This window comes from Ammodytes marinus, assembly GCF_949987685.1.
Source record: "Ammodytes marinus genome assembly, chromosome: 9".
Lineage (NCBI taxonomy): Eukaryota > Metazoa > Chordata > Actinopteri > Uranoscopiformes > Ammodytidae > Ammodytes > Ammodytes marinus.
Genome location: NC_137213.1, coordinates 3,294,367 through 3,438,545, shown reverse-complemented (window position 1 = coordinate 3,438,545; position 144,179 = coordinate 3,294,367). Strand labels below are relative to the sequence as shown.

The window sequence follows — 144,179 nt, the reverse complement described above, 5'->3', positions numbered from 1 at the left end:
ATCGGATGCCATGAAATGCAAGCAGGTGGCAGGGATTAAGGCTGAAACATACTCCGCGAGAAGAAAGAACAAAGTTCTCGCTGACAGAGCTGCGAGAACAAGAACAAAGTTCTTTCTGGTCTGGACAATGCATACTTCACGAGAACTCAAGTGCCGAACTCCTGGGAGTTTCTCACAGGCCCCGCCCACTCCGACACGCGTCACGCGATGTTACCATGGTAACTGACTCTGTAGCGCCAGCTGATTTTCCTGAAAAGGCAGCTGGCTTTTCCACAACAACTTCCGATCATGGAAATGTTTGCGTTGATGGAGGAGGAGGAGGAACAAGAAAACAACATGTTGGAAGCGGAGGAGGAAGAAGAGTTGTTGCTATTATTCGCGCTCGCAGAAGAGACAGCAAAAAATAGCCGTAGGTGGCATGTTCGTCCACTCAACAGGACAAGAATTGAGCAGGGCGAGTACAGTGTGTTGGTGCAACAGATGCGGGAGATGGACGACGAGAAGCACTTCAATTATTTTCGGATGTCGGCCAATCGTTTTGACGACCTTGTCCGTCGGATCACGCCGTTTATTCAGCACGCACCCACACACAGCATGCCAATCACTATCGCTGAACGATTAGCTGTCACACTGAGAGTATTAGCATCTGGGAGCTCACAGAACAGTGTGGCAGCTAGCTACAAAATGGGAGTGACTACCGTTGGCACAATTGTCTCCGAGGTGACCAAGGCGCTCTGGCTGGCTCTGAAGGACGATTTCGTGGCCGTTCCATCACCGGCACAGATGAGTGACATCGCCAAGGACTTTTGGAGGATGTGGAACTTTCCCAATTGTGTTGGCGCTATTGATGGAAAGCACGTGAAAATCAAAGCTCCACCAAGAGCAGGAAGTGACTTTTTTAATTATAAGGGTCAGCATTCCATCGTGTTGATGGCAGTGTGTGACGCACTGTATCGTTTCACCATGGTTGACGTCGGGGCCTATGGCAAAGAGAGCGATGGAGGAGTATTTGGGCAGTGCGCCTTTGGGTCTGCCCTCAAAAATGGGCAACTTCCTTTGCCACCACCAGCACATCTCCCTGGTACGACCATCAAGACCCCTTATGTGTTTGTGGGAGATGCTGCATTCCCCCTGCATGTCAACCTCATGCGTCCCTATCCAGGTATGTTGCTAATAATTTAATGAGTATAGAAAATTGAACATTTTATTGTCCAAAATGTATTAACTATTAACTATTTTCCTACGTAATTTCTCTTCATAGCAGCATTAAGCCAATAACACAAAATGAAAGTGTCTGTCCTGTATACAGCAATACTTATTACGACTGTAATTGTGTACATTTCACACATTATGTTATTTTATTATGTAACATTACTAAAGGGACAATAGCCTACTAACGGGTCACATATAGGCCTACCTATTGTCATGAATCCTTATAGTTTATCCTTTATCCTTTATCCTTTAGTTAATAGTTTCTGTCAACTGTCCAACTGTCTTCTGTCATCATGGATCATGTTGTGACCAAAAAACAGATGTGAAATAATACATCATTTTTTTGTTTATGTCTATTATAGACCGCAATCTCACAGAGAAGGAGATGACCTACAACTATCGCCACTGTCGAGCCCGGCGAGTCATTGAAAATGCGTTTGGTATCCTGGCAGCAAGATGGAGGATCCTTGGCCGGCCAATCGAATGTATGCCAGATAAGGCCGGGGATATGGTCAAAGCTTGTGTTGCCCTCCACAACTACCTTGCCTATGTAGATGCTGCAAATGCTCCAGGTGCAAGATACATCCCAGCACACTTTACCGACTCCATAAGCGCTTCTGGAGAGCTGCAGCATGGAGAGTGGAGGAGACAGGTGGAAGGAGACAGTAACCTCCTCCCAGGGAGACTGTCAGGAGCCAGAGCATCTCGGGCAGCCCATGCAGTCAGAAAAGACCTCAGTGAGTTCTTTCTGACAACCCAAGGACTTTTGTCATGGCAACAAGACATTATTCGAAGGGGATGTTTACATTAGGGGTTATCTAAGTTGTTTACGTTTTGCACCATGTTTTGCACCACAAGAAATTATTCGAATGGGATGTTTACATTAGGGTTGATTTACGTTTTGCACCATGTTCTGAAAAAGTAGTTTTGCCACTGAATTTTTTGTGAATGTAGGCTACTCTGTTTATTTCTGCCGTGCATAAGTTTGCCTGTTACGTGGCCTGTTAATTATTCCAACAACACAGTTATCCAGTTCTTTATCCAAACACCAGTTTTAATACTCTGACTTATCTTGCTTGGTTGCTTTCTTGCTTTGTTGTTGTTGTTGTTGTTGTTGTTGTTGCTGCTGCTGCTTTGTTGGGTGTACACAGTAAAACATTGTTTTCGAACCACACTTTCAGGTTTGTGTTTTCTCAATCTATACAAATTTCAATTATGCACGTTCTGAAAAGAGATTTATTCACCGAATTTACCGTTTGTGAACACAGACATAAATAAAATGGTAAAATAGAAAGCTGTCTTATAACAAAATAAATAGTCATTATATAAAAAAAATATATAATTTAATATAAACAAATATCTAATTAAAGGTGCAGTGTGTAATATGACAACAAGAAAGTTCTACAAAGTTCTAGAATGCAACACTCCCTGGGTAACCCCAACCCTAGGAAATAAAACCCAAAATTCTACACACTGCAGGTTTAAAATAATAATAAAATAAATAATTAAAGATGTAAACAATTATGTTTCTGGAGGGCTAGTATTGAGCAGGGCAGCTTTCTGTTCTGTCTCATGAATTAAGTTCTGCAACTTCCATTTGAAGTCGGACAGTAGTGCCGGTGGCAGTGTCCTCATAAAATCTGCCACAGGCACCACGTATCTGCTGCAGGGGTCATCCATACGTTGGAGAATCTCGTCTCTTCTCCTCCGACCAGCCTCCATCGCAGCTTCCCTGCTGGCCCTCCCTTTCTCCAGGGCAGCGATTGCAGCAGTCAAATCCTGGCTGCCTCTCTTCCTCTTCCTGGAATCTGGAGCTGAAGGTGGAGATGGAGATGGAGCAATTGGTGATTGGCTGGGACCTGGAGATGGTGGTTCTATTGAGACTGGAGACCTTGGAGGGACTAGCAATGTGCTACCAAGGTCTGCCAAACTGATTGTCTCAAACTCTGTGACTGAGGCGCCGTCATCGGGTTCGGAATCTATCTCCTAAAAAGCAAAAGGATAAAGTGTTATAGGCAAGCAAGAACTATAAATACAATACTAAGTAGCCTATATGCACTATTATTGTAACTGTCATTGTGAGAATAGTGTCTGTTAGATAAGTACACCCCCTATACATATTTTTAATTTCATTGTCTGAAGTCCTTATATTTGACATCATTAGTTTAACATTCATTCTTCTTGTTTTTGTTTCATTTTGAAGTAGACAGTGTGCTACACAAATGTGTACTATATCTGTGTATGTTTACAGAACCCAGTTAAAGTATTCTTCAAGTCACTCTTGAGTTTAATGATTCAAGTGTACATCATTAAACATGTGCTCTAATTGTATTTGTATTTTTATATTGAAATGCACAAAGGAATTCATTTTTGCAGTGAATCATTTCTGTTTATTGAATAATAAAACAGCATTGATTGTGGATGGCAAGGAAACCTCTCACTGACCTCACTACACGTCACTGACAGTTACATAGTTACCGTTGCTATGGAGAAAGTTTCATCCGTAGCGGACTACTATATTTTAATTGTTTTCTTCACCTTGATAATTAATCTAGCTAGCACTTATTCCCAATCATAATAGAATAACAATCATTGTTTAGGCCTACATAGTCTCTCTCTCTCTCTCACACACACACACACACACACACACACACACACACACACACACACGTTATTGCTTACCTCGACTTGTGAAAATGTGACGTTTCCTGTCGTTTGCCGGTGTTTCACATGGGCGTCCAGCCACTGTAGCGTTGTATACAGTACTGGCATTTGTTTGGTGCCACCCGGATCCCCACTCTTCTTGGCTGAAACCCGGCGTTTAGCCTTTGCGAATTTATCGCGTATGTATCTCCATTTGTTCCTACAAATGGCCTCCTCTACCCCTAGGACACGGGCTATTTCTCGCCAGGAGTTGTTAGCCATTTGGGTGTCCTTATAGCTTTTACATGAGGTGTTATATAAATGCTCATATTTTCTGACGGCCTCGGCCAGCTGATCTTCAAAACAATCCATGTTTTTTAAAGTTCAGCGCCGGTGGAGAACCGGATTTGAGTCATACGAAGCACCCGCCCACTTCAGATTGACCAATCACACAATAGTTCTCGGACAACCTGCGAGAAGAAAGTTCTGCCCAGGTGATGTGTCGAGAACAAGCTGCAAGAACAGCTGAACAAGAGCTGCGAGAACAAAATGACGTCATTTTCTTCTCGCAGCTCTGTCACCGAGAACTTTGTTCTTTCTTCTCGCGGAGTATGTAACAGCCTTTAGGGGTTTGAGTGAAATGGGCTCCATCAAGGCAGATCTATCAAGTGAACTATTTACCTGGCTCACTTCATACAGATGTTTAGCATGTAGCTCAATGCGCTGCTTTGCCCCGAGTATAGTCTCACAGAGACTCCAGCACGGCTGTGAACTGCTAAGGTGGATTTATAGTTTTGTGTTTGGCATGTTAAGTGTTTTAATGAATTAATTTGATACTCAAAACCGTCTCATAACAGGTATCTCTAGCCTCTCAGGCTATGTTTACACTACAACAGAAAGGAACGTCTTTCATTTATGTTTTTACGACATACACAACATTGTTTTTATTATGATCTGCATACACATGGATCCTCTAAAGAGGTATGGAAACTCTATGCATGCCCGGCCAATATTTGGAGGAGAAACTTTATAGTAGATAGCCCATAGGTAGACGTAATACGCATGAGCGAGGTTAAGCCATGATGTCACCGTTTCCACAGAGACCTAATTTGAATATCTTAGACGCTGGCGTTGTACAGTATATTAAAAATATTCATGCTGGAACCCGTTTAAAAAAAAACTTAAAAATACTTAAAAATATTAAGTTGAAAAAGTTGCCTCGTAAACAGCTCCACAAACCCAAAGCTTTAATTGGATCAATTCAAGAAATTCACAAGAGGTTAACTGGCTGGCTGGAATCAGGTGATGCTGAATCACTGGACTTCCCCCATATTAAACCAGCTCAGGGCGAGGGCATTAACCTTTTTAGACCTTTCACTGGCACATTTGAGAATGTGTCCAACAAGCTTCATAGCTTAGTCACAGTGAGCAGTAAGTGAAATCAAGTAAAGCGCACTTCAGAATGAACCCACTTACCTCTGTTCTTATTAGTATATCCTGTTTTGTAGATTACTTTTGATTTTTCACTATTTGTAAAAAACTAAATTAAATTCCCAGAAGCAATAGAACCAAGAGATAATCTCTAACCTTTTTTAATTTTTGTATTTCAGACATATCAAAAACAATACAAAACTAAATGAAAGGCATACAAATACAATAAACAAAATGTATGTTTAAATGACTTCACAAAAAAAAAAAAAATTATCTGTATTGATGTGATATGCCTGAAAAGGAGCAGGAAGAAGTATACACTTATATAGTGAATATAGACATCATTGATCTTCCTCTCGGCTAAACGTCACTGTAAAGTGTTTTTAAATAAAAGTACTATGCTTGGCATTCCTGATGCTATATTGCTTTCTCTGTCCTGTCTGCCTCAGTCAAACATTGGCCCAAAGAATGGTGAAGATGTGGGATGAAAGGTGGAGGGGAGTCAGTGGGAGGGCACGGCCACCGGGGAGAGGGGCCGACGGCAGGAGGGAGCAAGGTTGGGGGGTTAATAGTAGGATGTGAATAGGGGATTAACCCCCCTAGAAGACCCACGAAAACACACACACACACTGGATTAAGCCTGTACACCTGAATGGCTCCACATTAGACAAGCTCTTAACGACACATGCCAGCCCTTCATATCCTCATGCTTCCTCTACAGCTCTTGGGAGTTGCAGAGCTTTCTATTCACTTTATATTACATGTCATAAACACAGCCCCCCCCCCGTGTCACGCTTGTCTGACTGGGAGGATTTTTTTTTCCAAAGGCGGACAAGCAAGACAAAAGAGGCAAGGGGTTCTGTGAACATTCCTCATCAACTTGTGAACATTCTCACTTGGCAGTCACGTAAATTGTGGCAGACAGCCCCGTGTTTGGAGACAGGCATGATTGGATTTTCTTTCTTTTTCTTGTTTTTGTGTATGATAAAATGCCCCATGCGGCTTGTGCTGTGCCAGAATCACATCTTTGGCTTCTCAAATATGTGTCCAAGGAAATCTGTCCTTGGCAAAATCTGAATGCCCCAAACCACTGATGGCTAAATCCCAGATATTGAATGGCTAAAAAAATCAGCTGTGTAATATCCATAGCATCTAGTAAAATGTCCCTGATGGTGCAATGAAGGAACGGTGGAGAGGATTTCATTTCTGTTATATTGTTAGAACTAGTATTTTATCAAAGTGTACATTATAAAATGAGATCATAAAACAGGTAATAATTAAGGTTTATATTACAGAATAATTTTGCGGTTAGCTAATCAGACACAATATAAGAACAAGAAGAAGAAGAAGGAAGGAGACGAAGGCAGAGACGATGTCCAGGCAGCAGGAAAGACAAACTGTCAGTGTTTGGTTGAGGACACTAAATGTTTGGTTTGTGATTTAGGAACAAACGGACTTCCAGGAGAAGTTAGAGAGCAGCACAATAGAGCACTAGACCAGGACATAGACGGGGTTAAACTTTGGTTCAGTTTAAACTGATATGAACACAGGCTGGTCCACCAGAAGGCACCAAAGTGAGACTACAGAACCGAACCAGAGCCAGTGTGAAAGCCCTATCATACCCCTTTCCCACCAACGGGAACCAAGTGCCAACTGGTTACACCCTGCGAACCAATTTGTTTTCCAGTGGCCAGAGCCGGCAATAGAGCAACGTCATGACGTCACTGTATCTGTGTACATCGCTGCTCTCCTGGCTAACGCTAAAGCTAGCGCTAGCTTATCGCTCAACAACAGCAGCGGATACGTCTTATTTTTTATTTTGTTTTGAATGATAAGTAATCCAAACAAAATGTTATTAGTTGGCTGAAATATATAGAGTTAAGTTAGTTTAGTTTTGGTTAGCCTCAAAAGACAAAAATATAGTGAAGACAGTTGAAAGTTTGAGTTTCTGTAGCTTAGGGGAGAACGGGGTTATATGTCACACGGGTTTGTTGTCACAATCGTTATATCTCGGAACCAGAAGGCGCTGTCTGTGAAATTTTGGTATGTAATTATCCAGAATTGGGATCAGAGGTCACCTACATAGTCTTCCTTGGAGTTAGACTGCTGAATTTGAGGTGAGAGGACTGTTTGTGTTTTTCATGTCAAATGGAAAATATTTAGCTCCTCAGTCATTTTCTATTAGGCTTTTATACAATGGGTCTATAACAAAACACTTGTTACCCATAAAAACTGTGAAGGGAAAACTATAGTTTAGATTGTGGTAAGTAAGCTTATTAGTTGTCAGATGGTTTTTGGCCTTGATGCTAGCAAGAAATTCAAGTTGGGGTTGGTCGTCACATTTTTTGTGGGGTTGGTTGTCACATGTTATCCAAAGGCTGCAGCCAGAAAAGGAACCCAATAACGAAATCAATTTTTCAACTTGACAATGCAATTACATTTTCAAATTTAGTTCTGCATTCTTGCCTTCTTTTTAAGATTATTCCCATTAAGATAACATTGTGACAAACAACCCCATAGTGGGGTTGGTTGTCACAATTTGTAAGGGTGTCTTTGATGATTAATTTCTTCTTTATTACAATAAGATAGAAAAAGTGAGGGGTACACATTTCAAGCCAACACCTTAAGCTTCAATTTAATGTAGGAATTACTCTTGAAAGATGTTTAGGTGAAGAGCAATTCTCACTGGAGTAAAAAGTGTGCCTACTTCCCCCGTTCTCCCCTAATCGTTTGTACAGTGAAGTGGAAGTGCGGTAGAGGTTTAAGAGGTAAAATATCTGGATGGCATGGCCCACCCAAATGTGCGTCGTGCCCACGCAATCAAAATTGAAGATTTATTTTTTGGAAGTCCAGACCCACTATCGGATGGAAATGTTTGTTCGCTGTCCAAGAAAATGTCAAATAAAATTCAGCCAATTAATGAATACTATACCATCACCATGCATTGCTTAATTGGGTGGGCAGGAGACAGCCTGCCTCCACCCACCCGCTTATAGTGGTCAATGGTCAGTGGTCAGCGTTGCCAGGTCGGCTTGTTTCTCAAGAGCAGTCACTGACACGGGGCTTTAAACAGCAACGTTTAAGGGAGGGCTCTGGTGTCTGGGAAATATTCCAATGGCTTCCGAGCTCACCTTGCAACTCGGTGGCTAGTGCTACTGCTGCAGTTGGTGTAGGCTACTCACAATTTTATGAACCCGCCATTGTAAACGGACGGAATATGGCTCTGACCCGCTCTGACTACGGCTATAGGAGGTGATGACATTCATTCTCGAATGCTAAAAATTCTACTCACCCGCCGTAGCTGACCTCTCAAACCGTGGTGACTCGCAATGAAGCTGAAATTAGATATAATATCGCCAATGAAAACAGATGGTCAAAACAGTGTCCAAATGAGCTAAAATCCTATATACAATAAACGGTAACATAACACTTATTTTTAGGTAAGCTCTAATTGATTATTAATTCATTCTTTCCACACGTTTACATGTTTTGAGGCAGAGGATCCCTCCGACGCTCTCTGCCCGGGCCGGGTGAGCTCATGTGTGTGTGCGATCAGTTCTGTGTCCCCGCCATCAGACTCGCCATCACTCATTTAACATAGTAACTCTAATGTTGTACGGCATTTATTTTCATATCTTATCTATTGTAAGTGTTTATCATGGTGTTCATGAATGACTGCACGTAAATTTGTCAGATCGCGGACCCCAAACAATGCCGTTGCCTAGCAACTTGCTCGAAAATATGTCCCTTTCCGGTGTTTTTTTAATCCAGATTAATTGTGACTTTATTTAACAATAAGGAGGACATCACAACACCATTTTAAGAAAAGTCAAGAATGGAGGGGCTTCAATATTCAAAAAAAGGATAGTTAGGGGCAAATGAAAAACCGCCACAGGTAAATAAAGTCCCTAGCAAGGGCTGCGACTGCCGTCTCCTCCAGTCCCTCCGCCCAGACCACAAGTGCTGATGGCAGGCTTTGCCTTTTCCAGCACTACACAATGACGTGACCGCTCTGGGCACAAGCTGCCTGCAAATGAAAAGCGCACACGCAGTTCACAACCAATCACATACAATGATTTTGTCAAATTACAGACAAGTTATGTTTTGGTTTAAATGTTCACTGCTTCTGTGCTCTTTTTTAGTTCACACATCACACTTAGCACTTACACAGTTGTCATTCACAGAAGAATGCAGTCAGAAGCACATTTGCTGAAAGGACAGTTAGTATAGCCTACTCTGTGACTTTTCATGCGACTAAACCTAGTGTAGGCTAGACTATTTGTGAATCTTGTGCTGCTAGCAGCAAATGCAAGGCAAGGCAAAGGAGAACAAATAAATGTATTTGTTAACCCATACATTATGTTGTATATAATGTATATTATATGTTATTCATAAACATTTGGGGAAAAAAACCTGCAAGAATCAAATCTCCCACAAAGCAACACTCAAAGTTTATTTGCATATTGTGTTCTACACAATTCACAGCCAAAAAGCAGACGCAGGGATCTTACAAGGGCAAAAGAATTCTGCTTGCATGCCCAGCGCACACTCGCATCGTCGGCCTCTTTGCCCAGTGTGCCCACCTAAAATTTCTACCAGCCCATCCTAATCTAACTGTCTAGAACCGGGCCTGCTAGTAATACCCATGCCAATGATTACTAAAAGCTTAGATTGCTTACAAAACAATCTTTCTAAAATGTGGTTTATATTCATTAAATTCCAAGTTATTTATTTAACCATAACCATATATATATATATATATATATATATATATATATATATATATATATATATATATATATATATATATATATATATATAGGGGAGAACGGGGGAATGTGAGCCATCGGGTAATGTGAGACACCCCCTGTATCTAGGCAATGGAACATATTTTTGGTCATGTGAGATATATGTTTTCAAGCCCCTCTCATTTCCCCTTGGCCATGAAAGAGAGGACCCCATGGTGATGTTGTAAGCACGTTTTTTTCACAAAAGTAAATTTTCTTGCTGTCAACTTAATCGATTGTTGTGCCAAAGCAAATTGATTCAGGTAGAAAAACTTCTATCATACATGTTGATGAACTACCAACATATGAAACCATGTGATGATGATAACTGAAGATTAGCCTGATTTGCTGAGAGAGGTAGTTTTGTCTCAAATTGTGGCAGTGGGGTAAAGTGAGACAAATGCTGTGGGGTGAAGTGAGACAGTGTCTGTGCCCTCTTTTAACGAATCCATTATATTTGAGGTAGCAAGGAGACTAGTTTGAATAAGACAAAAGACAATGTGGGCTGGAGGTGGGGGTTGATGGTTGAAGAGGTGTCAGCAAGGGTATGGTTAGGCACGTATGTATGTGGGGGACAGGAGAGTGACCTTTAACACCAATAGACTAAGTCAGGGGTTCTCAACCTTCTGCAAGCTGGGCCCCCCCAAAGCTGGGTCATTGCAGTTGGGCCCCCCCCACCGACCCTGACAACCCCCCCCCACACACACACACACACCACCCTACACAGATAGATAGATAGATAGATAGATAGATAGATAGATAGATAGATAGATAGATAGATAGATAGATAGATAGATAGATAGATAGATAGATAGATAGATAGATAGATAGATAATCTATTATTGTTATTATCACAAGGGCTAGGCCAGTGGCGCACCTTTGAGTTGAACATTGGGTTTAGGGTTGGGGTCCGTAAATTTCTTATATTTTTACGTTTAATTCTGGTGCACTTTAAAAGCTAATTATGAGATTGTATCAATGAGACACTGAGGAAATGTTTTTTTTTTAAATCTCCTTAGAAGAGAAGAAAATAGTAGCCTAAATAGAACATACACAGAATAAATTCTACAATAGGTATACCTGTTATGAAAAAGATTCACAAAACAAAGTATATGATCAATGGAAAACACTGCTGTCTGACAACCCAGTTCAGAGAATGTTTCAACTATTGAGTCTTGGATTTGGAAAGTGGCCAGATTTAGCTCAAAATGCTACCTGCGATTAATGTGCTGTGCAGCCTGAATGCGGAGTTGTGTGTGTCTCAGTGGCGATTCCAGGAAATTTTGACTGGGGGTGGCCAAGGTGGGCCACAGAGCTAGAGTGGGGTGGCCATCGCACCCCTGAATGAATAGCATGTGATATGCTGTACAACCAATTCAAAGATGATTTATAATCCCAAATGCCCAAATCATGTTAGTATCCATTGTAATGTTTGTCAGAAAACTAAACCCCTGAAGGGGGGTCTGGGGGCATCCCCCCCAGAAGATTTTTTTGTGTTTTTAACATGTAATCTAAGCATTCTGGTGCATTCTGGCGAAGATAATAAAGGAAAAAGTCAATATTTATTTCAGTTCAGATGAATAGTAAAATTAGCAAGACAACATAACTTGCTAGCAGCCAGATGCTTAACAACTGGACAGAGGGACGGATGACAACTAGCTTTTGACCAAATATCTTGCTAAAAAAATAAACCTTTATTTATGAAATTCTGCCCTAAGAACATGTTACACTTGCTAACTACAAACTTAATTTTTTTTATTCAGATTTCAAAAATCTGCTGGGACACGTGCCCATACACATGCATGGGTGGCACGCATGTCACAAGCACACTTATGCTGTTTTCAAGACCTTTGCTGACCAGAGACCAGTTCTAGTGGCCACAGTCCTACCATTAATTCAGTACTTGAAAATTGCAAACTGATCTCATATCAGTGGATTGGAGTGTTTGTGTGATGAACTTGGCAACTACCTATCAAAAAAAGTTAAGAAAGAAAAAAAATACATATCATCTCTGAACTAGGCTACATATCAGGAAAAAAATTGAAATTAAAAAAAAAAAAAAAAAAATTAAGATTTTTTTTTTTTTTTTTTTCATCCCCCTCGCGCCCCCCCGGTAGAGTGTCCGCGCCCCCACCGGTTGAGAACCACTGGACTAAGTAATATGTCTTTATTCAATGAATGATCCCAGTCCTGTGTTCTGAGTCCCAGGCTGTTCTATGGTTCTGATTGTTCTTTGCTCTGACCCTCAGACACTAGCTGGGTCTAAGGGTCCTGTGTTCTGACCCCCAGACTGTGTTTTAATCTAACTGGTTCTATCTGTCATTTGAATGTTAATTATTAAATATGAATTATATGGTGTATTTGATCAGAGTTACTTTCAAGTGTTTAGAAAATGGTTTTCTTAATTGACCAAACCCCATGATTCTGTTACTCGTCCGACATTAGTTTTGGAATAGTTGGTTTTCAAGCCAGCTGTCAGGATTGTAACTGTTACAACATTTGTTGTTATGGTTTCAAAGTGGAAAAAGTAAGTGGATCAGTTTACCCCCTTGATTCCCCCTTGATTTCCGCTGGGGTAAACTGAGACAACTTTTTTTTAAACAATCATATTTTCACTGCCCTTTGTCATGAATAAATTCTGCTAATGCCCTTTCTAGGAAACATCCTGAATTAATGGGAAATGTGTAAATTTGACTGATAAATCATTTTAGCTTAGCTAAGCTTAGCTTAGAGGGAAGCAAATGTAAAAAAGTGTCTCACATTACCCCGTTCTCCTAGCCTGGTCCAACCAGACCATCGTACTTCATTTAATTTGTACAGAAGGTCTGGAAGTGCTGTAATTGGCAAACGTTCACTCACTTGGAGGCGGGTGTCTGTCGAAGTTTAAAACTATTGGATCTGCCTCTGGATTAGCCAACCAATCGCATCACGGTCGTCACGTGTGTCATGAGCCGGCTTTTGACGGTGCGTTCCAGTTGGACAGGGAACTCGGAAATTTCCGACTTCACTACATATTGTAGTCTATGAATCTACCGGTACCTGGCAACAGTAACTTGTTAGAGCCTAACGTTTAGTTATTTGGACGAGAAAGGTTTTAGGCGTCCATACTTTCGCGAGCAGATGCACTGGAACACAGACAGGTCAGAACTCGGAACTACCAAGTCGGAAATCTCCTTCTTCCGAGTATAAAAGAACGCAGCATTTAACTGAAACTGGAGCACGACTTCGACGTCATCGTTCTCAGCCACTCGCTCTGTTCGCTGATTGGACGACTGTAGATTCTCCGGAGAAAGCTGGGAAATGCACTGTACACCCAGACTGACTACTGAAGGGAAAATGAAATTTGGCCGGAAGTAGGCGGGCGGGCGGGCGGAGCCAGGCTACCGTTCTCCCCTATATACGGAGAAATAAACAAGTTAGAATACTGGGCCCACTACTACAGACCCTGCTCTACCGGATGCTTGCTCTACTTTATGGACAAGAAGAACAGTGTGTGAGCTGAGAGGAATTTAATGGTGGGGAAATGACAGCGTCCATCTGTGGAGTCAGAGGGTGGTCTCTAATCTCATGCTCTGAACCCCCCTCCCCCCCCCACAACACAGCAGAGATGGACAGAGGAAGTACTGTAAAATGGTAGTAAGAGAGAGGCAGCTATTATACTCTGGCAGAGAGGCTGTTTTGATGGCTCAGAGTTCTTTATGAGGGCAGCCTATGGGTTTTTTGGATGTCTGATTGGTGGGCAGAGAACAGTGTGGCACTGATGTAACGCTATGTAATTTGAACTGGAATATGGAGCTCGCCTTAAAAAATGTGCTCAAGATTGTGCTCCGTTTGCATTGTGTTTGTGTGTGTGTGTGTGTGTGTGTGTGTGTGTGTGTTTTGCATCATACCACCAATGTGAGTCTCCACAGATTTGGAGTGGCATAGCCTCATTCCCGTACCTCTGTGGTGTGCAATATGCATGACAGGTGTTGAGTTGCATTGTTTGTTTATTCTGAAGAATAAGGCCGTACGCATAATTTTCACCTCTCACCATCTCCGTAATGCCTGCAGAGAGGAATACTTGTCTAGACATTTATGAAGTCAGAATAAGTCTAATATAAAACACTTACAGTACGTACATTATCCACTATGCATGGTGTGATCATAAAGTGCGCTATGATTATCAATTTTAAAGGAAATAGACATGTTCTAAACATTGAGCAGACAGTCACTTAAGACTAAATACCAGTGGTGGTTCCATACCCATTATATTTACACTGTTAAGTATTCATCTCCATGGCTGATGCAATGTCTGCAGATTCAATTATGGAAAATGCCAAGAGTGAGGCTGTTGCTGTGGAATTTATTTGGATAAAAGAATGCAACCGCTCTCATTCATAAAATAACGTTAAAGGATCTTTGGAGAGAAGGGTTAGGGTTAGAATAGACTTTCGATGAACAATGATCACGGCTAAATGAAATTACAGTATTTCAATTTGACTAACTGTGAACTTAGTTCAAAATTCTGAATGATGAACTATGAACTGAACTAGTTCATTTTAAAGAGTGTGAACTGAACTGTGAACTAGTTCACGTAGAAAGTGAACTTTCCCAACACTGTCTGTTGCTTTAAAGACCTTCCCTTTTCCTCACAGCAGACAGTTTGACTTGTCATCGCAGCTGGAACAAATAACATTAACGTTATTTATAGGCAGGGGTGTAAAGTAGCGAATTACATTTACTTGCGTTCCTGTAATTGAGTAGTTTTTTTGTGTACTTGTAATTTTTTAAGTGATTTTTAAAACCTATACTTTTACTTTTACTTTGAGTATGTTTATTTTGAAGTATTGTACTTCGCTACATTTTATATCACCTGCGTTACTGAGTAAAAAAATAGATAGGGAAACGGCCCCTCCCTCTGGTTTAGCTTTCAGCTTAACAGTGCAGAGTAGGATGGAGACGGTACGTGTAGCTTTGAAAAACTTCCAGAAGACGGCAGAAAGTCAGGCTTTGGTCGAGAAGAAAGGTAAAACTAATAGACTAAAATAATGTGCAAGATATGTTACGCGCGGACACGCGAGTCAGATGACATGCGCGACCGTGAGAGAGAGAGAGAAAAAGGCATATGCGACCCAGCTGCACCTCAAAACATCACAACCTATTAGTTTACTCACTTAAGTCGAATCCAAGTGGTCTATGACCAAGCAATAAAGGAATAAAAAACACAGGAAGTTTAAAGCTCCTTGACTCTTGCCACCACAACAGTCATCAATTAAGAACACTGTAGCCTTCAATGCAACTTGCTTATCCAGCCAGCTCCATGAGATATAAATAAAATATGCCCTCACATTCCTGCTAGCAAAAGACGTGCCCTATCAACAACATTTGCAAAGGTTTATTTTGATTTTGACCCTTATTTTATTTAAATATTAAAAAATATGCTTTACTTATTTGCATTTTCCTTGTTTTCAGTTCAATTAGGATATGTTTAAAGTCAAAAGTCATGGTTTCAAATGTTAAATAAGTGCATGTTGCAGTTCTTAAATCAATTAATAATTGTCTATAATAATTGTGATTACACAATGTCAATCAAAATAATCATTATTATGATTTTTGTCAAAATCGAGCAGCCTAACCTTGCAATGTCCATGGTTTAGATCAATTATACAGAATTACATTATTAGAACTGCAGCTGCAGTCTGTTTAGGTCTGTAGACCGGTTACATTCCCATTCCCCATTAACAGACTATTTGCTCCATATTTGCTTATCTAAAGTATAATGACACAGTATACATCCATACATTTGTGTTGACATGATTTGTTTAATTTGTGCACTATAATTTGTAAGTGTTGCATTAATTAAACAAAACTAGTTTGAGATTTATATCCCCTTGTCTATATATATAATGCCCTACACAGAAGAGACCCCCGCACCCTCCCACTGTTAAAAAGTAACTAGTAACTTGTACTTTAAGTACATTTTAAATCAGCTACTTTTTCACTTTTACTTCAGTAGATTTTTAGACCAGTACTTTTACTTTTACTTAAGTAAAATTTCATCCAAGTAATCATACTTTTACTTGAGTAGAATATTTTTGTACTCTTTCCACCTCTATAGGTTTCTATGCCAACAGTGTGATGTTGAGTCAGCATTAACACGACTCTAAAACTGATTTGACTCATTTTAATATTACACATGTGCTTTTATATACAGCTGCGAAAAAAATTGAGACAATTCTGGAATTTTCTACATTACTTATTAATTACGGGCCCTCTTAAGTACGGGCCCTCAGTTTACTGAGGGCCCGTACTTATTACTCTCCACCATACTTTTTCTTACTTCTTCTTCTTCTTACTTCTTCCACAAATTTCTAGCTGCTACTCCTCCCACACCGTTACACGCAGACATGCAAAAATTTCACAGAATGTCCGTCCCCACCCCACGGGGTGTGCTATTATACAGTTTTTTGAATTTCCGCTAGGGGGCGCTGTTATGAAGTCCCGACTGAAAGAACTTTGAGAGGCCACGCCCCGCACACCGTAACTCCGATTGACTTGACATTTCTCACACAGGTGTATGTTAGGGTGCTCTACAAAAAAGCCTCTGGGACCATAAAAATCATTCAGGGAATATTTCCCGCTAATTAGCATAAACTGAAAAACATAAGCTTATGGAGCATGGCGTATGTTGACGCAGTAACTGACTCTCGGTTGTGCTGAACCTGCTTCCTGAAACGGAAAACAGAGAGTTTCCACTAACTCAGAGCGAACAAACTCTGGGTTGCCTCAAAACCAGCTACGCCTCTGGTCTGTTGGGTGGGTGGGCTGGCCTGTTCTGTCCCTATTGCTACTTGTTTTAGTTTTCTTCAATAAATACATTAACATTTTGTTTTAAACCATGTGTGTTGTTCCTCCTTTTTATAAAACCCTTGAGTCAGTTCAAGACATAGTCAGTTATAGGAGTTAGTCTAAAAGTGGGGAAAGCAACTCTTGACAATGTTTGTTGACAAAATCACTTTTTGTAAAAAATCAGTGAATATCTCCTCTCAATCTGCCTCTTTTCCGTACTGTGAGTGTGCTCTGGTACGGTGTTTATACACAGCCTAGGCTCTGTAAACGGGCATCATATACATGCTATGGTGGGCCCTCTTTGTTTTCATTCCCTTTGTTTACATACCAGTTTACAGAGCCTGGGCCAATAATATCAGATTTTTTGTGTAATTGTCTTCTTTCTAAAGTCACCTATATGCCCGTCAATATCTTCAATAGTGTTACCTGAAGTCTTCCATATTTGAATGAAGTTATTGGTAGTTATAAAGCATATGTTCACCACAGCAGTGTGGGCGCCTCATTAAACCCTGGTCATATGCAGGGTCACAAAGCCAGGTCCTTTAGAGCCATTCAGACCCACGTCAAACATGCAGGCTTTGCCAGGGGTCACTGCACTCCAGACAGACAGGCCTGTTAACTGGATGGAATGACGTGTGTGATGGTTGCCACGCTCAAACTAGAGACCTCTGTGTCTAACAGTTGCCATCCATAGCATTATAATTTCACTTCTCTCATACAGCTCCCGAAAAAATTAAGAGACCACTCCAAATGTTCAGTGTCTCTTGTTTTCTTCTTTAGAGGCATGTGTCTGAGTAGAATGAACACTTTGATTTTATAATATAAACTACTGACAACATTTCTACCAAATTCTCAATAAGAAAATATTGTCATTTAGAGCATTTTCAGTAAGGAATGTAGAGATAACGATTTAAGACAAATCCAGACTGGTCTCTTAATTTTTTCCGCGGCTGTTTGTATGGACTTGGTAGAAGTTGCAAATAAATAATTTTTCTTTCGGAAAAACTATTGTGCGTTTCCTTTGAGAAAGCGGTTGAAAGGGGGAAAAACATGAAATGAATCGTGTATCATTCAAACTGTGTGTGTAAAACACTTATCTAAACTGCTTCCTCTGAGGAGAAACAGAGGAGGGGGATCCAAGCACAACACAAAGACCTTCTTATTTCTTCCACTCCCATGGCTTCAGGCAGCACAGCTATACCCTGGAGTGTGTGTGTGTGTGTGTGTGTGTGTGTGTGTGTGTGTGTGTGTGTGTGTGTGTGTGTGTGTGTGTGTGTGTGTGTGTGTGTGTGTGTGTGTGTGTGTGTGTGTGTGTGTGTGTGTGTGTGTGTGTGTGTGTGTGTGTGTGTGTGTGTGTGTTAGGAATCTCACAGGATGTCAGAGGGCTCCAAGATGCTCCACTCAGTGATTAGCTGTGCTCAGCAAGATCCACAGAGAGCGCCTCAGACACACACACACACACACACACTCAGTTTGTCAGGCTCACAGTGACAGGCAGACTGGCAGGCCCACTTGTCACCGGCTAAGCTGAGGAACTGCTGTGTGTGTGTGTGTGTGTGTGTGTGTGTGTGTGTGTGTGTGTGTGTGTGTGTGTGTGTGTGTGTGTGTGTGTGTGTGTGTGTGTGTGTGTGTGTGTGTGTGTGTGTGTGTGTGTGTGTGTGTGTGTGTGTGTGTGTAGTGTGTGTGACAAAGGGGGGGGGGGGGGGGAATATTTCATTCATATGATTACTGCCCGTTTTTATCTGTGTCTACATATTTCATTTCTGCTTGTGCATGTGAGAGCGTGGAGAATGGTAAATATGCAGACGTTGTGTGTGAGCAGCAAGGGGTCTGGTGCTGCTTGTTCAGAGCATGGCATTGACTAAGCCAAAGCCTGTGTGTGGTGATTGATGCTGACAGACAGACATGATCAATGTCTGCGTATTACAGTCCCAACAGTTTGAACATAAATGCACTGTCACAGGGCCTGCTATGAGCCTTGTTGGTGCCCTAAGAAGGATTGCATGTGTGTATAGCCCACTTCTCCACAAATACACATCCACAAAATGCTTTTTTTTCCTTTCCTTGATGTAGCAGTCATCACAAACCTTGATGTTGTACTTCCTGTACTTTCAGCAGATGAGTAAACATCAAAGGCACTTAAACTGCCTGTAATATATTTTTTTGTATATAAAATCAGTCAGTGTTGACAAAGTCTCTCTTTGCAAAGCCCCTCACAAATCCCCCTGCAAGAGGATATTAAACCTACAAAGACACTTTCAGATATTCCATGAATTAGGCCAAACTACACAGAAGCTCATACTCTGCTTTGTCCAGAGGAAGCTGGAGGTATTTAAGGCGCACACTTACTAAAGGCTTGGTTGTCCCCACTCCTCTGCTCGCCGGCATCATTGCTTCTGCCAATATATCACCACATCTACAGCTTAACAAATTAAGAGACCAGTCTGGATTTTTCTTAAATCTTCATCTCTACATTACTTAATGGAAATGCTCTTGATGACAAAAAATCTATTGGAATTTGATAGAATTGATGTCAGTAGTTTATATTATAAAACCAAAATGTTCATTCTTCTCAAACATATGCCTATAAATAGTAAAACAAGAAACACTGAACATTTGGAGTGGTCTCTTAATTTTTAGCAGAGCTGTATATATGCACGCAGGTTTGGGATCTGGAGAGTATTTGTAGCGGAATTTTATTTTTTTAATATATTTTCATCCAACCAAACATTTCACCGCCACATCAGACCAACCCTAAATTGACGCCAGGACACCGCGCGTGAAAAAATGTTATACAGGTAAATCCCACTGAGACCGGAGACTCTTTTTCAAGGGAGACCAGTTCCCATTCCCACGTTACCATTCACACACACATTAATTCACAGATAGCAGGCATAGATAGTAAATAATATGGATGTAGCATCCGGGCTGACCTCAGTTATTCACACGGCATCCAATAATCCTGGTTTGTGCGCATCGCCATTTTGTGAGGGGGGAGGGAGATAGCTGACGTATACCTCCGAGGCAAAGTGAGGGACAACGGGCGGAGAGCTGTCACTCAAGAGATCGCGCCAATACATTTTAACCTCCAATAAAATAAAAAGTAGCGTGGTCCGAAAAAATTCACCCCCCTCAGTGTTGTCATGGAGATATGACCTAAACATACAGACTAAAATGGTTTTGTGGACCAGGCTGTAAATAGGTTTAATAAGACTTTGAAAACGGCCTGTCTGACAAGTGAGTCAAAGAAAAATGGCTCAGTCTTGGTACCACCCCCCTAGTGGCACTTCCGGTTACTACAGTTGTGGTCACTTCCTTATTGGATGCTGGTAAAAATCGCTGAGGTTGGTGCTTGATAGCAGGCTAACTATCGGGAGCAATTTAGCAAAAGGTGGTGGAGAGTAGCACATTAGCACACTGTATACCGCTTCAAAACAAATTTGAAATTAAAAAAAGTATTATACTGAAACACTGATGATCAACACGAGATACCTTTTTATTAGGAACATCCATCATCAAAGAACGTGCACAACAACAACAACTTCTATCTGGTCTGAAGTCCTTACTGGCCTTTCTGTTCATTTGTCTCTCCTTGTTTGCATACACTGACCTTGTCTAGGACTGTCTGTTGAATGCATGGAGAGGACTGTTTTCTGCTCTTCTTTTAAACGGTGTATTTGATGTCCATGACCGGAAGATTTTCCTGGAAAAAAAAACCCTGCATTCCAAATTGCATACTCTTTTTTTTTCTATTCTACATACTTCAGTTGACAATAAAAATAATCTAGTTAGGATGTAGTGGGCTACAATTGGTACATACTTGTACTTATTTATTTCATCATTACATTGCACCTCCATCTTGCCTCTTGCTTTTATATCCGTTGCATCCCCGTTTGTTTTTATTCAGAGGCTCCGTCGATGTGACATCACTTCCGGTGCGCACTGGATTGTGGGTCACTAAAAACACTAAAAATCTCAAACCGGATGTAGTGGGCCTAATACAACATCCGGGTATTTTTAAGAATGCTAAATCTGACCACAAGAATTGGGACATCCTAAATCTTTGTTCTACCAAATCGCAGAAAGTATTGGGATTGGAACGCAGGGAGTGTGTGTATGAATTGTGAACATACAAGCTGTATACAAGTTTGGTAACTCCTGAAGACCTTCTGATATTCTTTGTTACTTTGAAAGACTTTAGAGCAGTCCGTCAAAATCAAACGCTATATGACAAGGTGACTGTGTGTGTGTCCGCTGTCGAAAAACAAAGATGGATGACTGTGAAGTGACTCCATATACAAAAGGATGAAAAAGGGCTCACTATATGTGCACAACAATGTTTAGGTTCAGAGGACGGGGAGGAAAACATTGTACAGTTACACATTGATAAAATAATCTGCAATTAGATATGTCCATCATTTAAATAGAGCAGAATATCATCATCAAAATTATTTGCATTTGACATGTTGTGCACTGGACAAAAATAGCCTTGAAAAAGAAAATAGGAATCCTTTTGGTCATTTGCTCACTCATAGTGTTGAACTCTCTCTCAACCCCTGTGCACTTCCTCTCAGCCCAGCCAAGCATGTTAGCATCTCTCGGCCCATTGCTTTGGCCATATACAGTCCACAGCTTTACTGTATGGGTTCACTGCTCTCTTCAACCTCTTCTCCGGCAGCAGAAGCAGGCAGCTGTTCCCAGTCAAAAAGTTCAGATAAATCCCACTGTATACTGTAGCACCATGGCCAACATCAAACACTGGCAAACACGCTTTTTTGCTACAATATGGTGCAGCTATATAGAGGCAAATATATTTTCTCTCAAACCGAAGCTTAAAGTAAAGTGAACTATCTAGATTTAGATTCATGATGTTGCCACAGCAAAACTCCAAATAGATGCTAAAGTTGCTCTATCACTGCTGAATGTGTACAGGGGCACTGCTATTCACATGGTGACGCTGTTTGTGTCAAAATTGTTACAGTATAAACACGTCCTTAAAGATTGTTGATAACAAAAATCAATTAATGCAGGTATAAGAAAAGAAACTATAGCTATATAATTATCTGGATGGATGGATGAATGCATAGATAGATAGATAGATAGATAGATAGATAGATAGATAGATAGATAGATAGATAGATAGATAGATAGATAGATAGACTTTTTGTATTATGATGGCTGAATCCATCCAAAGCCTTGTATCGTGTAGGCCCACACTCAGTGAGCAGCCTTGCATCTTGAGACACAGTATCCAGTTTTCCTCAACACATCCAGGCTTGGTAAGTTTCTGTTCCTCATCATGTAAGATTATCAAGTGACACATGACTAGTAGGGGGTAGCACTGCTGCAAGCACTGGCTCCAATTTTGGTTTGGGCAGGTTTTGTTGACATATCAGTGATTCTTGAGAAGTGGGACAAAACAGGATGCAATGTTGAAAAAATACAAACCCTATGTTTAGGCAAATTACATTGCATGTATGTATCCAACATATACTAAGCTACTGAGCTAAGGTTTGACACAACCTCCCAGCTTTTGTCCTTTTTATAAAAATGGGCTTTTTACCTTGCCATTCCTTATTTTGTGTCAATGCCGTCAGACACCAAAAACACAAATTAATTTTCCCTCAATTTATGCTAGACCCAAGAGATGTATTGTGATCACAAGTATTCACCAAGACTGACAGAGGCCACAAAAAATATTTTAAAAATATGTATGAATATACATTTTTTATATATCGATTTTCCTCTATGTTCTTCGGTTGAACTGTGTAATAGAAGTTTTACTTAAAATTTAACAGCAGTTAATAATGGAAGACGGTCTTCTGTCCCGCTTCTCAAGAATTACTGATATGCTGAATATTTCCACTGAGATGCTTACTAAACACATAGGCTACTGAAATATTCTTCAGAGTCCACAGTACACAACCCTGTCTTTAGACGGTAAAGTGATCCCTCAACAGTAACCTGCTGTTCTTCCCCTCCACCTGAAATGCACTGATTAGTGTCTGCCATGCTCAGCCTCATTTGCATATTGAGATCCAATCACACAACCAGTCCAGATCTGAGATGACAAGAACGCTGTTTTGATACAAGGTGTGAATGACTCAGATGTCATTATACAGATAACATTTGTCAGATAGAGAGATAAGGTGGGGGCAGGGGGGTGTATTGGAAATGAAAAGAAGAGTAGATTACATCGGAGTCTGGGTTATACATCTCTTCGGCTTCTTCCTTTTACCGAAATGCAGCGATTTTTTCGGCTTGAATGTGTCAAACGCCTTTCTTTTTCATTTGTAAAGATCTTTAGATTTTTTTTCATCCATTCTCAATTTCATTGTCAAAGAGAACTGAAATTGTGGCATCATTCTGTATATAAACTGTGCCTCACAGTGTTAATATAGCCACAGAAAAGCACCTGATTGAGAAGCTCATATACTTGCTTCCATCCCAGCACCTTTATTCAGTGAGAGCTCCAGGCTGTATTCGGAAAGCCCTACTAACGTTCTACTCATACTCATTTTGACTTTAATTTGTATGTGACTGTTTGGGTATGCGAGAATTGCCCGGATGAGTAGGGGAGAACGGGGTAATGTGAGACACTTTTTACATTTGCGCCCCTCTAAGCGAGCTAAAATTATGTATCAGTCAAATTGACACATTTCCCATTAATTCAGGATGTTTCCTAGAAATGGGCATTAGCAGAATTTATTCAAGACAAAGGGCAGTGAAAATATGATTGTTTTAAAAAAAGTTGTCTTGTGTCTCACTTTACCCCAGCTGTGGGGTAAACTGATACAGACCAGAGAACTCAAGGGGGTAAACTGATCCACTTACTTTTTCCACTCTGAAACTACCATAACAACACATGTTGTAACAGTTACAATCCTGACAGCTAGCTTGAAAACCAAATATTCCAAAACTAATGTCGACTAGTAACAGAATCATGGGGTTTGGTCAATTAAGCAAAACATTTTTCTAAACACTTGAAAGTTACTCTGATCAAATTCAACATTACTTAAAGTCTATTGACGTTAAAGGTCACTCTCCTGTCCCCCACATACAAACCATGCCCTTGCTGACACCCCTTCAACCATCAACCCCCACCTCCAGCCCACATCGTATTTTGTCTTATTCAAACTAGTCTTCTTGCTACCTCAAATATAATGGATTCATTAAAAGAGGGCACAGACACTAGCCCCTTTTACACAGAGATTGCGGCATATTGACGGAACAACATCACTCCAATATGCCGGCTTTGCTTGCTTCTGTGTTATTTACACAGAACCAAGCAACGCCGGCCTGCTGGCGCATCAGTAGTCCCTTTTACACAGCGCTCCGGAATGAAAGAGGTGCTTGTAAACAGCGTCAGGTGTGACGTAAACATTTAGCGCCGCGCCGGTCAGCTGCTTTACAACAACAACAATGGCCGGTGAATTGAGAGCAGAAGTGCTGGAGCTTGCAGTAAGAGGGCCGTATTTTACTGTCCCCACGATGTGCCAGTTGATCTCGCTACGCGCTGAGTCCAACATCACTGGGACAGTTAACCAAACTGACTAAATCAATCCGACCGCTTCACCTCTGTGTGTGTGTGTGACAGGTTGGTTGTGAGCGAGTCTCTTTGTGAGGGCAGCGATCTGCCAATCAGACATACACATACACATACACATACACACAGTGTGTGAAGTCACGTTACTGTAGACAGAAATGAAGTGTGGATATACGCTCAGACTTAGGATAATAATAGCGGCGGCGGAATGTGTTAGCAAAACAGTAGCTCTGTGGCTAACAGCTGAGCCGGAGCCTTCAGTCAGCTGAAGCAGACAGTCTAGCGGGGCGAGCAGACTATTCCCCCGTTACTAGGTCGACCTTCAAGCTGAACAAGAGCCCTCCGCTGCGCGTCGGGCTCCTGCTTCAGCTTGTCGGTCTTTATTTCTAGCAAGTGACCCGTTCGCTATACTTTATCCCTTACTTAGCCTAGCCTAGCTCATTGTAGCCTACAACTTCTCCTGGGCAGAAATAGACTCATACACTCTGCAAAATGAAGCGCGGGGGTTTGGATTGAGCAACGGACCTTATGATCAGCTAGATTATACACCGTTCCTTTTATTTGGTGATTTTTACGGGACATCAGGCCGCCGTGGTTAATGTTAAACACAACTGCTAACATGGTTGCATGTTTAGAACGTAGACTATGGAACGTCAAACGCCCCCCTGTTCCGCAACAACAAGCTGGAGCATTTAAACAGAGAGGCGGAACTGATCGTGTCGGGAATCTTACTACCCCCCGAGGTAGTAAAATTCCCGGAACGATCACTCGCACCTTTCTTCCCTCGTTCCGCAACTGTCGCATTTACACAGCTGGGGGGAGGGCCGAAAGGCCGGCATATTCCCGGCTTTCACTGGCTGTGTAAAAGGGGCTACTGTCTCACTTTACCCCACAGGATTTGTCTCACTTTACCCCACTGCCACAATTTGAGAAAAAACTACCTCTCTCAGCAATTCAGGCTAATCTTCAGTTATCATCATCACATGGATTCATATGTTGGTAGGTCAACATGTATGATAGAAGTTTTTCTTCCTGAATCAATTTGCTTTGGCACAACAATCGATTAAGTTGACAGCAAGAAAATTTACTTTTACATGCAAAAAAGACATTTTTGTGGAGAAAACATGCTTACAACATCACCATGAGGTCCTCTCTTTCATGGCCAAGGGGAAATGAGAGGGGCTTGAAAACATACAGTATATCTCACATGGCCAAAAATGTGTTCCATTGCCTAGATAAAGGGGGTGTCTCGCATTACCCGATGTCTCACATTCCCCCGTTCTCCCCTACTAACTTTCGGGAAGATTTTGGGTATGGATCGATTGCATGCTTTTCCTACTCAACCGCCCCACAATGCATTGCGTCTTTTCAAAAAGTTTTTTTTTAAATCTTTATTTACAATTCTGCATTTGCTACACAACACAGGACTGTATGTAAAAATCTAGTGTTTAAGTAGACAATAGTATATAGATGTTGAGTATGTAGGAGGGAGGAGGTTAGTATGGCTTTCCGAACACAGCCCCAGTTTTTTACACTTTGTCTTGGCAGCGCACAGTAAACAGCACTGCCAGAGCCAGTCAGCCAATACGGTGTAACTGATTTAAGGCGGATTAGAGATTCCTGCACTAAGCCTCAGAGAATCCTCTCAAATATTCACAGACGGACCGAATTAGTGAAAGAAAACAATAGCCATTGTCAATGTATCTTACGTCAAATATTTTTTTGTGTCTTGTGATGTTTGCGGCCATCGTATGGGGGGCTGGCTTTAAGTCTATGGAATATGTGACATATATTTTAAAAGCCACTCTAAGCCTGACATTTCAATCTGATATTTCAACGAGAACATGACTTCGAAGTAGGCTACACACTTTATTTTTGCCTACAATGTGACTTGAACTATATGTCCTGGAGACGCTTTGAGCTCATGCATGTTTGTGTTGTATGCTGCTGTATATGTGCTTTTATTGTAGGTGTGTTTGTCCTGCTCTAATCTACTGTTTTGTGCACTTTCCTATAATGTTTAATGTACGCTGTGTTTTATTGTCTGCTTATTTCATTGTTTGTTTGCCATTGTCTGTCAATTCGTTCTTACTATGTGTTACTGTATTTTCTAAGTCGACAATGTTGTTTTTTAATCTTTGTCTATACATGCATTTTTGCATATTTCTGTAATTTTAGGTTTGCCTTTTAAATATCTGGCAGGGGACAACAGATGAAAACTAGCCTCTTAGGCTAACTCTGGCTCACTTACATTTTGAATGTTGATTAGTGTGCAATGTCCCTGAACTAAACCAATAGATAAAAGAAATAAAGAAAATCAAACGGACCCTTGTTTATGACTGTTGAGGTATGCTCATGATAGTGCCCTGTGAGAGCAACATACAGGATAGGCAGCCCATAATACAGAAGGACCACTAAAGAAAGATTCTAATGGTGTTATATCACTTCTACCCACACATAAGCCTTTCATATATGAACAATCAAGTCAATTCATTCAAACAAGAGCTGTGGGTGAAACTCTGAAGCCTAAAAACATTTGGAATAAAAGCCTTTTTATTATAAAAATCTCAAACACAATCACACTGAATGTACAAAGTGAAATAAAGCTGTAATAATACAGTTCACTTTTTAGACCTAGATCTGTCTGTATCACACTGGCCAACTTGACCTGCACGCCATCTGTATTTAATTATTTTATTTTGAAGAAGCTTAGCCCTCACAGACAGTGGAACCAACAGACAATAAGGCTATTTGTATACACATATTTTTTCCCTACAGCAACAACGCAAAGCTCAAAAGTATGGCTAGGAACAAGACATATCCCCGCTTGGTTGCCGTCAATGGAACAGCTTTGAGAATTGACTTAGGTTAAGGTTTACATTCCATGTGATGGATGGTAGCGTTGAGAGTCATATGTCGGAACGTCCAGAAAACAAGGTCTTGAGTGGAACATGTTATTGTAAGTGTTCTTTATTTGATGTAACATATTTGAACTTTTGTTCAATTCTGCAAAAATTGATACAGATGTTTTTCTTCGAATAAAAGTGATCCCAAATGACTCCAGAACGTCCAAGTACTGTAAGACAGGCAAACAGATCAGGGGCCGGTTTCCCAAAGCCTTCGTAGGGCCTTCTTAACGCTACGTCATTCGTAACCCCTACGTAGAGTTCCTACTTAACATTTCGCCTTTTTCCCGAAACGTTCTTTGCTACAAATCTCTTTCGTACGTCCTACGTTGGTAAGGTTGGTCTGGAGAGCCCGCAGAGCCTTCTTAGCTCTACCGTAGCGATGTTTCAGCTCTCATTTGTGTCATTTAACTAATAAATCTGACTGTATTTCATATCAAACGGACACAGCGATGACTGTATTAAATAACAAACTGTTAAAAACGATAACTGTATATAGCGTACATTTCACATTTAAAGTAAGCTATATATTTTAGCAGAATACCATTCACTCTGATTCACAAAGTGTTCAAACTATAAGTAGCCTACATAGTCATCTAACTGACTTGACAATCAGCATTAACTGATTGGATGCGATGTCCGTCAATATGAAAATAGGCTACTTTATACGTAATACACTACAGCCTACAGTCGGATCGTTTTTATCAGTTTGATATTTAATACAGTCATCGCTGTGTCCCTTTGATATGAAATACAGTCAGATTTATAAGTTTAATGACAAGTGAAGTCCCTGCGATCGCTGTGGCATCGCCAGAGATAGGCTTGGCTACTACAGACCCCCACATTTCCTTCCGTAAGCACCATGCGTAAAACGGACACGAGTGACATCCCTGTTGCGCATGGAACTGCCACAAGTCATTCATGAAGAAAATAATTGCTGGAAACAATCTTAATCTCCTCCGCTGTTTCTATATTTTTCTATAGCCTAGGCTACCTTTTTTAAATCAGTAGGCCTATAGGCTATGGTAATACGTTCGACCAAGGTTAACACTAGAACCATCGCATTGTGTTCCACACACTGCGGAGCTGTCAGCTGAGCCGGCTCAGCTGACAGCTCCGCAGTGTGCGTCGGATTCTCCGCCTCAAAACATGTAAACGTGTGAAAAAATTAATGAATAATCAATTAAAGCTTACCTTAAAATAAGTGTGCCATGTTACTGTTTATTGTATTTAGGATTTTAGCTCATTTGGACGCTGTTTGGGCCGTCTGTTTTTATTGATATAGGCCATTGGCGATATTCTACTTTCAGTTTCCTTACTGACCCACCACGAAACGTGATTATTGTTCTTAAAGATACTTAGATTATAAAGCAAGAGGTGTTAAATAAATGTTTCGGCTTAGAAGGATTTCTAGTAATCTTTTATTCGCAAAGACTTGTCATGCAGCTTCGCATGAAATAAGCAGGAAATGGAAAATCGAACTCTGAGCCATCGATTTCAGCACTGGACAGCGCCGTGTACGAGCCACGTAGGGACTGTTTCTTAAGAAGACTCCTAAGAGACCGTTCGGGAACCACGACTACAGAGGTAAACAACTTTGGTAAGTCATAACGTAGGAGTCTTCGTAGCGCGCTAAGAGATGACGTTATCGGGAAACCGGCCCCAGATGGTTATATCCCCTCAAAGCTGCTTTGATATCATTCTTTCCTTGACTTGTGCTTTCAAACCAAAACCCTTTAACTGAACATCTAAAAAAGATTCATTATAGGCTGCGTTCCATTACCCATACTATCTACTATTTAGTATGGTAGAAAAAAGATTTAGGATGTCCCGATTCTTGTGGCCAGATTTAGCGGCGTTAGAAATACCTGGATGTCTACTACATCCTGCCGAGATTTTTAGTGTTAAAAACAGTATGCTATTTGGCCGATTCTGACCCACTATCCAGTGTGTACCAGAAGTGACGTGACATCGACGGAGCCTCCATATGAAAACAAACAGTGATGCGACGGATATAAAAGCAAGAGGCAAGATCAAGGTGCAATGTTATGATGAAATAAATAAGTAAAAGTATGGCGCACGTGTATGCATACTGCATTCTAACTAGATTCTTTTTATGGTCAGATGTAATATGTAGAAAAGAAAAAAGAAAGAGTATGCGATTTGGAACGCAGGGATATTGTTTGAAAGAATCTGCCATAAAAACTTGAGCATTCTTAGCTGCCAGGGCCATGGTGGTAACAGCGCCGCTTTGACTGTGTTTAAGTGTTTGGAGTATATCTCTAAGCGGCTGAGCTGCACTTGAGGCAGAGGAGATGACACTTGTTGATTCTAAGCACTCCTACAGAGCTAAGTGATGCTAACAGGCTGGCAAGCTCGGATGGCAGAAATACGACTCATCAATCACAACAGAGATAACACATAGGCTTGCTATGAGCAGGTGTTGTTGTTTTTATTGTATTTTTTTAGTTCTTTGATTTGTTAGTTTGCTATTCAGTGCCAATAGCATTCACAGGAAATATTCCCTGGTCTATCAGACTATTCTTTCTGCCATTTAGTTGATATTTAGGTCATCTGAACTACGCCAGCCACTTTCGCCCTCAGCAGTCACTTTTAATATGTTTACAATTGCTAACTGTGTTCACTTTATTATTGTTTTTACACATATCTATTACTATCTATACTATCGGTTGGGGTTGACTGGCCTATAATATGCCTATAATTTACTTGTTCACTTTTGGACTTTCTTGCACTTTGACACAACGCTCATAGTTCTCTTCTCTGTCTCTCTGACTGTGGGTGTGTGCTCATCTGTTTTTGTGTGTGTGTGTGTGTGTGTGTGTGTGTGTGTGTGTGTGTGTGTGTGTGTGTGTGTGTGTGTGTGTGTGTGTGTGTGTGTGTGTGTGTGTGTGTGTGTGTGTGTGATTGAGCCCTGCCCATTACAAAACAGAGAAGAGGAGAGAGCAAAGCAACACATAGTAGACACTACCTGCACATAAATGAGATTAAAAAAAAAACCTAAGCCATAAGACACCGTAGATAGATGACCTTGGTTGTAATTTGGCGCTAGAAAAAAAATATATATAATATTTTTGAAATCATTTTGAAATAAAGACAATGATAGCAAGTTGAAGAAAGAACTTCCACGCACACATTCTACAAAACCTCTCTTCCATCTACCACAGAATGTGAAGTGGTTTCAATTTTCCACTGTGTCTTTGTTTGTCCTTGTTTTGTTTAGCCAATTTTCTGTGCTACTGCTCAGCAACCAATTGCGCTTTAGGATTTAATAAGAGTTCAGCTGAACAATTTGCCCGATTCAACAAAATGTTTTCTCTTTAGAAATGTGTTGAAAAAGACTAACAAGGGAATGTTTTGTTTTCTCTGTATTACTGGATACAGTAATCATTTGAAACTCGTTAGCATAGTCCTTTGTAAGAGCGGCGACCTCATAGCAGTGTGTGCAGGCTGAAAACCCCAACAAAGACACCAAGAAAAAGAATGGCTAAAAAATATAGAAATGCTCTCAGTGGTTCATATAATTGGGGGGCTGTAGCTCAATGGGTAGGGTCTCCCCGCCACATGTCCAAGTTAGTCTAGGTGCTGGAGTTTTGTATGCGCTTCATTTAGCGGAGAATATCTCAACTGTTATAGACTAATATGACCCCAGTGAACAACGTGGGATGTGTCACAAAATCTCTATCCGGGACGAAAGTCCTGAAAATGACCACACCAGGTTACACTAGTATCACACTACGTGGTGAATGGGACTTTTTTTTTCCTTTATAGATATCCTCATACTTTTTTACCAGATTAATCTTCATATTAAGAGAAATACTTTTTGTATTACACTTTGTCTAGAAAATAAAATAAAATATGCAAATGAGGCAATATCTCATTCAATATGCGTAGCCTAAACCCTAGAGGTCCTGGATACGATTTGTATGCACTTCATTTAGCGAAGATTATCTCAACTGTTATAGACTAATATGATCCCAGTGAACAACGTGGGATGTGTGACAAAATCTCTACCCGGGACGAAAGTCTCTACCCGATCTCTCAGTCACCTGCTCTGCATGTAATCGGCAAATAAACTTTTCGTCGTATTCCGAAATTAATATCCAATCACAAGAGAGAACTCTACAAACCGACACACGTCTCACTCATGGTCTCACTGCCAGTGCACGCAAGAGGACAGATGGGTGAATGTTTATGCGCCTACAATGGTGGAGCAGGTAAAAATCCTTCCCAATGTCTGTTAGTTCTGTCACTGACAGGAAGTTAGCTAAAAGAACCATTTCGCTTACAGCACCTTTAATATAAGTGTTAAATTGCTCTATTTTTATACAGTGATCACTTATATAGTGTGCACATTTCATAAAGCCGATCTCTCAATCACCAGCTCTGCATGTAATCCGCAAATAAACTTTTCTGGGGTCCCACTACTGATAACCAATCAGAAGAGAGATGGCTACAAACCGACACTCGTCTCACTGCCGGTGCTCGTGCAGAGCGACATATGGGTGAATGTGTATGCACCTACAATGGGGGAGCAGGTAAAAATCCTTCCCAATGTCTGTTTTGATGGTTTTTATCATGTTTTATCACACTTATGGATCTGAGATGATGCTAGATAACTCACTGCTTGAAGACCGCAGTGCATTAATGTGGTGACGTAGGGACGAGGGAGGGGACCGCTAACTGCAGTCACTGACAGGAAGTTAGCTAAACTGACTATTCCGCTTACTGAACCTAAAACACATCTTTGCACCAGGTAGTAGCTTAGCCTATATATCTGTACTTTAGTATGTAGTGTAGTAAAGAGAAAAAGTATGTGATTTGGAATGCACGGAGAGTTTTCCGTTAGGTAAGACACTGCAGGGGGAAAACATTGTTTATTTCAAGCACTGGTCAATTATGAGATTGTTCTTCCATAACATGTCTTTTTTTACTAGTAAATCAAAGGTCCAGAATGTAAATGTCTTATGTTAGCACCTGTTTATTTCATACACCATATTTAACGGACATTATCTCAACATTAGTTGTTTCACTAACTACAATACTCTAAGGCAAGAATCTCAACGTCTAAAGCACTTTCATCAACTAAACTTTCCAAAATCATTCTTAGCACTATTCTGAAGGTTACTACAGTAGGATTAGTTCATATGTATTTTGTTGATTGTCTGGGGCCGTATTCACAAAACATTTTATCTTAGCCCTAAGAGTACTCCTAAGGAGCACTAAAAGTTCTTAGTAAGGAGTCATTTCTTAAAACCTATTCACAAAGCTGATAAGACCAACTTTTACTAAGGAATGGGAGGGACTCATAAGCTAAGACTAGAGGGCGGTGTTGACCCTGTTGCTATGGATGATGTCATGTTCATACCTTCTATGCCCACAGTGATTGGCTGAGAGGGAATGAGAGCTAATAGTGAATTTATGATAGAAACACTGTGGGAGATATCCATATTGTGTCGCTGTATTAAAGTAAAGAGTTTTTATATACAATTAATGACAAGTGACACTGATTTAACATGAAACCCAGATACTGCAGGGTTTCCCACACATACATTCACTATTAACCTACAAAAGCGCCACATAGGTCTATTCATTTTGAATTGTACAATGATTTGTATCGGAAAAAATATCCCCATTGAACAGCTGCACGCCACGCACTCTCACTGTATTTCTCTCAACGGCGACTATGCAGCAATAGTCAGACAAACCAGGAAATTCACAATTTAGAAACAACAGCCGGCGAAATCGTAAAGTGCATGCGGAAGGAAAAAGGCGAGACGCACAACTATACAGTAGCAGACCTGTGGAACGGAGGAGATGCTGCATGCGCCACATATAGGCCTCTACATAGTAGGAAATTAAACCCAAATGTGACACCAACAGTAACTTTAAGTGCATCGTAAGCCCAAAGCAACTGCAGGAAAAGGAACTTAATAAATATTTTTTTATATTAATATAATAAATATAAATGTGTCTATACTTTCTAAATTTAACTTTACTAAGATCATTAAACCCTCACGGTTATTAAAGGTACCTTTTGTAAAGCTCACTAGCATTAAATCTCTCCAAAATGCCATCAAATGGTTGTCTGTGAATTACTCTTAGTGACTTAGGAGTCCTCTCGAGGACTCCTAGCTTTTCATAGATTTAGGAGCTAGTTTTAGCGCTAAAATGCTTTGTGAATTAAACTTATCTTATAAAGTTAGGAGTCCTAAAATTAGGAGTGAAACGCCCCTTATTTTTGAGAGTTACTCCTAAATCGGCACGTTAGGACCTACTCTTAGCCTTAAAATGTTTTGTGAATACGGCCCCAGATTTATTATAAAAACATCCTGAAAAACGCCTTTTTAAGACCTGTAGTATTTTTTTATTTATAAAATGGCAAAAGGCTGTATCCAAAATCTCTTCTGTTAAAGCTTATGCCTATATGTTGTAAAAGGAGTTTCCCGTGTCAAACGTCATCACATCAAGTCTGACAGAGCACTGACCGCTGATAGACGGACTTCAGGTTCTTCACTTTGTGGAAAGGAACAATATAATAGCTACATCATTATTATATTGTTTTAATGACTAATCAACAGTTTCATGATCATGATATGCTCTCTATAAGTTTAATTGTTTACCCTATGCAGTGTCTGTGCGAGTATGTGTGTGTGTGTGTGTGTGTGTGTGTGTGTCGTGATAATGAGGGCTGATTGAGTCACCTTGATCGTGTCACCTTCTAATCACTGTAACGACCAATCAGAGCCGGCCCGAGGCATAAGCGAACTAAGCGGTCGCTTAGGGCCCCCGACCGCCAGGGGGGCCCCCTAAAAAAAAAAAAAAAAAATGTAGTTTGTGTGTTTGATATTAACATCATATTATGCAAATGTGAGTTATCATACAAAAAAGGAATACAATATTTTGGTCTAGATAATTAATAGCCTAAAAATTTTATCAGTTCATCTGGGAGGTAATCCGAAATTATCTGATCATGTCACGTTCACATCCATGCATAGTGTGTATTGAGTTTATTTAAAAACAATTGGAAATGGGGCTGCCCTCAGTTGCCCATGCACTGTGTATACCAGGCCCCCAGGACGCTGCCTTCTCCGAGCAGCCTACATGGACAGGTGGCCACGCCTGGTATTACAGGCATTTGACTGTCTGGGACGGGTCCGTAAAACAAAATGGAGATCATAGTGGCCCTGGCCCATTCATTCCCAATACAATTTCGTCAAACAAGAATGTATCTCCGCTAATTTTTTTCTGGATATCAATCAAAGGCTCATACTTTTCTTTAGACCATGTACTAATAGAATGGAAGTTTTCGCTTTTCAAAACGCCACCGAAAGCGTTTTATAGCCGTTTTATTTTCAGTTTTAGCCGTTAGGCGTGTAGCCGCTAAAAGGAGCCGTAGTGCAACAACCGTTGCTTCGGCCGGCCCGGCCTCCGATGGCGGGAGGAATCTTCGTTTATCACTATATTACTTTACAACGACGGGGTGTAATTTAAAGATTACATACAGAGAATCATCGGGGATTAGTAACTTATACTTCCATGGTCGATAAACAATGCAACTGTGCCCGTCCCGCTTAGCTTAATGCACGGACATATTATAACGTTACACTGCTCGCGTCATGCTTTAGGGGCGTGCCAGGCTCTCATGAGAGCAGTATGGCCGCTTCCTTGTTGCTTCTCTGCGCCAATGAGCAGCTTTCATAGGAATGAATGGGCGCTATGTTTCAATACGGTGTCCATTTCGTTATATGTCCATGGTGTATACTCTATAGCCTATTTCAGCCTTGTCTGTGGAAAAAAAGATACAGTAGCTGGACAGCAGAGTTCTTCTGCTTCGTTCCTCTCACTGCATTTAAATTAATTCATTATATTACAGGGAAATACTGTATGTCCCGTAAAAGAAAAAGAGCTCCAAGCCCAACCCAGACGACCCTCCATAATATTTTATTTTATATTAATATTTTTATGGAAAATCCATGTGTCCTTCTTCAATAGCTTCTAATTGATCTGACCCAGTGTCTCCAAATGATTTGTTCACACAAAATTTCTCAGATTTTGCCTCTTAATGTTCCTCTCAAAGTGCACCAGATTCATGCATTTCACTTTAAAAAGGTTAAAAAAATCTCCCGGGGGGGCATACCCGCGGACCCCCCTACGAGGGTCTGAATCTCGGCTGTCTAATATTTTTGCACAGCTGCACAGTGGAGGCACTAGCGGAAGACACTGGGTGTGAATGATATTATATTTAAAAAAGATCTATAGTTTCAGCGGCGCTAACGTTGGAGAGGGGCCCCCTAATCATATTTCGCTTAGGGCCCCCTGAAGGCTTGGGCCGGCTCTGCGACCAATCAGCAGCCAGCTCCACTCCTCAATCTGTTGATTTGGTGAGCGGCTGCTTTGGGGGGCGGGAGGTTGGTCGAGAGAGCAAGGGACTGAACGAGAGAGAGAGCGGGGCAGAGTGAGTTGAGTAGAGGACGGGAGAGAGAGGGAGAGAGAGCTTGGCAGAGTGAGTAGAGAGAGCAGCAGCAGTCCGTCTCCGCTGGTTGTTCTTGATAAAGCTCCATCATCCTCGGCGCGGCACACAGCGGTAAGTGCTACCGGCTTTACGCTGTTTCTACTGGGGCTCTACGGGCGCTCCACACCTCCAAACTGCTGGGAACCATTTCTGTTTTAATCATGTTATTAGGCCACTACAGTGTTGGGAGTCTTGGCAATGTAAGAAGATCTTTTTGGTTTGGGGCTGTGATATTGACTTGAGTCAGTCTGTCAGTGGCACGGTGTCGGCGTATAGGGCAGGCGCGCACCGAGTTTGGCTAGTTCATGTTAAAAGTGAAGGGAGATATAGTGGCCCTCTCTTATAATAGTTATGAGCAACTTTAAGCTACTTCTTTAAAGCTTTTCTTCAGCCGCGGGCACGTTTTGGAAACAAGAACCAGTGCATGAATTTATTGAAAACATCAGTGTATTTGTTCTCATCCTTTGTACGCCTACTATATTAGTCCTGCGTTACTAATGTGGAAGAAGTGATTTAATTAAAAGAGTGGTCTTTTTATGAATCAGCCTACCTGGAAGCTTAGCCTGCTTTTCATCTCGAATCTTATGTGCTGTGGGGTAAAACAGGGAATAACTGTTATGTCAACGGAGCGTTACGATAAGAGCCGTTTTGGATGGTCACTGAATTGAAACGAAACGCCTAGTGTGACCGAAAAAAATCAACCGCTCCTATATATTTTTTTTTCCTGTCCAAATGTTCTTTCATGACAGTTTGGTTAATTACCTCTCGGCGGAAATATCAATTTTCCATGTTAAAATAATAAATACGTAAATAAATAAATAAATCACAATATCTGCTCAACTTGATTTGGTGCGAGTGAAGGAAATATTGTGTCTTAAGAGTAGAGCCTATTTTTGACGTCACCCTTGGGGAAAAATGCCTGAAACATAAAGGGAATGCCGTTAGTTTTTAATATTTGAGTCATTGTGGATGGAATACAGAGCGGAGGGACTGGAGCGGAGTGGGGTGATGCTGCTGATCCTCTTCGACTGATTTTCTTGTCTTTTTCAACTCTCTCTCTGTTTCTCTCTCTCTCTCTCTCTCTCTCTATCACTCTCTCTCTCCCGTCCTCTCAACTCACTCTGCCCCGCTCTCTCTCTCTCTCTCGCTTTCTCCCTCTCTCTGTCTATTTATTTCTCTTTCTTTCTTTCTCTCTCTCTCTCTCTCTCTCTCTCTCTCTCTCTCTCTCCCTCTCTCTCTGTCTCACTGTGACTACATCTTGGTCTTTTCCTATCGTGAAGTTATAGCATTTAATCAGCAGATGTGGGCTATTTCTAGAGCTTTTTGATTGGACTTCACACCATCATCTCCTCACCTCTTCCAGTAGCATAGAGATCAAAGCCGTTATTCTTGACCTAGGCCCGTGTCATTTACATGGGAAAAGCGTGTGTCTATGTGTGTGTGTGTGTGTGTGTGTGTGTGTGTGTGTAGCAGGTTTCAGCGTTGGCTTTCACCTGAGGGCTGAGGTGTGAAGCATCTGGATAGTTGACTAGCAACAGTGTTTTTATATCTGAACATTTCCCAAATCCTCTCCTTTAAGAGAAGAGGAGTTTGGGACGTAATGCAAATGTATTTTTTGGGAGGTTGACTTTTTATATTCTGTATGTTGTAGGCCTATAGCTAAAATATATCAATTGCAATGGAGCATTAAACTCTCCATTGCAAACCCACTAACAAACTATAGTGCTGTGTATGGCATATGTTCTGCCACTTGTTTGACTTGGTTTTTCAACACAATTCCAAACTTGGCTCAGCAGTCTTTTAGTTGTTAAGATTTCAGTTGTTCGATCTATTCGCTCCGATTTATTCTGTAAAATAATTAGGAGTTGCACTACAATGAAAGTTGAACTCTTACCCTCTAACACTGTGGAAACCTTTATTTTTACGGGGAGAAGTGGAATACAAAGGCCTGGCTGCTGGTTTGGGGGCCCCTTGTTGAGGGCCCCTTGATTTAAACTGAGTAAGGCTTCTGGAGTTTTCTCAGCATGTGTGGAAGTGCCTTAGAAAAGGACTTAGCACTGGCATCCATCAGCCCTGTTACATGGCTGGAGTGAATCCCTATAAACATTCCTCGCTGTCTGTGACATACGCTGCGTCACTTGTGTTTTCCAAAGAACAGGAGCTAAATGCTATAGCCCTGTTGGCTGTATAGGGCACATACATACTAGCTTTATTGTAAGGTTAAGTATGTGTTACTGGTAATCCTTTTTACCAGAAGCATTGACCCATGTGTGAAGGACAGTGGTTAATAGTTCATATCGTTAGCCTCATAGCATAATTGCCTAAATCATATTTACTCTACTCTACTTTTACTCCACATCTACTCTATTCTACGTCTACTCTACTCTACATCTACTTTTCGTTAGCCTAATAGCATAATTGCCTAAGTCATATTTAAGGGTTATAGAGTAGGGTAAAGTAGATGTAGAGTAGAGTAGATGTAGAATAGAGTAGATGTAGAGTAAAAGTAGAGTAGAGTAAATATGATTTAGGCAATTATGCTATGAGGCTAACGATATGATAAATGAACTTGAAGATAAGTTTGGCTCTTGAAAAGCAGGGATATAATATTTCCCTTGCTTAGTGTGTGGACATGCAGTCAGTGCTGTTGGACTGAGAAGTCTATTAAAATGGCCAGATTGACACTAACTATCCCTGAGTGCATGCATGTACCAGGATGTGTCAGGATGTTTTTTTCTGGCCTCTTTGGTCCACTCAACAAATTATAATGGAGGACATTGTTTCCCTATAAGCTCACACTCTTAAGGCGACCCTCTGCTTGTCAGGCTAGATTCTAATCCTATAGGGGGGTCCCTAACCTTAAATGTCTTTCATCTCTAACTAATCATTACGTGTCAATGGTTGGACTTCAGCCCACTGAGGTGTAGTGCACTTCACCCCCCAGGCTACTTACTTTCATTGGGGGACAATTCATTAGGAGCCACCAGCCATTCAAGCAAATGTTGGAGGTGGCCACTGGGTTGTGTGGCCTGTGATTAATAAATCATCTCACACCCATGCACCAGTTTACAGTTCAGGACATTAAAATAGTTTAGCAGATTGTAGAGGAATTTTATTCTATTTATTATTTTAATTTTTTTAATTTTTTTTTGTATTTTCAAGCTTTATTGGATAGTACAGAGTTGAAATGTGGAGACAGAGAGAGAGGGGGGGGGGATGACCTGCAGTAAAGGTCCACGGGTCGGATTTGAACCCGCGACCACTGCAACGAAGGCCGGAGCCAATATGGTAGATATTCTCTATCCACTACGCCACCGGAGCGCCCAGAATTTGTTCTTTTTTAGTGTTTTCCAAATAGGAAGGAAGGATCAATGGAGGAAGTGAAAGAGAGCAGTAATACAATCACTAAAGGATAGCAAATGGAAAAGTATGTGGCAGGAGTGCGGGCAGGTAATATAAAACAGAACACATGGTAAGGCAAGGAATGAATTTTTTTTTTAAAGTTAAAAATAAATCTAAATGATTTGACACAGTCCTAGTCAGGTATGTGAGCCTGTTCAGCAGTCAAAAGTTCATAGAGATAACCTGGAGCCAGGAGAAGGCTTTGCTCCTAATCACTTCATAAATCAGTGAAGCCATCATCAGTGAGGAGAGAGGCAGCTATCTGTGTTGCTTCAGCACAATGGAGGCAAACAATCAGGCTACTGTAGCTGTTAAGAGAGATACAAGCATTTCATCCTGTGTATATCAGTCAAAGTCAGGATGCATCTGAGTAACAAACAGATGTAACAGCCATGTATCTGGAGAGGACCAACAAGTATTTAAAGGAATACTCCACCCATACGGAACCAGCGTTCTATCTTATAAAATCACTATTATAATATAATGAATGAGGTTTTTCTTCACTCAGTCTTTCCTCAGTCTTCCCTTGGCCCAGCTGTCCTGTTAATCCTAACCCTACATTTTTACTAGTGTGATGTCACACTACAGTAGTAAAATGTAGGGTTAGACAGTGAGACCATAAAACACTCTTTCTGCCTTTGCTCAGGCTAGGATGAACCGATTTCTAAAATGTTTGCACATTTATATACTACATAGGATCTCAGAGTCCAATACACCTTCATATTTCCACCGGTGAAGTAGGTCTTTAACAAGTGTGTCATTCCAAAATGAAGAATCGGGCCTAATGTTTTATATTATTAGGCTGAGCGCGCTTCAATTTAGCTGCAAACATTGATCTTTGTTCTTCATTGTTCCAAGTGAATGCAGAGAGTAAACGTTAGTATCTCTGTCAAACCCAATGAAGGAGATGCTGCCACTCAAGTGCCCTGGTTATTGTCTTGTTTTTTTGTCCACAGTCACTGGAATTCCTTAATGTCTGTGAACGGGCCCAGTTCAAGAAATATGGGATCAAAGAGTATACAAAGTAGTTCTTCACAGCTCTGCTTGTGTATTGGCCTTGTGTAACTTTAACCACATTCCAAGTGGCTTTTTTCACACGTGCACACTTAAGGAAGAAAATATATAGGTCTGTTTCTACAAACAGCTGAACAATTTTTTCCATAATTATTGAAAAAAATAATGTATGATCAGTTCCTCTGTGTTATTACGTACTGTATTATGTTTGGCTTCTTCCGAAGAGATCAGAGGCATGTTCACATTTTCAGCATGTTTTTAAGAAGAACATGTCTCATAAATCAGACAATGAACAACATATGAACACATCCTTCTGTAAAAACCTTCAGAATAGTGCTACGTTAAGCTGATGTCCCAAGTTGAGATTTTTGGTTCAGAGTCTTGAAGAAGAAAAAACTAATGTTGAGATAAAGGCCATTACAGATGGTTATATAGGAGAAATATACAGACACAACAGACAAGGTTTAGTTAAATTAACACCTACATGTACACATTGGATCTTTTATTTAATGCCAGTATGAAAGAAGACATGTTATGGAAGCAAAATAGTCAAAGATTTAGAAATGGACCAGGGCTTGAAAGAAGGATGTTTTTCCCTGTTGTGTTTCACCTTAATACATTGCAGCGCATCATGAGTACAATAAAAAACTAAATGACAAACAGAAAACAATAGGCCATGTACCACTACTTGAAGTACTGTTGGTGTTTTGTGGCTCTCATACAATGAACAGAGGGCAGGACATAGAGGGGAGGCCAGTAGGTGGAGCCTTGAACAGCCTACTATTGAGCATATGAGAGAGGAGACATGTCTGACACCTAAAAGACACTGCTGAATGACCAATGGAGACTTGTTCAGAATATTCTATGGAAACGGACATCATGTTCAACTTTTGACTGTGAGAGCTTCTTCCCATGACGCTGTGATTGCGAAGTGTAAACATGTGATATAAAAAGTAGTTTTTCAGCGTGCACATACAATCTCTTGGGTCTCTCTGCTTTAACTGATAGAGAAATACTCTGTTGACAGTCATACCAGCAGCTTTCACTGTAGTTTCACCATTTCCTGATGTGTCTCTTTCAAATTAAAACTTCCAACAAGCGAAAACGTGGCAACAACAAAAAAGGCAATGAGGCGGACATATTACTGTCCAGACTCAATATTAGACTCAATATTAATCATATGCATCATAAAATTTCATAAAATAACTTTATATTAATGGGAATTATCTATGAAAACTCTGTAGAAAAGACAGGGCTGCAGCAGCTGAGACGTTCCATGGGTGTCCGAAACAATCAAGAGAGATGCAGCAGTAACGGAGGGCGACGCGCTCCAGAGGTAGACGCAGGATGTGTGTGGAGGCTGTTAGCATGCCTTTAAAGCAACCAGCATTACAAACCCTCAGTACATGATGTCATCTGACAGAGTGGCACTGGATGCTAATGAAGCCATCAAACTGCTCTGTGTGCTAATTAACCATGACGTCCCACAACTGCCCTGACAGTCATTGTGCTCTGTATGTGTGTGTGGGGGGGGGGGGGGGGGGGGGGGGGGCTGTCTTTGTTTGTGTGTGTGGCAGTAGAAAGTGATAACACTGATTGGGTCCAGGTGCAACGCGGCAGGTATATTAAGTGGATTAAGTAGTAAGCGAGGCTGCCATAGAGGTGTTGGTACGTGTGTGATCGAGTCATTTGGATCATTCTTTGTCCATATGCTATCACTATAGATAATGGCATGGAAAGCATAGACCGAAGGAATGTTTTAATACATGAAGGGTTTCCCCCAGTGTATTCCAGCCATGGCGGCTGCTCATGCCTAAAGTGACCCCCCCCCTGCATGCCAAGCATAGATGTTGTTTTTTAACGCAAATTATAAAATATTGGCATTTTAAATTGAGAAAAAAAAGCCTACATTTTAATTTTCTTTACCATTTATTTATTATATCGCGATCGCAAATAGCAATAGTATCCGCTATTTTCGCAATGGCATGGTTTTCATCAAATGGTGTGGCACTATTGCCTCCAGGCCTAATATAACAACCTTTCTGGGGGGGGGGGGGAAACCCTGACATATCTCCTCCTTGTTTAGAACTCTAGTCAACAGCCGCAAACCCAAATAGCCAAACATATGAATAGCAAAAAGCTTTTTAACAAAGTGCAGAAGGCATTGAGATGGAATGAAGGAGTTTGGCTGTGACAGGTGATGAGCTACTATCTTTGTGGAAGGGAGAGCAGCTTAATGGTTGTTTGATGCAGTTTCAGCCTTCAGTCCTCCTGGTTTGACAGCTCCTCCAATTACAGCTCTCTATGCCCAGTGTGCTGTGTGCTGTACACTACATCACTGAATATAGGGCGGCACTTTGGAATGATTCAGTCCGCTTTACTGTTTGGAGTGGAATCAGACGAGAGGGAGATTTTTTTCCATCCTACAGCAACTAAGCTAATAACAACACGCTACCTAATTGTATTCAAGAACTGATATCTAACCTAAGAGAACTACTGTATACATTCACATCTGGGTCAGGTCCTTGGGTTGAAAGAATGTATTCACTCGCTGCTGAAGTGGACATATTCCAGGTACATCTAAAAACTGAACTGTGCTTTTTTTTTTGTCGGATACAGCATACACATATCTGCTCTGTTAAATCACTTGTTTGATTTAGATTTTTTATTTATTTTTATCAGCAGCCATCAGCGTTCCTGCTAAGTGTCTTTCTTATCTAACTAGTCAACATGGACACTTCTTGTACCTCAACTTGTTGAACATTTCTCCAAACCTTACAGAGAGAAAGTGCACTGCTAGCATCACTTTGCAATTAGCTGCTAAGCTGCGTCGCATTAATACACAATGTAAACTACCTTCTAGGGTCTGGTCGGATGTGTGGTTCTTACTCTAAACACAAAGCTTGGAAGCTACTAGTGCAACTTTCTTTACTTTGAACTGTATAGATTGATCCACCCATCTATGTATTTATCTATCTATCCTTCCCTGTACTACTAGCGATCTGTAAACACTTGTACATTTCATACATTTTGACCAACCCAGCCTACATTTTGACCAATATTAACTTGACATGGGACCATTACACATGTGGAATTTGCAACGGTTCACATTTATGAAGCGAAATAGAAAGAGTGCATAATGAAGCAGGGCAGCCACTCCCTTCTCAGCAGAGCCAATAGCCCCTTTTACACAGCCAGTGAAAGCCGGGAATATGCCGGCCTTTCGGCCCTCCCCCCAGCTGTGTAAATGCGACAGTTGCGGAACGAGGGAAGAAAGGTGCGAGAGATTGTTCCGGGAATTTTACTACCTCGGGGGGTAGTAAGATTCCCGACACTATCAGTTCCGCCTCTCTGTTTAAATGCTCCAGCTTGTTGTTGCGGAACAGGGGGGCGTTTGACGTTCCATAGCCTATGTTCTAAACATGCGACCATGTTAGCAGTTGAAGGACGTGTGTTTAACATTAATCACGGCGGCCTGATGTCCCGTAAAAATCACCAAATAAAAGGAACGGCGTATAATCTATCTGATCATGAGGTCCGTTGCTCAATCCAAACCCCCACGCTTCATTTTGCAGAGTGTATGAGTCTATTTCTGCCCAGGAGAAGTTGTACAATGGGAAAGCTAGGCTAGGCTAAGTAAGGGATAAAGTATAGCGAACGGGTCACTTGCTAGAAATAAAGACCGACAAGCTGAAGCAGGAGCACGACGCGCAGCGGAGGGCTCTTGTTCAGCTTGACCTAGTAACGGGGAATAGTCTGCTCGCCCCGCTAGACTGTCATCCGCAGTGAAGGCTCCGGCTCAGCTGTTAGCCACAGAGCTACTGTTTTGCTAACACAACTCAAGACATGAAGAGGTGAAGCGGATTGATTTTGTCAGTTTGGTTAACAGTCCCAGTGATGTTGGACTCAGCGCGTAGCGAGATCAACCTGCACATCGTGGGGACAGTAAAATACGGCCCTCTTACTGCAAGCTCCAGCACTTCTGCTCTCAATTCACCAGCCAATGTTGTTGTTGTAAAGCAGCTGACCGGCGCGGCGCTAAATGTTTACGTCACACCTGACGCTGTTTACAAGCACCTCTTTCATTCCGGAGCGCTGTGTAAAAGGAGCTACTGATGCGCCAGCAGGCCGGCGTTGCTTGGTTCTGTGTAAATAACACAGAAGCAAGCAACGCCGGCATTTTGGAGTGATGTTGTTCCGTCAATATGCCGCAATCTCTGTGTAAAAGGGGCTAGTGATACTCTGCAGTATGTCTGGTCCTAACAGCAGTATACTAGAAGGTGATGGCACATGGACTCACAACTGTTAGCATACTATCAACACGTAAAGTCGTCACGTGGAACCTGTTTAGCAAACAGTCGATTATCCATACATCCACATGGAACCACACTACTTCCTTTGTTTATGTCCACTCTTTAGCTCTTAGCTTCAGTTTGCTCCTCCTGAGACAAAATATGGATGATCCACTTTGTCTAGCTGTGGTCTGTCTGCTGTTTGGAGTAGCTAGATTTGGAGTAGCTAGATGCTTAGGTGCTCATGTGAGTTATTTTCTGTAAGATATATGTTACCATATATATGTATTTAACAATTGTTATAACGACTGAACAAATGACTAGGACTTCAAACAAATACTTTACCAAAAAATTCAATCATTTGAGAAAGACAAACCTGCCACATGTTATATACAGCCGTGGAAAAAATGAAAAGACCACTCCAAATGTTCAGTGTCTCTTGTTTTACTATTTATAGGCATATGTTTGAGTAGAATGAACATTTTGGTTTTATTTTATAAACTACTGACAACATTTCTACCAAATTCACAATAAAAATATTGCCATTAAGAGCATTTCCATGAAGTAATGTAGAGATGAAGATTGAAGAAAAATCCAGACCGGTCTCTTAATTTTTTATATGCTTGAAGGGTGAACGCTTTGTAGATTGGATACAAAGTTTTTCAGGAGAGCAGCTATTGCCAAACTCCAAATGTCCATGGAAGCTATTCAGGCAGCCAGTCAAGCGCTTAATGTTCTCCTCTCAAGTCTGAGCACACAAGCACAGTGAGGTGAGTGTCTTTGGTTATGTTGTTGAGGAAACCTGGCTTGTGTTTGGAGAATGATGAGTGTATGGATCAATGGTTAAGATGTGGATGATGGATGATGTGTTTTATTTTTTATTATTCTTTTTTTATTATGATTTTCCAGGTCCATGCATTACAGTCAATAATAATACATGTCATGATACTTCTCACTACGCTGTCTGTAGATGTACATTTATAGCCCACAGAAAAGTATCACACAGGCTCAGTAAGCAGTACAAAAGTGAGCAAGGACCCATTAAGACTTACTACATACTGTATTATACACATACACATTTATTTTTAAATAGTAAAAGAACTAAATGAACCAACATGTTGGGTTAATCCTCAGTGACACAGGATGATGCGTTTTTAATTACCTTTCTAATTGAATTGTCATTGACTACAGTTCTCAATTTGAATCCATTGAAACTGTTGTGACACCCAGCTGTCTGCAAGGGCCTTCCTTCACAAAAGGTATGGAACTTTTACATCCAACCTACAGTCCCCTGCAGTTGGTGAGAAATGCTAACTGAAATGATAGCTTTTCTCTTTCAAGCCTTACTTTATTTAGGTGATAAGTCACTGTCAACACCCACACATTTTATATTCACACTGTAGGTGTCGAGACGATATAGCAAACGTCTCATCTTCATGGAGACATGCTGCATCAGCAGTCATAACTGAGTTACAGAGAAACAAAGACAACATTCAACATGAAGGGTGAGGACTTTTATACATCTATTATTTCTATATTGATTTTTTTATTGATTTTTTATTATTTTTTTGGGGTGGGGGCGTTTTATTAGAGAAATTTGGAGAGACAGAGTTGAAATGGGTCAGAGAGGGGAATTTTATAGTATTTGTCATAGGGATTTTTTTTTACTTGTTTAAAGTGAGTGAAGGACGGTGTAGATGTGAGAATTTGACAGCTCACCTGTCTGTGACACCATCCAGACCGCAGGAAGCTTCCAATAGACACAGGCTGGCATTAACAGTAACACCACATTGACTGAATGAATGTATTTAACATACAAGATGTGGACCTACATCTTGTTAGACGGCTTGTTAAAACACTGTGTGGACATGTGAGTGACTTGTTTGTTTGGTGTGAAGTGTTTCTCATCAGCAGGCTTGTGTCTACTTGAATGGGAGGTGAAAGGAGTCGGCAAGCAAAAGCATATATACACTGCTGCTGCTGCTGCTGACAAACTTAAATAGACTCCCTCGCAAACTAACCACGGCTGTTGTTCTCACATTCTGTCTCCAGGGAGGCTGGGGTTGAGAACAGCACAGAGACAAAGGTTAACTTGTTCAATTACATTTCCTTTTTTTTAAGTTGTTGATTATGCTTCACTTTCATTGGATTGGACAGGATATGCGTCTCTGATTAAAAGCAGACTTCAAAGACAGCTTCCCTGCGTTCCAATTCACTTACTTTTTCTTTTTACTACACTACATACTAAAGTACAGAAGAGCTTAAGGGGCACAGGAGAGAGAAAAAATCAGATAAGGAATATTTTCTTTTTTCATTATGTCGAGAAATGTCAAGAATAAAGACGAAAATGCAAGTGGAGTTAGTGTGGCATTTATGCCTTTTCAGCATACTACTACAATTGACGTGCATGTATTGGGACGTCCTAAATCTTTTTCTGGTGTACTAAATAGTAGGGAAGTATGGGTATTGGAACACAGGGAATGTTTTAATGTGCTCTAGTCGGGGACTCTTTTCTACATTCGACCACTTTTATTTTTTTTTATTGCCACTGTATTCTTCTGTGTGATTTATTCAACAAAATAGAAATACTACTTAAAACTACTTAGAAATACGTCATATAGTATGTCAATAATAATGAGTCATACTCACTCACTATTATTTTGGCTCATTTCTGCTGTCATTCCTTTTAATGTTAAATGTTTTGGAGAATTAGCTTGCAAGAGGTTGTTTGGTAGTTTAGTGAGGTCTTTAAAGGGATAGTTCCGTTTTTTTTAAAGTAGGGTTGGATGAGATGAGCTACTTATAGGCATAGTTACTAGTGTGTTACCTTATGGAGATGGAGATCATGAATATTATTTAGGTTTTAGTTCAGCATTTATATATGTGGAGAAAAAGAGTTTTTCTTCTGGGCCCCTGTGCAACAAGACAATGCTGATGGCCATCTCCAAAAGGTATCACACTAACTATTAGGTACCTAATCATACATATATACTCTAACTGTAGCTGTTTTAATTAGGCCGTATTGTACTTTTACCAATAACATTTTATTTCCAGCCACTCTACACCTCTGTCTGAAATGTTTCTCTTTTCCAGCTTGTTGTGTATTTGATGTTTTTGTCTTGTATATTGTGTATGTATTGTTGTTTTTGTTTCTCGACATCATTGCAAATGAGGGTCACTGCTCAATGATATCTCCAGTATCAATAAAGGTCAAATAAATACACACTTGAAACAAACTGAACTATCCCATGAAAGCTGAGCACAATAGATGAGAGTGTAAATCCAGGTGCCATGGCCTTGTACAGAATATAATATATACTGTATATCACTGTGTTAGATAACAAACTGGCTGTGAGCTGCTCCCTCACTTTTTTCCATCCATACATCCATCCATCTTCTATACAGTGTGACACAAGAAGCTAGAGGCTATCCCAGCATGCTAAGAGTGAGAGCTGGGCGCTACACCTTGTACCAGTAGCCAGGGCTCCATATACTCCTTAAAGCTAAATGTGTGCCATGGGTTGTTACAGATCCAGAGCAGACATGGCATTTTATGTCATTGCTCAGGGAGATACACAGTGACAGAGGTTAGTGCTTGTGGCTCCGGTGTGCGCTGTGATGTGGCTTCATTTATTCTGCTGCAGTCTTTCTGCTTGTTGATTGGCTCTTCAAACTACTGCTTATAAAAGGGGCGGTCTCTATGGTGCTGGTTCACAGGTGGGAACATGAATAAGCTGTTTGGTGTTCGACGTACATCAACACCATTACATTTACATTCATCAATACAATTTGTACTTAAAAATTTCCAGATACCCAACCGTTCTATTTAATGACATTCCACTCCCTAGATCCCCCCTTCATCAGTGTGTGTGTGTGTGTGTGTGTGTGTGTAGCACGGATATGTACACTCATAATCGGGTAAATAAACAAATAAGACTTCAACAGGACTTGTAAAATGCATGTAAACCCCTTTTTCCGATCTACTTCGCACACAAATCGGCACATTAACGGACAAGTCGGATAATAACACCTAGATAACTTGTTCATAGTCGGCATTCTACCTGCATGTATACAGGATCGCATATCGGAGTTTGCGTTCTGCGCTTGCTCGAGAGTTCAAGGAGACGACGTAATAAATAGTAGTGTAGTTGCCGGAAAGGAACCGGACGTGGCTCTATAACCACTTGTTGAAAGGCCTACAGCACCACCTAGCATAGCGGAGTCAGCCATGCTCTGGCCATTTATCGAATATTTGAAAGGCCATGTATTCTACGACAAGTGAGTGGCAAGTCCGAGTGGCAGGTTCGGTATATGTCTTAATCCAATCTAGTTGACCCATGTAACTGCACTGACTGAGAAGGAGGATGGAATGCATAGAGAAAAGCCTGGGAGGAGAGCGCTGCATGCTCCTCTAGAAGGACAATAGAGTGGGTTACTCTTCATCTCCACACACGGCCTTGTCCCGTGTGGATGTGTTTAATACACTCTCTACCCATGTCCTCACCCCTTAATCACCCATGTAAACAGCCCTCACCGTAGTAAACAAGAGTAGGATGTTTGGCTCATTTGCATAGAAATGGCTTGCGACATTCCAGAGGTGAGTGACAAAAGCACGGTGTCTGTGTGTGTGTGTGTGTGTGTGTGTGTCTGCTGTTTCTCGGCTCTGTGGCGCTCATAAAAAACCAGAGTTCTCATGATAAAATGTCCTCATGAGAGAAAGCAGTGCAAACAGAGCAGCCTCCGCAGACCTTCGTAAACACTGTCACACACAATGAGACAACACAGTCCTTTAAAGCCCGCACTAAAAGCCTTTTCAGCACCATATAGAACTGTATTGACCCAATGTTACTTCTCTTTACTTGAAAGAAAAGGTCTGTTCCCTGTGTACATCTTAGTATAATAAATGCATTGTGTCCAGTAGCGCCCCATATATCTACAGTTCATGGGTAAAACTTTACTTTGTGAAAATTGTAATTAAGGGTGCTACAAGTAACTTTAAAATGTTTCTGAAACAGTCTAATTTTTCCTCTGATGATCATAAATGAAATGTAACAGCAAACCAGACCAACAGTGCAAAGAATGCTATTTTTATATTAAAAGAAAATAACCGAAATTCCCATCACTAGTTCATATGTTGGCGTTACTCAAGTTAATACGTTTATTAATGATGACATTGTTGTTGCGTTGAAAAATATTCAAGCCACACAGTACTTATTGGGTTGCAGCAGGTTATACTATTGAGATGTGGGTATATGGCAGGAGGCAGTACTTTCTGACTGTCCACCTTGGAAGAAAAATCAGATCAATGATTTCCCCGCCTGTCTCCTGCTGTGGTGTGGCTCTGCTGCTGTGTGATAAAAGCTCTCTCATCTTCCCCAGTCCCACTGAGACCTGACACACACACACACACCCTAACACACACACACACACACACACACACCATAAACACTCGAAAACCACCCGCACCACACACACACACACACACACACACACACACACACACACACACACACACTACCACCACCAAGACCTCTCTGGTTACATAACATTGCAAATCCTAAAGTACCATCTGCTACAGACAACACTACCCATCACTAATTGTTGTTGATGCACATGCGCAACAAGCATCAGAGCAGCACACACACACACACACTCACGAAACCCACCCGAAACCCCGCACACCCATTTGCACCCCACACACACACACGCACACACACACACACACACTTTCACAAATGAACGTTTTTAGGCCAGGTCAAGCCTTTGAGCCTGGTTATGTTTATATTTTACAGTTAACCTATCTCTAAATTCATGAAAATCCACTATGAACAAAGACATCTTGTAGATATTTTTTTAAAGTAGTAAATCCACAATGTTTCCAAAATCAATATAACTAAGTCAGATAATCCTGATCTCAATATCAATCAAAATAAACTTCATAATCATAATTCTTGCCATAATCGAGCATCCCTAACACACACACACACACACACACACACACACACACACACACACACACACACATTTCAACCTCTATTATCTCCCCTTTGTTGAGATTAGAGTAGCTCAGGTTGCATGGGGGATTAGACTGGTTGGGATTTTGTAATTGCGGGGAATGGGTCACCCGATGTGTGTGTGTGTGTGTGTGTGTGTGTATGTGTGTGTGTGTGTGTGTGTTGGGGTCAGGCATGGAGGGCAGGGATTACATGGCCCACCATGTACGTGGCTTGTTGTGTGCTTTGTCAGTCCCAGTGAACTGTTTCACTCCACTAAAAGCCTGCTGCTCACTGCCCAGCATCAGTATAATGCAGAGGAGCTCACAGCTGTAGATCAGATGGGTGTGTACCTTTCAAATCAGAGGCTACATGTCATTGAGTTTGAATGCAGTAAATATTTTAATATCCATTTGCTCTTTTATTACTATGACTACTACTAAATACCATGTACTGTATATAGGTCATATTATGGACACACACACACACAGACACGCAAGGCAAGGCAAGGCACGTTTATTCATATAGCACAATTCAGACACAAGGCAACTCAAATTGCTTTACAGGGGCAAGATTAAAACACAGAATAGACATTAGAAAAGCTAATGAATAGAAATAGAACATTTAAATACAATACAATTACAAGTTAAAATGGAAACCGAAAAGTCTTCAGACTTGATTTAAAAGAGCTGAGAGTTGCAGCAGACCTCAAGTTTTCTGGGAGTTTGTTCCAGAGATTTGGTGCATAAAAACAGACACACAAACACACACAGACACACACACACACACACACACACGGTTGAGAGCTTTTCCATAGACAGCCCGTCCCCACACAGCCACCATAGGGTTGCATAGTGTTTAGGATGAAGCTAATCATGTCATGCTATGTGATTTGAGTAGGGACACTAAACACAAACATGGCTAAACACTGTCAGACCCAAAGCTCATCTAATTGGCCGGTCCAAGGCTAGCTGCCTTGAAAGGAGCTGTCAGTGCCAGTTGGCTGACTCCACTCACTGGTCCTGCTGTCACATTGTGAGCACACCCCCCATCAACATGTTCATTGATTTCCTAACACACTGACTGACCTCAAAACATGACCTGGACTCTTCAATGGAGTTCAATGGACACCGTCATCAAAGCCATTCAAATAATAATACTTGTAAAAAAAGAAAAAAAGTCCAGTGTACTTTTAGTATTAAAAAAAGATTAAATCTTGTTTATACCCCTAACTAATGAGTAATATATGTGCTCCTTGGAAGAAGACACATAGGGTAGTGCCCTTTCTATTCATAACATTAATTAGAAAAAGGCTACAAGGGAACAACCTTGTATATGATAGTTATTTGATCCATTATTGATTAAAAAGAAACATGAATGAGCACCCCCCTTAAGTTTAATACATAAATGCCACTCAGTAGCTTTGCTATTATTGTTGTGTTTCCCTTAAACAATGCACTGATGTAGATACTTCACTTGATGATCAAATGTGTTGCTCTTATTCAAATTGCTCCTTAGATGCAGTGGCTTGACCTTAGTCACCACCACAGAGCAATGAATGGATGCTTTCAAATGGGATAACATATCTCATCTCAAGGGTCCGGGTTACATTAAGCCATAGCTCACGACAGGCCCTGGTATGTGCTCATTATGTTACAGTTAAGGGGCCGGTGTTCTGGCCCTTTGTTTGAGACAACACACTGTCCACTCACTGACTGCCATTCATACACAAAGATCATTACAAGTGTGTGTGTGTGTGTGTGTGTGTGTGTGTGTGTGTGTGTGTGTGTGTGTGTGTGTGTGTGTGTGTGTGTGTGTGTGTGTGTGCGTGTGCGTGTGTGTGTGTGTGTGTGTGTGTGAGTGTTTTTGTGTGTGCAGGGGAACGGTTTTCAGTCACCCTGAGTTAAAGCTAGCATACTGGCTTTGTTTTTGTTTTTTAAGAGTTTTTAGCTTTCAGAGATCAGAGCGTCCGGGGATTAGCAACACATATAACACACACGTACAGTATAATGAGGACAGCTTCTGGACATGGGAGCTGGGTCTGAATGACTCGCTGTGGACTTCATGGGATGGGATAAGTCAAAGTGCTCAATAAAGTGCTGCTAATAGGAGATGTATTGTTGACTATTTTCAGAGGATTATATATATGACAGATGTGGGAGGTGCATAGATAAACACAGCTGCTTTGACCATATAAACCATTTTAAGAAATCATGTGTTCAGTAGAGATGCACTGGTTGAAAAAAACTAAATGTCTTGACATGATTCTGCAAATGCCATAATCACCCATCCTGATTTTCACCACAGATTTTTTTCCCCAAAAATGTCTACTTGTACAAAATAAAAACCAATTGTTAAAATAGATATTGCAGTGAATAAATGATCGATGAGCGCAGTCAAAGCAAGAATAAAGCCATATCATAAAGTCGCCGCATATAAATATTGCCTATTTGGTAGCCTGGTTCTACCAGACCATCTTACTTCATTTCATTTGTACAGAAGGTCTGGAATCGCTCAATTGACAAAACGTTCCCTCACTTGGAGGCGGGTGTCTGTTGAAGTTTGAACTCTATTGGATCTGCCCAGTGCCACTCTGGATCTGCCGACCAATCGCATAACGTTTGGTCGTGACTAGGGTTGCCGCGGTAGTAGGTGTTACCGGTGTTACTCGGTGTTGAGGCTCACACCGGTAACATCCCTTGCTCACCGGCAACACCGGGTAGCCTAGACCAGTGGTTCCCAAACTGTGTGCCGCGGCACACTGGTGTGCCGTGAGGCAAGTCCAAGTGTGCCGTGGGATTTTGTGACAACCATAGCCTACTGCAATATAGTATACAACTATACAAAAATAATTATTTTAATTTACTATATACTACTTTGAATGCACTCATTCCATAATACAGAGTCAAACTCTTTATCTAAAAACTATTTAAAAAATCCTCAAAGAGGATCCCACATTTCGCTGTTCGCGCAGTTGCGCAGGTGGGAATTTAATTTAGACTGTGACACATCAAAGGCAGTAGGCCAACACAACATTAAAACATAAACAAGAGGGAAAATGGAGCGCTTTCTCGTGCGGAGACTGCCGAGTCCGACAACCCACCGAAAGAAAAGAGGAAAAAAACTGTCAGCCGACAGTATCATGAAAGTTACCTGTCTTATGGCTTCAGTTGGACCGGGGATGTCAACATTCCTCAGCCGGAGTGCGTCCTCTGTCGGGAGAAGTTAGCTAATGCTAATATGGTTCCAAGCAAGCTGAAGAGGCACTTGGAAACCAAACATCCCTTCCACGCTGAGAGAAACCTGGCCTATTTCAAAAGAGCGCGGGATCTGAACCAGAGGCAGCAAGACCGTTTGTTGGATTGCGTGAAAGTGTCTGAAAAGGCAATGGAGGCTAGTTACATGCTAGCGGAGCTTATTGCAAAGCAAAAGAAGCCTCACACAATAGCGGAGACACTCATCCTCCCTGCTTGCAAAATAATTGCAGGTGTCATGCTGGGTCCAGATGCCGCAAATGAGCTATCCAAGGTGCCGGCATCTGATAACACAATCAAAAGAAGAATAGATGACATGTCAGAAGACATTGAACAACATTTAACAGAGAAACTGCAGGCGAGCGGCAGATTTTCTCTTCAAATAGATGAATCGACCGACATAAGTGGGGCTGCCCAGCTCCTGGCAAACGTCAGGTATGTTGACGGTGACTCTATTAAAGAGACTTTTTTCTTCTGTAAAGAAATGGCAAGCCATACAACGGGAGAAGAAATATTCAAGGTAACTGATAACTACTTAAAAGAAAACAATCTGTGCTGGAGTATGTGCGTCAGTCTGTGCACGGATGGTGCGGCATGCATGACGGGGAGAGTGAGAGGCTTTATTGCAAAGGTAAAAGCACAAAATCCACAGATAGTGACCAACCACTGCATTTTGCACCGAGAGGCATTAGTTGCCAAAACCATGCCCCCGGAGTTGACTGAGGTGCTGAATCAGGCTGTGCAGATGGTGAATTACATCAAATCAAGGCCCCTGAAATCTCGCCTTTTCTCCCAGCTGTGCGCTGAGATGGGAGCCGACCACCAAAGCCTGATCCTCCACACAGAGGTACGATGGTTGTCTCGGGGGAAAGTCTTATCCCGTTTTTACGAGCTTCGGGAAGAGCTTTTGGAATTTTCACGTGAACACGCTGTCCCACATAAGGACAGGCTCGCGGATGAGAGCTGGTGCGCCAGGCTGGCTTACCTTGCAGACATATTTGGGCATCTCAACGAGTTAAACGCCAAGCTTCAGGGCAGGAATGAAAACATTTTATCATCCACAGACAAGATTCGGGGCTTTATGGGCAAACTGACCCTGTGGCGCGAGGCTTTGGAACAGGGCTCCATGAACATGTTCCCGCTGGCATCAGCTGCGCCACAGGCAGCCAGTGAGCGCGCTATATATGCCGAACACCTTCAGACCTTAAAAGAGAGGTTTGAGCGCTATTTTCCACGTGTGGCGGACATCGAGGACAATGACTGGATCCGAGACCCATTCAACCAGGAGTCCGAGTCCTCAACCGAGAAGCTCACTATGAAGGAGAGAGAGGAGAGCGCAGAGCTCCGTGCGGACCGCACGCTGAAACTGAAATTTAGTGAGCTCACACTCGATCAGTTTTGGTTGGTTTGTGCATCAGAATATCCAACCATCTCCCACCACGCTATCGACCAACTTCTTCATTTCCCCACCACCTACCTGTGTGAGTTGGCGTTCTCCACTCTTGTTTACATGAAAAACAAGACCAGGTCACGGCTCTCTGTTGAGCAGGACTTGCGAGTGGCCCTCTCCTCCGTGCCACCAAGGATTAAAAAAATCTGTGCGCCCCGACAGGCACATGTGTCCCACTGATTTGTTAGTAGGCAGAATATTTACAAAAAAAGATTGATTCTAAATGTTACAGTTATAATTTGTGGGTCAGATTCAGGACCATGCAGCTTTCTCATGGACAGTTCTCTGCTGAATTTCTGTTTCCTTTGCCTCACCTGTCTGGTTGAAATGGGTGTGTTTGATTAAGCCCAATTTGATAAAGTTTAAATATTTTTGTGAAGTATTTTGTTAATAAATATTTCATGAGTAGAATAGTTGTCTTTGTCACATCTTGTTTGAAATAATTATAAACTTAACAGATAAACAGATGATATTAGTGATAACACGTGTTATAAGGCTATTTTGCACAATAGGTGTGCCTTGAAATTTTTATTTGTCCTTTGGTGTGCCTTGGGCACAAAAAGTTTGGGAACCACTGGCCTAGGCATATGCCTATTTAAAAAAAATATATCGACATAAAAGCCAATTGGTTCAATTTTGCGTGACAGCAGCAGTTCATTCGGCTAAATAAATAACTAGTATGTCTGAGGCTACTCTAAATTCTAAGTTATAATAAGGCTACTCAGAAAACAATGAAACTGAAAGTGTCTGCTCCGCTCCGTGCAGCGCATAGCCGCGTCACAGCAGCGGAGTCTCCCGTAGAGAGTTTATAAGACGATGGCGGAGGACTTGGCTTCAAAGCCCAAAGCAAACGCGCTTATTTGGCAATATTTTTGATGAAACCCCAATACTAGGGAACCTAAAAACGTAGGCTAAACTTGGTAGTCTGCAAACTGTTGAAGTTGAAACTGCATAATAAATGATCTACAAACAAAAATTGCGCGATTTAACGTTTAAGATAAAAACAACTCAAGCTACTATGGAGCCATGAGAGAAGCAGGGCATTTGCACTGGTCTCCTCTGTCCCTTATTCAGCCAGGTGCTCTTGTGTTGTGTGTGAAACATAAACTGGCTGATGATCATTCCAGTCTCCATCACAGCACCACTGTTGAGTCTGCCTGCGGACAACACACTGTCCACTCACTGACTGCCCTTCATACACAAAGATCATTACAAGTGTGTGTGTGTGTGTGTGTGTGTGTTTGCGTGCATGCGTGTGTGTTTGCGTGCATGCGTGTGTGTGTCTGCAATATGTGTAGTGTTGGTATTATTGATCTGTGCTTGGTAACAAAGGGCTGTAAAGCCTGCTTGTGTGGATGAGGAGCTGACTAGCTGGACACATTGAATGCTAATATGTGACTGTGCTGCTGCAGAACTCAGAACACAGTGTCTTGGGCACTCCGTAGCTCATTAGTTCCTGTTCCACAGGATCAGCATTTACAGAAGCTACGTCCTTGAGAAATGTGTTTCAGTACTCCAGTTGTGATAGACAGTGACTCTCTGAGCAGTGTGAAGGCTGCCCATAAACCACATGGGTAGAAAGTCTTTGTTTATCATCAATTCAAACTCTTGTGTATTTGTATTCAAACCAACCAGTCAAGTAGCACGTCATCTCTCTAAGCAGTCAACTGCTGTTCTGTTGCTTTTCCTCTCCACCTTTTCTTCTTTTAACTTGAGAGAGAAGTGTGTAGACCACTGGGCCTTCTACCCAAACTGTCTGTAGACCACTGGGCCTTCTACCCAAACTGTCCAACAGCAGTCATTTAACAGCTCTGCTGTGGGCTGAATGTCCACGGGACATAAACAATCAATAACAATATTTCCATTAATAAATCAGTAAATGCTAGTCTGGCTCACTTCTGGAAGGGCTATGTCCTTTTTGCTGGCTATATTGGAGGTCACTGGTTCATCTAAATGTCAACAGCTTTGCTGTCCAGACCGAACAAAATCTGATTTGCACAGTGAAATATGTTTAATTTCAGCATTAATAATAGCTATTTACATGGTCAATTAACAACACATGCTTAGGTAAATGAGACTGTTAGCTGGTAAATTAGCTTGCAGTTTTTTTATGTTTACTGATCTCACCCTTCTCAGGGCAAACTCACACTAGGCCATCTGTACCGTGCTCAAGTATGTTTGCCCCTTAAGGTCCAGTACGTTTGACCAGTGTGAGTGCTCCATTCAGTACTCAAGCACGGTACACTTATAGGCCCATATCTAACTACCATTTTTAAGCAAAATCATTGAAAAAGCTGTTTATCAACAGCTAAATAACTACTTAGCAATGAACAACTGCTTTGATGTTTTCCAGTCAGGATTTCGACAACACCACAGCACTGAGACTGCTCTGGTTAAGGTCTTCAATGACATCCACTTAAACACAGACAGTGGCAAAAGTTCTGTCTTAGTTTTACTGGATCTCAGTGCCGCTTTTGACACAGTTGACCACAGCATATTACTAGATCGACTAGCAAACTGGGTTGGACTTTCTGGAACTGTACTAAACTGGTTTGAATCCTACTTAAAGGACAGAGACTACTATGTGTCAATAGGCAATTTCACATCTGAGCGGACACATATTGAATGCGGGGTCCCCCAAGGTTCCATTCTTGGGCCTCTTCTGTTTAACATCTACATGCTCCCACTAGCTCAGATTATGAATAAGAACAAATTATGCTACCATAATTATGCAGACGACACACAAATTTACATAACCATATCACCAGGAGACTACAGTCCGATACAAGCACTGAGTAAGTGCATTGAACAAATCAATGATTGGATGTGCCAAAATTTCCTTCAATTAAACAACGACAAAACTGAAGTAATTGTCTTTGGTGCCAAAGATGAACAATTAAAAGTCAGCACACAGCTTACATCTGTTATGCTAGAAACCACACACCAAGCCAGAAATCTTGGTGTTGTCATAGACTCCGACTTGAATTTCAAGAAACACATTAAATCAATTAATAAGTCAGCATACTACCACCTTAAAAACATATCAAGAATTAAAGGACTTATGTCTCAGCAAGATTTAGAAAAACTTGTCCATGCATTTATCTTTAGTAGACTTGACTACTGTAACAGTGTCCTTGCAGGCCTTCCAAAAAAATCTATCAGACAGCTTCAGCTAATTCAGAACACTGCTGCTCGAGTCCTCACTAGGACCAAAAAAGTGGATCACATTACCCCAGTTCTGAGGTCTTTACACTGGCTTCTTGTCACTCAAAGAATTGATTTCAAAATACTGATGTTGGTTTATAAAGCACTAAATGGTTTAGCGCCAAAATACATTACTGATCTGCTGATACGTTATGAACCGTCCAGAGCCCTTAGGTCGTCTGGGACAGGTTTACTTACAGTCCCAAGAGTTAGGACTAAACGAGGAGAAGCAGCTTTTAGTTTTTATGCACCAAATATCTGGAACAAACTCCCAGAAAACTTGAGGTCTGCTGTAACCCTCAGTTCTTTTAAATCGAGTCGGAAGACTTTTCTGTTTCCATTTTAACCTGTACTTTTAATTTTATTTAAATGTTTTACTTCTTTTCATTCGCTTTTAAATGTCTTCTAATGTGTTTTATGTATTTTAATCTTGCCCCTTTAAAGCACTTTGAATGGCCTTGTGTTTGAATTGTGCTATATAAATAAACTTGCCTTGCCTTGCCTACACTTCCTTGGCCCTGGCACACTTGGGAGAGGTGTGCTTTGGGCAGGGTACAGATGCTAATGAGCCGACACGCGCACGCGCACAAGCATAGATGGCGATCATGACATCAGTTTACATGAGACTGTTCCCGCGATCCATGCATGGGCACAGTACGGGGTAACTGGGCCTAGTGTGAGTGTGCCCTTATTAAACTACAGCTCAGTTGTTAAAGTTGAGTCCAGAGTTTATAAGAAGAGAGTTGATCTACTTCATAATCACACCTTCACAGTGGCAATCTCTATCAAGTATGTAGTCTAGTGTATGTATAGCATAGCCCCACAAGTGGGAACAGTTCCGATATAATTGGCAATCATTTGAAGTAGAGCTGCAACGATTAAATGGGAACAGGTCTCCCTTGCAAAAGAGTCTTCGGACTCAATGGGATTTACCTGTATAAATAAAGGTTAAAAAAAAAAAAAAAAAAAAAAAACGACAAATCGATTATTAATCGATTATTAAAATAATTGACAACTATTTTGTTAATCGATTAATCGTTTTGAGTAATTTTTTAATACAAAATGTCCAAATTCTCTGGTTTCAGCTTCTCAAATGTGAATATTTTCTGGTTTCTTTAATCCTATTATGACAGTAAACTGAAATATCTGTGTGTTTTGGACATAACAATACATTTGAGGACATCAACATGGGCTTTGGAAAATTGATCAACGTTTTTCACCATTTTCTGACATTTTACGGACCAAAACAATCGATTAATAATCGATTAATCGAGAAAATAATCGACAGATTAATCGATTATTAAAATAATCGTTAGTTGCAGCCCTAATTTGAAGCTACTGCCTTAAGGATAATACAAGCTAGGTTTTGTACTGTTCCAAGGTGAGAACATGTGAAGGCTGCCTTCACATGAAATGAGGCCTTCAGCTGTGTGCTTACGTATGATACCTATGACAGATTTGACGGTGCCCTATCATTTAAACACCTTGAAAGGAAACAGAGGGACAGTTCAAGTCTTAGAAACCCACACACCTTATCACAAAGAAAGCAAATGTTCTATAGAACAGGTTGGATGGTTTTGTCATTTTTTAAGTTTGAAATTCTCTTCCAAGCAGATTCATTTCATTCTCGAGCCAATGACTTCCTTACTTTAAGAGTGCTTGGTACTAGTGTTAGCACCTAGACAGCTATCCATTTACAAATGTTCCTTAATAGTATCTAGTATATTATACTTAAAGAGGACCTATGATGCTTTTTGACTTTTATGACCTATGAACGTTGTTATGATGATTCATAGTCATGCTTGCAGCTTAACCATACTAAATTATCAAATAATGACTTACATGCATTTCGACGTATTCCCTGCTGACCGTCTGGGGTGTCTGTGCCGAGCACTAAACACTATTCTAGCCAGTCGAGAAGTCACGTGTTCAAAGCGGTCTACCCTTTGTAACTTTGTGACGTCGCATGTAACTTTGTGAAGTCACCACGCGGATGTTTCCATGTATGGTAATGCTGTCACTTCCCTGTTCGCGTCTGCCTCGCGTCTGCCTCGCGTCTGCCTCGCGCCCTTATAGGTCCATGCTCGCGCTTCCCGCCACTGAAAGTGTTCCGGAAGGAAGGTAACCAATCACAACGGAGTGGGGTTTGCAGGAGGGGGGGAGGGTAGCGGAGATGGCCGATGCACAGGCGGAGGGAGCGGAGATTGCCGAAGCACACACACTCAAGTGTTGACAGGACGTGCTGGATCGCCAAAATAAGAGAAAGAGCTTCCCGAAAATCTACATAGTTTTTGGTGATGTGATTCGTGTCAGGTTGCTCTATAGCAGTGTAAAACAAGAAATTAAGACCAGAAAAGTAGTATAATAGGTCCTCTTTAACCATTTCCAAATGAACAAACGTGAGAACTGGAACTGAAAGCAGTAACATTTTTCCATGGCAGTGTGGAGTTATTTTAATTGGGATTTTTCTGGGTCTCTCCTGATCCTAACCCAGTTATGATGTTTACATACACCAAGCCAAAAAGTGGGTTACTGGCTGGCTTCTCTCTGTACTTTCCCTCATACTGAAACATGGGCTGTCTAACCAGGAGAATGGATTAGGAAGACATACAAGTCAAAGTCTTTTATTGTCATTTCTGATATATGCAAGACATACATCAGAATCAAAATGGCTTTTATGTCTGGCCCACAGTGCAGTTGGAACGATAAAATAATAATAATAATAATAAAACAAAATATATATAGCCTATATAGAGTTAAATAAGATAAACATGAAAACAACACAACAATATTTACATAAGATCAATTCGAAATACTAACAGTATATGCGTACATGTATTGATTGTGATTGGCCTGTGTGGTAGCTGAACCACACGGTGCCTTCAGTGTCTGTATGAAAGAGAATGATTCATGGCCATGTCAATGTGGATCACCAAAAAAGTTGCTGAAAAAAGTTCACTCACAAGTTCTGAAAAAAAACTTGTAGTCAAGTGTCGAATGTCAAGGTGCACATTCTGCACCTCGTTTATGGTTTATTCATAATGAGACTTCACGCTCCCAAGGACCATGGACTGGACTATGATGGCTCTGTGTGTGTGTGTGTGTGTGTGTGTGTGTGTGTGTGTGTGTGTGTGTGTGTGTGTGTGTGTGTGTGTGTGTGTGTGTGTGTGTGTGTGTGTGTGTGTGTGTGTCTAAAGGGAGAGACTGCTGCAAGAGTGTGTGAGTTTTAAAAAACTGGACAGGCGGTGTGGATGCTGTTGGCTGCCTTCAGATGCCTGCTCTATTTTGATGGAAAGGGGTGGCTGGGTTTTGTTCTTGTCTCTTCCACACACACACACACACACACACACACACACACACACACACACACACACACACACACACACCCATACAAGCTGCTCGGTGGCTGACATTCTCTCTTTTTTCACCTCTAATTAGTCTTGTGGGAGTTGTCTTAGGTCTCGGCGGTGTCTGCGCGGTGGCATCTCATACATACACGTCCACACACACACACACACACACACACACACACACACACACACACACACACACACACACACACACACACACACACACACACAGCCATGCATCAGGAGCAGTTAGAGATGGAGCACAGAGAGAGGAGCTGTGATTGTCAATTGAAGGTCATGAACATTTATCAGTGTTTGTAGAGATAAAGGAGGCCCCGTGCTGCTGTTCTTAAACGGATGAGACTGAATCCTGACTCGCTACTGTTATACACTATATACAGCATATGAAATATATGTGATGCATGGAGCGCGCTTGCAGTTGATTGTGTATTCTAACTGAAGAGTTTGAGTCTCAACAACATACATGAATAGACACACCCTGCGTTCCAAATCACATACTCATTATTTTTACTACACTACATACTAAAGTACAGAAGGGTTTTAGGGCCACAGGAGAGAGAAATTATGTCGAGAAATGTCAAGAATAAAGACCAATACTCCAAAATGCTATTAGAGTTAGTGGGGCATTTATGTATTTTCAGCATACTACAATTGAATTGCATGTATTGGGACATCCTAAATCTTTTTCTGGCATACTAAATAATAGGGAAGTATGGGTATTGGAACACAGGGTAAGTATAGTTCAGAAATTCCTGTGCATACCTGAACTCACCGTTTCATCATAAAGAAACTGTAATTGGCTCCCCCAGGGCTCCGTCTTAGATGGATTTCATTCAAAGAAAGTTTTTGAATTTTGATTGATAGCTTTGTGTTACTCAGATATCTCCATGAAGGCTTCTTCCAGCAGATGCATCACTGGCTTGGTTTCCTTGACTGGACACATATGGCAGTTGTTCTGGAATCCCAAGATTTCTCCCCAAACTATTCACGCTTTTATGTTGTAACATCAGGTAGTCTGACCCCATAAAGTGCACAACAGACTCACCCTGCGTTCCAAATCCCATACTCTTTCTTTTTCTGTTTCTGTTCTACATACTACATCTGACCATAAAATAATCTAGTTAGGATGCAGTAGGCCATACACTTGCGACATACCTTTACTTATTTATTTCATCACAGCACAATATGTTGACACCAATGTTGATTTGTACTCATCATGTCTGTAGAGCTGCTTGTGATAGATAAGTGCAGGTGGAGGGAAGAGTGAGGGTGAAAGTGTCTAGGTTGATCTTTGAGTGACAGCCTGTCTCCTCATAGTGTGGATTGGTAGAGACAGCTCAGTGGGCTGTCATGGATCACATCAAAGTGGAATGGATCAAACATCACAGGAAGGCATAGCTTTATTCACCCAGCTGTTGTGATTGACACCGTGTCAGCGTGGAGACTTTTGCAGGTCAAGATCATTCGATATTAACACACTTTTTTCTCATTTTAGAAAATAAACTTTTGAACTAAACTGGATTAATATCTACCTTTGGGTGCAGTTCCATTTCGGTCCGGCTCGGCACGCTCTTATTTGCGTTTTCACTGACAAAAGTTGGATAGGGTATACCAAAAAAAGCATACCGTGCTGCACCTTTTTTTGTCACCCTTTCATTGGTGCCGTTTAACATCTCTGGCCACGACTATCACTGTCTGGCATAAACCCTGCCTACCAAGTAAGGGTGCTATGGACAGTTGAAACACAGGCCAGATCAAGAGTAACCGTTCCCTACCAAACCATGCTGTGCCCAACCGAACTGTGCTGCTCTGTGGAAACCAGGGAAAAGACATTCCTCCATCCGGCTTTCCTCCTGTAATCTTAGCGTGACCAATAAGTGCAGTGTCAGTCTACTTTCTTTACATTCACTTAATGCAATGACAGTTAAGCCCCTTGAGCAGATGGTGCTCAACAACAACTGCTGATAGATTGGAATATCTGTTTAGAGGTCCATTGATAGTACAGTGACACCCTGTCAACATGTTTCCAAGCAGAATGTTAGAAGTTCCCAAGGCTCCAGGCTTCCAGGCTTGTTCAATAGTTCTCCCTTGTGTGTCCCTCACCTGATGGGATGATCGACGCAAAATACTTTGGTACATATGTTGATTTGATACAGGGAATTCTAGCCCTGCGTTCCAATTCACATACTTTTTCTTTTTACTACACTAAAGTACAGAAGAGTTTTAGGGCCACAGGAGAGGGAAAAAATTATTTTGAGAAATGTGAAGAATAAAGGTGAATACTCCAAAATAGAGTTAGTGGGGCATTTATGTGTTATTCAGCATACTACAATTGACGTGCATGTATTGGGACATCCTAAATCTTTTTCTGGCATACTAAATAGTAGGGAAGTATGTGATTTGGAATGCAGGGAATGAATGCTAAAACAATCCCACACAGTCACGTATGTGATGGGTGACGGTTGAATCCACTGTTGCATATCAGGGCTGCACCCTAGTGCTGACAATGAGAAGTGAAGCTCTCTCATGGCTGCTGTACAATCAACACACTCCATTAGTCACACCATCATTTCAATCAATTGCTTCGTGATCATGTATGTTTTTCCCTTGATGAAAACCTCCCTTTATTTGATTGTACAAAATGTCTTCCCCCCCGAATCCTTCAAAATGTGCCATTGATTCTGGAGTGAGCAAAGTGCTGGCGTGCCTTGTCAACAGACATGAACTGGGTTACATTTGTATGGAAAGTAGCTGAGATAAAAAAAGAACATTCTTTTTTCCTAGTTGCAGTGAGACACACTGTGTGTGTGTGTGTGTGTGTGTGTGTGTGTGTGTGTGTGTGTGTGTGTGTGTGTGTGTGTGTGTGTGTGTGTGTGTGTGTGTGTGTGTGTCTGCGTGTGTGGGAAGATAAAAGCACATTTGCTTTCAGTGGCCGTAATTGCTGTGTAAGCGTTCCTTCCAGATCCTTCAATGTGAATGCGTATGGATTTATTGATCCACTGCAGTTTTTAAGTGCTCAAAGGCAGCTTTCTCTCAAGTTGTTTTTTTCTCAGAGGCTACAAAGCGCTAAGTCATTGGTCAATCTGATTTCTCTTTTTTTGGGAAAATCTTTATTTACAGCTACAGCAATTAGTGTGTCTGAATGATGTATGCAGGAGAGAGAGAGGGAGGGGGTCTGCCCACTGGGGCTTTACATATTAACTTCTACTCTAACCCTGCGTTCCGAATCACATACTTTTTTCTTTTTACTACACTACATACTAAAGTACAGAAAAGCTTTACGGCCACAGGAGAGAAAAAAAAATCAGATAAGGAAGTTTTGTTTTCCATTATGTCGAGAAATGTCAAGAATAAAGACGAATACTCCAAAATGCTATTGGAGTTAGTGGGGGATTTATTTATTTTCAGCATACTACAATTGACGTGCATGTATTTGAACATCCTAAATATTTTTCTGGCATACTAAATAGTAGGGAAGTATGGGGATTGGAATGCAGGGTCTCTATTCTCTACAATTCAGGGCTCCAGATTAACACTTGCCTGCTCGCCCAGGGGCAGGTGAACTCTAAGTTTGGGCAACAAAAAAGGGGACGTGTAGTTTCCCACTCGGGCAATTGAAAAAAAATCAAAATACACTTAATACAAAATAAACGGCCTTATATCGCGATCCTGCTTTAAGAATCTAGAAGAATGGTAGCGTTTATATTGTGCTTGGTTTTCTCACTGTTTCTATAACAGATTAGTCGACTAGTCTAAATGAAACCTCTGTTTAAGCGTGCATCCCTACGTATCACAATTGACTGGCAAACGAGGCCATCGGGGAAAATAATGCTATATTATATTAATGTTCTGCTCTGGTCTGAATCCCCTTTAACTCAGAAAAAAATGATTTACAGCAGGCAGACGGAAAAAAGCCTGTGTTTATGAACGCTACTAAATCAAAGTTGACTTTGCTTCACCATGGTCATATAACCATTATTAATCTGACATAGTCACATATCAAGACATTACCTCATGGCCATGCATCCTCCCGTCTTTCTTTCACTCGCTTCCTAAACACTCTTCCTAGTGAAGACCAGCAGAAGAATAATGAACAAGGTTTAGTTTGTGAGACAGAAGAGAGACATGGGCTGTGTTCCAAAAGCCCTACTAACGTCCTACTCATGTTAATTTTGACGTCAATTTGAGTATGTCGTGGTTGTGTATGTGAATAGGCGAGAAATTGCACAGATGAGTGCTTACTTCCGTGAAGATTTTGTGTATGGATCGATAGGTTACTTTTCCTACTCAACCGCCCCACAATGCATTGCATCTTTTCAAACAACACATAATACTTTATTGCTTCTGTATACTTCAGTGTAAACGGTCCGACGAACCTCGCATACACAATCAATCTTTAAGTAGACACTGACAGTATGTAGTATATTCATGTTGAATAGGGAGGACGTTAGTTGGCCGTTTCCAACACAGCCATTCAGAAAGAAGGCATCAATATCACCTTTATAGTTCCACCTTCCATGCCTCACTCTTTCTGTAATCACATCTCCATAAAGGCCTTTTCAAGCCCCAGCCTTCAGCTGTGGTAGCTAGTGAAGATTGCATGCCACTTATCTCCCATGGTTCTAGACCACGTCAGTATCCTGTCCGTGTCTTTTAACCACAGCCTCTCTGCACCATTTTCACTGGCCCTGCGTTCCAAATCACATACTCTTTCTTTTTACTACACTTCATATTAAAGTACAGAAGAGTTTCAGGGCCACAGGAAAGAAAACAAATCAGATAAGGAAGATTTTTTCTTTCATTATGTTGAGAAATGTCAAGAATAAAGACGAATACTCCAAAATGCTATTGGAGTTAGTGTGGCACTTGTGTATTTTCAGCATACTACAATTGACGTGCATGTGTTGGGACATCCTAAATCTTTTTTTGGCATTCTAAATAGTAGGGAAGTATGGGGATTGGAACGCAGGGTGGGTTTCTGCCTGTGTTGTGTTAATGTGAAGTGATGATGACTGACTGTCTGGCTTTTGTTAAACATCTTTCTCATTGTCTGGACTAATGGCTGTTCAGCATTAATGCATTGTCCTATTATTCCAGACAAAAATAAATATGGGAAAATTGGAATATTGAATCTTGTCCGGGTAAAAGATCCAGCTTGGCTATGTGGAAAATGGCTGGGTGGGCCAGTCGATGGGTTTATGAGAATTTTAAAACTCTTTGTGGAAGCGTCTGTGTGTGTTTGTGTGTGTGTGTGTGTGTGTGTGTGTGTGTGTGTGTGTGTGTGTGTGTGTTTGTGTGTGTGTGTGTGTGTGTGTGTGTGTGTGTGTGTGTTTGTGTGTGTGTGTGTTTGTGTGTGTGTGTGTGTGTGTGTGTGTGTGTGTGTGTGTGTGTGTGTGTGTGTGTGTGTGTGTGTGTGTGTGTGTGCGCGCGCGTGTCTGTGTATCAGAGCGTGTGTGTGTGTGTGTGTGTGCGCGCGTTTTTCATGTGTATTCATGTGTATGTGTGTCTGTGTGTGCGCTTATTTGTGTGTGTGTGTGTGTGTCAGTGCGTATATGTGCGCAAATTTGTGTGTTCGTGTGTATGTGTGTGTGTGTAGCTGTGGGGAACTGGGATAACCCAGCATATCCCATTTCCCAGAATTGTCTAATGTAATGAGCAGTGAAATAACCAAATAATAGTGCCTTGCTATTCATTATGCTGTTTAACCACATACAGTGCACTGGATGTAAAACCCTTCTGTTTCAATTAGCTGTCTAAGCTGTTTGATTCAAACTCAACACTCCCTCCACATTGAATCCAGTATAACACACATCCATCAACATTCATTTCTATTATACAATTAGTTATGTCACACGGCTTAGACCTTTTCCCTTGACAGAAATACTGTTTTCATTTCATAATAATTAAAGACCTACTTCACCGGTGGGCAGTGTTGGGAACGTTACTTTAAAAAAGTAATTAGTTATAGTTACTCACTACTTGTTCCAAAAAGTAACTGAGTTAGTAACTGAATTACTTTATAATAGAAGTAACTCGTTACCAGGGAAAGTAACTATTTGCGTTAGCCTACTGTAAAAAAAAAAGTTGCTAGGCCTATATGTCCAAAAAATTTGATTTTTCTGAGCAGTTTTCACAAGTCAGTTGAAATGAGTTTAACAGACAGGTAGAGCTACTTGTAGGCTACATAACCTTCAATATGTATTGCACATCAACAGACAGCAAGAGGTTTATCCTGCACTTCCAGTAGCCTAGTATTTTGTTCTCAACAAAAGTAGTAGAGGAAACTGCTGGATGTACTGTGCTGATCTGCTAATATCACTGGATTCACTTCAGGGGTGTCGGCTAAAACACCACTTTAGGCCAAAAACGTCAGACTATGAAGCATGAGACGATGAGAGGAGGAGTAAGGATTTATCCTATGTTTATTTCCTTCTTTAACATGCACAGCAGCACACAGATCCCAGGAGAAGAACAATAATATTCGGCTCGTGGTGACACGCTAAACAGCTGTTGCAACCGGCGAATCGCGGCCGGTTAGTAACGTGCATAAATTATAATTTATAGAGATAGGGCAACTCCATCACAAGGGCGATGCAAAAGAACTCAGGGAGAGGAGAGCACGTTTCAACCGTGGATTGATAGGTGGTTACTGCGACAACGTGCAGCTCACACACAACAGAGAGAGAAAGAAAAAGAAACTTCACTTAACAGGCGCTCCGGCTGACTGACGTGACGGCGCTAACTGACAGTTATAATGTCCACACTGAATAAAACACATCTTAAAACAGTAGCCTATAAGAAATAACAATCGCTTATCTTGTTGTTAACCCACCCGGTCTCCTCACTAGCAGTTTGTGTAGTATGGAGCCAGGGTTGCGTTCGGATTACACAGTTTATTCAATCAATTCATAGTAACGCACCGCATTTAACGTTCAGTAGCGATAACGGCGTTGTAACGACGGATAAAGTAATTAGTTAGATTACCCCGTTACTGAAAAAATAACGGCGTTACCTAACGCCGTTATTTTAAACGGCGTTATTCCCAACACTGCCGGTGGGAATATGAAGTTGTATTGAACTCTGCGATCCTATGTAGTATAAATGTGCAAACATTTTAGAAATCGGTTCACCCTAGCCTGAGAAAAGGCAGAAAGAGTATTTTCATGGTCTCACTGTCTAACCCTACATTTTTCCCATGTGTGACATCACACATGGGAAAATGTAGGGACAGCTCGGCCAAGGGAAGACTGAGAGAAGACTGAGGGAAGAAAAACCTAATTCATTATATTATAATAGCGATTTTATAATGATAGAACGCCCGTTCCGTATGGGTGAAGTATTCCTTTAACAGTGGCTCTGTATAGTTTTATCATTGCTGTGTCACGGCTGTGAATGAAAATGGACACTACTTGCTTGCATAGAGATTTGACTGCGGGTAGGAGGAAGTGTTTGACTGCTTTAAGCTACAGTCATGTTGGACGCACACAGTGAATAAAAGGAAGAATTTAAACGTGTTAGACGTCTGCAGGAGAGGTTGACATTCATTGATGGTAATCCATGTCTTTGCCTAAGGATGTGGGAAAAGAAAGTGAATTTCCAATGTGTTCTAAAGACGTGAGTTGCAGAAGGGGTTTGTCAAATCCAGTGACCTTCAGCTAAGAGGCACTGTGATGCAACCCACTGCTAATGGTGATGAAGACACTGTATATGTTTCTCCCTGTGTTAACCACAAGCTGATCTGCTTCAATTGACCAAATCCACCACATGAACATTCTGCACTCCTATGTCCTAAGTAGGGCTGTAGCAATACAAATTTTAATTCATGAATAAATCAATAACCAAAGATATAACATTTCTCTCTTCTCTGTAACAAAATAATAATTTTGAAAAATGTAAAATATTGAACTGTGCTGTAAACCAAAAGTCAAGTTAGAAAACAAATAACCACTTAAAGGCCTACTTCACCGGTTTGAATATGAAGGTGAATTGAATTGTGAGATCCTATGTAGTATAAATGTGCAAAAAAAATTAAAATCGGTTCATCCTAGCCTGAGAAAAGGCAGAAAGAGTGTTTTTTTTAACCCTATATTTCTCCTTCTCGTGACATCACAGAAAGAGAAATATAGGGTTAAAAAAACGTACTTGTAAATATTACTGTGATGTCACAGTAAAAGACATCACAGTAATATTTACAAAGTAAGTTTTTTTTTTTTAACCCTATATTTCTCTTTCTGTGATGTCACGAGAAGGTCTTTTCTCAGGCTAGGATGAACCGATTTCAATTTTTTTCGCACATTTATACTACATAGGATCTCAGAATTCAATACACCTTCATATTCAAACCGGTGAAGTAGGCCTTTAACTGCTACAGCTTCCTTCAACAAACCGCTTATCCAAAACTTAAAAATAAATGAATTAATAAAAATAAAAAAATAAATCGCTATTCTGCCTTCTCACATCGCGATGCGGGATCGTGGCTCTGTGTGTCGCGATTCTCGGTTCGATACACATATATCGTTACAGCCCTAATGTCAAGCAATCCATAGAGCAGGGGTCTCCAACCTTTTTTCAACTGAGAGCTACTTTGAAAAAATTAAAGTGACCAAGAGCTACTTGTATCAAATCGCTTATATTTATTTACATAGCACACATCAAATGAATCAAGCTTCTGTTTGTACACGTGTGAAATTGCAATACCCAATGCTTATCATAAATAATTTCCCATCAAAGGTCCAAGGTCCAACACATTACTTTACACTTTTTGTGGGCCACATATCACTGAAAATTGACATCAATGTCTATACTACACTTCTTATTGTGACGCAACAGTGTTTCCCCCAGGAAATGTCTTAGTCAACGTGGTCAAGGTGTGGAGGAGGTGTGGAGGAGGCGCGGCGCAATGCGGCGCGCCGAAAATTTTGGGGGTATTTTGCTCAAAGATGCCAATACGCACTACAGAAATAAACAACTGCTTATTTGAATAAAACAGACAACTGACCTTACAGTTGTACATTTTTAAAGTTCCTTTTTAGATAGGGGCTATTGTGAGATTATTGTGGACAATTAGGCCTACTGTGATGCGATAGCCTATAAGTCATTAATGGTTATTATTAGCCTACTTGCTTGATTTCTTTTTAAATACAGAGGTTATTGGTCGTTTTGGAACATGTATTTCCCAATTTAAAACATAAAAATAAAGCAGCATTGAACAATCAGAAAATAAATCTTGTATGGCTGCACTAGCAGGCTGTTTTACAAATAACTCAATAGTTGAAATAATAAATACATTGTCTTTTCCCCTTAACATGATTAAATACATTTATGCAAAGGCCAAAGACCGCATGCAGAGCCGCAGAGCAGCACACACACCAGCTGATAGAGAAACGCTTTGAGACCCATGAACATTTATTTACCGCAAATCGCAAGTTTTGACCATGGGAGGAGGTGCATTTACCTTCATCAGATTTTTAACTTGTAAAAATTATTATTTTTTTTTTTTTTCTTTTTTTTTTACAAGTCGGTCAACCTATCAGGCGAGCTACTGAAAGCCCGCCCGCGAGCTACCGGTAGCTCGCGATCGACCTGTTTGAGACCCCTGCCATAGAGTGTCCTCCCAATGCATGTGTCGTATTACATCTGGACCTCACTCTTTAGTACAAGCCATGTGTCAGTGATAATATTACGTGTGTCTGCCTATTACCATTAAATATCCATTTGACATAATTACTTTACACATGATTTTATATGCAGATTTGAATGTTTCACTTACTTTTACACTTGTCTTTGCTTTTTTGGCTGTATTGCTTCACCTGTTCCACCTCATTTGCTTGTGTATGGGATTTACCTGTATAAATAAAGGGTTAAAAAAAAGTGTACTCATTTTATTGTAAAGTGTCTTTGAGTATCTTGAAAAGCGCTGTATAAAACTACATGTATCATTATAACTAGGACTCATTTTGTCTTTCTCTCGGCTTTATTTTGCAGCTCCTTTCCCTTGAGCCATCCCAGCCCCTGAAGGACTATGAGCCATAGACCAACGTTCCATCTGAGGGTGATTGCACTGGGAAGATAAAAACACATTAGTGATCTGTCTATCCTTCCACCTGAGCCCCCCCCTCCCCTCCCAGTAAGATGGGGCCTGCCTTACTGCTGTGTGCTGTCTGTCTGCACCTGCTCCTGTCTGTGGACGCTCTGTCTGTGAGTGGACGGGGGACAGACAGGCTGGGTGGAGAGAAGCTGCTGAAGAGAGTGAGGAGGGGCTGGATGTGGAACCAGTTCTTCCTGCAGGAGGAGTACACAGGCAGTGACTACCAGTACATTGGCAAGGTAAGAGCACGCACACACACACACACACGCACACGCACGCACGCACACACACACACACACACACACACACACATAGTGGGGGGGCATCAAATAACTTTCCCTACTTTGAAACCCCCCACTGCTTATTTTAAATAAGAAAATGTAATTAAACGTATCATCACTTAAAAAACATCTCATATTAAGTGTAAACACAGTTCCCTAAGTTCAATTGACAAGTGCATAATGCACTGGGTACACACACTGAACACACAGTACAGCAGACTATGTAGAACATGTACTTTAAGGCAACCCTCCACACAGCTCCAATATCTTCTCCCATTCAGACAGATCATCAGTTTCAATCAGTATGTATTAATACATGGGGTGTATATCTATCTGTCCTACTCCTCTCATCACTACACACATATATCTTATACTGTAGCACATACATATCAAAACCCTCAAAGTCTCCTATTTTACTTCTTCACCTTTTCCATTATATCCACATTGTTTATGCCTCTGTGTAGGGATGGGAATCTCTTGGCACCTCACGATTCGATTCCGATTCAGAGGTCAACGATTAGATTCAAAATCGATTTTCAATGCATCTCAATGCAAAAAAATGTTTACATACATACCCATGTGTGATTTTCAAATATATATTTATATACACATCTGAGTTTGCTACTCAGAGTTTGCTAATCACTTCCTACTTTTGTGATGATCATTAAAGACAATCAACAGATGAATTGCCTTCTCTAATATTGTTTTAGAGAAAAGCTTTTCTTGTCACAAATATGACTTTCTATGACCAGTGCAATAATCAATGCAGCTTTCAACACAATATGGAAGTATGTAAAAACTAAACCTATTCAGTTTAATTTTCTTTCTACTCTTGTAAATCATGTTTCTATAGGATTTCTAATATCTATTATTTTCTATGTCATTTCAACACATTGTACAAAAAGTATGGCTTGGAATTCAGCTCTCATACAAAAACGTAAACAGAGATAAAGCCGGTGCAGGTCATGGGTTTGCTGCTCTCAGCCCTTTTGTAGCCACGTTTGTAAACAACTCACACATGTGTGGTGTGCATGCACAATGGTGCAGGAAGTATTAGTATTAAAAAAAAAAAAAAAAAAGATTATTAATTTATCTGAATCGATTCAGAATCGTTCGAGAGAGAATCGCGATTAATCGGAGAATCGATTATTTTCCCCACCCCTACCTCTGTGTGTTCCATTGCTATTTGTGCCACTGCTGCTTTCTGCAGAAACACATTTTACATTTATGTGTTTCATTTTTAAAAGGGTAAAAGTCACCCAAATATAGAGTGGATCATCATGTTCTCCCCTCAGCCTCATGTCAGTGTAAAAGCTGGGGACATGTTCAGTGTCGAAACAAACAGCCTTGAGTCACTGCACTCAATTCTACTAATAAGTTGCCCTCAAAAAGGCCAGAGCCATCATTTCATTTTCTATAAACAGTTTGATGGGCAAGGGAGGTATACCGTAAACCTCTGTGTGGACAGACAACAGTGTGACTGATTTTCTGTCAGATTCAAGTGAATATAAAATACCAGTTAATAAAGCAACATAACATCTAGGGCACTGCTGGTGGCCCAAGCATGTTATACCAGTTAGTGCTTTAGCTCCCCTGCACACAATGTGATCCTCCCTTCTCTCTCTCTCTCTCTCTCTCTCTCTCTCTCTCTCTCTCTCTCTCTCTCTCTCTCTCTCTCTCTCTCAAACCTTTAGAATTGTTGTTTCTGTAACTGCCAGCTCCAGCTATTAATAAAATAATACTGATGACCCAGACATATTTGACGAGCAAGCGTTCTCTATTGCTCTTCTTTTGAGCATACCCATCAGTTGTCCTGCTTGATACATGTGCATTAGTAGAATGGTGGCTAGTGTTGGCTGTGTTGTGGTTGCTCTTAAAAAGATAGTATTCAGTATTCTTGAAGTGGGGTTGTAAGAGGTACTAAGGTATAGTGTGTTCCTTATGGAGCTGGCCATGGAGTTTTGGGGAGACATGGCTGTAGCAGAAATCAGCATTGTGCTGTTGCAGAGGGGGCCAGCAGAAAAACCCTTTTTTCGATATACAGTATATAAATGCTAACTTAAAACCTAAATATCCCTTCAAATGTACACTAAACTGAGAATTTTTCTAAAACTTTAGTTTGCCGCCAGACAATCCTTTATTCTTGTGTCTCTTGAACAGTCCGAAGAATCAAGAAGCTGATTGGTGGAGTGTTGCAAAGATAAACGGGTGTTAATAATACATATGAAATATGAACAAACTGTAACATGTAGGCTTTGCACTGCCTTATATGCCACTCATAATCAACAGCTGATCAGAGCCCGAGCTTCAGCTGCAAACTGGCCTATATCTACACTAGTTTATTCAGTGGCATCTTTGCATGGCAGTTGATACATGTTTGGCTCTGCTGAATGTGAAGGTGCTGAGCCAGCGTCATCATGTTTGATTGCTTGATGTTACCAATGAGTGATTGGAATCTATCAACACACCCCAGTGAATACATTGGACACCATGCACCATCATATTGAAATCAAGACAATACAACAAAACATATTTATAAAAGGAACCTTATTGAAACCCCTCAAGGCCAAGGAAGTTTTCCCTCCATTCATTCATAAGTGAAGGCCCTTAGTGAAGCTGTGCATAAGATATCCTGTCTGCTTAATGTATGATTGCTCATGTAATGTTCACTCTGCCTTGTGCATAGAGATAGACAAGGTTATGTAGGGATTGTTGCGCTACTCTGTTTAACATGGGGACGGCAGTGGCGAAGTGGGTAGGGAGATTGCCTCTGGAGTGCAGGGTCGGTGGTTCGATCCCCCGCCTACCCGCCACATGTCGAAGTGTCACTGAACCCCAAATTGCTCCCAATGGTTCAGAGGGCGCCTTGCATGGCAGCTACTGCCATCGGTGTATGAATGGGTGAATGTGGTTAGAAATGTAAAGCGCATTAGGGCTGATAAAATTGGCGCTAAATAAAAAGCGCTATATAAGTCAAATCCATTTACCATTCCCACTCCCAGGCCTATTAGTCAAGCTAGCACGCCGCGATGCTAGCTGGATGTGTGCTGTTTGATCAGCACACAGATGCCGGGAGGTATTGTGCCTCTCTGTATGGAGCCTGGCCGTCTGTCGCAGTCACTGAAACAAAGTCAGCTTTCAAACAAACAGCAGATTGCCATGATTGAGGTAAACACAGAGAGAAACAGACTGCAGGGGTCTGCTGGGAGCTTCAGATATGATTTAGACAACAAGAATAATGATGTAGAGACAGCAATGTGTTTAGCAGCTCAACAATGTAGTTATGACTATATGTATACTCCTGATACCATTCAACAACAGTCACATACACAATGTTTATCCAGCCCTCATCCCATGTATTCATCTTCAGTTAGGCAGGTGCACGGCAAACGTTACTTTCAGATGCACTCTGCCTGACATCATCTAATAGGGTATGGCGGCGGTATCCATTCTATAATACCTTTAAACCTTCCCCAAATTATACCCCTGTATACGGTAATAAGTCCGGTATTAGGCTTCTTTTTGCTACAAAAAAGATAGGTTCAATCTTTTGCAAGATTGAACCTATCACTAGGACGTTACCACCGCCAAATACTCATTTTTACTGACAGCACTAGAACACATCACAATCTACGTTCCAAACGAGGGGGAAAAAACGCTTGTCATTTACTTGTAAGGTATTTTCAGCTGCATTCTTATAATAGAGATACTATACAGGCATACTATCTTCAAACACAGAGCTTCTAACACTACTTCTGTATTGAAACTGTTCAAAGCAGCTCAAATAAACGTCTATCAGTACATTCAAACCATTTAGGCATTTTTGTAAATTCAATTAGAATTGCTGTGTTGATTAAGCCTTTTTTTAAATTGCACATATTATCACCACCAACACATACATTTATAATATTATCGGTATTATCGGTAATATCCAAAATATCGAAAACGGAACCAAACTGAAAAATTGTGGATGGGCGCATCTCTTAGATCATTCATACATGTTAGACATAGCAAAGGAGCAGAACATGTTATTTCTGCGGTTCCACTGTCAGTAGTCAGGTACTAGTGAAGTAGTGTAAGAGACAGCAGCCTGGTGGAGGCCTCACTCCACTCTGCACAACCCCGCTGGTGAAATGTCTGCAGGCTTTCTTCAGCTCATGTTAGGTGGAAACATGGAGGTGTTACAGCACTGCACACTGACACATCAAATATCACTCAACAGGCAAGAGGATCAGAAGGAGAGAGGCAAAGGGAAGGCAAGGGGAAGGAGATGTAGCTTTAGTATGCTGATGGATATGTAGAGGAAAAGAGGGAAGAGGAAGACAGGTAATGCAAGGCAAGGCAAGTTTATTAATATAGCACAATTCAGACACAATGCCATTCAAAGTGCTTTACAGGGGCAAGATTGAAATACATAATACACATTAGAAAAGTGAATGAATCGAAATAAAACATTTAAAAGCTAATGAGTAGAAATAGAACATTTAAATACAATAAAATTGCAGGTTAAAAATGGAAACAGAAAAGTCTTCAGACTTGATTTAGAAGAGCTGAGAGTTGCAGCAGACCTCAAGTTAGGATAGAACAAAAGAACTAGAGGAAAGAGACAAGAACGAGTCACCATTCCATTCAAAATACTACAGCTCCGGAAAAAATGAAGAGACCACTCCAAATGTTCAGTGCCTCTTGTTTTACTCTTTAGAGGCATATGTTTGAGTAGAATGAACCAAATTCACAATACAAATATTGTAATTTAGAGCATTTTCAATAAGTAATGTAGAGATAAAGATTTAAGAAAAATGCAGACTGGTCTCCCCATTTTTTGGGGGGCTGTAAATCGCGATTTCACATGAATCTATATTTTTCACCACCCCTAACAAGAAGGCGAGCATGCAGCCGTAGAGAGAGAGAGACAGTAATGAAGAGGTGAAATACTGAAGCTAAAGCCAGAGGCTGAGATTCCATTCACAGCTGCTGATCAGAAAAAGCATCTTTTGGAGCGTTTAACCATTAACAATAATTGCAGTGGAGAAGTTGTTCTCAAACCAGGACAATACTGTCCATCTGAACATACACTTCTCTTTTAAAGTCCCTTTTAAAAGTCATTGGTTCAGTTTTGAGCAGGAAAAAGTTCTATTCCATTCAGCTCTTACCCAGCGGGACACACATCCTGCGTCTACTTCTAGAGCGCGGCTGTGTCTGGTACTGCTGTGTCTCTCTGGCTGTTTTCGGCAACACATGGAAGGTCTCAGCTGCTGCTGCTGCTGCAGCTGCAGCGCTGCTTCTTAAAGCCCTGTTTGTTCTACACAGAGTATTCATAGATAATTCCCATTAATATAAAGTTGTTTAATGTCATTGTATGATGCATATGATTAATATTGAGTTACGATAGAAATCTGTCTGCCCCATTGCCTTTTTTCTTCTCTACATTTTTGCTTGTTGGAAGTTTTATTTTGAAAAAGACAAACCAGGAAATGGTAAACAGTACAGTGAAAGCTGCTGGTATGAAGTCAATATGACTGTCAACAGAGTATTTCTCTATCAGTTAAAGTAGAGAGACCTGAGGGAGACGCGCGTCTTGCAGGAAAAGATAGGCTCCGCCTCCAGAGGAGAAGTGGAGTGTCGTGCAGACGTGTCGTCAGAGCGTCGGAGGTTAGATGTGTGGAGCCGTAGTGTGCTAACACGGCCCCCCCCCCCCAAAAAAAAATAAAAGTCAAACGCAGACGCAGGATGTGTGTCCCAGGCCTTATTGTATTGGGGCTGCAGCAGACATTTTAGAGGTATAGACTGTATAGATTGAAAAAATAAAACTGTGAGCAACAATTCCATTTTTTTTTAATTGACCCTTCAACTGTATGGTACGGTGGCGCTGAGCATTCACCAAATAAAAAAAAGTTTCACAGCAGGATCTCGTAATTACGAGATAAGTATCTCGTAATTACGAGATAAGGATCTCGTAATTACGAGATAAGGATCGCCCTCTCATTCATCAATAACGATGTCTGTGTGTGTGTATTTGTGTGCAGACGAGGTGAACCTAGCCATAGGAAAACGTAGGCAATAGCCTTGGTTTCCGGACTACAATGGGCCCCATAATCAATAAACTTATTTTAAATATTTGTTTAGGCTACTGTTCATTCATTAATCAGCGATCGCATCGGGTAGGCTACTGAGGGACACACTTTCGGCTTTACGCCCGTGATCAGCTGCTGAGGTCCGACTGGGCTTTTCTCCTGAATAGTCCCAGTGACTGCATATCTGCACAAAGTTGACATGGCTATACTCATTGTCATGCCCTCCTTGTAGAAAGTTCTTATGTGTTTGTATGAGTCATGGATTACACCGAGTTTAACGACTGCATTTAATCAAAGCATTCAATAAAACTGCGTTCCGATACAGTAACAAACAGGAGGTAAAAGTGAACTAGCCCACCGGGCATTCTGATTGGATGAGGCAACACAGTACGGTGGCTCCGGTGGCTCATAATGAACAAACTGCATATACAAAGTGAAAGTGTGTCCCTCATTTCCCAATGCGATCGCTGATTAAAGGCCTACTTCACCGGTTTGAATATGAAGGTGTATTGAATTCTGAGATCCTATGTAGTATAAATGTGCAAAATTTTTTTAAATTGGTTCATCCTAGCCTGAGAAAAGGCAGAAAGAGTTTTTTTTTTAACCCTATATTAATCTTACTGTGACATCACAGTAAGATAAATATAGGGTTAAAAAAAAAATTACTTTGTAAATATTACTGTGATGTCACAGTAGGAGAAATCACAGTAATATTTACAAGGTAAGGTTTTTTTTTAACCCTATATTTATCTTACTGTGATGTCACAGTAAGATTAATATAGGGTTAAAAAAAACACTCTTTCTGCCTTTTCTCAGGCTAGGATGAACCAATTTCAATTTTTTTTGCACATTTATACTACATAGGATCTCAGAATTCAATACACCTTCATATTCAAACCGGTGAAGTAGGCCTTTAATGAATGAACAGTAAACAAATATTTAAAATAATTGTATTGATTATGGGGCCCATTGTAGTCCGGAAACCAAGGCTATTGCCTACGTTTTGGCTAGGTTCACCTCGTCTGCACACAAACACACACACACACACACACACACACACACACACACACACACACATCGTTATTGATGAATGAGAGGGTGATCCTTATCTCGTAATTACGAGATCCTTATCTCGTAATTACGAGATCTTTATCTCGTAATTACGAGATACTTATCTCGTAATTACGAGATCCTGCTCTGAAACTTTTTTTTATTTGGTGAATGCTCAGCGCCACCGTAGTATGGCATTACTATAGCACCAGAGCAATAACGAAAGGTAGCTTGTGTACTTGACTTTGAGTGGTTTCAGTGTGTCCTCTTGACTGCTCTCCCAAATGAAAATGCTGAAATTCTCATGCCGTTTTTAATGCACGCTGCATGTGTGCCACATTATCACTGCATCTGTTCAACAACCTTTTCAAGAATTCATTTGGCTCACAGGCTCAGGTAAAAGATAACATCTGAATGTTTCCCAAAAAATCTCTCAAAGGGGGAGGTGATAAAAAAGAGCCTAAAAATGTCTCCATGGCACACTTCTGAAGACACAACAGATTAACTTGATGTTTGAGTCAGTGACACAGTGAGCATGTGGCAACAGAATGGGTTTTTTGTTTGTGTATTTTGGCCTTCATCACAACGTTCATACCCCAGAACCAGGCACATGAAGTGTGACCTATCCCTTCACTCTGCTGATTTGCACATTGTCGTATTTGTGTGTGTGTGTGTGTGTGTGTGTGTGTGTGTGTGTTTCTGGGGGGGGGGGGGGTATCAGTGGCAAAGCAGGATGACCCTGAGGAAGAAGAGATAGCTTTTTGCTGTCTTTGAAAAGTGGTGCGAGTGTGTGAGAGTCCTAATTATCCCCTCAGTCTCATCAGAGGGCTGCAGTGTATTGTTTGGAGTGGTCTTGTTGTTCCCAGAACCATGCATCATCCACTACAACATGTCCACCAGAGGAATCAATTCAATTCACTTTGGTTTTGTATCATTCCAATCATGTATAATAGCAGCCCATCCACATTAGGGCTGGGCTATGTCCACCAATGTCAATGTCTGACTTCCTATCTATATGAATTTAAATAGGCCCACTAATGTACAGTATCTCACATAAGTGAGTACACCCCTCACATTTCTTCAAATATTTCATTATATCTTTTCATGGGACAACACTGAAGAAATTAGACTTTGATACAATGTAAAGTAGTCAGTGTACAGCGTGTATAACAGTGTACATTCACTGTCCCCTCAAAATAACTGAACACACAGCCATTAATGTCTAAACTGCTGGCAACAAAAGTGAGTACACCCCTAAGTGAAAATGTCCAAATTGGGCCCAAAGTGTCAATATTACTGTCAATATACTGTAACTATACTGTCTACAAGAACAATACCTGTGTGAATAATGCTAATAATGAAATAATTAGCCGACCTTTGGGGAAAAGAAAAAGAGGCTGTGATATATTTGCATAAAGATACAGATGTCCATCACTATCATTGACTTACTTAGACAGCAGGAACACATGGCTATGAGGTAATCTATTTATATGTGTCAGATTAATAATGGTTATATGACCATGGTTAAGCAAAGTAAACTTGATTTGGTATAGCGTTCATAAACACAGCCTATTCCCGTCTGCCTGCCGTAAATCATTTGGTCTGAGTTCAAGGGGCCAGAGCAAAGGCATTGATGATAACTCTATTCAAATAGCATTCTTTGCATTGATGGTCTCGTTTGCTGTCGCAGGTCATTTATGATCATCAGAGAAAAAAGAATTAAATTCTTAAAGTTCCTTGTAGGATGTTGACTTTCTCAGATAGACATTAAGTCGAAAAGGAAAATCCTCTCATTGACAACCCAGCAAAACTCCAACTGAGGCCAAGTCTACAGATGGATCTTTATTTATTTATTTTGGAAGAAAGAGAAGAAAGCTGGGAGTCAGCCATCTTGCTTCCCATCAGGCCCATGGTTATTGGCAGGGAAGTGAGTTTTAAAGGCCAGCGAACTCAAGAAGCTGACCGAGCCATTGAGTTATTGGCTAATGGTTATAATAGTCCATGCTGTCTGTAGTGGCACTTTAATCTGTGATGTCTCACTGACATTGTTGGGCAAGTTTTAGTACACACATCATCCGATGATAATATACCAGCCAAAACCCCCTTTATAAATATGGTTGGGATTGTTTCATCAACTAAAAATATTTGACCATCACTTCAATCTCTCCAGGGCCAATGCTTGTAAGAAGCTCCTAGCTCACTACAGGTAGTGGGGGGGTGGGGGTGGGGGGAGAGAAGCTGATGAGCTGGCTGTAGTCACCTGGCCTGGAGGAGGGAAGCATGGAGGGATGAAAGGTGAACAGCAAAGCACTTGAGGTGAAGAGACACCGACAGAGACAGGAGGCCAGAGAGAGAGAGCTGGGTTATGGCTTGCAAGTATCAGATTAAAGGAGCAGATCTCAGCACAGATCCAATAGATGTTTTCCTCCTTCAGGCACAACACCATCTCTGGCTCTCTGCTGCTGCTCTCTCTTCTTCACAACATCCCTGTGCTGCTTCTTGTCTCAGTGTTGAGCTGACTGTCTCTCTCTGTGTCTTTAGTCATTCTGCCTGTTATGGCCCTGTCCCCCACTGTCCACCGGCTTGTCTGTCCTGTTATTCCATCAATAAGCTCGCTCCATGAATAGATACTATCCCTGCGTTCCAATCCCCATACTTGCCTACTATTTAGTATGCCAGAAAAAGATTTAGGATGTCCCAATACATGCATGTCAATATTAGTATGCTGAAAATACATAAATGCCCCACTGACTCCAATAGCATTTCTCGACATAAAGAAAAAAAAAACTCTTCTGTACTATAGTATGTAGTGAAGTAAAAAGAAAGAGTGTGTGATTTGGAACGCAGGGTGAATTTAAACAAACTGAAGTGGAACAGAATAGGCTGAAACAACCATGCCTGTTTGGTACTTATACTATAATACAGATGTAGAGAAGTATGTGCTTTACAGGCTACATGAAATGAAACCTGTCCAGTAGTGGAATTGCATGCATCAGCTCATTGCATTGTCCACTGAGGAAGAAGAATGTTATCAAACAGCTCAGCAGGCTGTGTGCTAAGGGATAACACATACAGTGCAGAGCAGTGTAATGGCGCTTTCACACCTGCCGGGTTTGGTTCCATTGAAGCAAACCCAGGTTCGTTTTCAGCCTTTGTCAAGGTTCATTTGCACAGATGAGAACACAGCAATCAGACTCACCAAAAGCGGACCAAACAAGAGTACCAATACCTTGTTGAAGAGGTGCTCTCAGTACACTTTCAAACCAACTCTGGTTCAGTCCATTTGTGGTGGGAATGTGAGCAGACTGAGGCTGACCCAACTGTAGGAAGCACTGTTTAACGAGCTCCCGTAGCCAGCTACGCTATGCATTATGGGATGAGGAAGACAATCTGTCTCTACTTCCTGTAGTACCTCTCTCTACCCCATTCCATCACTGTCAATAAAGCATGGAAAAATAATCTAAAAAAAAAAAATGCTGTTGAACTGTGGTATGTGAATAAAGTCTGTTGTGTCTTGTTCAGAGGATGGGATGATAATCAAGCCCTTTCATGTGTGTGTGTGTGTGTGTGTGTGTGTGTGCGCTGTCTTGGATCCAAAATGTTGGAACAAGCTCCCCATTAACATCAGATCAGCTGATAGTTTACAAAAAAATTGCACTTGTCACATCTATATGTAGCACTTACGTGTGGCACCTTGTAGTTTAGTTTATTTGAAGCTATAGTACTTACATAATTCATGTTGTTCTGAGTCTGTACCTTCATTGTTGAACTCACCTAATGGAAGTCGCTTTGGATAAAAGCGTCAGCTAAATAAATGTAATGTAATGTAATGTGTGTGTCTCCATCTATCAGCTGCAGTCAGACATGGACAATGGAAACGGCTTGGTGAAGTACGTCCTGTCTGGCGAGGGGGCCGGCTCGGTCTTTGTCCTGGACGAGAACAACGGAGACCTTCACGCCACGCGCCGTCTGGACCGAGAGGAGAAGGCCTTCTACATCCTGAAGGCCACCGTGGTCAACAAGAGGACCGGCCTTAAGCTGGAGCCAGAGACTGAGTTCACTGTCAAGCTACATGACATCAATGACAACGAGCCCACCTTCAGCAAGGAGCTGTACACAGCCACTGTACCAGAGAGGTCTGATATCGGTAAGGATGGACTGGATGGAGCGCACTGTGCACTATATCAAAGTCTTTTATTGTCATTTCTGATGCAAGAAATACATCAGAATGGCGTTAAATCATAGTTGACTCCTGCACCTGCTAGTAGCCCTTCTTGTCATACACTATTGATTAACTGTTTATTTTATTGTATTGTATTATATTGAATTTTTTAAAGTGTATTTTATATATTTAAAAAAATAATAATATATATATATAACCTTGTTTTCACTTTTAGCACTCCCCTCCCTCTTCCCCTTCAGGCTGCATTTGAAAATAAGAATGTTGTTCTTAATTTGCTTGCCTGGGTAAATAAAGGTTAAATAAAAATAAAATAAAATCTCTGGCCCACAGTGCAGTTAGAACGATAAAATAAAAATGTTGAGTTAAATAAGATAAACATGAACAATATTTACATAAGATCCATTCTAAATACTAGGTAGTGCAAAGGAATCTTTTGTGCAATATAAAAATATACATACATTTGAACTTTTTTAGAAGTATTTCCCCGAGTGCAGTAAGGAATTTTTAACACAGCTTTTCCCAAACATCCTACTTTTATTTTGGATGATTACATTATTTTACCTGGCACAAGATTATTTCACACAAAAAAACAAAAACTACCAGGGTTAAAGTTATTATAAGTAAGTAAAATAATGCAAAATAAAAGTAGAATGTTTTGGAAAAGCTGTGTTAAAGAGTCCTTCCTTTGTTTGACAGCACTTGTGGAATACTTAAAAAAAAAATGAATTTGCATAGGTGGGGTTAAATACTCTGTCCTCAACTGTATACGGCATGGCACCAAGACACTGATTATTAAAGGTGGGGTAAGCCATTCTGGAGGATGTTTGATGACAAAATCACTTTTCGTCCAATCAGTGAATATCTCCTCAAAATCTGCTTCCTGTCCCCACTGTGACTTCACTGGATTTTTTCTCAGCGCTTTGAGGTGGTATTCACAACAACAACAAAATGTGTCATCAAACATTCTCCAGGATGGCTTAACCCCACCTTCAGGATTGTTTTACTCCATCCCTGCGCTCCAAATCACATACTTTTTCTTTTTACTACACTACATACTACAGTACAGAAGAGTTTTAGGGCCACAGGAGGGGGGAAAAAATCAGACAAGAATTTTTTTTTTTATCATTATGTCGAGAAATGTCAAGAATAAAGACCAATACGAGTTTAGTGGGGGCATATATGTATTTTCAGCATACTACAATTGACATGCATGTATTGGGTCAATCTAAATCTTTTTCTGGCATACTAAATAGTAGTTAAGTATGGGGGATTGGAACGCAGGGTATATATTTATTAATGAAAGCATCAGAAGGATAAGCCAGATCTTGTGTGACATTCCTCTTTTAACAGTCATGTCATTGTGTGTCTCTACAGGTACCTCAGTGGTCCAGGTGACAGCTACAGATGCTGATGACAGTATGTATGGCAGCAGTGCCAGACTGGTGTACAGCATCAGCCAGGGACACCCCTACTTCTCTGTGGACCCAAACACAGGTATGTCTGACTGAAGAATCCTGTCAAAACCATCCAATATGAATAGGTTAATGCTGCTCTTTCATCCAGAAGGAACATATACAGTACAGCATCAGAGTCTCACCACTCTGCCACTCTCATTTAAAAAGGTGCACTATACAGTTTCCGGTATTGAATAATTCTGTCATCATAAATCTAAATGTAAACAACAACAGTGAAACAGTAACTTTTCAAGAAGCCTTTCTAACTTCAAGCAGTGTTCCGGGGATCTACATTTTTCCATGTCATTTATTCAGTTATGAGAATTTACCTTAGAACATGTTCACTTTTTTCTGACGTGTACAAAGTTACACGTAGTGCACCTTTAAATTCTAAAAGAGAAATAGTGTTGCCGTTGTGCTAAGGTTTGCTTGGTTGCCTTTCAGTGGACTTCAGCACTCCCATCTCTGTCTGAGGTTTCACATTAAAAGCCTCCCAGCTGCTTTCCTCTTAATGTGAAATACCTGCAGGAAGTGTCAAATGATAAATGCATGAAAATTGTATTCTGAGAAAAATAAGTGTGAGTGGTGAGCATGACAGAGGTTCTTGAGCGACCAGTGTGTGTGTGTGTGTGTGTGTGTGTGTGTGTGTGTGTGTGTGTGTATGTGTGTGTGTGTGTGTGTGTGTGTGTGTGTGTGTGAATACCGGCTTTGATTAATAATGTATGGTTAACATGCTTTTCTGCTCATTTTGTCATCTAACAAAAGGAGCCAAAACCTCTAAAGAAAAATCAAAGTCTTTTAAAAGGTAGCAACAGAACAGAGTAGGTTAGGACAGCTATTTCTCATCTAGATGTACATCTTTGATCAAACACAGTGTGAGCGGTTGTGTGCCCACCTCAAGTCCTAACTTCTTCTTGCTGCTTCAAAGTAAAAGCATGTTGAACATTTAAATGTGAAGTAACAGTAGGAAGATTGCATTAAAGCAGACTGACGATTTGGGGAAAATTCACAGTTCCTTTAACCCATTGACGACTATGGCAATCTAGGATACATGTCCTTATCTCCGGAGGGTTTTCTGAAAAAATACTACGGATTGTCAACGTCTACCAAAACCTTAATATCTAAACCTCTGTGGCACATAGAAACATGAAATAAAATACATTTAAAAGGAAATGGTTCTTTTAGCTAACTTCCTGTCAGTTACTGCAGTTAGTAGTCCCCTCCCCCGTCCCTACGTCATCTCAGATCCATAAGTGTGATAAAACATGATAAAAACCATCAAAACAGACATTGGGAAAATGATTGTTACCTGCTCCGCCATTGTAGGCGCATACACATTCACCCCTCTTGTCACTCACTGCGTGTGCACAGGCAGTGAGACAGGTGCCGGTTTGTAGCGTTCTCTCTTCTGATTGGATATAAGGTTGTGGGATCCCAGAAAAAATGTATCTGCTGATTACATGCAGAGCGAGTGACTGAGAGATCTGTGTTATGAAATGCGCACACTATATATGTTTATTTAATTGAAAGCCAATACCAGTGATTTCTTTCTACATGAATATAAATGATAACACTAGAACATGTGTCCAAACTTTTTTCACTGAGGGCCACATACAGAAAAATCTACGAAGGGCCGGGCCAATTTGCAAAAATAACACATTTATCAGGACATGTAGCTGCTCTGATGTTTAGTTTCATAGTGTCTTTGTAAATTGTAATCCTTCTTCACGGCAACACTTTACTTGCACATTAAACAGACACATTTCCCCTCAGAGCTAGCCCAAGCCTTCATGGGGCCCTAAGCAGAATTTGATTAGGGGGTCCCTCTCCAATTTTAGCGCTGCCTTGTTAAATGCCATTCAGCCCACAGTGTTTTCTGCTATTGCCTCCAATGTCCAGCTGGGGGAAAATAGTAGCCAGCCGAGATCCTGACCCTCCTAGGTGGGTCCGGGGGTATGCATGAATCTGGTGCACTTTGAGAGGAAAATTAAGAGGCTTAACCTGAGGAATTTTGTATGAAAAAATAATTTGGAGACACTGTGTCAGATGAATTAGAAACTATTGAAGAAGGACACGTGGATTTTCCATAATAATATTAATTTAAAATAAAATATTATGTACGGTCCTCTGGGATGGACGTATTTCTCTGTAATATAATGAATGCATTTAGATTATTTAAAATTAAAAGGACCATATTACATTATATTTTTTAAATGTGACACAGGCCAATCAATCAGTTTTGACACCCCTGCACTAGTGGGTTAACTAAAAAATTAAAAAAGTTAAAATTAAAAGGGCCAAATTACATTATATTTTTAGGGCCGTAGTTTGGACACCCCTGCACTAGAAGGTCACATCTCTTCTCTTCTGTCTACCCCTAGATCACCCACCAACTCAAGCCCTATCAACTTGACACTTTCCTTTTGTTTGTTTACTGTTGTGCTCCTATGTAAAGCACTTTGAGTGCGAGAAAAGCGCTATATAAATGAAATACATTATTATTATTATATGAAAAGCACATTCTTCACTTGTAACAGGCCAACTCCCCCCTCACACAGAAAGCCTTTTTGCCAGGTTAGTCATCAAATAGAAACACAGCTCAGTATGTACTTTGTCTGTAAATGTAATAAAAGAAGTTAGCCATCCATTAAGATAATCAGTGCACTAATCTCTCACTCTATCTTTCTCTCTGCACATCTGTCTGTTTTCTGATGAACAGAGGAGTCTGTTAGGGCCATGGGTAGATTACTGCTCGCGTGCTTTAAGCAAGCAAGCAAAGACCATGGTAAAAAAACAACGGCTAACTCAAGAACTGATTGCAATAGTTTAATCATATGGGAATTAACACTTTCTTTCCGAGATAGAAATAAGAAGATGAATACCAATCGCGTGTTTGGTAGATGCTTTTAATGTTGAACACTTTTAATGTGAAGCAGGGGAAGGATGTTCTGTAGTGTATCCAAATCAAATCAGTTTTATTTGTATAGCCCAATATCACAAATAGACATTTGCCTCAGTGGGCTTTACATTCCATACAGTACGACACCCTGCCCTTACACCCTTAGCTCGGCTGAGAAAAAACTCCCTTTAAAAAACCCTTTATCGGGATTAAAATTCTTTAGAAAGCTCAGGGAGAGTTGACAGAGTAAGGGATCCCTCTCCCAGGACGGACATACATAGATGCTTTTAATGTTGAAGACTTTTAATGTGAAGCAGGGAAAGGCTGTTCTGTAGTGTATTACAGCTGTGCTATGATGTAGAGTAAAGAGTGAGCTAGATTACACCTAAAATCAAATCATAGAGATAAAATGATAGTGGATTACATGCTGCATCCTTCCCTGTCTGTCAACCCCGCTCTGTGTGAACGCATACTGAATCCAGTACGGGAATAAACAAGACTCCAACACTATGAGTAGAAGCTGAATGTTAATACATTTAATGGTTATTGGAACAAAACTAAAAATCATCAATAAGTATAAAATGATGTTCGATTTAATGAAATCTTTTACATTTGAGTGTGACTATTCCACAAACAGTCATTTGAATAGGAAACCAGGCCCAGTGAACTGCTGGCCTTGACAGTGTCAGTCATGAAGAGGAGGGGGCAATTCTATATAGCATCATTTTGCATAGAGAAAAATAATCAAAGAATAGAAAGTAATCCAAATTAACATGCCTGCTAAAAACAATGTACCCAATCAAATCAAACTATGCCTTATTTAATGTGAAGAACATGTCTAACAAGCTGTGTATTTATTGGAATGAAAAGCCAACCTGAGTGTAACAGATGGCAGCGCTTTCTCTCTATCAGCCACTAAAAAGCAAAGAGAAAAATTCACCTGTTTTAATTGAATTGAATAGAAGAATTTAACATTTAAAAGCACATGTTATTTCTAGGGGGGTGCCCCCACCTTAACCCCCCCCCCCCCCCCCCCCCCCATAGAGGCTCAGTCCTCTTCACAGCAGACCCCGGTTAGAATCCAGCCCGGGTCGTTCTAGGCTTGACATCCCCCCCTCCCCCTTTTTGCCCCATTAATTTTATCTCTCTCCAAAAAATAAAAATTCTGATAAAGTAAAAAAATCAATTAAAAAAAATCCAAGAAAGTTATAAATGGGGTTATAAATGTGTGTTGTTTGTTTGAAAATTAAAAAAAAAAAAAATTGTGTGTGGAAAAACAAACAAACAATTATCTTACATTTCTTCTTATAATTTGTATACAGGCTTGATCCGGACAGCCCTGGGTCCTGGGGACATGGACCGTGAGCAGAGGGAACACTACCAGGTGGTGATAGAGGCTAAAGACATGGCCGGACAGAGAGGAGGCCTCACTGGAACCACTGTGGTCAACATCTCCCTCACTGACGTCAATGACAACCCTCCACGCTTCACTCAGAGTAAGACCACTTCACTGACTGACTCACTCACCCATTCATTATGTACTACAAGCTCAAAAGCAGAGAAAGGGCCACTTGTGTTTCTCAATGCCTTGTTAATGAGCAATTTTCTAATCACAATCAAATGTTTTTTTTTTCTCATTCTGACGTAACCTTTAAATGAGACAACATTTAACTGGATTGCAAAAGAACACACATTTCAGGAAGGCAAAAAAAATACGATATTCATACAGTTACACATATCAAATGTCCCCTCAGGAATGAATATGGTGTTAGCATTTAAATGGCATCACAGGCTACATGATATTAAATATGAGCACTAGAGGAGAAAAACACCTTGTTTTCACAATGTGCATAGACTAAAGCTTTGTAATGAAGTGAGAAGCAACAAGTCTTAATTACACACACTGAACTTGTCACTTAATCCCTAATGTCTTTATTTGCTGATTTCATTGGCTCAGATCCTGAGGGCTGCAGAGAGTGTATTAGGTCATGTTAGATGAAATCCTCTGCTATGTTTGGTGCTATCCAACACCAACTCCATTGTCTTCAGTGTAAACGTGATGGTCGGCAGAGCGGCTATTGCTCTCAAGTACAGCTATTTGCCATTCTCATGGGGGTTCAACTAATCATGCTAGATATATATCTTCAATAATAACAACGCTGTTATAGGAAATGGGTAATTTATTCTGGCTGCTAAAAGCTGCTCTATGTTGCTGCATGATGACAGTATAGTAGTAAGATAGCTGCAGCCTGTGGTGTATGGTGCCAGAGCATCATACGTTAGCCACGACTCACTGATGGAAAACACCAGCATGTTGTAAAGCATGGAAACAAATGCACACAAAAAAAGAAAGAAAAACACAAGCCCTCACTGTCTGAAAGGAAGCCCATTTAAAGTTACCTTAGCATTACTCTTTGCCTGGTCATTTCAATGTTAAAGATGATACAAAGATTTTCCCTGATGAAGAGTATTATGATTTTTGACAGTTTACAGAAACTATACCCATCGACTACCAGTATTTGTGATAAGCTAATTAGCGACTTTGGCTAACTATTGGACAACATGCTGCATTCAGTAGGAAGAGGGCAAGTTGCTACAGGGTGCATGTATCTTGCTTCCGTCACTGTAGTGGATGGAGTCAATGTGTGTGTTTTAGCTGACACCCGCTGAGGCTACAGTATAGCAGTAGGCTTAATGAAGGCTTGTAACGACCTCCATCACTCACCCTGTCCATCACAGCAGGCCCGGCGCTCCATCTCCCTGCATGCTGATCCAATCAAAAGCCCCTCTCCTCGCTCTGGAGGAATCAAACACTTGTTCAACTGGTTAAATCACGGCACTAGCTGTGTGTGTGTGTGTGTGTGTGTGTGTGTGTGTGTGTGTGTGTGTGTGTGTGTGTGTGTGTGTGTGTGTGTGTGTGTGTGTGTGTGTGTGTGTGTGTGTGTGTGTGTGTGTGCGTGTGCGTGTGCGTGTGTGTGTGTGTGTCCTTTACAGGGGGAATTAGTCCAAGTCTTGACTCGCCCCCCCAAAAGCCTTCTTAATGAATGAAACTTAATGAATCCCTTAATCACAGGACAAGTCTCACTGTAAACATGTTGGCTTTGTACCAAGAAGCACCAACTCTCTCCAGACCACCGGCTCTTAAGTGAGGAAGTTAGGGAGAGACGGATTGTGGATTGAACAACAGCACGCTCTGTTAATATTAGGTTCTCAGATTAAAATTTGGACCTAACAACATTAACATTAACAAACATTCTGAAAACTTGTTGATTCCACCTTTTCAGTGACTTGAACTGTGGCGTTGTCTCTTTTAAAATGATGCACAATCTGATTCCAATGTCAACACATCCACTGCGCTTATACAGCCCCGGAAAAAATGAAGAGACCAGTTTGGATTTTTCTTAAATCTTTATCTCTACATAACTTATTGAAAATGCTCTAAATGACAATATTTTTATTGTGAATTTGGTAGAAAAGTTGTCAGTAGTTTATATTATAAAACCAAAATGTTCACTTTACTCAAACATATGCCTATAAATAGTAAAACGAGAGATACTGAACATTTGGAGTGGTCTCTTATTTTTTTCCGTAGCTGTAATAAATAAAAATACATGGAATCCAGAATCAATTATTAATCAAAACTGATGTTCAAAGTGACAGCTGATTAACCTGTCCAATCTTGCCATCTAATGTTAACTGAATTCATACTATATGTGTCGTCATTGTTTAACATAGCTTAAAGCAAAACTCTGCTGCTTGTTATGTGACCTTGCTAGATGAGCCGCGGCTAATCCAATACTGTATTTCTAGTGGGTCAATAGTGAGTCTAATCAGAAATGTCAAGTAGGCATAGCATGTTATGTCATACCACTTAACAGCATTTTCTCTCAATTAGTCTTTAAAGTCTTCCATTGTATCCACTGTTAATTGTAGTGGGCGAATAAGTATATGATAAATGGACTTGACTTACTGTATATAGCGCTTTTTAGCCGATTTTCTCAGCCCCAAAGCGCTTAACATTTCTTACCACATTCACCCATTCATACACACACTCATACACCAATAGCTGCCATGCAAGGCACTCTCTAAACCATCGGGAGCAATTTAGGGTTCAGTGTCTTGCCCACTTCGACAGCTGGCAGGTAGGCTGGGGTTCAAACATCTGACCCTGCACTCCAGAGGCGACCTCCCTACCCACTTTGCCACTGCCGCGAATAAGTATATAGCTTTTGGTTGGTTTTGGTCCAGACCTCACAGTAACATTTGTACTAATAGCTGAAGCACACAAAGCCCTGATGTAAACTGACAGCATGCTCTTTGGGTTACGCAGAGTAACAATAGCACTGAGAAAGATGCTGCTGCTGAATGTTTAAATGTCACTGTGAGTAGAGACAGTTTTCAAGGCAAAGCAACTAGCCAGGCTAACCCCAGACCTATACTGGCTGTTCCAAAGGTTTACTGTGTGGAAATGAGTTTGTGGTAACGTGATCAAATTAAAGGGACAGTTCAGTATTTTTTGAATTGGGGCTATATGAGGTACTTATGCAAGGTTAGTGTGTTACCTTATGGAGATGAAGTTGCTGCTTATGGCACATAGCACTTTATACCTTGGCACTTTATTTTTAAGCACTTTATGACTCCCCAGGTTTGTGTCCATTGTGAACTAATTTGCCCTCTTTGGACATTAATAAAAAACCTTGAACCTTGATGGCTGTCAGCAAGCACAGTCACTATAAGGAGTTTAGGGGAGAGACGTGGCTGTAGCGTTGTTAGTTAGTTGTTCTGGTATACATACACACTGGTGAGATTACTCTATCAACTGCTGTTTCTCAGATTAAGGCTGAACTTTGAACCTCTTGTGTTTTAATCCCACATGGATGAGAAGTCATTTTGAAATGGCATAGGGTTAGGGTTAGGGGTAGGGTTAGGGTTAGGGTAAGGGTTAGGGTTGCATTGTTCATTGTTCTTGGTTGTCAAGACGTGATCAATGGCATTTTGCTATTGGTTGCTAATTTAGCGGCGCGGTGGTTCCTGCACATCTGTCAGAGCTAGTTTTAACTGTGTGGGTGGGTGCAGCTCCTTTTTTAATTCACTGCTAATCTCAAGATGCATTTATAACAAGTTGAAGTTGAGACGTGGCAACAGCTGGTGCAAGTAGTGTGGCAGCTTTTCATCATCACGCGGCTGTATTGGCACATGGCAGCGTTTGCGTGTGTGTGTGTGTGCGTGTGTCTGTGTGTGTGTGTGTGTGTGTCTGTGCGTGTGTGTGTGTGTGTGTGTGTCTGCAGTGTTGGAGTGCAGAGGGGCAAAGCAGACAGTAAATTGCTGCTCTGTTGCCCTCCATCACATCAGTCATTGTGCCGTGTAATCCTTGGTGAGCCGACATGAAGGCAGAACTTTCTCTCCCTCCATTCCTTCTCCAACTCTCTCTGTGTCCATCTCTTCATCTTCTAATTGTTTTTCTCTTGTCTCTTGCGCTCTGTCTCTACCTCCTTCTATCACTCTATCAGTGTCAGTACTCCATCCCTCCATCCCATCCCAGCATAAGCACCCATCCATTCATTCACACACTGGTGCCTATGACAGGGCAGGGTGCAAAACAACGTCACCCTAGGATCTCTTCAACAGATTACAAGAGGCATTATCGTCGACACACACACACACACACACACACACACACACACACACACTTTCAGTTCTACAAATATGAGGACAATTCATTGATTGAATACTGTGTGTGTCCTATCCCCTAACCAATAACGTTGTCCTCACTCCGAACGCCATAAATGGGTTCTCATAAAAGAACACACACACACACACACACACACACACACACACACACACACACACACACACACTTTTATTCCTACCAATATGAGGACAATTCATTAATCGAATACTGTGTTTGCCTATCCCCTAACCCAAAACGTTGTCCTCACTCTGAAGGTCATAAAAAGGTTCTCATAAAAGTACACACACACAACCACACACACATACACACACACACACACACACACACACACACACACACACACACACACACACACACACACACACTGTCCCCCAGTCCAATCAGTGCTGTTCGCTGTCAGAGCCGAGAGGCAACACAATCTCCAACCAGCCGTAAAGAAAACTGAGTGGAGATGAAATCTGCTTTTCTCCTTCCCTGCGGGCTCTTCAGGGGTTCACCACTTACTCTCTCTAGTTCGGCTTGGAGATGGGGACATAGACAACTAAAAGCATTGAAATAGAAAATAGTTTTTTGTAGTGTTGGATTATTTTATTATTTCGACATTATGTGTGCAGGGTTCATCACGTGGTACTCAATGAGCAAAAGCATGCCAGGGAATTTTCCTTCGACACATGGGTCATGAATAGAGTGACAGGCTGTAACCTTTTAGAGACCCTAACACTTCAAGCTGTTGGCTGAGTGTTATACAGTATTGGGCTTTTTTTCCTGACTCACCTCTATGAATCTGCTGGCCAAGCAATCCAACCAAATCAAAGCATCAAGTAGGCTTCAGGATGGTGGTCTGTTAAACCACTATAGAATGTACATTTTGGTACATTTTTGTTTGTGGTGAGAATGTGACCCTACTGAGTTGGATCCAACTGCAGGAAGCACTGGGTAAAAGAGCTCATGTATAGCCAGCTACGACGCTATGGATTATGGGATGAGGAAGCAGGCTTTGCAAGCAGGAACAGCACAGTTGAACACTAATTGGAGATTTTGGTCCTGCTTGTTACACTCTCAATCACGTCCTCAAAGACCAAATGAGGCTATCCCTGCGTTCCAATCCCCATACTTCCCTACTATTTAGTATGCCAGAAAAATATTTAAGATGTCCCAATACATGCACGTCAATTGTAGTGTGCTAAAAATACATATACAGTCCCCTCCATAAGTATCGGAACAATGAGGCCAATTCCTTTATTTTTGCTGTAGACTGGAAACATTTGGGTTTGACACCAAAAGATGAATCTGAGACCATAGCTCAACATTTCAGCTTTCATTTCCAGGTATTCACATCTGGATCTGATACACAACTGAGAAGATATCATTATTTGAAAAAGAACACAACATTTTTAGGCAAGCAAAAGTATTGGAACAGATAGACTTTAAATAAATTAAAGTGAATAAACCGTAATATTTTGTCGCAAATACTTTGCTTGCAATAACCGTATCAAGCCTGTGACCCATTGACATCACAAAACGTTTGCATTCTTCTTTTGTGGTGCTTTTCCAGGCTTTCACCGCAGCCTCATTCAGTTGCTGTTTGTTTTGGGGGGTTACTCCCTTCGGTCTCCTCTTTAGCAGGTAAAATGCATGCTCTATAGCGTTTAAGTCTGGAGATTGACTTGGCCAGTCTAAAACCTTCCATTTCTTGCCCCCGATGAACTCCTTTGTTGTTTTTGCATTTTTTTTGGATCATTATCTTGCTGCATGATGAAGGATCTTCCAATCAGTTTGGTTGCATCTTTCTTTAAATAGGCAGACCAAATGTTTCTGTAGACTTCTAAGTTCATCTTGCTGTTGCCATCACGTGTTACTGTGTTGTTGTCAAGATGAATCTTTACCAAAGTGATGGAAAGGCTAAAGTTTGGAGAGAGAAAGGATCTGCTCATGATCCCAAACATACAAGCTCATCTGTGAAACACGGTGGAGGCAATGTCATGGCTTGGGCTTGCATGGCTTCTTCTGGGACGGGCTCATTATTCTTCATCGATGATGTAACACATGATGGCAACAGCAACATGAACTCAGAAGTTTACAGAAACATGTTGTCTGACAATGTAAGAAAAGATGCAACCAAACTGATTGGAAGATCCTTCATCATGCAGCAAGATAATGACCCAAAACACAACAAAGGAGTTAATCAGGGGCAAGAAGTGGAAGGTTTTAGACTGGCTAAGTCAATCTCCAGACTTAAACCCTATAGAGCATGCATGTTACCTGCTTAAGAGGAGACCGAAGGGAGTAACCCCCTAACACAAACAGCAACTGAATGAGGCTGCGGTGAAAGTCTGTAAAAGCATCACAAAAGAAGAATGCAAAAGTTTGGTGATGTCAATGGGTCACAGGCTTGATGCGGTTATTGCAAGCAAAGGTTTTGCGATAAAATAGTACGTTTTATTCACTTTAATTTATTTAAAGGCTATCTGTTCCAATACTTTTGCTCGCCTAAAAATGTGGTGTTCCTTTACAAATAATGATATCTTCTCAGTTGTGTATCAGATCCAGATGTGAATACCTGGAAATGAAAGCTGAAATGTTGAGCTATTGTCTCATATTCATCTTTTGGTGTCAAACCCAAATGTTTCCAGTCTACAGCAAAAATAAGGGAATTGGCCTCACTGTTCCGATACTTATGGAGGGGACTGTATGCCCCACTAACTCCAATAGCATTTTGGAGTATTCGTCTTTATTCATGACTTTTCTTGACATAATGAAAAACTTATTTTTCAGATTTTTTTTTCTAAAACTCTTCAGTACTTTAGTATGTAGTGTAGTAAAAAGAAAAAGTATGTGATTTGGAACGCAGGGATTATCTTAACGAAGAAGAGTGTTCATCTCTATAGTGGAGTTACAGAGAGTTGGAGAACCAATGGCAAGGCACATTGAAGCTGTTCCCTCATTCTGACATCTTACTATGACACATTGGCAGGGCTGTACGCTTATTTTTTAAAGTGGTAGCACTGGTGCTAGCAAGCAAAAAAATTCAGTAGCACAAAAATAAATTTGGTAGCACACAAAGTATGATCGAAAACTTGCATAACCTTAACCCTTGCATTTAGCTCTAATTACCTTTGAGCATGTCATCTTGGTTTTATCTGAGATTCTCAATGAATATGATATCCTAGTGTGCAGTAATAATTGTAGAAAAATGAATAGGGGTGCACTGATTGCAATTTAGACAAAAGAGTCTAACCTGCCAATGGCAATTTTTTTGCTGATTCAGAATTATTTCCCCCCATAGAACTATAAAAATAATGTCTATATCTATATAATTTTTATATAAACATATCATTTTTATATTAGGCTAATAATAACAAAAAAAATTAGAACATTTCATTCTTTTAATGAAAACCAAACTTTAAAACATTGAACATATAGCCTATTAAATAAATTAGTAAACATATTTATACAATTTAGGCCAAGTTAAATAGGTTGTGTCAAACTTTGTTTAAAAAGACTACTGTTGACTGCTCTCTGCAGCTGAAGGAGTTACTTTTCAAGCTACAGCACTGCAGGGCTGTGAAGCGCTAACTTCCTGTTCTTACCTGCTTCAAAATAAAAGTCAACTCGTATTTGGTTAGTAACAGACTTTTATTCTGAAGGCGCACAGGAAATGTTTGCACACGCGCTAATTTGACTGCGTTAATGTAAAGAGAGCCGTCTCCTTCCTGTTTTAACCGTTGGTGAAGTTAGACGCTATAATCGCCGCACAAGCACAGATCCCGAGCACACATCTTTCACCAGCCAAAGTGGAGGGTAGATTTAATAACTTACTCGCCTAAGACTACATTCACCCGCATTTGGCGAGTGTTAATGTAGAGCCCTCTAAGCAGTATTGTGCATAGCTCCTCTGTGTCTCAAACAGACATCATCTGCTCATTAGCACTGGTGCGACTGGGCTTGTATTCATCATCGCACGTGATCAATTTCAGTAGCAAATGCGATCAAAACTGTCGCACTGTACAGCCCTGCACATTGGGTTGTTTCTTTCCTTTCATTTGTCTGTATTCACTTATGTATTTAATATGAAGAGAAGTAAATCCTATTTGTTCTTAAAGAAGTGAGTGGTTGATGGCAACTGTGGCCAGTGCAGTGTTTCTCTCTCTGCTGATGATGTGGTTGTGTGTACTGTTTACTCCATAATCTCACATTACACACACACGCACGCACGCACACACACAGTATAAGTGTGTATAAGTATATCAAGACAGTGGCAGGTTGATTACTGTCTAGCTACCAGAGTGTATGACGCCTGCTGTGTCACAGCAACACATAATTACTCACTCAAGTGCTTTATATTTATATCTCTGACAGGGGGCCTATGTACACACACACACACACACACACACACGCACGCACGCACGCACACACACACACACACACACACACACACACACACACACACACACACACACACACACACATCCAGAGTAGAGGAAAGTGTCTTGGTGTAAAAAGGGCCTGAGGTTTATACAGCAGAGTGACATCTCATTTGAATCCATTAAGTCCTGTTTGTGTGATTGGACTCCATCCGGTGAGTCAAACAAGGTTTTGTTTAGGTTCACGCTGAGAAGGGAAACTCTTACTAATGGCAATCTCATCTCTGTAACACACTGAAAACTGACAAAACTCAGTGTGAGCACTTATTCCAGAGAACAAAAGGATACATCACACTCACACACAAAACAAAACATTGGAATGCTGTTTTAAATGATAGTCAGCACAGTCTTGCTGAGAGACGTTGTTCCAGCACCTGGCTTCCATCAGCATTTATAGTGCATTACTTATTTTTGGGACTGAGAATGCTTCCTACGTTCTTCCTGTCTTAAAGGTTCAGTAATGCGAAATGGTACTTTTAGCTAACTCTCCTGTCAGTGACCGCAGTTAGCGGTCCCCTCCCTCGTCCCTACGTCACTACATTAACGCACAGCTTCAAGTCTTCAAGCATTGTGAAGTCATAAAAGTTCAGTTTTTACGCAGTGGCTTAAACCAGAAAATGGTCTGCAAAAAGAAAAAACACTTTGGCTGTGTTCGAAAAGCCATACTAACGTCCTACTCATGCTAATTTTGACGTCAATTGGAGTATGTTGTGGTTGTGTATGCGAGTTTGTGTAGGCGAGAAAAAGCCCGGATGAGTACTTACTTCCGGGAAAGATCTTGTTTATGGATCGACAGGTTACTTTAACCGCCCCACAATGCATTGCGTCTTTTCAAACGACACGGAAGTTGTTTAAAAAAAAATATTTATCGCTTCTGTATACTTCAGTGTAAAACGGTCCGACGAAGCTCTCATACACAATGGATCGTTCAGTAGATAGTATGTACATGTTGTTGAGTATGTAGGAGGGAGGACGTTAGTAGGGCTTTTCGAAACACACCCTTGATCCAAGCATTGCTTATGTAGAAGCAGCTCTCACTCTCACTCACTGTCACATATTGTATTGTCTGTCTCCAGGTATTTACCAGTTCAGAGTGCCTGAGTCGTCCAGGTATGGCTCTGCGGTCGGGAGGATCAAAGCCACGGACAGAGACCTGGGGAAGAACGCCGAGATGTATTTCTCCATCGTCAGTGGAGACGGCATGGACATGTTCCACATCTCCACCGACAAAGACACCCAGGAGGGAGTCATCAGCGTCAGCAAGGTGAGAGGCACAAGCAATGGGGCTAGAAAGTCAAAGCCACACATTTTGTTAGCCTCGTGGCATCATTGCCTAAATCATATTTACGCTACTCTACTTATTACTCTACATCTACTTTACCCTACTCTATAACCCTTAAAATATGACTTAGGCAATTATGCTATTAGGCTAACCAAAAGTAGATGTAGAGTAGATGTAGATGTACAATAGATGTAGAGTAAAAGTAGAGTAGAGTAAATATGACTTAGGCAATTATGCTATGAGGCTAACCAAAAGTAGATGTAGAGTAGATATAGAATAGAGTAGATGTAGAGTAAAAAGTAGAGTAGAGTAAATATGATTTAGGAAATTATGCTATGAGGCTAACGATTTAGGACACACATTTGTAAAAAGTCAAGAGTCGTTAAAAGGTTAAATAAGTAGTAAAATTATTTTTCATTTTCATTTTTTCATTTAACTTTTATTTATCCTCGAGAGACCAATTGAGGGGTGACCCTCATTTTCAATGACGTCGAGTCTTTTAAAAAAAGGCAAGTAGTTTCAGAGTCACCTCCAGAAGACATACATTGAATAGCACATGATGAAATACAGAAGTCAAAAAGCATCAGTTGTAAGTAGTGTGAGATACTGTATGTACGTATCTCTCCCTAATGCCCACACTCTAAAAAAATGAGGCTGGTCTTTTTTAATTATCTTGATATTTCTCTCTCACGGCTTTGGTTTAAATCAAAATGAATTCTAAAGCGGTGATTCAGCAGATCCCCTACATGTTGGGGGCTCATAAGGATCCTGCCCACGTAAGTTCTTTTTTTAACACTGATAAATATGCAAAGCCTGGTGCATGCTTGACAGATGAAAGAAAAGCAAATTAAACTTATTCATCTCTTACCTCTCACAAACCCCCAGTCTTGTCCTCTGCAGCAGAAAACTAACACACACACACACACACATGAATAGAGCTTATTATGTTGCTGTTTTGTTCTTTTAAAAGGAATGAATCACACAGAGTGTGTTTACTACAATCACAATTTATATTTTAGAAAAATCCCTTTGTTCCTCTTTTTCACTGAAACAACCTGAGAAAAAAGGCCCTGCAAGCTTCGACAAAGAAAGTAATGATATTTTGTCAGCAGGATACCAGAGGAGGACAATACACTGGTTTTCCTTCAAGGCAAGCAGAGCGCAGCACATGTAGAGCTGTGCAAAGTAAATGGGAGGGCTTTGTTCCCTGCTTGAAAAACACAAGCGAAACAGCCTTTTTTCATTGTTTGCACTTTTTGAACAAACTTAATATAATTTGGTCATCAGATTGAATCTGTCCGCTGCTTTGAATCCCATTTTAAATAGATGTTTCCTCTGTAACAGCAGAGATGTTCTTTCACTCTCTTATCACTCTGTCAGTAGCGCTGTCAGACTGTGAACACCATGTGTTACATTCTATCAATCCTCTCTCTTTGATGCTCACTTCTCTCTCTCTCTCTCTGACTTCTATCTATCCAATGAAATGATATGTTCAGTGTGTGTGTGTGTGTGTCTGTGTGTGTGTGTGTGTGTGTGTGTCTGTCTGTGTGTGTGTGTGTGTGTGTGTGTGTGTGTGTGTGTGTGTGCGTGTGTGCGCTTATGTGCTCATCTGCTCTTATGCTAGTGTGTAAGCATATGAGCAACAACACTAATATGTAAATGTATTTTGGGTGTGGTTTCTACAGAAGCCTGTACAGGTTTCTGCCACACCCACACATGTATTTTTTATTTTTTTTATACTACATGTTTTTATAGCGATCGTATGTGAAATAAATAAACTAAAACTAAAGTAAATCATTCCCCTGCCTGGCTGGATAACATGTCAATGTGTTGTTCTGCATGGGACAAAGTTACTATGACTTACGGTATAAAAGCTAGTTTATGTTTGGGTTTCTCTGCCAAGCATTTGCCGATGGATCACAAATCATGCCTTTGTTTTATAAAGGTAAACTTATATAATAGCAACTCACTTTGTATTTCAAAGTACCTCAGTCTTTTTTTAATAGCGTTTGAAATAGTGTATATCTGTGGCTGTTGGACATGTAGCCGCTAGAAAGGACAGGATGTTTCTTTGTTGCCGTGGGCCTAGGCAGAGCTGGAACATTTGTCTTGTGTTCGTCAGGTGGACAAAAGCACAACAGCACCACCCAGATCAATGCAAATGGAGCTCTGTGCTGAGATGTATAACTGCTGTCAGCTCTTCAGCCATTACAACTTTACAAGATAATAAATATGCCATGGCTTTTTTTTCTGCTGCCCCAGAAATCAATGCAGCTCTGAAAAAAAAATGTATCTTAGTCCCCACAAGGCCACCGCACACTCCTATTGTAGACTTACATGACTTGTTTTTATTAATATTATTCATATTTTTTATAATGAATAGTTCATTTTTTAAGTTGTATCGTTACCAATATATAATTGCTGTACCAAAAGAGCCATTCCACTTAAAGGTGCAGTGTGTAGAATTTATTGGCAGGCCGCTACTTCGCATTGCCACGATTCTAGCAGGGGAAAAACGTCATGTGTATTTTTATAGTGGGACTTGAGGCGGTGGTGGATGACGCCATCTTTAGTTACTAGCTTCTTGTCCTTGAAGGCCACCGCAGCTTATGTAATTATGCAAAAGGATGGGAGTGTTGCAATCTAGAACTTTAAACAACTTTGATGGCACTTGATATTCAATTATTACACACTGCACCTTTAACCCTTTCAATGTTAAGTCAACCATTTGGTTCGAGGTGTCATTTTAAAGAATACAGCTCTTTAAAAAAATAAAAATAAAATTGCATAAAAAAGTATAGATTGTTATTAATATTGTCATGACGAAATACAAAATGTCAATAAGAAAATAAAATAAAATTCCTTTGCTTTTTATTTGTGTGAGGACCTTTAAAGTGGTTGAACCCCTCCCTGTGTTCTTCCTTGTGTTTCGTTAGCCGTTGGACTTTGAGAAGAAGCCGTCGTACACTGTAGAGCTGCAGGTTCAGAACACCCAGACGGACCCTCGCTTCATGACGCAGGGCTCCAAAGACGTGTGTACGGTGCGTATCTCTGTGGAGGACGTGGATGAGCCTCCTCTCTTCGACAGAGCCAGCTACCTGATGGAGGTGAAGGAGGATGCAGCAGTAGGCCTGGCTCTGGGCTCTGTCAGCGCATCAGACCCAGACGCAGCCCGCAGCATGGTCAAGTAAGGGGAAAACAAACCTATGTCTTCTGTTTGTTGTATAATCAAATTGTTATGGTTAGCGATGGCATGCAGGCAGCTAGGACCCAAATGCAGACAGTTTCAGGTAAAGGATCATTTATTCTCTTCTCTTCAAAAATGACAAAAAAAAAGGCAAAAAGCCAAGGAATACATAGACACAGGTAACACACAGGACAGTACTCACCAACAAACCAAAATGCTAAGACAAGGAACAAAGAAACACAAGGACTATATATACAAACAAGACAGGGTAGCCAGCACCTAGCAGCAGGTCTGGATTTCCAGGCTAACAGATTTGGACAAAATAATCCAAATGATCCCAGTGGTGAATGTCTCCTTTATATCCACTCATAAGGACATGTCCTCTCCTAACTTATTTCAGAGTGAAAACACAGAGCAATAGGCCTAGGTTAGATTAGAAGGTTTGCATAGCTTTACCTTCCTTTGAGTTCTGGTAAAGTGTTTGAAAAGGTGGAAGCAGCAGAGAGAGAAATATAAAAGGAGGTAAAGAAACATGTGATGTAGTGATCAGTGTCATAAAGCAGGCTGCCTGTCTGGTGCTGTTCATTATTGATGCCAGGCATTAAGGATAGCTTGACTGTGTGTAGCTCTCATTGGAGTAAGCGTCCATTACTCACACAACACCATCCATATATCCTGGAGGATGTTCACACAGTATCCAGCCTGAAGCCCTCTGTCATTTCTACTGTATTGATCAGGAGGAAAAAAAGAACTGTTGAGATAAGTCAAAAGATTGTTCCTGAACTTTGAGAGCAATAGAAGTTACTCTCCAAAAATGGGGGGGGGGGGAGTGTGCTTGTGGTGTAATGGTTAAAGTCCCCCCCCGCTCCCCCCACCACCCCAATAATGGGAAAAAACATAGGACAAAACAAAAAATACATACTGTAATTATGAATAGATGGTTTGGACGACAGCGGTATACGAGTGTGTTAAATGGAACTGGAGCTGAGCAGGCGAGACCGAGCACAGCTGGAGACCGCAACCGAGCTCCTTAACTTATCTAAATGTAAAGCAGGCTAACTGATGAGGAACATATTCCAATTAAAACAAGCACGGAAGCGTGGAGTGCTCTTAAAACGATGTGGAGGGGTGGGGGGGCGCACACACACGCACAATTTCAAACACAATTCCAATTATCCCCGTGTTTGTTCCCTTTTGTGTATGTGCCTGTGTCATCTACTCACTATTGTGTGTGAGTGAACTGTTATTTTACTGTCGAGTGCGTTTCTAATTATGATAGAGTGTGGATGTACAGGAGAGGAAGGCAATGTGTTCTTTTAACAGTCATATATCTCTTTATGGAAAACAATTTGAAAACGTGAACGAGGCATAATTAAGAGCGGATGGTGGTTTGATGTTGATATTCCTGAGCGGTTAGTGAAAGCAGGGGCCTTGATCCAGACACTGAAGATTGTTCATAATCATACCCAGTGCAATGTGCACTTTGACAGGCCGAGGAAAACGGCATCTCAGCTACCAGTTATCTATGGAAGGGCTCCAACGCTGAGAAAAAGCAAGCTGCCTCCAGCAACTAGTTCAAAAATAGAGGGTAGAGATGTTTGTTTCAAGTAGGAGTAGTGATGTTGTGAACAGGGCCACAGTGTGAAAGTGGATTGGGAACAGAATGAAGCAGCCCTTTCAGAGCAGCACAATTATGGGATTCCAGCAGTTAGAAACATACCAAGGGCTTGGGGCTTTTTTGTAAAAACAGTATTTTGGTTTCCATTACAGACCAAAGATTGATCCCAGCCACTAGTCTTAAACTCAGCCCCCTGTCTCACCTTCTGTTCCAGATACTCCATCGACCGGCGCACAGACATGGACCGCCTGTTCAACGTCCATCCAGGGAACGGCTCCGTGTTCCTGCTCCGAGGCCTGGACAGAGAGGAGACGGCCTGGCATAACATCTCAGTCATCGCCACAGAGTTCAGTAAGTCCAGCCCAGGCTTAAGTCTGCTACTTGCAGGGATCATGAGAATCCCTGCGTTCTGAATCGCATACTCCTTCTTTTTTTCTATTCTACATACTACATCCGACGATTAAAAAGAATCTAGTTAGGATGCAGTAGGCATACTATTGGGATACTTTTACTTATTTATTTCATCATAACATTGCGCCTTGATCTTGCCTCTTGCTTTTATATCCGTCGCATTCCCGTTTGTTTTCATATGGAGGCTTCGTCGATGTGACGTCACTTCAGGTTCGCACTGGATTATGGGTCAGAATCGCCCAAATAGGATGATGTTTTCAACACTAAAAATCTTGGCCAGATGGAGTAGACACCCGGGTCTTTCTAACCATCCTAAATCTGTCCTCAAGAATCGGGACATCCTAAATCTTTTTTCTACCATACTAAATAGTATAAAGTATGCGATTTGGAACACAGGGATAGTATAGATTGCACAGTTCAAATGTACAGTACAGAGTTGAAATGGGGAGACAGAGAGAGAGAGAGAGGGGGGGGGATGACCTGCAGTAAAGGTCCACGGGTCGGATTTGAACCCGCGACCACTGCAACGAAGGCTGGAGCCAATATGGTACGCGCTCTATCCACTACACCAACGGAGCACCCCATTGAGAACTATTCTGATACACTTTATGTCAATGCAAGATGCGTGAAATGGGGAACCCCTAAAAGCTTCTAAAAGCACAATAACGTTTAATTTATACAGTATGAGAAAGACACACACACACACACACACACACACGTTATAGCACAAGTAGCCTATATTACATTACATTATTAGCAAGCGTTAATAATACATGAATTCATTCTTTTTTCTGAGCTATGGTAGGGACATGTCACAGCTTAGCCATCATTTCCCTTTCTCCCAGTACAGACACGCCATGCCCATGGTTTGACATCCATGGATTTTGAGATTATTGCCTCCAAAGATTATTGTAGGAATTTTCATGGAATTTCCAAAAACCTTTTTAAACAGCAAATGTTATTCGGAGTAATCCACAGATCTACACACGGAGAGTTCTGCCTGTAATTACATTCTACAGGAGAATTAGTTTCTCATGACACAGTAAGATGTACTGCTTGACTGAACGGCTTCCAGGTTTTTACATCGTGTCACTTTTTTAATATTGTGCGGAAGCAGAAAGAAGAATTCTACTCACCAATGATTCATGCACACGTTATCTATCTATCTATCTATCTATCTATCTATCTATCTATCTATCTATCTATCTATCTATCTATCTATCTATCTATCTATCTATCTATCTATCTATCTATCTATCTATCTATCTATCTATCTATCTATCTATCTATCTATCTATCTATCTATCCATCAAAAAATAGAAAAAAATAGACATGATGCATGTTGACCTGTTAGTAGCATTTAATATGGATGGCTGTGTTGGAACAGTAAGACACTTTGGGGCAAACTGCTACTGAGCACTGAGACTATGTAATGTTAACCCTTTAAGAAAGAAAAGCTTACAAGATGAGATCTGAATCACCAAAAATAAAGATGTGTTTCATTAATATCTAACAACCTCAGCTTGAATAAAACAGTTTGACTGTGTGTGGCCCAAGTGTGAAATGGAAAGGCTGATTGGTTCCCCTGGCTTTGAACAGAGACGTGCAGTGCAGTGAAAATGACAGGACTGTTTGAACAAAGGCTCCATAAATATAGCCTTTTGTTTGTGTCCCATTTCGAAAAGGTATTAGTTTTCTTTTTCTTATATGTCCTCCCTTCTGTGTGTGTGTGTGTGTGTGTGTGTGTGTGTGTGTGTGTGTGTGTGTGTGTGTGTGTGTGTGTGTGTGTGTGTGTGTGTGTGTGTGTGTGTGTGTGTGTGTGTGTGTGTGTGTGTGTGTGTGTGAGCTCAGAGGTTAAAGACACAGCTTGTGAGCAGGAGGAGAGTGGGAGACTATGGTTCACTTAAAGGTGCACTATGTAACTTTAATTGGGTGTATCAGAGAAGTGAACATTTTCTAAGGTTTATTCTCATAAATTAATAAAAAAAACTTCCCTAGAACACTGTCTGAAATTAGAAAGCTACCCGAAAAGTAACTGTTTCACTTTTGTTGTTTACATCATCAGTTTTGTTTACAAACACATTCCAGTCTTACGTTTGGTTATGATGATAGAATTATTCAATACTAAGAATTACATGTAGTGTGAATATGTATTTTTAAATAGCTGCCGGCGGCTATGAAAATGTAAAATCCGGCTTGTTCCCTTGAAATTGGCTAGTACACCTTTTAAGCAAGGCAGCGATCTGTTTGACTGGGCAGATCAAGCTTACAGTGAGGGTGTGTGTGTAGTAGTGTAAGCGTAGAGGAGCAGGCTTGATAGGGGAGAACGGGGTAATGTGAGACACTTTTTACATTTGCTCCTCTCTAAGAGAGCTAAAACTTTACCCCACAATATTTGTCTCACTTTACCCCCCTGCCACAATTTGAGAAAAAACGACCTCTCTCAGCAATTCAGGCTAATCTTCAGTTATCATCATCACATAGTTTCATATGTTGGTTATTAATCAACATGTATGATAGACGTTTTTCTACCTGAATCAATTAGCTTTGGCACAACAGTTGATTAAGTTGACAGCAAGAAAATTTACTTTTACATGCAAAAAAGAAATTTTTGTGGCCTTCATGGCCAAGGGGAAATGAAAGGGGCTTGAAAACATAATTCTCACATGACCAAAAATGTATTCCATTGCCTAGATACAGGGGGTGTCTCTCATTACCCGATGTCTCACATTGCCCCGTTCTCCCCTACTGTTCCCCAGCAATAAGGTGTGTTGTGTGTGTTTGTCTTGCAGTCAACCCCCGTCAGAGCAGCCACGTGTCGGTGCACATCCGTCTGCTGGACATCAACGACAACGCCCCCACCTTCGCCACCACCTATGAAACCTTTGTCTGTGAGAGGACCAAGCCCGGACAGGTACACACACATTCAGTATTTCACTCTTTTTGAAAAAGTAAGAAATGTTGTACTGTGGGGGGCGGCTGTGACGAAGTGGGTAGGGCGATCGTCACTTAAACCACAGGGTCGGTTGTTCGATCTCCCGTCTCCCCCGCCACACGTCCAAGTGTCCCTGAGCAAGACCCTGAACCCTAAGTTGCTTCCGACAGTTAGTCTGCTATCAATGTATGAATAAGTGTGTGAATGGCAACGTAGGAATGGGAACAGGTCTCCCTCGAAAAAGAGTCTCCGGTCTCGATGGGCTGTATATATTAAGTTTTAAAAAAAAATTATAACTTAGACAAACACGGAGGAGTGAGGAATGCATTTTGGATAAAGTCACCATGTACTGGGGCATCTCTGACCTTCTCCCTTCACATCTACTTTAACATGGTTTAATTGTTTCAAGCAACACAAGCACAGGGACTACCATGTTAATGAGCTGCCATTAATAATATTACATTGAACCCTCTATTCTTGATCAAACAACTAACAGTCATTACAGCTCCAATAATCAGCCACCAGCTAAGTTGTCATTTGAAGTTTGAGAATCCTGCCACGGGATTTGTTTTGTATATTTCTCTTTGAAAAACATGAAGAGGGCGAGGAGACATGGAAGATTTGATAGAAATGTGTTAAAAGGTGTTTGATTAGGAAACACATTGCTTTCATTTAGAGTGTTGATGCTGCAGAAAGCAATTCAATCAAGTCTTCAATCATAGCAATCAGCACTATGTCACATGCTGTATCAAGCCCATAGTAGCTTCGGTGGGGCCTTGCTGTTACAGTAAGACTCTTTAAGTCCTTGGGCTGGAGGTAGAGCATGAGGAGCAGACTTTAAGTGAGAGATACAGGTTTTATCACTAGCAGGTTTGGCTGTGGACAATGTGGGGAGCAACATTAAAGAGTTATCCTACTTTATATGTATATAGATCTATAGTATATATATATATATATATATATATATATTTATATATATATATATATATATTAGGGCTGTAACGATATGTGTATCGAACTGAGAATCACGATACACAGAGCCACGATCCTGCATCGCGGTGTGAGATGGCAGAATAGCGATTTTTTTCAATTTTAATTTGTTTATTTTTCTTATTAAAAGTGTTTATTTATTTTCTCACTTGATTTTTGGTTTACAGCACAGTTCAAAATGTTTTAGTTTTTAAACAGTATTATTTTGTTACAGAGAAGAGAGAAATGTTATTTCTTTATTCATGTTGAATAATAGAAGTTGTGCACAACTTTGAGACTGTATGATCCTGTGTCTGCTGTTAATTGAACAGCTATGGATGTGTGAAAATGCTCATCCAGATCGTATCAGGCAACACTGTATTCAGTTCTCTTTTCCTGGCTTTACTTGATACATCTGTCAGGTGCAAAAAAAAATCCCTAGAGAAGAAAGTTAACACATTTTGGTGATTCATTTCGTAGTCTGTGTTGACAAAATTTCAATAACCGAGGGTCTGAGAATATGCCAACCATATTAAAAGTCCAGCAGCTCCCAGCAACGCAAGCAGCGGGCAGATTCAGCTTTGCCCCAGCCTTCAACACTCTTACTAGAAAGAAAGATAGACAGTAGAGTTATCACCTAAACTGTGAGGGGGTTTGAACACACACAGACACTACAGCCAGAAACTTCACTTGACTTATAGTTTTAAGGCAGACAAGAGGTCAAAAGCAGAAAATCAATCCAACAGAATAATAGATCAGCCAAAGGTCTAGGCAGAGAGTATCAGAGGTGCAGGCAGGAGAAGATATGGAACACTGCAAAGCCTGACAGACGTGCTCTCACTGCTCAAGTCTGTTGTGGGATTTAGTTAAGTGAATAGGTTGGTCGACCCTCAACTGCAGGGTCGATGGTTCAATCTCCCGCCTCCCCGCCACTTGTCCAAGTGTCCCTGGGCAAGACACTGAACCCTAAAATTGCTCCCGATGGTTAGCCTGCACCCTGCGTGGTAGCTGCTGCTGCTATCGGTGTATGAATGTGCGCTCCAGTTGTAAGTTGCTTTGGATAAAAGCGTCTGCTAAATGACATGTAATGTTTTGTACGATGCTGGAAATCTAGACAAATCTGAAAAGAATTCCCCCGATTCATCCAACACATTATATACCTTATTGCGTTAACTTTTCCAGTCGTACATGTAACTTTCCTCACCAATATGACTTGAGTCCCTTACAAAGTCTTGGCCTGATATATATGCAAGACATACATCAGAATCGAAAAAGGTGTGTATCCCTGGCCCACAGTGCAGTTGGAACGATAAAATAATAAAATATAGAGTTAAACAAACATAAACATAAAGAATATTTACATAAGATACATTCTAAATACTAAGTAGTACTAATGATGCTTGTGGAGATGGAGATTCCTCTACACAAATCAATAGTTAGTGATGGATGTGTGTTTACTATCAGGACAGGTCCATTGTGTCAGTGTGCAGCAGTGAACTGAATCCACCTCGTATACTGAATGTGAACCCTCCGTATGGCCGGCTCAGAGCAGGTGGTACTGTAGTTATTGTGCAGTGATGTGCTTTTATATGAATCATTTATGGGACATGCCTAAGTACAAAAGAGGCTAAACTGAGCTGCTAATCCCCCCTTAAATAAATAGATACAAAGCATTTACACAGAATCACCCGTTGACCCCACCCCCCTCTGCACTGGCTTTGATGAATATATCGGACAACATTTCTCTTATCTGACTCACACAATTCTTTAAATGAAAAAGTGCTATCCGTTTTTTTTTTAACTTAAGTAACCTGCCGAATGAATAAGGAACAATGAATGGACAATTGACTCATGTTTTCTTTCCTTTTTTTGTGTTTTAACACTAACTCAATACTCAATAAAACTATGAGAATATTGACAGATCAGATATTAAAAAATCAGTTTCCCCACTTTAGCTTCCCATCTGATTGAATTCAATTCAGTTTATTTAAGAAGGGGACAGTGCAAATTAATAAAACACATGATCATACATGGGTTAAAAATGCCAGAATTAGCCAAAAGGCTATTTGTCATCTGTAGTCCCCTGACATCAATGTTAAAAGAAAAAACAATTAAACAAGATGAAAAAAAAAACACATTAACAGTCAACAACAATTCACTGTCCAATGTTGGAAACAGAGCTGACTTTTTTCCGAGCTCTGTGATGGTGAATATTTGATGGGTCAGAAGTGGATTTGAATGCTTTCAAGCGTTAAGAGTAATTGTACGCCGTAATACCACTTGATATGATTCATCACATTCTCTATAGGATGGATGCAGCTAATGTGATTAAGGCGCCAAAGCTTCTACATGCACACACACATGATCCATACACAAACCACTCTTCTTTCTTGTTTTTTTTTTTTTTTTTTTTTTGGCTGACGAGATGATCTGTCATGGAGAATTGTAAATAGGGCTTTACAAACACACACGCACACACGTGCACACACACACACACACACACACACACACACACACACACACACACACACACACACACACACACACAAACAAATGTGCCATGCTCAACCCAAAAAACCATGCAACAATTAATAGAATAAAAATGTTTAATCTGTATGTGAAGACACAACCAAATAGAATTAGGTGCGACCACACCGTGCTTGATTTACACACACAACACAATCAGCATCTTGGCGTTCTTCAGTACGGTGGCTCGCTGCCACTGGATCTCCTCACGTTATCCACTTCCATCCTTTCATCCTTTAATTCCTCTGCCCTTTCATCTGTCCATCACTGGTAATCATCAGTGTTTGTTCGCTGGATATCCTCCGCTGCCTCCCTCAGGCACAGGGTTTTGTTGTACTGTATGTGTGCGTGTGTGCATGTGTGTGTGTGTGTGTGTGTGTGTGTGTTAATGGCACAAATCTTTTTTAAAGCCTTTAATCTCTCAGATAGTTTCTCCCATTCAATTAAATAAGACTGTAGTCATAACGTTATAAAAAAAATACATGCAGAGTGAGCAAGCTGAGGAATATACAGCTGCCCAGTGTCAACCAGAGACCCTGTAGTCATTTCATATCTATATTAATGCTGCAAAAGGAGATTTCATTTTAATTTAATCTTATTCCTTTTATTTTTTTCCTAAATGCATCACACAAATCACATACATCACCATTTTCTACAGTCATACTCATGGCAGCTCAAACAGTTGCCTTGTTTTGGTATCCACTAACCTCTGAGAAAAATATCTGGCTGCACTGTATCTCATTTGCATTAAAACCCTTATGATCATTCCTAGTTGTGACCAGCTGGAATGATGCTTGTGGAGATGGAGATTCCTCTTCACGAATCAATAGTTTGTGATGAATGTCTGTTTACTATTAGGACTGAGCCATTGTTTCAATGTGCAGCAGTGAACTCCCAGACCCCTCCTCAACTGTTCGGTTGATGTTAATGTGTGTTGATGTTTGTCTCCAGCCCATCCAGACAGGGAGATGTTACGTTAAATTAAATTACCTTATTATTCAATGGTGTCATTGAAATGTGTCTTTCCGCATATCCCCTCTCAAGTTACCACACATCGGAGCAGTTTGGGGTTAGGTGTCTTGCTCAAGAACACAATGGTAGAGATGGTGGGCACCGTAGATGTAAAACCAGCCACTACTAGTTTTACAACTAACACCCTCCTGTCCGGTGCTGGGGATCCAACCAGAGACCTCATAGTTACTGGGAGGAGGAACCAGAGACCTCATGGTTACTGGGAGGAGGAAAACAGAGACCTCATGTTTACTGGGAGGAGGAACCAGAGACTTCATGGTTACTGGGAGGAGGAAAACAGAGACCTCATGGTTACTGGGAGGAGGAAAACAGAGACCTCATGGTTACTGGGAGGAGGAACCAGAGACCTCATGGTTACTGGTCGGCCACCATTCCTCTAGGCCATCCTGCCGGCAATGTGTTAACATGTTGGTGTCTGTCTCCAGTCCATACAGACAGTGAGTGCAGTGGATGTGGACGAGCCGTCATCGGGACACAAGTTCTTCTTCAGCCTGGCTCCTGAGGGCACGCACGCCAGCAACTTCACCGTGAGGGACAACGGAGGTACAGGCACACTCTAGAAATACTATCTGTGAATGAATTTAAGATGTTTATTTTTTTTATTTTATTTATTTCACATACAATCGCTATAAAAAACATGTAATAGAATTTTTTTTTTTTAAATACATGTGTGGGTGTGGCAGAAACCTGTACAGGCTTACGTACATTTAATGGAGAGAGAGAAAAAATGACAGATGAACGGAAAGTGTCACATTCTTAGTAGAATAATTTGCTTGTCTTTGCAATAGTTTGATTTGATTACTTCCTTTTCCTTTCCCCTTGAAAAAGCCACACGCTGCATCTCAAGGGGTCTTATCCTCCGATACATTTATGAAATGAAAATAGTTATTTTTTGGGGGGGAAATAGCTTTCTGGCCAATAGTTGGATGAGTATATATGGACACCACTCTCATGTGTGTCAATTAATTGTGAGGCTACAGCAGGCAGAAGTAAAGAGAAGCCATTAGCCAGGCTCTGTCCAGTGCTAACTAAACCCACCTCCCAAGGACCCATACAGCTCACTCATTAGCACACGATAGATTGGTTTGCTTGATCCCTTCAAATCACTAAGTTGACCCAAGCCATTCCTAGTGGGTGTATTGGTTTTATTCTTTCTAAAGGTCACAGATGCTGGAAATCCAAGTATTACTGTACATGTTCATAGAGCTAGTGTTTCATACATAGCTCTTGATTGGGGTTGACATTTGAAATGATTTTATGAATACTAAGTGAGGAAATAGTTTGTTTTCTACATGGTGATTGGCTGATCAGTCCCCCTGTGTGACTGCAGACTCCTAAGATATGAGAGAAAACAACCCTGTCTCTTTTTACTCCACCTCCACCTTTCTGAAAACCTGTGTTCAAAAACCCCCAGTTTATTTCCCCTTATGACATCATAAGGGGGAAGTTAGAGTCAGGGCCAAGAAGAGCACACTGGGTTTTTTTTTTTTTTGGAAGGCGTGGCTTAAAGAGACAGGCTCTAAAACGGAGCATTTCAGACAGAGGTTTAAATGAGGAGATTCAGCAAAGGCACTGTGAGAAATATAAAGGGTTTGCTTAAGATCCCACGCCATGAGAACAGTTTTTAGGTAGAAACCCAAATTACAATTTTGAACCTAAAAAATTAGCAAAGATGTGAACTGTGATGTTCTGAAAATAGTTTGGAACCAAGATAACTGTTGGTTTTGTCATACCCATGTTTCAAATCTCATACTCCTTTTTTCTATTCTACATACTACATCTGACAATACAAATAATCTAGTAAGCATTCAGTAGGCATACACTTGAGACACACTTTTACTCATTTATTTCATCATAACATTGCCCCTTGATCTTGCCACCACATCCGGGTATTTCTAAACATACTTAATCTGGCCATAAGAATCGGCACATCCTAAATCTTTTTTTCTACCATACTAAATAGTAGATAGTATGGTGGATTGGAACACAGCCAGAATTTCTCTGTTTGAAGCTGGTAATAAAATGATCTGTATGCATGATGTCACTGCAGGCTATATTCTAACTGAACTCTGTCCTATCTCCTCCCTTCAGATAACACTGCTGGCATCCTGACGCGCAGAGCTAGCTACAGCCGGCTGCACCAGAGTGTCTACCTGGTGCCCGTGGTGATAACCGATGGAGACTACCCCATGCAGAGCAGCACGGGCACCCTGACGGTCAGAGTGTGTCGCTGTGACCCCCAGGGCAACATGGAGGTGTGTAACGCAGAGGCTCTGAGCAGCTCCCCAGGCATCAGCACCGGAGCTCTCATCGCCATCCTGCTATGTGCCGTCATACTGCTCAGTAAGTATCAGGGCTGCGTTGGCCTTTAACACAAGTTGAGACTTTCACACTCCTAACTTTTTTTTTTCTCCATGTATCTTATATGTTATTTTGTAGTGTATCTTGTACAGCACTTTGGTCAACTCATGTTGTTTTTAAATGTGCTATAGAAATAATTTTGACTTTGACTTAAGATTTACTGTTTTTTAGTTTTTTCTTTATATTGACAACACCACTATGCACACCATCGAAAGGGATTGATCATTTGCGATTTGCTTTTACCTCCCTAAAACGAAACACGTTGAATCCTACACTTCTAGAGACTGTATGTCATGAGTCCAGTGTGTCCCCATTATACCATTAGACAGTGGGACCCCCCCCCCCCCTTGCCTTGCCAACAGAAGCCAATATTACATTATTCATTGATTCCGTAATAATCCTTTGCGAGCGCCGGAGCTGCACGGTCAGTCTGTCCCTCGTGTGCGCGTTTCATTACAACCTCTCATCTGATCTTCCCATCAGCTGATCTGTGTGTGTGTGTGTGTGTGTGTGTGTGTGTGTGTGTGTGTGTGTGTGTTTGATGTGTGTGTGTCATAATTGGAATTTTTTTTAAACTTTTTTTTAATTGAAAACCAAACTATAAAACACAGCCAGACGCGGAGGCATAGAAAACTGTGTGCGCTATGTCTCTGATCACAAACTCTATTCAATATCAGAGCTGAAAAAAATGATCAGTCAGTTGTTAAAATAGTTGTAATAATTCATTTTTAAAGATTTTTTTTTTAAAGAATTGGCCAACATTCTGTGGAGGATCGTCTGTGTAATTTACTGTGACATTTTGAAGAGCACCCTGGCCTCTGGGAAGCTTCATGACATTTCAGTGAATTAATTGGAAAAATGATGGGTTATAATAAAAACCATCAGTCACAGCCGTAAGACATACTCTACAAGGAACAAACGCTTGTTGTCAAAATCACTGTTTGTACAAATCAGTGAATATATCTCCTCACGATCCACTAACTGTCCGTACTGTGTGTGTGTGTGTGTGTGTGTTGAAAACAATATGGGATAAATACACAGCCTAGGGCCTAGGCTCTGTAAAGTAGTATGTCAACAAAGGATCTGTAAACAAAAGGTCCCAACTTAAACAGAAACATGCCTCTTTGCAGAGCTTAAAGGTTCAGTAAGTGGAATGGTTCTTTAACTAACTTCCTGTTAGTTACTGCAGTTAGCAGTCCCCTCGCTCGTCCCTACGTCACCACATTAATGCACTGCAGTCTTCAAGCAGCGAGTTATCTAGCATCATCTCAGATCCATAAGTGTGGTAAAACATGATAAAAACCATCAAAACAGACATTGGGAAGGATTTTTACCTGCTCCGACATTGTAGGTGCATACACATTCACGCACCTGTCGCTCTGCGCGTGCACCGGCAGTGAGACGGGTGTCGGTTTGTAGCGTTCTCTCTTCTGATTGGTTATCAGTATGCTGAGCGGGTGATTGAGAGATCGGCTTTATGAAACGTGCACACTATATAAGTGATCACTGTATGAATAAAGAGCAATTTAACACTTATATTAACATAAATAAATCGCTTACTTCACCTTTAAGCTATGTATAAACACTGCGTTAAGGCACAGTAGGGACAGGTGAGGAGATATTCAATGATTTTGGCAAAAGTTGTTCTTCAGAATCGCTGACTCCCCCTTTAAAAATGTTGCATTGAAAACAACAGAGAGGACCTCTTGATGTATTTCTCCGGAGCCCTCATATGTATAAATGAAATCTGAAAATGAATTGAAATGCAGGTGCACACAGCCTGTAGCATGTCTATACTCCCACTGGGCCAGCATTATAGACACATGATGCAGCCCTTATGTGCTTTCTCATTTGCCGTAATGAAAAAACAATGAGAGCTACAGTCTATATAGCTGCTGCTGCTGCTAGTACACCATCCAAACCCCTGTATGGAAATGAATGCATCTCATCCTCCGCCACATCCACCCTTATCTTCTTATTCATGAGGCGCAGTCACAGACCACTGGGCATGTGGGTAAAATGAATCCATATTGATGCCTCTCAAAGTACACTCATTGCAGCCTTTAGTAGACGGACACACACACAGGGGGGACGCTAGGAGTCAATCAGGGCAAAGGCAGTCCATGTAATGACGCCATACTAAATGATGCGGGACATTTGTGCTTTTTGCATCAATGGTCATAATCATTTTTTTAGAACAATATCAAACCCCCAACCATGGAGCATTGTACAGACAGAGGAACTATATGTCAAAGCAGCCGTAGCACCAACTAATGCACAGTGAAGAGAGCACTGTGGTGGAGCATGAAGAGAATGCAGAGGAGAGGATGAGAGAGTGAGACAGCGCGCACACATGGGTGAAAGATGTTCACTGGCTTATGAGCAGTTCATCACACAGTCCTTTTAGAATGGTGTAGGGCAGTGAGGACGTGGATACACATTCAAATTTATTTTCATCATTTTCCGTCCACATTTGCAAACTCCCTCCCTCTCTTGCCCACACCCCTTTCTCTCTCTCTCTCCCCCCTCTCTCTGTCTCTCTCTGTCTCTCCACCCTCTCTCTCTCTCTCTCTCTGTCTCTCTCTGTCTCTCCCCCCTCTCTCTCTCTCTCTCTCTCTCTCTCTCTCTCTCTCTTTCTCTCTGTCTCTCTCTCTTCAAAGTAATTATATGAGTGACCTGCCAAACTTTCAAATTGAAGAACATACTCTTATGTCTAGATGGATTGTACTGTATAATCAAAAGCTACCAACCAAATTACGTATGCTATGGTACAGTGTGACTTTACAGCAGCAGTAATTACAGATAAGTCATGTAGTTGTATGTGTGTTTGAGAGGTGGGCAGTGCTGTGCAGCAGTTTACACTCACAGTACATGAGTACAGAGAGAAGAGAGCAGCCAGGCATCACCGGCCTACACACACACACACACACAGCCTACACGTGCACACACACAAACACTGCCTACACGTGCACACACAAATCTTTTCATAACACAACTCCAGCGTCACCATGTGAATAGCAGTCCTTGCCCCTGTGCTCTTCCTTAATAACAACCCAAGCTGAATGAGCTGAGCTAATCAGATGGTGTGCCTGATCGCTCATGGCTGAGCCCTGTGTCAAATCCACCTGCCCATCCATCCTACATCTACATCTTTACCCGGTTGTTGCCCTGAGTCGGGACCATACCATCACACCAACTCTTATTCTGTTTACTTGAATAGAATAGAATCTTTCTTGTCATTGCATAACAGGTATCCAATGAAATTGCAGTGCTACTTCGGCCAGTGCCTAATAAATATTAAGAAAGACAACAGTAATAAGTTAATTAATTAAATAGCAAAGAATAAAAGGAGAAACATAGCAATATATATACATTGTTTATCCAGCATAGTGCGCACACACACACGTCATGAGTTCAAGGACCTGATGGCCCAGGGAAAGAAACAGTTTTTAAAGGCCCTATCTCACTGGGCTGCGACTGTTTGCGACAAGTTGGAGACTGCATTCGCGAGGGAGTCTCTAAACTGTCTCCAAACGTTCGCGGAGGTCTCAATTTCCTCGCATGAGTCGCAGAGCCGCGCAGTCCTGTCGCATGAATTTTGAACATGTTCAAAAAAAGTGTGCGACAAATCTAGTCTCAAAATAGTCTCAGAGTGGTCGCATGTGTCTCAAACGCGTTGCAAACCCTTCTCAATTTAGTCTCCGCGAGTCAGAAAGTGCGAGCAATGTCAGACAACTTTGCGAGGGTCTGGCGACATATGAAACTAAATTGTGACTGATTTGAGACAAAAATGAGACTAACATTCCGTTCGTGCGACGCTCGCCAGACGTTCGCGAGACATAAATGCGACCTCCCGGCAAGTGTTGGGCAGGACATTCGCAAACGTGTCGTGAGGAACCAACTCAGTGAGACTGCAAGTGAAAATTGTCGCTAATTCGCATATTTTGTCGCAATTTTGTGTCTCCAACTTGTCGCAAACAGTCGCAGCCCAGTGAGATAGGGGCTTAATCGAATTGTCCTGCTGTTATTATTATATTGTGGGATTTGTGTAAGTGGAGAGTAAAAAGATCATGTTGGGATTCTTACTGAATGAAATGAAGCTGGTAAAACTAATGCAGGCAGCCCAACTGCAGTCCACTGAGACACACAGTATGTCTAATGCAGCCCTTTGATGTACTTAGACTGTGAGTGCTTCTCCTGCCACACCAATCAGCTCCATGCTAGTCTGCTGTCACTACCGCCCACCTCTACCCCAGGGCTCTATATCTCAGGGGGGAATGTCTTATCTCCCTCCCTCCCTCCCTCCCCAATCCTTCACGTGCTAAGCTAGCTGCTAGCCTGTGGAGATGGAGGAGGTCAGAGCCTGCAAATCAAATAGCAACACTTTGCATTTTTCTAAATGAATGGTTACACTTGACAATAAGGGTACATCAATTAACTGTTAGTTAAAGCGTACTTAAAGCTTAATAAACATTAACTACGCATTAACTGACCGTTAATAACTGCTTAGTTGATGCTTAAACACATTAATTAAGCATTAACTAACTGTATATTAATGTACCCTTATTGTAAAGTGTTAGCAGAAGTACATAGGCTTTTCCATGTGACTGAGCTGACTTGTTGCGTAGTGACGGAGTCGCCATGTGAGATTAAATATGTGTTTTGTATTAGTAGAACACACCTGCAGGCCCCAGGTGTGTGAGAGGCGTCACCATTCTCTTATGGATGGTGGTGGACAGTTATGGCTTTTTCAATGGCCTATCAGCATGTGCTTTTCTTTTTTGCAGTTGATTAAATACAACAATTTAATAATGGAACTTAATCACAATTGATTAAATAAGTGTAGACACATATTTGCACTCTCCCCTCCCTGGTGCATGCGTGCGTTTGTCCAGTGCTGGTGGTGCTGTTCACTATATAACCACATGTTTGTATGGCCCCCCCCCCTCCCCCCTCAGTGCTGGTTGTGTTGTTCACTATTTAACCATATGTTTGTCCCCCCCCCCTCCCTCAGTGCTGGTTGTGCTGTTCACTATATAACCATATGTTTGTCCCCCCCCCCTCCCTCCCTCAGTGCTGGTGGTGCTGTTCACTATATAACCATATGTTTGTCCCCCCCCCCCCCCTCCCTCAGTGCTGGTTGTGTTGTTCACTATATAACCATATGTTTGTCCCCCCCCCCCTCCCTCAGTGCTGGTGGTGTTGTTCACTATATAACCATATGTTTGTCCCCCCCCCCCCTCCCTCAGTGCTGGTTGTGCTGTTCACTATATAACCATATGTTTGTCCCCCCCCCCCCCTCCCTCAGTGCTGGTTGTGTTGTTCACTATATAACCATATGTTTGTCCCCCCCCCCCTCCCTCAGTGCTGGTTGTGTTGTTCACTATATAACCATATGTTTGTCCCCCCCCCCCTCCCTCAGTGCTGGTGGTGTTGTTCACTATATAACCATATGTTTGTCCCCCCCCCTCCCTCAGTGCTGGTTGTGTTGTTCACTATATAACCATATGTTTGTCCCCCCCCCCCCTCCCTCAGTGCTGGTTGTGTTGTTCACTATATAACCATATGTTTGTCCCCCCCCCCCCTCCCTCAGTGCTGGTGGTGCTGTTCACTATATAACCATATGTTTGTCCCCCCCCCCCCTCCCTCAGTGCTGGTGGTGCTGTTCACTATATAACCATATGTTTGTCCCCCCCCCCTCCCTCAGTGCTGGTTGTGTTGTTCACTATATAACCATATGTTTGTCCCCCCCCCCTCCCTCCCTCAGTGCTGGTGGTGCTGTTCACTATATAACCATATGTTTGTCCCCCCCCCCCCCCTCCCTCAGTGCTGGTTGTGTTGTTCACTATATAACCATATGTTTGTCCCCCCCCCCCTCCCTCAGTGCTGGTGGTGTTGTTCACTATATAACCATATGTTTGTCCCCCCCCCCCCTCCCTCAGTGCTGGTTGTGCTGTTCACTATATAACCATATGTTTGTCCCCCCCCCCCCCTCCCTCAGTGCTGGTTGTGTTGTTCACTATATAACCATATGTTTGTCCCCCCCCCCCTCCCTCAGTGCTGGTTGTGTTGTTCACTATATAACCATATGTTTGTCCCCCCCCCCCTCCCTCAGTGCTGGTGGTGTTGTTCACTATATAACCATATGTTTGTCCCCCCCCCTCCCTCAGTGCTGGTTGTGTTGTTCACTATATAACCATATGTTTGTCCCCCCCCCCCCTCCCTCAGTGCTGGTTGTGTTGTTCACTATATAACCATATGTTTGTCCCCCCCCCCCCTCCCTCAGTGCTGGTGGTGCTGTTCACTATATAACCATATGTTTGTCCCCCCCCCCCCTCCCTCAGTGCTGGTGGTGCTGTTCACTATATAACCATATGTTTGTCCCCCCCCCCTCCCTCAGTGCTGGTTGTGTTGTTCACTATATAACCATATGTTTGTCCCCCCCCCCCCTCCCTCAGTGCTGGTGGTGCTGTTCACTATATAACCATATGTTTGTCCCCCCCCCCCTCCCTCAGTGCTGGTTGTGCTGTTCACGGCCCTGAAGCGCCAGAGGAAGCAGGAGCCTCTGATCATCTCCAAGGAGGACGTGAGGGACAACGTGGTGAGCTACAACGACGAGGGCGGAGGAGAGGAGGACACGCAGGCCTTTGACATCGGAGCGCTGCGTCACCCCGACAGCCACCCGGCCGCCGTGGCCCTGGAGGAGTGTGCTGCTGCCAAACAGAGACGTGACATCATACCCTCTGACACGCTGCTGTACTGTCGGCCTGGCCACGCCCCCTCCATGATGTCACCGGTCCCCATGGCAACTGCGACAATGCGCCAGGACAACGGAGACGTGCGCGCCTTCATCAACCAGAGGGTGCTGGAGAACGACTGTAACCCCACCGCGCCGCCCTACGACTCCCTGGCCACGTACGCCTACGAGGGGGCAGGGTCTGTGGCCGAGTCCCTTAGCTCTCTGGCCTCAGCCTCCTCCTCCGAAGCAGAGCACGACTACCATTACCTCAGTGACTGGGGGCCCAGGTTCAGGAAACTGGCCGATATGTACGGGGCCGACGACGGGGACTTCTCCTAACACACACAGTCACTTCCCAGGGAGAGATGTTTACACAGCAACGTCCCAACTCCCACAGACTCAATGTTAAGAGAGTGTGACCTGGTGAGCTTTAAAAAAAAAAACATTTTAAAATGAAAGGCGATACACACTACAATATGACGATGAACATGTGCTGGTAGATGTCTATTCTATATAATGGGATGGTTATGAAGACCGCAGGATTCTTACCCTTGCCCTGACCGCACACGGATCCTAAATGCATAACCAAGTCATTCTCAAAAGGTGGGGAAAAGTCCTTAATATCTGATTTTTAGAATGGGAACTTCTGGATGTTAGAAATGTGAAATCAACCAGCAGCAACGGTGGAGCCTAAAAAAGTCTCCAGTTTCCTCCCTTCAAAGACTCATTTCAGGCCTGAGTGGAGTTTGGAATCAGAATGGGTTTTGTATTGAGGATTGGACTTTTAAATACATTGGAGGCTTTGCTTTTAATCTCTCCTCGGTTAAACCAACAAGCATTTTTGCAGAGTGTTTTTCTTCTTCTTGTGGCTTTTTACATTTAAGGGGCGAACACACAATGGAGGAAAGTTGAGAGTATGGAACCAGGTTGGTCAAGAAAAGCCCAGTCTTGTTATTTCACACACACACACACACACACACACACACACACACACACACACACACACACACACACACACACACACACGCTTACCTCTGCAGATGAGAAGTGGGAGTGTGTTTTTTTTCTTCTTTTTCGTCTTTTTGACTAAGTGCCCTTTTGCTGCCCTTGGAGCTGACCTGTGTGTATATTGATGAAGACTGGGAGGGAACCCATGACTCTTACATGACTAGCTTTTTGTCTTGTTTGCTGTCTTGTACAAAAGAACCAGAGGAGCTATCCTGAAGGATCCTCGCTTGAAAAATCGCCTTTCTTCGGGACACAGAGTAAAAAAAAAAAAAGAGGACAAACTCATATGTCTAAATGCACTGATTTCTTTATGTTTATGCAGGTTTTTTTGATTGTTATTTTTTTGTGTTGCACACAGTTCATGGCATCATTACAAAATGTTGAACTCTTGATTAAAGGCCTACTTCACCGGTTGGAATATGAAGGTGTATTGAACTCTGAGATCCTATTTAGTATAAATGTGCAAAAAAATAAATAAATCGGATCATCTTAGCCTGAGAAAAGGCAGAAAGAGTGTTTTATGGTCTCACTGTCTAACCCTACAGTTTCCTTCTTGTGACATCACAGTAAGGGTTAGGATTAAAAGGACAGCTGGGCCAAGGGAAGACTAAGGGAAGACTGAGGGAAGAAAAACCTCATTCATTATATTACAATAGTTATTTTATAATGATAGAACGCTGGTTCCGTATGGGTGAATTATTCCTTTAAGTGCATATTGTGTCAGAACTGTGGAGTTATATTGGTCGTACACTAAGTTCTATCTAAGGTCTTACATTTTACTGGGAGTCTTTTTAGAACAAAACACATCTTCTGATATCATACAGGCCAGTATGTTGAAAAGTATGTTGAATAAAAAATATTTTCATTGAGAACATGCTTCATATTTTACAGGAGGGAACACTGGGAAGCCTTGCCTTTAAATTACAGCTGTCACTTTTAATTCTACATTCACACCACTGGCAGAGCTTAAATCACTTGACCAAACTGACATGTTAAAAAGTGTTTATTCTCATAAAGACATTGTATGGCAAAGATTGTGGTTTCTGTCAAATATAAAGGCTGCACTGATCGGTAATAGCAACGGATCAAATGACTTGATGGAATGAAAGGAGTCCGATGCAGTGCAGATGAAAAGTGTTATGGCCAGAAATGTGTCTAGTCATTTTTGACCTTGTCTACTATGTGTACAGATATTTTTTTAAACTACTATTTTCCTCTTTGTTTTTTGCCTTTCGTCCAAACACAAACAGTTTTAAGGTCACTGAGAGTGACAACAATGATGTCATCACCACACCTCAACGCATGGCCATTGTTGCTTTGTCTCAATGAACATGTGCCTCATACAACACACAATGGAGGACTAGCGGTGTGTCTCCGTTTGGTTAGCGCAGTAGTGCTGTGTTCGGAAAGCCATACTAACGTCCTACTCATACTAATTTTGACTTCAATTTGAGTATGTGACGGTTTGGGTATGCGAGAATTGCCCAGATGGGTACTAACTTCCAGGAAGGATTTTGGGTATGCATCAATTGGATACTTTTCCTACTCAACCGCTCCACAATGCATTGCGTCTTTTCAAACGACAAGGAAGGTTTTCTTTTTATTCTTTATTTACAATTCTGCATTTCCTGCACAACACAGGACTGTATGTAAAAAATCTAGTTCTATATCTAACCTGTGGAGGGCGGTAATACGCTAAACAGCGTCGGAATCTTATAAGAAGAAGAAGAAATTCTGTATCGCTTGGTATACTTCAGTGTGAATGTTTTGACGCACCTCGCATACACATCGATCTTTAAGTAGACAGTATGTAGTATATAGATGTTGAGTATGTAGGAGGGAGGACGTTAGTATGGCTTTCCGAACACAGCCTAGATCTAATAACAAGTATACAACTTAACCGCCACACACACATATGAATCACATTCAGCTTTCCATTTGTTCCACAGCACGTCAGGCTGAACGGGGCACAAACAGGTGTCAAATAAGTAGAAATAGTAAGCTACTATGGTTAATGTTGTAATGATACTACCGCCAAAGTGAAATAAAGCCTCTACATTATAATATGTGTATAGCATCAGGGAACTGTGGAGTCAGACATGTAACGACTCGCTGGTTAACATAGGGAAGCAGTACTGTAGGTAGGAGACATATTAAAAGGAGACCAAACTCCAGGTGGATGCTATATTGGAATGTGCTAGATGTAAGCAAGTGTTTTGCTAACATGTTAGCCATAACAAAGTACAATGTAATGATGTGGCAACGCTTTTGTCAAACCAATGCTACAGCAGTTTGGGGATTTCTCCGACTGTCTTCTTCCATCAGAGAGTTAGATACTCCCTGTTAGATTGACACCGCTGTAGCCTGGTCCTACCAGACCACCGTACTTAATTTCATTTATACAGAAGGTCTGGAATCCCTCAATTGACAAACGTTAACTCACTTGAAGGCGGGTGTCTGTTGAAGTTTAAAACTATTGGATCTGCCCAGTGCCACTCTGGATCTGCCAACCAATCGCATAACGTTTGGTCGTGACATATGTCATGCGCCGGCTTCTGAGCCACTCCCTCTGTTCGCTGATTGGACCGTCAAAAATCTGGCTGGAGAAAACCTAAGAATATACCGCAGACCCAGACTGACTACTGAAGGGAAATGAAAATTGAGCGGATGTAGGTAGGCGGCCGGTGCAAGGCTAACACCGCTGAGCTTTACTGAGGGAAACCACTAGCCTGTCTACCAAGCAGCACTGCTAAAGCTCACTATTACAATACAATAAGGGTACATTAAATAGCAGTAGGTTCATGCTTAGTTAATGATATTAACGGTTAGTAAAAGCGTAGTTAATGCGTATTAAGCATTTTCTAACTGTTAATGCTTAGTTATTAACAGTTAGTTAATGCGTTGACTATGCTTAGTAAACTAATGATAAATTAAGCATTAACTAAGCACAACAGTTAGTTCATGCTTATTAAGCATAATCCAACCAGTTATCCATTGTAAGTTAATGCTTAGTTAATGTTTATTAAGCATTAAGACACCGATTGTGTGTTAGTCATTTAAAGCTGCTTCAAAGCCAGCATTACAGATCCAATGTGTCACCGTGGCTGAGACTGAACTATGAGTTTCATACTGATGCTCATCAATGTTTGTTTGTGTGAGACAAGAACAATAAAGGAGTTCTTGTTATTTGGGGCTTCACCTGCTCAGCTTGATTCAGCCTACTCTCATTGTGTCATTGGCAGAAGTTTGGTTGTTAAGTGTTGTAACAAAGCCACCACAGAAGAAAGAGTGTTCACCACAAAAAGCTCCAGATCACAACAGTAAACTTCAGTGCTAAGACAATAAAAAAAGACATGAGGGATATACAGCCCCGGAAAAAATTAAGAGACCAGTCTGGATTTTTCTTAAATCTTTATCTCTACATTCCTTACTGAAAATGCTCTAAATGACAATATTTTTTATTGTGAATTTGGTAGAAATGTTGTCAGTAGTTTATATTATAAAATCAAAATGTTCATTCTACTCGAACATAATGCCTATACATATTAAAACAAGAGACACTGAACATTTGAAGTGATCTCTTCATTTTTTCCGGAGCTGTATGAGAGAAGTGAAAATCATTGACTGATTCAGTGTTATTTGATTTTTATATTGTGTGTTCTGGCAGTCCCAATAAAACAGCAGTTTGATTCCACATGTGTTTTGTGACCGTGGTTGTGCTCTCAAGGCTTCAAAGAAATTGTGTCCACATAATTTTTTTCATTATATTGTACTTCATTCTTTTTGTACCAAATATGTATAGGACTCTGATTATATTCTGGGAGGGGGAAAAAAATCAAAAATCCCATCCACAGGTGTTTTTTAATGTAATTTTTTGGAGGTGTGAAAGTGGCTGTTGGCAGTCTACCGTCAGTGTATGATGTATTATCAAGTTGTTTTCATTTGGTCAAAATAAACTTTTACAGTGAAAGTGAAAAAGTATGATCCGCTGCTCCTCCAGTTATTTACTCCCAGCACCAGCAGCTGACATAAAGCTCAGTTGTTGTTTCCCCGCGTCTTTTAACTACTACCCTGAAAATCCAGACTCGCCGCTAACTCATTTCAATTAGCTCCGCAGCTAAACTCTGTGGACGGACCAATTGGAGCTCATTAACTATGTCGGGAAATCCGAGTTACCAATCATATCGTAGCCGTCAAAGCTGTTGATAGTGAACAACAAAGATGGCTGCTGATACGTTGTTTGAAACGTCTCGACACTTTAACGATTTGGGCTTAGCTTTTTCTTCAGAAAATGAAGAGAAGACGGCACTCAAAGTAAAAATAAAAAGTTTGCGTGAGACCATAGTGTTGTTCTCTCTCCACAGCGCTGGGGGAACCCATGGGAAACCCCTTACAATAAGTCCATGGGAAACCCTTAAGGGAAACCCCGTAACTCTCGTTCTCCATCATTGTGGACTCTACACCCGATGTTACTCACTATAACTGTTCCCAAACTCATTGTAGAAGAACTACGCTTCACTGATTAGATTGACTTGGTTTTTATTCCTCCATTTTGTGTCAACATCACCACCGTGAAAAACTATATAAGAAAAATACAAACAGAAATATTGTAAATACACATAAATACAATATCCTACACATTACAAACATATTAAACAAAGTTGACAAACATACCGTGTGCGCCTTCTTTCTTTTGTTGGGAAGAGTTAGCTTTAAATAATATTGTCCGTCATTTTCATCCAGGGAGAGTACCGCGAAAAAGCATGATTGACAGCCCTTATTCTGCCAGCATGAATGACAGCATCACGTGAACGCACGTCACAAACAATACACATTCTCACCAGTAGATGGCGGCTGCGCCACACCTATTTAGCTCTATATTCATTAATTATCACCAAAATAAAATATGCTTCTGAGACAGCTACACTCACGTTGATCAGCTCGCTCTGATTTTACGCTATGTCCAGAAGAAGAGTGGGGAGCCTGTTGAGAGGTTTTTAAAGTTCATACTGCATGGCCATGGCGCAGAACAAATGGAGACAACGCTGAAGTGTGCGTTAAAAGATCTGGACATTGATTTGATGGATTGCCGTGGGTATGACAATGCCAGCAATATGGCAGGGAAGTATTCTGGACTTCAGGCTAGAATAAGAAAGGAAAATCCTAATGCTGACTTCATACCATGCTCTGCACATTCTCTTAACTTGGTTGGTTCGCGTGCAGCTGAATGTTGCCTTGAAGCAGTGTCATTTTTTTGGCTTCATTCAAAGTCTTTACAACTTTTTCTCAGCTTCGACACATCGTGGGAGATTTCAACAAGCCACCTCACAAAGAGCGGGCGAGGTCTGACTCTGAAGAGCCTGTCTAGATTCAAGATGTTTGGATTCAAGATGCGCTGAATGAAATAAAAAGCTGACTATGGAAGCCCCAACGCTGCGCAATATGAGGCTTGTCAATTATTAACAAAATGATGGGCAACCCTAGAAACGGCTGTTATGACTGTAGTGTGGGATTTACCTTCTCAAAAGAATCAATTCAACCAGCAAAGCATTGCAGCAGGTGCACATTGATATCTGCACTGTCCCTATTCTGTACAATTCACTGGTACAGTTTATAGGAAAGGCCAGGCACGCTTTCGATGCGTATGAAACAGAGGCGGAAACTCCTCACAGTGAGGGATACAAGGCAGACGGCCAAAGAAGTCGAGTAAAGAAACTTGCGTTCGTTGAGACAGCAGGTCCAGATGTGTGATGCTCAGGACGTGATGCGTTCATTACTGACACACGTCATATGGAATGGAATTGCAAAGTCGTAATGAGGCATACACACATCATCATCATCATCTTCTTCAACCGCTTATCCGTAGTCGGGTCGCGGGGGCAGCAGCTTGAGCAGGGAACCCCAAACTTCTCTTTCCCGGGCCACATCAACCAGCTCTGACTGGGGGATCTTGAGGCGTTACCAGGCCAGTGTGGAGATATCTCTCCACCTAGTCCTGGGTCTCCCCCAAAGCCTCCTTCCAGCTGGACGCTCCTGAAACACCTCTCTAGGGAGGCGCCCCACGGCATCTTTACCAGATGCCCGAACCACCTCAACTGGCTCCTTTCGACGTAAAACTGTTAACAGAATTTAATTTGCTTTATTGTATAATATTTTAATGCACAATACATGCTTTCTGGCTGTTGAACTTTGTCCCAAAGAACTCCAAAGTGTTTTGCTAAGACAAACTTGTTGTTTAGCCTTGAAGAAGAAACTGCCTAATAAGATTCTGGCACATACAGAGGTATGACGCATTCATATGCACAATAGTTGAGGAGAAAAGACTCCCTAAATTTCCCATATCCTGTTATCTGCCTAATTAAAAACATTTTTGCTTTCGCCAGCAAAACAAGGGCTGGACACACCAAACTTAGTATGTGTTTGCGCACACACCAACTTCTCTTGCATATAATCTCTGTACACTGTTCATTCGATGTATTCAATCATGTAAGCCCATTTGTGATACATGTTGTTTGACCCTTGCATGCTGTTTGCAAGTAAATTCACCTGCTTCCAAGAAGGCCTGACTCAGTTTCAATTATTCAAACACTTGGGTAGTTTGATGAAATAATTCTAGTAACAAAAACCAAATCCATGGAGATTGGAGAAATCTGTGCAGCAACGGATAATTTGAGGAAAATATACCCAAATGATCTTGGAGAGGATTTTACAGCAGAGCTTTCCCAGTCCGTCTCAATGGTGAAACGATGAAAAATCAGTCGCGGACATGTATCAAAGACTCAGAGAGCTGGGCCTGCAGGATGCTTTTTCTAGGGATATTTGCCTTCGCATGTATCTGACTTTACCAATCGCAAACTGTTCAGGAGAGAGGTCGTTTTCCTAGTGAAAACATACCTGAGCCCTGCCGGCAATTGAGAATGGATTTACAACCTCCCTCCCTTAGTACCAACCGCTCATTCATTTAGGAGTAAACACTGCAGTCTAGTTTCGCTCTCGTGAAATTGTATACACGTTGCTTGGCAACGCCCTCGTCCCCCCCCTTAGCCTATATCACTCTCCCTTTTAGCTTTTCTTCATTGCATTTTCTTTTTTTTCTTTGATGGTTCAGCCCCGTTATCAGTCATTATGACGACAAATAACTGTATCAAACAAGGGTCCCGCTCCCCTTCCCTCACCAGGAGGGATAGGCTTCTCAATTCACGTTGCTGCGCCACACTGAAATCTGTGACCAATACGGATATGTGACCATAGAGCTTGCACGAGCGAACCGAAAATCGGACTGGGTGTGCGACCAGACCAAAAGCAGTAATAAAAACTATTTAAAAACGTCTTTCTTTGCACTGATGGTCTCGTTTGCTGTTAAAGGTCATTTATGATTATCAGAGGAAACATGAGGCTGTTTAAAAGATATTTAAATGTTACTCGTAGCCGCTTTAAAGCTACAACGAGTAAGTCGGCACGTTGGCGACACCTTTGAACAAAAGCGGTAGTATTTTTACGACGCCAGCTGTCGTGAAGCTGTTTTCTAGCTCATGCAGGGCGTGCAAGATTCAAATAATCAGGAAGCAATATAGTGCATGTCTGTGTGTTGAAAGTGTGAGGGCACCGGACTCTTTACGGCTCGGTGAGAGTGGTTAGTGACACAGCATCAACTACACCTGATTGCAATGAGTTGATGCATTGTCACCTCTCACGGAGCTGAACGAGTATGTGTCCCCACACAAAGCGAATGAACGAGAGACGGCAGTTAGTTATGGATCACGATGAGGTAATGTGTTTATGTTGTTGTAAATAATGACTATTTCAGATGAATAATGGATAATAGTCATCTGATGATGCTGGTGAGGCAAAGTAAACTTTGTTTTAGTAGGCTACCGCTCATTCATTTAGGAGTAAACACTGCAGTCTAGGTTCACTCCGTGAAATTGTGTATACGTTGCTTGGCAACGCCCTCCCGCCCGCCTATCACTCTCCCTTTTAGCTTTTCTTCATTGCATTTTCTTTTTTTTCTTTGATGGTTCAGCCCTGTTATCAGTCATTATGACGACAAATAACTGTCTCAAACAAGGCTCCCGCTCCCCTTCTAGGGTGACCAGATCGCATTTCCATTACTTTTCACACGTCCCGCAAATTGAGACGTTGTCCCGCATTGTTATTATAAGTGAGCCCCCCTTTTTAAATGCGTGTTTTATAATCTGGCATTTATCCGATAGCTGTGAGGAGACAGCAGTCTCCGTTTGTCTGTGTGTGTGGTTGTCTGTGTGTGTGTATCAGGCTGCTGGGCTCAGTGGGCTCTGTGAAGGTGCTGCCTGCAGTGCTTCAGCATTTACCTTCCTGTTACTTCAAAATAAAAGCCAACTCACATTTGTCAAGTGAAATGCTAATGTGAAGCCAGTGAAATGCTTTTAATGTGAAGCCGCAGCCTTAATGCTCTATTTGTTTAACAGTAGCTAACTTAACTGCTGCGCGCTGATCTAAAGATAGTGTTTTTTTAATATAGAAAGCCGTGTCTCTGGCATTACCGGTGGTGACACGAGTTTATTTTGCTAAAAAAACGGCACTTTGTCCCGCACAAACGTAGTCTTTGTCCCACATCTGGTGAATTGGGATCTGGTCTCCCTATCCCCTTCCCTCACCTGGAGTGATAGGCTTCTCAAATCGCGTTCCTGGGCCACACTGAAATCTGCGACCAATACGGATATGTGACCATAGAGCATGCACGCGTGAACCGAAAATCGGACTGGGGGTACGACCAGATCAAATGCAGTAATAAAAACTATATAAAAACGTCTTTCTTTGCACTGATGGTCTCGTTTGCTGTTAAAGGTAATTTATGATTATCAGAGGAAACATGAGGCTGTTTAAATATTTAAATGTTACTCGTTGCCGCTTTAAGTGTTTACTAAATGTAAACAGGTTAAAAAGTAAAACAAATCCATAGATTGCATAGAGTTAAACCAATCTTTAGTCATTGCTTTGTTGTGACTCCTTGGTAATAACGTATAATGTGTACAATGAGTTGAGTGTTTTGTGTGTGTGCGAGTAATGTGTGTAAATAGATGTGTTAAGCTATAGCCTATTTGTTCTAAATATATCATATTATCTTCTGGAACATATGAATTTACATAAGGCTAAAATGAGCATGTTGTTGAATACCAAGAAGTCATTTGTTATGTATTTCCTTTGTTGGAAGAAGCAGAATAAATCCTGCAGAACATAAGCTATAGTTTTTGCTCTCTTTTCTTAACATAGGCCTGTAGCTACAAAGTGTGTGATATTTGCATCAAGTGATCATAAAAATGAGAGGCTTTATTTAAACGCTGTCCATGCCTAGGTGGTGATAGTAATTTTTTCGGCTGTAGAACGAAACTAACGGAGGAGGGGAGCTCCCTGTACATTTTCTCTAGTTGCGCAGTCAGTTTGCCGATATGTAACCTTTATTTAACCTCGAAAGATCAATTGAGTGATGACCCTCTTTTACAATGACGTCGAGTACAGATACACAATATACAATGAGAATACATAACAAGTTTACACACACACACACACACACACACACACACACACACACAGACAACAACAATTTAAAACATTCAGATCAATTGAATGAAATAAATAATAGCCTAATTAAAACAGTTACAAGTGTGGAGGGGTTGATTCAAAATAATACTTTTAAATTGGTTAACAGATATGAGTGTATTTATTTTAATTGTATGTTGTAGGCTGTTCCAGGAGTCAGGGGCACTATAGCTAAAAGCGGTTTTACCAAGCTCAGACCGGGCATAGGGGACATATAACATGATCATGTCAGTTGAGCGGGTTTGATAAAGCCCATCTGAAATAAGCAGCATTTCTGTCAGATAGAGTGGTAGCTTTCCAGTCAGAGCTTTATATATAAAAATATGCCAATGTGCATCACGTCTCTCCTTAAGGGAGGACCACCCAACCTTTTCATATAAAACACAATGGTGTGTATCATAAGCATCTCCTGTAATGAATCTCAAAGCAGAGTGAAATACAGAGTCAAGGAGTTTAAGGCATGAACGAGATGCATGCCGATAAACCACATCACCGTAATCAAGGACAGACATAAAAACTGCCTCAATAATCCTTTTCCTACTAAACAACGGGAAGGTAGCTTTATTCCTATAAAAATATCCAATCTTTTGTCGCAGACGACAGACAAGATTTTTTATGTGAAATGTAAAAGAGAGTTTTTCATCTAGCCAGATACCAAGGTACTTATATTCAGAGACTTTTTCGATCAAAGAACCGTTTACAGCATATGGCGCTTTTCCACCGCATGGTATCAGCTCGACTCGACTCGACTCAACTCGCATTTTTGGCTTTTCCACCGCAATTTCATGGTACCTGGTACCATGTAGCGGCTGCTTTTTTGGTATCGCCTCGCTCTAGGTTCCAAGCGAGCTGAGCCGATGCTAAAAGGTGACGTCGGCAGACGGCCGGCCACTGATTGGCCAGAGACTATTGTCTGGCCAATCAGTGGCCAGAGACTACCGGCTTCATTCTGTTGTTTATTCTCCCCAACTCTCCGGGACTTTTGAGTGTATTTACGCCGCATGCAGCCTTCTCTGGCTCTCTTTCATTTGATTTGCATCACAGATCTGAATTTATTTTCCATATATTCGCTAAGCTCACCCAGTGTTGGTTGTTGGGGAAGTTACTTATCATACGAGAGGAGACATGTAGGGCAGCTAGCAGCTAGGCTAATAGTAGCCAGCTGGGACAGACATGATAGCGAGCGATTACATTACAAGCCTCGGACTGAACCGATTACCTCAATAAAATATTCAGGCTGAGACACGGCTTGCATTTGAAAACACGTATCCTGAAACAAGCACTAAACAGTCAACTTTATCATGCCCGTGTTTACGTGCATATGTACGTGACGCATCCCTACAGCTGACTGTGTGGCAGAGTCACACATCGGGACAACAACCATCCCTTTTAATGGCCCGTAGCAATATTCTTCTACTTCTTTTAGCAAACAGATACAAGGGGGGTATTTCTTAAACATTTTTCATCCGTGTTTTTGGCGGTTGGTTCAGTTAATAGTGCAACAACTGCTCGCAATTTCTGCTCTGCTACTTTGCTCCGGAGTAGGCTTTCAGCCCCTTACGACGACCCCGCCCACGTTCAGCAGGTACTATTTGCGGTGGAAAACGACCCGTGCTGCTACCAAACCAAGTTGAGTCGAGTCGAGTTGAGTCGAGTCGAGCTACATTTGCGGTGGAAAAGCGCCAATAGATGCATGCACTATTGTCTAAATCTCTAGCCCTAGAGAACAACATGAGTTTAGTTTTAGTCTGGTTAAGGACAAGTTTAAGTGAAATAAGAGCATTCTGAAGAGCATTAAAGGACAGTTGCAGGTTCTCAATAGCTGACTTTGCAGAGTCAGCAACACAATACAAGATGGTGTCATCAGCATATAAATGGATTTGACAACCACTGACAAGAGACACAATATCATTGATGTAGATGGTGAATAGTACCGGACCTAAAATTGAACCTTGTGGAACACCTTTGGTTATGGGTAAGAAACCAGATTGGATATTACCTAGCTTCACACATTGAGATCGGTCAGAAAGGTAATTACTGAACCAGCTACACGCATTTTCACTAATACCAATGTTAGCCAATTTATCTAATAGTAAAGAATGGTCTACTGTATCAAAGGCTTTACTGAGATCAATAAAGAGGGCAGCACAGTGATTACTATTATCTAAGGGAGAGACAATATTGTTAGTAACCAGAGTGATGGCAGAGATAGTGCTATGGTTAGTTCTAAAACCAGATTGGTGAACAGATAAAATAGTGTGACTTGAGAGAAATGTTTTCAATTGGTAATTAATAAGGGATTCCAGCGTTTTTGACAGACATGACAGTCTGGATATTGGCCTATAGTTATTAGGGTCAGTTTTTTCTCCCGCTTTATATAAAGGAAGGACACAAGCTGATTTCCAGATCCTTGGAATAACGCAGGAAGATATAGAAAGGTTAAAAATGTGGGTAATACACTCTGCAATTACAGGGGCTGAGAGTTGGAGAAAGGATGGGTCTAGGTTGTCTTCTCCAGTGGATTTCTTGGGGTCAATGCTTAAGAGAGCATCAAGAACCATACTGGAGGACACAGGAATAATAGAAAACTGAGGAACATCATTGGTGGTAGGCATATGAACCTGTTCAAGGGGTAGCTGGTTGTCTGCTATATGGCTCTGTCTATCCAGGCTCGAGCTAGGCAATCAGATCGTGGAAGCCTTTCCCCTAAAACATTTTAACGGACAGGATCCCTGGTTATTATTTTAGCCTTCAAACCAGAGTTTTTCTGTGCGGCGGCTCACACCAGCGAGGTGTCACTTACCCTAACCCAAACCCTGACCCTCTAACCCTAACCCTCACCAGGTGAATTGCTGCTTCGCTCACGTAAGGCTTTTGTGTTTAGATCAGTCTTGTGCGAGCGTTTTAATTGTATGCTGAATAAAGCATTGCACTGCACTGTTTTTCATTCAGTTTGAAAAAAAATGCTCCCACACTGGACTCTGATATTTTCATGCACGCGCCTTACAGAACTGCTCCTGCAGCGCGCCCACGAATAGACGTGAACTCGCATACACGGTTACTCCTCTCTTTACTCTCGTTTACAAACGCGAAACTCTTTAAAACAAATATTTCTTCAATAGTTCGTCAATATTCTGTGACTGAACATGATTTATTTTGCCTTTTTCAGTGGCCGAACTTTCGGTGAATCCCGAAAAAATATAGGACTATGCTTTCAACTATTAATACAATTTATTACATGGCACTTTCTTTTCTTTTTTTACCTTTTATTTATACAGGTAAATCCCATTGAGACCGGAGACTCTTTTTCAAGGGAGACCTGTTCCCGTTCCCACGTTACCATTCACACACACATTCATACACCGATAGCAGGCTAACTATCGACATTCACACGAGGCAAGGTGGGTGAAGTGTCTTGCCAAAGGAAACAACAACAACCATGGCACAAGTGACAGGGCGGGGATCGAACCGCCAACCCTTTGATCATTGGCCGACCCGCTCTACCACCTGAGCCACAGTCGCTCCAAATCCTCTGTTTTGATTGAGCGTGCTGCGCATCGGGCTCATGCGTCAGCGTGTCGGTCTTTATTTCTTGCGAGTGACCCGCTCGCTATACATTATCCCTTACATAACAATTAGCATATAAACAGTTAAATAGAGCCTGAAAGGTGCATGAAAACCTAAATAGATAAATTAGCATAAATAATAATCTAGTGGCAGTGTAAAAAGGATGTAGTTTTTTCACCCAATCATAAAGTATCCGTTTGGAGGGGGCCCGAAAAATGCAGTATGCCTAGTGTGATCTTTCCATTTAATCGGGACCTGGTCAAATACGATCGTCATTTTTTGTAGGTGCACGGCGGCAGTGTTTGATTTCAGACTACACTTCCCTGGGGAGTTGAGTGCACTGATAAAGTGAGTACATAGTGCACACATTGTGGGAAAGTAAGTACACTCACAGAACAGCCCCAGAGTTTGCCAGTTCCAGAACCAGCAAAGAGTTGGTGCCTCTCTGGAACAAGTTTTCTGGTCAAAACATATTCCTGTAGCAATTAAAACCAACAGCACAATAACGCTGGATAAATCGTGTTTGGTTAACAAAGCAAAGCCAGAGGCAAAACTTAGAACATATCCGCCGCAGTTGTTGTGTTTGTGCTTAAAGCTAGTGCTAGTGCTAGCATTAGCCAGGAGAGCGGCGATGTACACTGACGTTTACAGTGACGTCATGGCGTGGCTCTCTATAGCCCGTGGAAAAGCAAACCTGTTCTCAAAAGGTTCCCATGTTGAGCCAGCTGTGAACCAGCTCTAGCCCCGGCCCTGAACTGGAACCTGGTTCACGTTGGTGTAAAAGGAGGTAAACGTTACTTGAGGGATATACTTGTGGGCGACCGTGGCTCAGGTGGTTAAGCGGGTTGGCCAATGATCCAAGGGTTGGCGGTTCGATCCCCGCTCTGCCACCTGTGTCATGGTTGTTGTGTCCTTGGGCAAGACTCTTCACCCACCTTGCCTCGTGTGAATGTGTATGACTGCTGTATGTTTGAGGTGGTGGTCGGAAGGGCCGTAGGCGCTGAATGGCAGCCACGCTTCTGTCAGTCTGCCCCAGGGCACAAACACAACAACTGCGGCGGATATGTTCTAAGTTTTGCCTCTGGCTTTGCTTTGTTAACCAAACACGATTTATCCAGCGTTATTGTGCTGTTGGTTTTAATTGCTACAGGAATGGTAGTTTACCACCACCAGTATGACTGTGTGTGAATGAATGGAACCTGGAACCCTGTAAAGCGTCTTTGAGTGCCTTATAAATCCAATCCATTATTATTATTATATAGATAACATACATTAACAATGGAGCTGGATATAGCAGGCCAATGGCTGGAGCCCCCCGAACATCAAGTGGCTTCAGGTTCAACATGTCCTTGGATTGGGGTTTTCCCTTAGGGTTGATCTGACCCGGGGCCTATCCGAAAACTTTTTTTTGCATAGGAAATTTCCTTTCCTATCGAGATGAACCGGAAGTACTCGGCGGATAGGTGATCCGAATTCTCCAAATGCTTAGGAAAGGCATAGGAAAGGAGCCTCGATTCATCCTTTAACCCTCCTTTAGCATAGGTTACTCCTGACCAACCTATGCTAAAGGAAAGGAGATAGTGGTATCCCATAATCCTTTACGGCGGCAAGATTTAAAGCAACAGGCCACCGCCGGAGTTTACCGACTCTACATGAATACGAACGAGAGGTAAAACAGAAGAGAGGAGAAGAGAGGAAGATTTAACTCGGCTAAAACAAAATACCCCCCCCCCCCCCCCCCCCCACACACACACACACACAGGCTAAAGATAATAAAGAACTCATAAAAGACCAACATAATAATAGTTATTTTCGTTGCACATAATTTACACCATAAGAAAATAAAATACCAACTTCACATTTAATGAAGTTATTGGGGGCAGTTCATTTCAACATCAACACAAGTGTAGCCTCTTTTTATTCCACATGTGAATTGGGATATATGGGAGTGATTCTCACTCTGTTGGCGACAACCTGATTAAAATCAATATGAAAAGAACGCATGGATCAAACGAGCGCTTGTTGTGGTCAATTTTCGGAGAATAGGCTAGTGTAGTTTCACGCTAGTGACTCACGTCAGCAATACTCGCCGTCGCGCAATGACGTCGGTTAGGAAAAGTGGAGTCGAATTCATTTGAAACAGCGCTGTCCTTTCCTATGTTCGATAGGAAGCACCTTTCATCTCTCCTTAACCCCGATGACGTTTAGAGGTTAAGGCATAGGAAAGGAGGCTTATAGGTTAGGAGATTGGACTTTTCGGATAGGCCCCCAGTGTTTCTTTGTTCCCTGTCCGAGCATTGTACCTGTTGGTGAGTCTGTCCTGTGTATGTTCTGTGTTTCCTGTAGTGATGGGCAAATGAAGCTTTTATGAAGCATTGAACCAGTTGAGCCAATGTTTCGAAAATAGGTTCATTACTCGAAGCTTCAGTGACAGTGACCTCTGCTGGCGAAGTGCGAGGCTGCAGTGGATTCAAAGTATCCCTGCTTTGAAAATAATTTGACGCACACACACACCCCACAAACCCAAATACTCATTATCATGATCTATTCACGAATAAAGATTGATCAAAATACAGATGTCTAAATTGTTCTTAAAAGGATTGGCTTAGCCCATGTCCAAATAGGCTGCTTAGCCTACTGATTTAGGCTAGGATATAATTGAAACAGCATTTTATAAAAACCTACAATAAAATGACCTATGCCACCGACCGGGATTCGAACCCCGGACCTCCACACCTCAGTCAGTGTGTTATCCCCTAGCCTAATCTAATTGACATTTCAAACAGTTTTATTACATACTGGACACAACTCCCAAAAACGGTTGTAGCGCCGATTGTGTGATAATTTTTTCCATTAAATAATTTGGCCGTGCCGCGGTGACCGGCTGGCTTTGGGCAAGGTTGGTTGGGTGTGCTGGAGTAGCCTAACTCTTAATTATGTGGGATGGGGAACACTCAAAGATTTGTATTGAGGTAGGCTGCCTTAGTTTTTCAACGGCTTATGGATTGAGCCGGTTTCTTTTATAGCTCAAAGCTTCTCCACCGAGCCGCGAACCAGTCAAGTGATTCAGGCAACGAAGCAGTTGCTGCTTCGGACGTCATATGTCACGTGATTTTTTTCGCACTGAAGCAAGCTTCGAAGCAGTGCTTCTTGGGAATTGTAGATCAGGGTATGAAGCACGTATCGAAGCTTCAGTGTCACACTGCCATCACTAGTTTCCTGTTCTCCTGGACTTTTTGCCTGTTGGCCTTTTTGTTACATTTTTGGACAATAGATAATCTTCTAGTTTAACTTTCTGCATCTGGGTCCTACTTGCCTGCCTGTCTGCCACTCACCGTAACACTATAACTGTCACATGTTGGAATTGGATCATAGCATCTATTCTTACCTGCCTCAAATATGCAGTTTATATCATTTATTGTTGATATTTTCACGTCTTTATTTTATTGTTTCTATTAATTAGTCATAAAAGTCATTTGACACAGAACTGGGCCAGTGTTCTGGAGATATTTGTTTAAGGTGCAGTGTGTAGCTAAGGAGTATTTCAGCGTCATGTATTGGTGAAAGTTCAAGATGTCAACACTCCCTTGCTAACCCCTCCCTTTGGGGAGAATTTACAGAAGCTACGGTGGCCTTCAAGGCCAAGAAGCTAGTTACTAAAGATGGCATCATCCACAACTGCCTCAAGTCTTTCCACAATATCAAGTGATGAGGTGAAGATGTATTTAGTTATTTATTCTATAGTACTTCTTCTTCTTCTTGGTCTTCCAACAGGTGCATTTCCCCAGGATGCCCGCTATATATAAAAAGGCATAAGGCTTTTAGGTTTGTTCGTTCTGTGCTACTGTAGAAACATGGCGGTGCAACATGGCGGCCTCTGTGTGGGGATGACTTGCTCCTCTTTAGATATAAAAGGCCCATTCTAAGGTGTAAACAACTTTTAGTTTAAAGCGATTATACACTCATTAAAACATACTTCTTAATATTACATTCCATTTTCTACCAAGTCTTTTTCTGAAAAACTCCAAATCCCTTTACACACGGTGCCTTCAAGCCCAAATCCCTGTAGTATGTATCAGTAAAGGAAACACAGAAATAATATAATAAATGGATAAACAGAAGGGTATTAAAGATTCACACTTTATTTTCTGGGCTTAGAAGTCAGACGGACAAAGTTTGTTAAAGCTGCTGACAGATGGCTTCCCGTTGTTGTTTTCGTGTTGGATGGAGAAGCAGTTGGAGTTTTTTATTTCTCTACAGGAATTGGACAGATTGAAAACCTTTAACCCTCTTCCACTCCTCTTTCTGTTTCACCATCTGTCAGCGGTGGGTGGACAGGACACAGTGAGAGGTATAGAGTACATGAGTCACTTCAGGCCAACTTTTTTACCAGTGTGTGTGTGTGTGTGTGTGTGTGTGTGTGTGTGTTCACCCAGTAGTGGCAGCATTAGTGAAGACAGCGGTAACTCTACCATGCTATGAGTAAACCGCGTGCCCCTCCATTAGTGTTTTTTTCCTGCAGTTAATCTTTGATGGGGCTTTCGTGTATGGAGATAAAAAAGGACTGTCAAACTCACCCACTGAAGCCCCGCACACAAGAGTAGCGCGCACACACACACACACACATTCACACTGTATAGATCGCACACAGACACTGCGTTCCAATTCCTATACTTCCCTACTATTTAGTATGCCAAAAAAAAAGATTTAGAATGTCCCAATACATGCACGTCAATTGTAGTATGCTGAAAATACATAAATTCCCCACTAACTCCATTAACATTTCGGAGTATTTGTCTTTATTCTTGACATTTCTCAACATAATGAAAAAAAAAATCTTCCTTTTCTGATTTTTTTCTCTCCTGTGGCCCTTAAACTCTTCTGTACTTTAGTATGTAGTGTAGTAAAAAGAAAGAGTATGTGATTTGGAACGCAGGGTAAGATTCACAAAACAAAATGCCTGACTATTCATTATTCAAGGCGAGACCCTGAGCGTGTATATAGGGTAAACTTTGTCAGTTGATTACATACATTTCAACAATATTTGTTTTTTGTTACAGGACAGACATGTTTAAATAAATAAGAAGACGTGGCAATATCTAACTAATTATGTGTAAAATTGCTTCTCTTTAAAAAAAACATACTGTATTAGTGTCTAAAATGTTAACTGAACAGATTTTGGACACAGCCTTTTTTTAATTTTATAAATCAAAAACTACTAAGTGTACAGGTTTTTAAAAAAAATGCATTTTCGGCCATGTTTTTAAGAAGAAGTCTTTTTATAAATCAGATAAATCAGTGTTTCCCACAGAATTTTTTGAAAGTGTGGGGGGGGGGGGGGGGGGGGAAAGAAAATGTTGTACCTTTTAAATGTTAAATGCATCAATCTGGTGTACTTTGAGGAACACTATTCCTATATAAATGGTGATTAAGATGGAGTTTAACACACTTATCAATGGTTAATGAATAAATAATTTTCTAAGATACACATTTGAGCCATCAAAAAAACGAAGCAAAGGTGGTGGTTACCTGTGGTTCAAAAGAGTGAACACAAGCGCCCTTTTGTTTTATTAGATTGTTGAATTACTAGTACTCAAATAACTGTGACTACAATCACGAAGGATAGCTCACAATATTCTTTCCAGCAGAGGGTGCTCTGCTGGAAAGGCAGCAGGCGCGCAAATTACCCACTCCCGACTCGGGGAGGTAGTGACGAAAAATAACAATACAGGGGCCTATCCGAAAAGTCCAATCTCCTAACCTATAAGCCTCCTTTCCTATGCCTTAACCCCTAAACGTCATCGGGGTTAAGGAGAGATGAAAGGTGCTTCCTATCGAACATAGGAAAGGACAGCGCTGTTTCAAATGAATTTGACTCCACTTTTCCTAACCGACGTCATTGCGCGACGGCGAGTATTGCTGACGTGAGTCACTAGCGTGAAACTACACTATAGCCTATTCTCCGAAAATTGACTACAACAAGCGCTCGTTTGATCCATGCGTTCTTTTCATATTGATTTTAATCAGGTGGTCGCCAACAGAGTGAGAATCACTGGCATATATCCCAATTCACATGTGGAATAAAAAGAGGCTACACTTGTGTTGATGTTGAAATGAACTGCCCCCAGTAACTTCATTAAATGTGAAGTTGGTATTTTATTTTCTTATGGTGTAAATTATGTGCTACGAAAATAACTATTATGATGTTGGTCTTTTATGAGTTCTTTATTATCTTTATAGGGGAGGGGGGGTATTTTGTTTTAGCCGAGTTAAATCTTCCTCTCTTCTCTTCTCCTCTCTTCTGTTTTACCTCTCGCTCGTATTCGTGTAGAGTCGGTAAACTCCGGTGGTGGCCTGTTGCTTTAAATCTTGCCGCCGTAAAGGATTATGGGATACCACTATCTCCTTTCCTTTAGCATAGGTTGGTCAGGAGTAACCTATGCTAAAGGAGGGTTAAAGGATGAATCGAGGCTCCTTTCCTATGCCTTTCCTAAGCATTTTGAGAATTCGGATCACCTATCTGCCGAGTACTTCCGGTTCATCTCGATAGGAAAGGAAATTTCCTATGCAAAAAAAAGTTTTCGGATAGGCCCCGGGACTCTTTCGAGGCCCTGTAATTGGAATGAGTACACTTTAAATCCTTTAACGAGGATCCATTGGAGGAAAAGTCTGGTGCCAGCAGCAGCGGTAATTCCAGCTCCAATAGCGTATCTTAAAGTTGCTGCAGTTAAAAAGCTCGTAGTTGGATCCCGGGATCGAGCTGACGGTCCGCCGCGAGGCGAGCTACCGTCTGTCCCAGCCCCTGCCTCTCGGCGCCCCCTCGATGCTCTTAACTGAGTGTCCCGCGGGGTCCGAAGCGTTTACTTTGAAAAAATGAGAGTGTTCAAAGGCAATACAGTCACAGCGCGTGTTGACACCGCAGGGGGAGGGGCTGATTGACTCGGGGAGATTGAAGCCTCGATCCCTCAAGCGGCGCTTTGATAATACGTCCATGATTGAAGGAAATATTGTTTCTTGAGATCACAGCGCGAATCACACGTTAAAGATTTTTATGCGGAAATGCTATTGTTTCCAAGTGAAACTTGCGCATTGCAAATGAAATGTATACATGTATATTTTTTAAATAGTAAAATATACATACAATCATATGAAAAAGTTTGGGAACCCCTCTCAGCCGGCATTATAATTGACTCTGCTTTCACAAAAAAAAGATAAAAGTGGTATGTCTTTAATTTACCAGGAACAACTAAGTACTGGGATGTTTTCCAAACAAAGATTTTTTGAAAAGCAGTATTTGGTTGTATGAAATAAAATAAAATGTGAAAAACTGGCTGTGCAAAAATATGGGTACCCTTGTGGTTTTGTTGATTTTAATGCCTGTAACAGCATGTAAAACTGATGACTTTAAACGCAAAGTTGGTTGGATTATGTTGTTAAGCCTTGAACCTCATAGAATTGTCTGTTTAATCATGAGAAAATGTATTTTAGGTGCCTAAATGCAAGTTGCACTTCTCTTTGACTCTCTGCTGAAGTGAGACAGAATGGGATCATCAAAACAGCTCCCAAAAGATCTTAAAAACAAAGATTATTCATTGTGATGGTTTAGGGGAAGGCTACAAGAAGCTTTACCAAAGGTTTCAATTGTCAATTTCTACTGTAAGGAACGTTGTCAGGGAATGGAAGGACACAGGCACAGTTGCAGTTAAACCCAGGTCTAGCAGACCAAGAAAAGTGCAAGAGCGGCATATGCGGCGGATTGTGAGAATGGTTGCACACAACCCAAAGATCACCTCCAAAGACCTGCAAGAACATCTGGCTGCAGATTGTGTATCTGTACATGGTTCTACAATTCAGTGCAATTTGCACCAAAACATCTGTATGGCCGGGTGATGAGAAGGAAGCCCTTTCTGCGCCCACGCCACAGATACAGTTGCATGGAGTATGCAAAAGCTCATTTAGACAAGCCAGCTTCATATTGGAAGAAAATGCTTTGGACTGATGAGACAAAAATTAAGTTATTTGGTCTTTCTAAAAAGCAGATGTTTTGGTGCAAATTGCACTGAATTGTTGAACGATGTACAGATACACAATCTGCAGCCAGATGTTCTTGCAGGTCTTTGGAGGTGATGTGTGGGTTGTGTGCAACCATTCTCACAATCCTCCACCTATGCCGCTCCTGTTTTTTTCTTGGTCTGCCATGCCTGGGTTTAACTGCCACTATGCCTGTGTCCTTCCATTTCCTGACAACGTTCCCTACAGTCGAATTTGACAATTGAAACCTTTGGGAAAGCTTCTTGTAGCCTTCCCCTAAACCATGACAATGAACAATCTTTGTTTTTCAGATCTTTTGGGAGCTGTTTTGATGATCCCATTCTGTCTCACTTCAGCAGAGAGTCAAAGAGAAGTGCAACTTGCATTTAGGCACCTAAAATACATTTTCTCATGATTAAACAGACAATTCTATGAGGTTCAAGGCTTAACAACATAATCCAACCAACTTTGCGTTTAAAGTCATCAGTTTTACATGCTGTTACAGGCATTAAAATCAACAAAACCACAAGGGTACCCATATTTTTGCACAGCCAGTTTTTCACATTTTATTTTATTTCATACAACCAAATACTGCTTTTCAAAAAATCTTTATTTGGAAAACATCCCAGTACTTAGTTGTTCCTGGTAAATTAAAGACATACCACTTTTATCTTTTTTTTGTGAAAGCAGAGTCAATTATAATGCCGGCTGAGAGGGGTTCCCAAACTTTTTCATATGACTGTATATCAAAAAAAAAAAAAATGAAAGTGTGGCGGGGCAAAATGAAAGTGTGGCGGCCCGCCACGGAATGATACATTAGTGGGAAACACTGGATAAATAACAACACATGAACAAATCCTTCTGTCATCACCTTTGGAATATAGCGCTCAGAATGATTATGGAAAGTTGAGTTGATGTAAG

The 144,179-nt window shown here is 41.3% G+C and overlaps 2 protein-coding genes across 3 annotated transcripts; both read left to right on the top strand.

Annotated features, from left to right (window-relative positions):
* Positions 1-35,889: 35,889 nt before the first annotated feature.
* cdh6 (cadherin 6) lies at positions 35,890-125,982 on the top strand. 2 transcript variants are annotated; one of them, XR_013845025.1, is made up of 13 exons: positions 35,890-35,961; positions 71,854-72,195; positions 83,214-83,508; positions 84,919-85,038; positions 89,220-89,393; positions 99,090-99,277; positions 102,232-102,482; positions 104,315-104,451; positions 107,304-107,425; positions 112,399-112,516; positions 114,065-114,316; positions 120,850-121,812; positions 122,122-125,982. XR_013845025.1 is itself a non-coding variant. In XM_080033989.1 (12 exons), the coding sequence occupies exons 2-12, from the start codon at positions 72,001-72,003 to the stop codon at positions 121,410-121,412; spliced, it is 2,415 nt and encodes an 804-aa protein (XP_079890115.1). In that variant the 5' UTR covers positions 35,890-35,961; positions 71,854-72,000; the 3' UTR covers positions 121,413-125,982. The 2 variants fall into 2 exon arrangements, 1 of the variants encoding a protein (XP_079890115.1); XM_080033989.1 differs by having other exon boundaries at positions 120,850-125,982.
* LOC307256059 (zinc finger BED domain-containing protein 5-like) lies at positions 53,831-55,474 on the top strand (the record flags this gene model as incomplete). The annotated part of the gene is made up of 1 exon (XM_080034925.1): positions 53,831-55,474. One exon carries the CDS (start codon positions 53,831-53,833, stop codon positions 55,472-55,474), a length of 1,644 nt encoding a protein of 547 aa, XP_079891051.1.
* Positions 125,983-144,179: the final 18,197 nt, after the last annotated feature.

Coding starts and splice junctions, on each gene's coding strand:
- cdh6 (XM_080033989.1), top strand. CDS start 72,001: ATGGGGCCTGCCTTACTGCTGTGTGCTGTCTGTCTGCACCTGCTCCTG. Junction 89,394..99,089: donor CCCTCCACGCTTCACTCAGA/GTAAGACCACTT, acceptor GTCTGTCTCCAG/GTATTTACCAGTTCAGAGTG. Junction 112,517..114,064: donor CACCGTGAGGGACAACGGAG/GTACAGGCACAC, acceptor TCCTCCCTTCAG/ATAACACTGCTGGCATCCTG.